Genomic DNA, 144,179 nt, shown 5'->3' on the forward strand with positions numbered 1-144,179 from the left:
CCTACTGATTTCTTCCTATCTTCTCACATCCCTCCTTCTCCCAGCCATTCCCCAGCCACTTATACTTGCATTACTTTCATTCTCTATGTTCAGCAATTCATTCAAGTGTTCTCTCCATCTGCTCACTTTTTCTCCCTTCTCCACTAGTAATCTACCATTTATATCTTTTCAAGTATAATATATATTTTATATTTCTGAAAATTTTTTGCTTCCCACCTCTGTACCCCGAAACCCCTTCGGTCTCTTGTGCAATTATCCTGAAAAATATGTAGTCCCCCTCGTCTGTTTATGAGAAACGAAAGATGAATATGTTGTGTATGGAACGTTTGGGCACGGGTAAAGCTCGGAGAGAAGTGCGATAATTAGTCTTCCGAAAACCAGCTTTCGTATAAGGAAGATACAGCTATGCATGAGTATGATGGCACTGACAAAGTATGCAGCACCATACATTATAACTTCACAACCGTACTTTCAAAAGTTTAAAAACTTACCAAACTTTCAAAAGCCATAACATCGGTGTGCAGGGCCGCAGAGAGCTATGACCGCACCCTGGGGTGCCTGGAAAACATTTGACAAGGGCCAGAAAAAGAAACAAGATTGTCACAGTCCTGGTGTGGGCCCTGGTCCCTCCATACTCTTGAGTTTTGACCCCGGGAATTATCCCCATTTCCCTCTTCTCTCTTTCATTCTTCTTAGCAATTGTCTTCCGAGACACTCCTCGACCTCATTCAACTCATGTGCGAGAATCAACTTAAATTCGTTTAAAAGGTGTTGAGTATCGCATCGATACATAATCTGCAACTGGGTGATTGGGGTACTAGTGCACCCACTCGAGGGGCCGAGACGTCAGTGAAAACTGACCAGCAGTGCAGCACCTGAAGTGCAGCTGTTTTTCATTCATTCAGCAGACACATAAATTCTTGGTCTTGGTCTTGGTCTTGGTCTCGGAGGGTCTGGTCTTGGTCTTGGTCTTGGTCTCGGAGGATCTGGTCTTGGCCTTGCTCTTGGTCTCGAGGTGCCTGGTCTTGACTACAATACTGTCCTCTATACACAAGTGAAAGATAAATGTGAAACACTAAACAAGAATTTCCAATCAGTTTTTAGAGAAGAAAATAAATTTGAGAGCGATGATATGGAACATGCATGCCCAAACATACAAATATCAGAAAAAGAAATACAGTACAGGAGGAGTTAAGTTTTAGACAAAGGAAAAGCAAATGGTCCAGACGAAATTTCATGTTGGATGCTACATGAATGTGCAAAGGAGTTAAGACCATTATCTTTGATATTCAAGGAATTCTTGGGTCAAGGTAAACTACCTGACCTTTGGAAGAAAACAAACATTGTTCCCTTATGCAAGAAAGGGAAAACACAAAATCTACTCAACTACTGACCAGTGTTTTAATCACCAACTAACCAATGTTTTAAGATACTGGAAAAGCTGATAAGAAAAGTTTGAGTAAACCATCTAGAAGAACAAAATATGATAAAAGAAAGGCAATTTGGTTTCAGCAAGGGAGAATCATATGTAAATAATCTATTAAGCTACTATGACAGAGTTCCAGAAACATTACAGAAAAGAGAAGGGTGGGTGGACAGTATCTATCTAGATTTCAAGAAAGCATTTGACAGAGTACTGCACCAAAGACTTTTATGGAAATTGTACCATCAAGGAGGAATCCGAGGCAAACTGTACTGTTGGACGCAAGATTTTCTCAAAATAAGAGAAATGAGAACAGCACTAAGGGGAAATTACTCATCATGGAGGGAAGTGACTAGCAGAGTTCCACAGAGCTCAGTGCTGGCACCAGTTATGTTTTTTGTGTATATAAATGACATAGATAGTAACACTGGAAATGAAAGCTATCTAAATATGTTTGCTGACGATGCAAAAATACAGTGGAGAATCACGAACACAGACTCTTGTAAAGAGCTACAAGAAGAATTAAACTTCATGATTGGTGTAAAATATGGCAAATGGAATTCAATGTGGATAAGTGTCGTGTTCGGTAAAAGTGGGAAAAGACCAGATTGGGATTATAAGTTAGGAAGTAAAATCCTACACATATCAAAAAGAGAGAAGGAGCTAGGTGTGATTATCAATAACAGACTAACTCCGGCTGATTACATCAGTGAGAAGGTACGGAACATTTATACACTGCTTGCAAATATGAGAATAGCATTCACATACATAAATGAAGACATGCTAAGAAAGATAATAACATCATTCATCAGACCAACCCTGGAGTATGCATCAGTAGTCTGCAATCCTCATCTCAAAAAACACATAGATAAGATTGAAAAAGCTCAAAGGGCCGTTACAAGACGGGTACCAAGCTTAAGGGATCTAAGCTGTGAAGAAAGACTAGAAAAAAACTGAATCTGCCAACACTAAAGGAGAGAAGGAAAAGAGGTGACATGATAATGCTATATAAGTGCATATCAGGGAAGGAGAAAATAGACATAATTGATTACTTAACATATGGAGAAGCATCAGCAAGAGGACACTGCAAAAAAATGCATAAGAAGAGAGGTGATAAAGACGTAAGGAAATTCAGTTTCCCAAACAGAGCAATTGATCAATGGAATGCACTACCGAATGAAATAGTGTGTGCCAAAACAATTCACAAATTTAAGGATATGTACGATAAATATGGTTTAAGACACGGGACAGTACGAGCTTGACTCATACCTGTAAAGATACAATTAGGTAAGAACAATTAGGTAAGAACACACAAGGCACCGAGGAGACCAGACGCTCGCCGCCATCGCTCCATAAACGGCCAACTTGGCCAGTGACATTACCTAGATTATCTTTATACGGGTCAAGCTCTGTACCAGGGTAGACTAAATGGTTTTTTATTATTATTTAAAAAAAAAAAAAAGTTTTAAAGCAAGACTTGTTTAAACAGAAAAGACAACAAATTAGAGTAAGAATGTGCACAATCAGCTGATCGTTTGTTTTGTCTACAACTGCCCCAGGGAATGTAAGTACCATATGTGCTTTTAGTAATGCAACATGACCACATACTTTAGTAAAGCAAATTTGGAAAGAAAAGGGATAAAGGTAGAAAGCAGGACGATGATTTCTACCAAGAACTGGTTGAAATGGAGACGCACAATAAACTGGTTGAACGACTGCACAGGCTAGAGATGGCTTTTCAAAATGAGATTGATGAAACTAAGAAACAGATGCACTTGCAAAAGTAAGAAACAGAAAAATTAGGAAAGGAAGTCAACAAGAAAAACATAACCATAGGTGTGCTGACAGTAGAACTGGGTTCACTTAGGAGAAAAATTAGTGAAATGGCAAGTAGTCAACCATGAGAGTATTATGGAAGAGTTCAAAAATGATACAGAGACAATTAGGCAGGTAAGCAGTCTGACAGACCAGAGCAGTGATATTGAGGAGAAGATAACACAGGTGAATGAAGCTGTGAAAAGCTACAAAAATGATGTGGAAACCACTTATGCTGAAATGGTGAAAGTAAAGAAAGACTTAGAAACAAGGGTGGAAGAAAAAAGCATTAAAAAGGAAGTGAAAAGAATAATCCAAAACAATCCTAAGTTAGTCAGAGATTCAGTAGATATCAACAAATATATAGTAATCACTGGTATAGAAGAGGAAGAAGTAAAAAACAAGATCTCAAGAGACAAAAAGGAGATTACAAATGTAATGAGCATATTGAAAGAAGTATCAGAGGAAATCTGTAGTAAAGACATAGAGGAACACAAAAGGTTAGGGAAGTACGAGAGAAGTAAGTCAAGACCCTTAAAGGTAACCTTCCAGAGCGTAAACACTGTGAAGGAGATACTAAAAAATGCAAAGAATCTTATGGAAAAAGAGGAGTTCAAAAATGTATGGATAAAAAGATGCCTAACACAAGAGGAACTGGAATTACTGAAAGAGTAGAGGGAGGAAGCAAAAAATGAGGGAAGATCAGAGGAGGAGAATACATTTTTTTTACAAAGTAATAGGATTGCAGGTACAAAAGTGGTACATAAACAGGAGGGAATAAAACGGAGGAGGGTGTTAAAGCTTTGTAGCCAACATTTTTATATATGTAACTCTTAATTCTTGTAATAGGCGAGTCTTGAGTTAATTGAAGAGCAGGAGGAGTTAAAGATGAATACAGGGAGTTGATCTTGATTTATTATCTTCAGAGAAAGTCTAAGTTGAGCAGTGTATGTATTACAGAGACTTAATATACTAAGTAAGTCTAGTTGGACTCCTCTTCTTGTTCACTCTCTCCACTACCTGCCAGTCCTACATTGCTAGCCTCCTTCTCCCTACTCCTTCTGTCTCTATGGCCTGTCTCCTTCTGAGCTCTGGTTCCTATATTCTCATTTTAGCAGGGGTTGTGTCACGTGGAATAAACTGATGTGAAGTTTCTAGAAGCCTGTGTTTGAGTATGTGTGTATGGTCACGAGGCGCTGTCGTGTGCCTATCAAGCATTCCTTGAGTTAGAGTGTGTAAGCATGTTTACCATTGCTCGATGCTCGCTGACACACTACCTATCTCATCCCCTGACTTGCTGCTTCTATCTGTCTATCTATCTGTCTATCTATGTAACTATCTAGCTATCCATCATGCTATCTATTATGATTTGTATTTATAATATGGAGTCCTGACATTGCTCTGTCAGGCCGCTGGAGGTCCTCCGACAACAATCATCATTGACATAATTATACTAATCTATTAATACATAATAGCCTAGTCTTCTTCTTAACTCTCAATTCATAATATTGATTATAATATTGTATAGGTACAATATTGTAATGATTCAGTAATAAAACATTTTTAACAAGTTGTATACATAATCAAATATGGTTAAACTGGTTATTGTATTACATCTTGTAAAATGTGTATGTATAATAGTAAAATGCATGTATGCAAAAAAAATTAGTTCAAAGTTAAGATTATGGTAAGAGTTATTAATATTTCATATTGAGATAGTGTTACTTGTATACTTTTATATCATGGGTCATTCTTCTTTTTCTTTCTTTTTTTTCTTTTTTTTATAAAATTAATACTATATACAAAATATGTACACTTCATACATGGGGGTTGGCTTGTATGCTAATTTTACCCCCACTAAATATTGACTCCAAATTTGCAATTCTTGCTTGCATTCTGTGGATTGTGAACACCACTGCTGCAGATACAATACAGAAGATTATAAAGACAGTAGGTGCTGGGCTATACAAATAATATGGGGTGAACATACTCAAACTCAAATCTTTCCAGGGCTTCATTGCATAGTTTCAAACTTAGATGAGGTCAACTTTAACATGTCAACGGGTAAGTGTAACTCATGGCCCAACATCGGTTTTGCAGGAGTGTAGCCAGTAGACTTATGGGATGCAGACCAATATGCCATCAATAATGCAGGTAATTTCTGGTCTTGTTCTGTTTGTTTGTCTACGCAGTGCTTGGCCAATTCTTGTCCTAGAGTCCAGTGGAATTTCTCCACCATCCCATCTGACTGTGGCCTTAGTGGGGTCGCCCCGGTGTTCTTGATCCCCAATAACTTGTAGCACTCAAGGAATATAGCAGACTCGAAGTTTCTACCCTGGTCTGAATGTAGCTCTTGTGGCATCCCAAATGACAGAAAAACTAGTCAGCTTCTGTTTCTTCGCCACATTGTTGCCTCTTTATCTCTTTTCTAGCACTACTTCCATGGCCACTGCTCCTCTGAACTGTTTACTTGCATCCCTCCACCTCCTTGATGGGCGCATAGCACACGTCTAGCAACAAACTCTCATTCCTTTTCTGTCCAACTCTGTATTGCAAGAGTTAACCGTTACTCCCAGTCTTTTATTTATGCAACAGGTCAACTCTGGAACTGTCTCCCTCTGTCTGTATTTCCTACTTTCTATGATCTCCAGTCTTTCAAATGCAGTCCAGGCATCTTGAAATGAACAGAACTTGAGTTTGGCTCACTTTTTATTGTTTTTTTTTCTTCTTGGAAGGAATTGTTTGTGGGCTCCTAGCTTTTGGTTCCTTCATATTTGCAAAAAAAAAAAAAAAAAAAACTGAGCAACAGTCGCAGCCTCTTGATCAGGGATGGCATAGGCTTCTAGCCACTTTGTGAAGTAGTCCATGGTGACAGAAATATACCAGTTTCCTCTTTCAGTGAGTGGCAGAGGTCCAGCGATGTCCACCGTGACTCTTTCCATCAGTGCACCCACTTGGTACAGCTGGAGAGGGGCGCAACCACATTTCTTGGGTCCCTTCTTGACACAATACACATCACAGGCCTGACACCACTCTTCAACATCCTGATGCATGCCAATCCAGTAGCACCTCTGTACAGCTGGCTTAGGGTTTTCTTCACTCCCAGGTGCCCACTTGTGATCTGGTTATGAGACTCATTCAAGATCTTAGACCTCGTTTTCTTCGGAACCACCAGTAGCCTATACTTGCTGAGGCCATCAGGTGTCTCCGTCTGATGCTCCAGTAGTCCGTTGTTCAGACGAAGAAGATCCCACTGACTCCAGTAGCTCTTCGTTGCAGGGCTGAACCTGCAAACTTCTTCTCAAGATGGTCGCATTGTACTCCGCTGCAGCCACTCTAGCATTGGTTGTAAATCTGCACCCTCCATCTGCATCCTCTTCAGGTCTTCTTCATCTGACGCTGTCCCTGTCACAGCAGTGTGGCAGCATTTCTTCCTGTGATTCCCATTCCTACTACACTGTGTTCTTCCATCTTCTCGCACACTATTCATCAAGGTTCTCTTGCATTTCCTCAGTGGTGGGGCTTCTTTGGAAAAACTGGCTGATTGTTGCCTCTTATCACCAGCCTTCACTAATTTACCTTCATTCTTCTCATTTGGACACTCATAGCTGAAGTGTCCCACCTCACCACATGTCCAACACCCATTTGTTGGAATCGGGACTTTCCTTGCACTGTTCTGTTTTTGCTTCTTCTTCCATTTGTAACAACTGTCCTTCTTGGGTCCCGGCTTCCTGCAGAACACCAACCTCCTCCAGTCTTCCCCTGTTTCCTCTTCCACTTGTAGCAGTCCTGTTTCTGTGTCCTGGCTTTTCACATTACAACAACTTCCTACAAATTTTTCCATTTCACATACCTGCCCCTTCTTTGCCTTGAATATCTGCTCTATGACCTGCCTGGAAAGTGGATGTACTGGACCCGACTTAGGGCTCAAATTCTAGAGCCCTGGCTAGTGCATCTTGCATGCTTCTGGGTTGTGCCTGCTTCACTTGCATTTTCAGCTCTACACTATCAACAGTATCAATGAACTGGTCCCTCAGAAGCATAGCCAACAGGTTAGGTGCTGCTCCAGGGTACGCCTTGTATGCCATACTCTCTATGTCATGAGCAAGCTGCTGTGGGGATTCTCCCTGAGCCCATACACGGCTCCAAAATCTTGCTCTGTAAACCTCAGTCTGGTACACGGTTCCATATCTGCGCTCCAACACTTCTACTGGGAAATGATAACTATTTCTCTCCATCACTGACCTCTGGCCCAAAATTTCCACTGCAGCACCCTTAACCCGCCCCATCCCGATGTTTTCTGGGCAGTGGTACGCCCCAGTCCCGACATTTTCGGACTTTTTTTTTTTTTTTTTGCTCAAACATCCACTTTTGGTGAGAAACATCGAAAATTCATAGAGAAATCGCTAACCTGAGGTTTAAAATACTCGATCCAGGTAGGAGTACCTCCTTACCTTACAGGGTTGTCTATCAGGCTGGCTGCAAAGAAAACGAGTTCTATGGGGGGATAACTATTCTACAACACTCATAGACGGTATTTGTTTATTTATTTGATACGAATTTATAAGTAGTATGAGAGTATATTGGTTTTCAAACGGTAATATAGGCATTATAAGCATTGTTTCACTCACTAACTCATCACCATTCCTGACCTTTTTTTGCCACATTACCTGATCATCATTTCTGACTGTTTCTTTCTCTAATGTTTGTCCTCCACATTGTCATCGATTGGGGAATCACTCTGGCCCTGAATTTTGTACCATGGTATAACATGGCTTTACTGGCCAGGTCACTGATAACAGGTGAATTGCTGAGAAAAGGTCATGCAGGGGGGGGGAGGTCATGCTGGGTAAGGCAATGTCCCTGCCTGGCATCTTGTAGAGGAAGGTGTCCCGTGTATACATGCCAAAAATCACTCGTGAAAATTGAAAATTGTGCAAATTAGGGACCTTGCAATGTCCTTGCAATGTTGCCGCGTTAATTTATGTCTCCGAGATAGGAGTGCACATCATGTGAGGACATGAATTCACGTCTTCGGGACGGGGCGGGTTAAGGCTAGTAGCAAGTTGCACTGTCCTCTGCCTATCATCCCAACCATTTTGATCAGCAAGCAATTTAACCCCTTAACCGCGGGGCGTCACTTTCGTGATGCTCAGGCGCAGTGGTTCATACCGCGGGGCATCACTTTTGTGATTCTGTGTTATTTTGAATTATCCCGGGCTTTCAAGTGGTGGCTTGTATCATCTATCAGTACTGCCAATGTCCAACACTAGTCAGCACTCCAAATCTCATCTGTACTCCCATCCATTGTTGACATTTTAGCAATTTTCCCCCCTTCCTGACTCCCCTCCCTACCTGCCCTCCATTACCCTGTCCTCTCACCTCCCAGGCCGCGCTGCGCTAAGCAAATCTCCCCTGGATTTTTCCACAGTTTTCATCCATTGAAATAAGCCCTATGCCCTATACTTATACAAAATAATATATACCAAAAAAAAATAAGGTAAAGAGTAGTGTTATATACCAGGAATTGGCTAATTATCACCTGACAACACCTCACGTGCATTCATTCGCTACATTACCATGGTAATTTCCCCTTTTGAATTATGCCTTGTAATCTATGTCTGTAATAAAAATATATATCAGAAAGGAAAGGAGAAGCCTAAGTGACATTTACATTCACCTGGAACTACCTATTTCTTTGTGTATTGCCGAGATTTTCTACCAATAATTTATTAGCATGTAAGTTAGCAGCTGTCAGCCTCAGTGTCATTGTCAACCCTTGCCTTCTCAGATAAGCCGTGGCATTTAGTTCCTTTTCCTCCGCTGTGGTCAAACCATGTCGCACTCGCGCCCCGCCATTTCTGCCAATTCTGCGCCCATTGCAAAGGGCCCCGTGACCTCTACACCCATAAAAAGTCGTGAGGGAAGCAGGAAAGGACTTAGTGACTGCAGTGGCACGTGAACTAGCAGAATTGTCCATGGTGATGATGGATAGTGATTTTGACGATTTGGGTGAATCGTGTGATGAGCCGGGTGAGGTAATCGTGCCAGAAAGTGCTAGTACGAGTGCTTCAGTGTCGGAAGTTATCCCTAGCTCTAAGGAAAAGGAGCCGTTAGTGCACCAAGGGAAGGAATTTGGGAAGGGAGTGAAAAGGCGGCGTGTTAGCCCCAGAACAATGGCCTCGCGTGACCCAGCCCGCCATGAGTCCCGAGATGATTCACCTCCCCGTTCCCCAAGCCCCACTTCACTCATTTCTTCCTCTTCGTCTGCTGAGTTATCTCCGGAGTCTTCGTCCTCGGAGTCACCACCAGCATCAGCAGTGAAGGCAGGCCGTAGAGGAAGGGGTAAATCCTGGACAAGTAAAAGTAGAGTTGGTAGTAGAGTAAGGGCTGCTAGTGCTGTACGGCAACCCAGGGTCAGTGCGAGTGACCTTGAACGGGGTAAATCTGCCTCACAGCCACCCACCACCACCACCCACCCTACACCGCCACGACAGGGAATCCTGGACGCCTTCGCATGGACAGAAGGGTCCGATTTTGTGCCAGAACATTTAGTTTTTGATGAGAGCTCCTCAGGAGTACAGCCTGCCTTCACTCTTGACGATAATGCTGAGTGTGTGGACTACCTTTTGGCCTCCCTAGATGACGAAGTCATGCAGCACATATGTGATGAGACCAACAGGTATGAATCACAACGTGCTGCAAGTGGTACAGGTGCAGCCAAGATGCAACAGTGGTCCATGCTGGGAGTGCAGGAGCTGTATGTGTTCTTTGCCCTCATGCTTCTTATGCCACACTCCAAGAAGCATGAGTTGGAAGAATACTGGTCCATGGACCCCTTACTACCCTCACCCACCTTCAATAAGTACATGGCCAGAGATCGCTTCCAGAACATCATGGGAAACCTGCACTTTGCCGACAACGATGTACCTTCCCAAACCGACCCACTCTGGAAGATCCGGGAGATTCTGAGCAGAATGAAGGATAAGTTTATGTCATTCTTCCATCCCTTTCAGGAGGTTGTCATTGACGAATCCTTGGTTTTGTTCAGAGGACGTCTTCGGTTTGTACAGTACATTCCAAGCAAATGCCATCGCTTTGGAATTAAGTTCTTTGTACTGTGCGACTGTTAGACGGGGTACATCCTTGACTTCGTCATTTATTCAGCCAGCACTGTCGATCTGGATAAAACACACCCCATTGGCTTCTCAGGCTGTGTAGTGAAAGTGCTCCTTAAAAAGTATTTTGGTGGGAATCATTTGCTGTATACAGACAACTATTATACAGCACCGAAACTTGCCAAATACCTTTCAGAGCACGGCATTGGCTCCTGCAGCACTGTCAAAAGTAATCGTGCCCACTTCCCTAAATTCACAGAGGCAGGAACCTCGCAGCGAGGAGACGTGCACCTAAGCAAGTCTGAGAAGATGCTGGGAATACAGTGGCATGACAAGAGGGTCGTGCACATGCTCATCACCGTACATAAGGGGGAAATGAGAGACAGTGGGAAGGTCGACCGTAGGACAGGCGAACCTGTGATGAAACCTGATGCTGTGTTGGACTACTATATCAACATGCGGCTGGTGGACAAGTCCGACATGATGATTGGTGAGATTGACTGCCTCAGGAAGAATACTAGGTGGTACAGGAAAGTTTTTCTGCATCTCATAGATATGACGATGCTGAACGCCTTCATCCTGTACAAGATGAAGGTCAAGCCACCCAAGTCCTTCTCCCTGAGGTTGTTCACCAGGACTTGTGTCCAGCAGCTGCTGGAAAGATATGGTAGGGTGACAGCAGCAACTCCAAGGCGCCATCCAGTAACACTTCCCGACCGACTTGACCAAAGGGCGTATATGGATCGGCACAGACTGGAGCTAATGCCTGCCACAGGTAAAAGGAAGGCTGCGATCCGCAGGTGTCAGGTGTGTGCACATACCACCTGCTGCACACCTGAGCACAAATGCACCTCTTGGCATTGCTCTGAGTGCCAGGTTCCCCTCTGTGTTACCTGCTTCTTTGATTAGACAGCCAGAAGCAGTTCTAACAGAGCAAGTAGGAAAGGAGAGTAATGTGTAAATAATGTGTAAATAGCAAGTAAAAGCAATGTATGTTCAGTACATATGATTGAACAGTGTATTATAGTTTTATCTTACTGAAAGTGACAGTGACTAACATAGTGTAAGTGAAATAAAAGGGTAAATATTGAAAATACAATAGAAAATGTAAATAGTAATGTAAGTAATTAGTAATATAAGAATATGAGTACAAATACTTTATGTTATAACAGTGCAAGTGAATCCGTGGCTCTCTACGTATTTTACTGAATGAAAAATTGAATGACTTCAGTGACAATAAACTAATACTACTGAAGGAAACTTATGGAGAAAAACTCCAGATATATATATAAGTGTGATGTAGTAATAGAAATATAAAGTGTGAGGGGTTTTATGAATAATAAATGACAGAGTACCAAGAGCGAACTAGCGCAAGTGCGACGGTCAGACGCGCTCGTAATTTTCATTGCTTTCACAGTGTTTTTTTTTTTTGGAGTATGGATCCCAAACTACTTGAAAATCATAGAGTAGTGTTTATAGTGTTAATATCTGGCTGTGGTAATCATATTACGGGTTGTCAGGAAGTGTAAAGTGGAGACTTCGTTACCCAACTTCAGAGGTCTCCACAAGTCCTACGGTAACAGACGAAGGCTCAACAAACATTCCAGGAGAAAGGTGAAGGTATGTGCCATTAGCATATGTATTTTTAATATTCTAGGACTAATAACTGATTTTTGGCAAATATTTTTTGAGAGTCTGTCGGAGCCCGAATAACCCCGCGGGACACACAAAACATTGGTAAACATGCCCGCGGTGTAGGGGTTAAACTGTGCATGGTAAGCTTCCCAAGATACTCTACTATCAAATTCCTGAGGTTTCTTTTTAATTGGACCCCCATTATAGCCATGCACTTCACTGTTTTGGGGCCTAAAAACTGGTGCATCATAACTAAGTTCAGGACTTAAATCTCCTACATTCTGATTATTCAACCCTGTAATGCCACTTTGAGATGCTTGGGATCCATCAAGATTCGCCATACAATGTCCATTCTTTTCATATGCTCCCTATTCACTAACCTGAGGCTCAACAGTGCAATATTTCTCTACAGCCTCAATTTTCTCACCATTTATCTTCACATGGTCGACTACATGCTTCAGCTGGATATCTACATGCTGTCTGCACTCCGTTACTATTTCCTCACTAATTGTCTTCAACTTGTCGTCTACATGCTGTTTGCACTCCATCACATTATTGGTTACCTCATACTTCTGCTGCTCTAGCTTGACATCTACTTCCTCCTTAAGCTGTTGCTGTTCTTCCTTCATTTTCCCCATGAATGCATCTAGCTGTCCCTGCACCCTCAGTATTACTTCTCTCTGTTGCTTCAATAATGCCTACCGAAGCTGTTCATATAGTTCTTTCTGTTCTTCATTCTATGCCTGCAGTTGTTCTTTGATTTCATTCCTGAGCTCTTTCTGTTCTTCACTTTGGGCCTGTAATTGTTCTTGGAGTTCTTCCTGTCCTTCATTCTGTGGCCGTAATCCTTCATTCTGTGCTTGCAGTTGTACACTTTGTGCTTGTAATTGTTCTTTAAGTTCTTTCTTTGAAGCTTGTAATAGCTTCATAATTGCAGCCAGGGACACCTCCTACTCCTGCCCAGCTTGAGATCTTGTCTGCACAACTTCTGCTTCCATGTCAAAGGTTAGACTCACTGCAGCACTAAAATTATCCACATTCATGTCACCAGTGTTAGGTACCTATCCCACACTGCCACAGGCTCCAACAGCAGTAGTTCAGTACAGGAAGGACGTTGCCCAGTGAGTTGTTCTTCCTATGGTCAGCCTTTAGGTGTACAGTACACAAGATTAGCTCAGATGTCATAAATAAACATTGGCTTCCAAAGTTCACTGTCTTTATTTTCCATATAATTACACTTAATGCTTGCTACCTTCACTTCACTATTCCCACAAGCACTGAAGCCATACAAACTTTACTAACTGCAATTACACTTAATGCTTGACAATACTTCACTATTTTTCACAAGTACCGATTATATACAAACTTCAATGACACTTCACTGTTTGCCAAGGACACTTCACTATTTTCACAAGTACTGATGATATCCAAACTGCACTGGCACTGCACTACACAAACTGAACTGAAAACTAACTGGACTTGCTCTAACCACTTCCCTATCCTTATATAAGCTTGCTTTGTTCTAGAATTATCTACTGTCTACGAGGACAACAGCTGCCAACTCGAAGATATTCAAAACATACCAGAGCTCTCTTACATTACATGACACTGTAAATTATTTAGCATACAAACTTAAACTGAATTACATAATTTAACAGTCACAAATAAAACATTATTGAGAAAAAGAGCACAAAAATGAATAAACTTAAGAAATATCTGCTCACACACAGCAGACAAACTGGCAACTTTAACTCATACTGGAACTAGCCTACAATAAACATCAGGAATCAATGAGAAACTTCTCGACTACCTAAATGGCAAATCCCACTTCTTAACCCCTTAACCACAGGGCATCACTTTTGTGACGCTTAGGTGCATGGATCATACCCCCGGGCGTCATTTTTGTGATTAAGTGTTATTTTGAATTCGCCTATGCATTCAAGTGGTGACTTGTATCATCTGTCAGTACTGCCAGTGTCCAGCAATAGTCAGCGCTGCTATTGTCATGTATACTGCCATCCATTGTTGATAATTTAGCCATTTTTCCCCATTCTTGACTACCGTCCCTACCTCCCCTCCATTACCCTCTCCTCCCACCTGCCCAGCTGCGCCACGCTACACAAATCTTGCCCGAATTTTTACAATGATTTCATTCATTGTAATGAGCCCTATGCCCTATTGTTATACAAGGTAATATATATATATATAAAAAAGGAAAAAAGGTAATTGATATTGCCATACACCTGGAATTGGCTAATTATCACCCATCAACACCCCACGTGCACTCGTTTGCTAATTTTCCCTGCTTATTTCCCCTTGAAATATGCTATATGACCTATTCTCGTAATAAAAATATATACAATAAAGGAAGGGAGAAGCCTAAGTGATATTTACATTTGCCTGGAACTACCTATAGCCCTTCCATAATATCCAGATCGTTTAGGCATTTTCCCTCATGGCAATTACCCTTCATGCGATGCTGCCAAATCTGTATCAGAACACGCCTCTCTGTCTTATGTCAGCCATTTACCACTTCTAAAAGAAATTTATTTATTGTATATATATATATATATATATATATATATATATATATATATATATATATATATAAAGCTATTTAGTGTAAGAAAATGCCTATTGTTTTTAATAATAACAATGAATTTTATAAATACCTCAACACTTGGCAATGTTGCTTTCCAACACTCTCACACATGTAGGTGAGTCAGTGAGGGTAGGTCTGGTGTCAATCTGCAGGTCACTTCCTCTCTGACCGCCATCAAAGATGGAAGACAGACAGACAGATAGATAGACAGACAGACAGACAGACAGACAAAGTCAGGAGGATTTTCCTCAAATTCTAATAATTCAAAAAACCGTATAGACTTTTTATAGAAATAAATCTTCATAAAATGTTGATTTTATATGCAGAGAGAGAAAGAGAGAGAGAGAGAGAGAGAGAGAGAGAGGGAGAGAGAGAGAGAGAGAGAGTGAGCTGGGAGTGAGGGTTAACCCTTGTCTCTAATCCAATAATTGGCCCAGTAGAAACTGTGGGAACGTCGCACGTAGGGGAATTCCCGTGAGGGACATTGCCTAAACGATCTGGATATTTTGGAAGGACTATAATTTATTATGTATTGTCTAGATTTCCTGCCAATCATTTCATAGCATATAAATTAGCAGCTGTCACCACACTGACATTGTCAACCCTCGGCTGTCCATATACACCACGTCATTCAGTTTACTGTCGTCTTTCAAGGTGAAACCATGTTGGATTCGTGCCCCTCCATTTCCGCCACTTCTGAGCCCATTGCAAAGGGCCCTGTGACCTTTACCCCTACTAAACCTCGTGTGGGAAGGGGTAAAGGACTAAGTGACTCTGCTGTTGAATGTGAACTGGCTGCTATATCAATGATAATGATGGACAATGACTACGATCATTCCGGTGAATCGTGAGATGAGCCTGTGGAGGAAATGGTGATAGAAACTCCAAGTACGAGTGCTTCAGTGTCCCAAGTTCGTCCTGGCTCCAAGGGAAAGGAGCCCTTAGTGCAGCAAGGGAAGGAATTTGGGAAGGGAGTGAAGAAGTGGCAGGTTAGCCCTGGAACAACGGCCCCGTGTGACCCAGCCCACCATGAGTCCCGAGGTGAATCAACTCCCCGCTGTCCCAGCCCCATTTCATTAATATCTTCAACCTCTTCAGCCGAACTTTCTCCTGAGTCTTCGTCGCCGGGAGTCTCCACTAGCACCTACAGTGAAGGCAGGCCATAGGGGACAAGGTAAATCCCTTACTCGTCTTAAAAGTAGAGTTGTTTCTAGAGTAAGGGCTGCTAGTGGTACACGGCAACCTAGGGTCAGTCGGAGTGTCCTTGAAACAGCCCAGTCTGCCTCACAGCCACCCTCATCCGTTCACCTCGCCTACACCGCCATGAGAGGGAACCTTCGTGTGGACGGAAGGTTCCAATTTCGTCCTGGAACAACTAAACTTTGACGAGAGTTCCTCAGGGATACAGCCTGCCTTCACTCTTGACGAGGATGCTGAGTGTGTGGACTACCTTTTGACCTTCCTTGATGACGAAGTCATGCAGCTCATATATGATGAGACCAACAGGTACGAGTCACAACGTGCTGCAAGTGGTGCAGGTACAGCAAAAATGCAACAGTGGACTGTGCTTGGAGTGCAGGAACTGTATGTGTTCTTCGCCCTCATGCATCTCATACCTCATTCACGGAAGCATGAGTTGAAAGATTACTGGTCTATGGACCCTTTATTACCCTCATCCACCTTCAGTAAGTACATGGCCAGAGATCGGTTCCATAACATCATGGGAAACCTGCACTTCACCAACAATGATGTACCGTCACAGACTGACCCACTCTGGAAGATCCGGGAGATTCTGAACAGAATGAATGATAAATTTATGTCTTCCTTCCACTCATTTCAGAAGGTTGTCATAGATGAATCCTTGGTTCTGTTCAGAAGACGTCTGAGGTTCGTACAGTACATTCCAAGCAAACGCCATCGGTTTGGAATAAAGTACTTTGTACTATGCGACTGTAAGGCAGGGTACATCCTTGACTTCGTCATCTATTCAGCCAGCACTGTCAATCTGAACAAAACACACCCCCTTGGCTTCTCCGGCTGTGTAGTGAAAGTGCTGCTTCAAAGGTATTTTGGTGGGAATCATGTGCTGTACAGTATACTGACAAATATTATACAGCATCGAAACTTGCTAAATATCTTTCAGAGCACGGCATCGGCTCCTGCGGCACTGTCAAGAGCGATCATGCCCACTTCCCCAAATTCCCCGAGGCAGGAACTTCGCAGCAGGGAGATGTGCACCTATGCAAGTCTGAGAAGATGCTGGCAATCTGGTGGCATGGCAAGAGGGTTGTGCACATGCTTACCGCCGTACACAAGGGGGAACTGAAAGACAGTGGGAAGGTCGACCGTAGGACAGGCGAACCTGTATTGAAGTCTGATACTGTCATTGACCATAACATCAACATGCGGCTGGTGGACAAGTCTGACATGATGATTGGAGAGATCGACTGCCTCAGGAAGAATACTAGGTGGCACAGGAAAGTGTTTCTGCATCTCACTGACATGACGATGCTGAGCGCCTTCATCCTGTACAAGATGCAGGTAAAGCCACCCAAGTCCTTCTCCCCGAGGTTTTTCGCCAGGACCTGTGTTCAGCAGCTGCTTAAGAGATATGGTAGGGTGACAGCAGCAGCTCCAAGGGGCCATGCTGTAAGACTTCCCAATAGACTTGAGCAGAGGGCGTACATGGATCGGCACAGACTGGTGCAAATGCCTGCCACTACGAAGAGGAAGGCTGCGATCCGCAGGTGCCAAGTGTGTGCACATAGCAACCGATGCACACCTGAGCACAAACGCACCTCTTGGCAGTGCTCTGAGTGCCAGGTTCCCCTCTGTGTTCCCTGCTGCTTTGATTATCACAGCCCGAAACATTTCTAGAACAGTGCAAGTGGAAATGTAAATAATTTGTAATAATATGTAAATAGCAAGTGAAGGCAATGGATGTAAATATAATTGAACAGTGGTAAATAGTTTTATATGTTACTTCAAGTGATAGTGCATAACATAGTGTAAATAAAATAGTAATGTAAATAATGTTAATAAAATAGAAAATGTAAATAGAAATGTAAATAATTAGTAATATAAGAATATGAGTACAAATACATGGAGTAATGACAGTGAAAGTGAAAGCTTTGTTCTCTACGCTAGTTTACTGAACAAGAAAGTGAATGCCTGGAGTGAAAAAACTACTATTACTGAAGGAAACTTATAGATAAATACTGTATATATAAATAAGTGTAATAAAGTACCAGGAATATAAAGTGTGAGTGTGTTTATGAATAATAAATGACAGAATACCAGCGGGGAATGAGCGCAGGTGGAAAGCTTGTACGTGCTTGCAATTTACACTGCTTTCACAGTGATTTTTTTTTGGAGTATGGATTCCAAATAGTGGTTCTAGTGATAATATCAGGCAGTGGTAATCATATTACGGGGTGGCGGGAAGTGTAAAGTGGAGACTTCATTACCCAACTTCAGAAGTCTCCACAAGTCCTACAGTAGTGAATGAAGGCTCAACAAACATCCCTGGAGAAAGCTGAAGGTATGTGCCATAAACATATTTAATTATAATATTCTAGGGCTAATAACTGATTTTTGGCAAATATTTTTAAAAAGTCAGTCTGAGAGTGATTATCCCCGCTGGGCGTGCATGGACCGCTTCCGACATCCCCACAGTTAAGGGGTTAACAATATGTCTCCAGATTGAAAGGGTTAAGATTTTGTTACTATTATTATTATCATTACTATTATTATTATTATTATTATTATTATTTATTTTTATTAGTCTTGTTGTATAGTAGATTTGTTTTCAACCGAGGGAACTTCATTCAATCGGATACGTTTATGTGAAGCTACAGAATGTGGTGAATGCTTTGGCATATTCGATAGAGCTAGAATTCTGGGGGCTTGAATGATGAGTGAATGGAAGTGTGGCCCATTGGACTGGGCAAATTTGGGCTGCCTGGACATTGCTACTCCTCACCCTGCCCTTGGGTGGGAAAGGAGGTCCAGGTGATGATGATGATGATGATGGAACTTGGTCACTAACACAACTTGAATACCAAGTCGTGGTGGCAGGAACTTCAATTAGCCTTGGTTATGAGATAGAGATGAGCCTCCTCAGTTTCTAAACACATCAAACATACAGTTTGAATGCCGATGACCATCACATGGGCTAAAAGGAGACAAGGATTTTAATCAGATTAAAATAAACAGACTAGAGTGGTGGTAGCAGAAACATTATAATATAGTATATATATATATATATATATATATATATATATATATATATATATATATATATATATATATATATACATCATCATCCATTCCCAGTTCATTGCTGAATAAATACATCATCATCCATTCCCAGTTCATTGCTGAATAAAGGCCTCCCTCAACCATCTTCACAAATTCCTTGGTTGCCAGGTTTTGCCTACAAATCTTTCTATCTCATCTCCACCTTCTATCTTTCCCTTTTCTGTTACATTTTCATTCTTTCTGAGTCCAGTTTGTCAGCCTCTGGTTCCATCGGTTTTCTCTTTTGCTACATGACCTGCCCAATTTCATTTCTGCATTTTTTTAAAAGTTGTATAATGTCCTTGACTTTTTCTTCACTCTCATTCAAGTTGATCTCTTCCTGTGTCTCAAAGATATTCACTACACTGACCTTTGCATTGCCATTTGGGAGCAGATTAGTTTGCTTTCCATTGATTTTGTCAGTGTCTAGGTTTCATATCTTTACGTCATAGCTGAGATTATGCATTCGTTATATACTTTTTCATTTCATACATACTACCAAGCAACTTTTCATTATGTCTGTATGCTGAACAATAGTTTCCATTCAGTTGTAATTTGTCATTTTATTTCGTTTTCACAGTCTTTCACTAGTTTTAGTTTTTGCGCTAACTGTGCTCCTCAACTTCGTCAGTCTCTTCATTTGTTTCAGTGAGGCTTTTAGTCTTTGGTGTATTTGAATTAAACATCACTTTAGTTTTACCCCAGATTTTCTTAGGCCTACTTTGAGACTTTCTCTATTTAGGTCATTTAGCTCTGGGACATTACCTTTATTGACAACCCCAAGTTTACATTCAAAGTTTTCTTTTTTGTAGGTGGACTGCTAACCATGACTAATGAGCCCCACCTTCCCTGTCAGATGACTGTTGGCTAGGAAGCTCATCTGCCTTTTGACAGGGCTTTTCGTTGTCCTGCTGAATGTCTAGTCACCTCATCCCCCCCTCATTCGGCAAAACCAGGAGAGAGAGAGAGAGAGAGAGAGAGAGAGAGAGAGAGAGAGATTGTTGTACAGTTAAACACAGAAATTGGTACCACATTTCATATCGAGGCAACGCAGCCAGTCCATCCTTACAGCGCGGCGAGTACGTGTGTTTAGCTCCGCCCACCAGTTCACACAGTCGAGACTCTTTACGGGACAGTGTGGACCGAATCAAGACGTCAGTTGAGTATGTTCATATGAAGGGTGACAATCTGTACCTTATAATACGGGTGAAACATATTTAATGTTCGTGAAAAGGATTTCATAACTTCTACACAGACAGTAAGAGTTATTTAATTCCCGAGGAAATCCTATGTAACTACGGCGGTTAAGTAAAACAAAATGCAACCTTTATTTGTAATACTAATATTTCGTCCATTCACCTGCATTCTCAATAACATACCTCAGTCTGTCAGGCATGGAATATTCAAGATTGCGGATCTGTTCAGGCCTATTTCTGCAAATTTCCCACTGTGCGTTGACCTGATCCATGAGTTGTTGGGGTGTTCGCTTGTGCATATTGTCCAGGTATTTACCATTTGAGCCCATACATGTTCAATAATATTCATATCAGCTCCTTTGATTGGTCAGTCAAGAAGTTGAATGTTATCTTGTTCCTGAAACCACTCTTGAACAAGATGAGCGGTGTGAACGTCATACATGAAAAAAATATGGGTCTCTCTGGGAAAGGGTAACCTTTTTCCCTATGAGAAGGCAAGAAGGAGGTTTGTAACAGCTCCACATATTTTGCTGCTGTAAATCGTCCCTCAATGCAGATGTCCCTCATACCCAACCCCATACATTGCAGGTGGTGTGACCGGAACGGCCTACCTGAACGATGTTTGCGGGGTCGTATCTGAGTAAACCAATGTGTAATTATAAAATAATAGGGAAACGATAAAGATTATCTATCTACCTATCTATCTATCTATATCTATCTATCTATCTATATATCTATCTATATATATACAGAAACACACACACACACACACACACACACACAATAAGGTAATACGTGTGCCATCAGGTTTTGAATATAGGACACCCTCCACAGTATTATGAAACAAATGTATAGGGAAGCTAGCACATCCAATTACATATGCCGAAAGAAACAGCCATGATGCAAGGATGAGGACCAAAATTATAGAGACTACGTAATTAGTCATCTTACCGTGTCTTATTTCGCCGTCAACAATGAAGTTTGCCATGAGTGGTGGACGAAAAACATTTCTCATCCGTGAACACAACCCGGCCCCAGAACTCCATGCCTTGTTCAGCATAACGTTGAGCAAACTCCAGTCTTCCTGCCTTGTGTCGTTCCGTCAAGATCTCCTTCGTCAGGAGTTCTGTGATGTATACCTGCATTATGAAGTCTGCGTCTGACGGTCATTGATGAGACCTCTAGGTATAGGTTATCACGAATGGCCACTGCATTGGTTACGGGGTGTTCTACAGCCGCAGCGACAATAGCGTTGTCCTCCTCTGAAGAAGTTGCCCGAGGGGCACCCGACCTCGCTGTGATAAAAATATACAGAGTATACTGTATCCTTGGTTGTACAATTTGAACTTACTCCTGGAGTGATAACATATCGGTTTATTAAATTACGTACAGTGAGGCCAAAGTAGTTTGGAATATTTACATCATGATGTTTTAATAACTTAGTATCCCTTTTGCAAGAAGCATATTAAAGCCCAGTGAAGATACAATAATTATTGCAACTTCCAGTTAGGTTTTAACATTCTTAAGCCACTATTCGTAACATATCTACAGTGGCTTTAACGTGCCATCAGTGAAATTACTGTTCTTTTTTTTTTTCTATTATCATGTATGGTACGGTCTGTATCTGTAGAAATTATAGGTATTGCCACATTAAAATATAAACATATTGGAGGAGAATACCTCGTTATCTCTGCACCACGAACAGCTTAAAAGTCAATTAACACCGCACATAGGCAACTGCTCATCGTACGAGATGTTGACGACAGCAACTGCTTGTCCCAGTGTCAATCGGCCACATTAGCATGAATTCGTAGGTATTCTCAACACGTTACCAGCAGTGGCGCTGGGATACACGCAGAGATAAAAGGAACTGATACCCGTGTCCTGCAATATAAACTCATCCAAGTTATTTAAGCTGCCATTTTCCTCCCACCTTCGCATCCATTTCTGCACAGTCCTGGTAGATACACCAACTTCATGAGCGATTGCCCGCTTTGACAGACCATTATCATGTAGGGTAATAACATGACTTCGCTCCAATAGATTACTGTCTCTCTGATTCATCGCGTTACCAACTAAACTAGGGTTGCCACCCTTTCCTTAATATACGGATTCGTTCCTTATTGAAGAGTGAGGTGTTGCGTTCAGTTTTGAACCTATACGGAACGCCATTTGTTCCGTAATTAGTTGTCTGAATGGTAAGTTGATGAACGTCAGTATTTTAAAATTACAGTGAACATATTTTTCGGTCAATCATAACACCAGACTGAAAAATTATGCCTTGATGAACAACTATATATTACCAATCAATCAGGGTCGTTTTTTTACGTGTGATGTACGCGACGTAACGTGCGACGAGAGGTCTGTCGATTGTCGACCCGACCGTCGTACTCTCCTCCTACCCACAGTTTCCAGTAACCCTTAACTTCGAATAGAGTTGAGCTGACTTTCTCACAACTATAGATTAAGATAAAAGGCTTCTTGCTGCAGCAAGAGGCAACACAAAGTATTCATGTAAAAAAAAAAAAAAAAGTAGGATATGACTGGTACTATTTGTTTCCCTGACTTATTCAGAAAGTTCCATTTTTCGTAGGATAGAATTGTGTTTTTTTAGAAGTAAGAGAAACAAAAAGTGTGCTAAATCTTAGTGCCAGATTAAATGTTCATTGGTCATTATTGTTATTATTATTATTATTATTATTATTTTTATGTGGCTAACTTGTAAGTTCTCAGATTTAAATGAAGAATTACTACCTGCAAAATTTCATTCAAAAGTTAAAGCTTTTTCGGTTGTTGGAGCACATTTTCCAACTGAGATTTTGAAAAAGTTGCATTCAGCCATTTGAATCTGACATTATGACATTACATTACATTACATGACAATACAGTGTAATATGAAACTATTTTCAAAGGCTATTGTAATATAGTATATGAAAAAATTCCTTGTGCATTTTATTATACACCATATTGTGTTAGGAGCATTTATGAATACAAATAAACACGATGGTTTAGTGTCTTTGTCGCAGCTTATCATTTAATTTAGAAATTCCAGACACTAGTCACGTCAGTGATAACTGGTCTTATAAATATTACATGTCACTAGAATTAAAACATGTCCTCGTCACCCTCGTGATTAGTGCAGATAGCCTCAAAATGCCCCTGAAGTAAGACATATTTCAAAAAATTTCTCAAGGGGGGACACAGCTCCCCCTCCCTCCGTACTCTCCCCCTCCCCTGGATAGGCTCTCCGTTGGCCATTATTGTTCCTACTTACACAACTGCGTTCCTTATTTTTCTGAGCTCGAGGTGGCAACCCTAACCCTTCCTAGCTGCAACGGTGACAACACCTCGGTTAAGCATCAGAGTTTCGCACAACATCCAATTACAGACCAATAGCTGTCACATCTTCTCTTGGTAAGGTATTTGAAACTTTAATTAATAAGCATATTGTTAAACATCTTGAATCCAACAACTTAATTAGTGATAGACAATACGGTTTTCCCCACGAAAGATCCACCATTGACATACTCAATCTCTTAACTCATACCATCCATCAATCAATTGATGTTTTTGGAGAAACTCATGCAGTAGCTCTTGATATCTCTAAAGCTTTCGACAGAGTATGGCACCATTCCCTGCTGTCCAAACTCCCTTGCTATGGACTAACGTCTTTTGATCCTTTGATTTCCTCTTATCTTAGTGAGAGGAAAACAAGAGTAAAAGTAGGTGATGTATATTCGAATTTCCACTCAACTAACGCCGGCGTGCCGCAGGGATCAGTTCTGGCGCCAACCCTATTTCTGGTTCATATTAATGATCTCTTATCTGTCACTCACAATCCCGTTCACTCATAAGCAGATGACTCAACACTACATAGTTCATTCACACTCAGACATCCATTTACAAAGTCTAATATCTCTACCTCTCAACTCAGTACAGCCATCTCCATAAATCAAGATCTAGCTACAATCAGTGAATGGGGACAAAACAACCTTGTCTCTTTTAATGCTAGTAAAACTAAATATATACAGTTTACTAATAGACAGATATTGCCAGATTCGTACATTACCTTCAGTGCTACTAATATTCCCATCTCCAAAAGTATTGAAATTCTTGGTGTCTCACTTAACAGTGCCCTCAGCTGGACCTCTCATGTCAGATCACTTGCTAAAACCGCCTCAAAGAAACTTGGATTATTGTACAGAGTCCGTAACTTCTTCGCCGATGAGCAGTTAGCTATAATTTATAAGAGTCATGTGCGCTCTCAGCTTGAATATTGCTCACCCTTGTGGAATGGCTGTGGAGAGGTTGCATTAAGACAACTAGACAAAATTCAGAATAAAGCTGTTAGAATCATTAACAACCCTGCCATTACATATAAACTGCCTCCCCTGCAATTAAGAAGGAATGTTGCCTCCCTTGCATTATTTTACAGATAATTTTTTGGCAAATGCTCAGATGAAGTTGCGTCCATGGTGCCACCTCTCCATGCCTTCCCTCGTGCTACACGGGCATCTGGTAGCGCTCATGACTGGAATGTCACTCAACCATATTGCAGAACTTCTGCCTATCAGAGTTCTTTCATTCCCCGAACTGCATCTCTCTGGAACTCGCTTCCCCAGAGTTGTTTTCCTCCAAATTTCAACCCATGACTGTTCAAGTCTAACTGTTACAGATATTTTATGAATAGAGGACACAAGTAATCTGGTGCATGGATTTTTTTTTTTTCCCCCATTTGTTTTTCCTTCCTCCGTTCTGTTATTAAAAAAAAAAAAAAAAAAAACTACACAACTAGAACGACATATACTGCTTTCCTTATCTAACAGACGTAACTGTATAAAGGAAATATAGTGTAAACAGTCTATTTCAACAAAGACACAGCTGATATACTTTAAAATATATTGGCAATTAAATAACTCGCTTCTTGTTTCTGTGTGAAGCCTTCACTGAAACACACAATCCCATGAGTCTGGACTGTGAATTGGTGGGCGGAGTTAAATACACGTACTTGCCGCACAGTAAAGATGGACCGGCTGCATAGCCTATATGTGAAGTGTGGTACCAATTTCTGTGTTCGACTGTACATCATCAGTCCACTGTTTATTTCATCACTGATGCTATGAGCAGACGATTTGAATCAGCAGAATATGGTGGTTGCTGTGGTGGTGGAGGTGGTGTTGGTGGAAGTAGCTGTGATGATAATGGTTGTGGTGGTACCTGTGATGGTGGTGGAAGTGGTGGTAGCTGTGATGATGATGGTGATGGTAGAGTTTATGGTGATGGTGCTAGCTGAGATGATGGTGGTTTGGGTGGGGGATGATAGCTGTGATGATGATGGTGGTGGTGGTTGTAGCTGTGGTGGTGTGGGGATGGTGGTAGCCATCATGGTGGTGATGGTAGCTGTGATCATGATGGTGGTAGTGGTGGTGGTAACTGTGATGCTCATAGTGGTGGTAGTGGTAGTAGTGAAGATACTGCTAGCTGTGATGATAGTGATGATGGTGGTAGCAGTGGTGGTGCTGGTGGTGGTGGTAGATATGATGATGGTGGTGGTGGTAGTGGTATCTGAGGTGGTTGTGGTGGTGCTGATGGTAACTGTGATGATCATGGTGGCAGTATCTATTCACAAATGGCTCTCATCTGGGCAAGTGCTTTGCAGCTCTATTAGGCTGCTCCAGAGCAAGGCGTGTTTATCCCTTTAACCGCGGGGCGTCACTTTCGTGATGATTGGGAGCAAGGGATCATACAGCGGGGCGTCACTTTTATGAGTCTGTGTTATTTTGAATTCGCCCGGGCTTTCAAGTGGTGGCTTGTATCATCTATCAGTACGGCCAATGTCCAACACTAGTCAGCATTCCTAAACTCATCTGTACTCCCATACATTGTTGAATATTTTGCCATTTCTCCCCGTTCTTGACTCCCCTCCCTACCTCCCCTCTTGTCTGCCCGGCCATGCTACGCTAAGTAAATCTTCCCTGGAATTTTCCACTGATTTCATCCACTGAAATAAGCCCTATGTCATATTCTTATACATATACGGAAAAGAAATAAGGTAAGTGATAGTGCCATACACCTGGAATTGGCTAATTATCACCTGACAACACCTCACGTGCACTCGTTCGCTAATTTTCGCTGTTTATTTCCCCTTGAAATATGCCGTATAATCTTTTCTCGTAATGAAAATATATATAAAAAAGGAAAGAAGCCTAATTAATATTTACATTCACGTGGAACTCCCTAATTCATTATGCATTGTCTAGATTTCCTGCCAATCATTTCATAGTGTATATATTAGCAGCTGTCACCACGCTGACATTGGCAGCATTGCACTCGCCCTAGGCGACTAGGCCACCACACGGTATTCAGTTTACTGTCGTCTTTAAAGGTGAAACCACGTCAGATTCGCGCCTGTCCAATTCCGCTGCTTTTTAGCCCCATGCCAAGGGCCCTGTGACCTCTACCCCCTACTAAACCTTGTGTGGAAAGAGGTAAAGGGCTAAGTGACTGCTGTGGGACGTCAACTGGCTAATTTGTCAATGAAAATGATAGACAGCGACTACGATTTTTCTGGCGAGTAAAACAGTGGAAGTGGAAATGTAAATAATGTGTAAATAAGGTGAAAACAGCAAGTGAAAGCAATAAATGTAAATATAAGTGAACAGTGGAAAATAGTTTTATAAGTTACTGCAAGTGACAGTGCATAACACAGTGTAAATAAAATACAAATGTAAATAATGTAAATAAAATAGAGAATGTAAATAGAAATGTAAATGAGTAGTAATATAAGAATACGAGTATATATATACTAGGAGTAATGAAAGTGAAAGTTTCACTCTAGCACGCATGAATACTATGGGTTATGAAAGTGGAAGTGAAGGTGACAGATTCACTCTCAGTGCTAGTATACAGGACGAGAAAGTGAATACTACTATTTTACTGAAAGAGAAATTGAATACCTACAGTGACAATAAACTACTATTACTGAAGGAAATTTATGAATAAAGACTGTAGATATATATATATAAGTGTTATATAGTAATAGAAATATAAAGTGTGAATGTTTTTATGAATAATAAATGAAAGAACACCAGCGGCGAACGAGTGCAAGTGGGAAGGTCATACACGCTCGTAATTTTCATTGCTTTCACGGTGTTTTTTTTTTTTTTTTTTTTTTTGGAGTATGGATTCCAAACTATTTGATAATCATAGAATAGTGTTTCTAGTGATAATATTAGGCTGTGCTAATCATATTACGGGTTGTCGGGAAGTGTAAAGAGGAGACTTCGTTACCCAACTTCAGAGGTCTCCACAAGTCCTACGTTACTCGACGAAGGCTCGACAAACATCCCAGGAGAAAGCAGAAGGTATGTGCCATATGCATTTATATTTTTATTATTCTAGGACCAATAACTGATTTTTGGCAAATATTTTTAGAGAGTTTGTCAGAGCGCGAATATGCCTGCGAGACACGCAAGTCAAGCAAAAACAACCCCGCGGTTTAGGGGTTAAAGATGACTCTAATTTGGATAACAGGTGATTGGCACGATAGGGCCGCGAGGCTCCTGTAAATTCCGGACATCATAAACGAATTACATAACTCTTTCATGATCAAAATAACTCACGTATTCTATGTTCCTTGAAGATATAATTATTTCTTTAATGCTTACTCAGTTATTCTATTTAAATGACCTCCAAGCAATTTTATTCAGTGGTAAATGAACTGTACGAGAATGAGTGTTAATGGAAAAATTCTTGAAGCACACACACTCACCCCCACAGACAACATATATATATATATATATATATATATATATCTATATTGGAGAGACACACATTACACATGTGTGTACAAATATATTTGTACGCTTCTGACTGGGACTCGAACCCTGGACCTCTTAGATAGAAGTTAGGTACTGATACCACTCGACCACGGTGTGATAAAAGCTGTGACAACTTGATTTTTTTTGACGAACCAGGTAAATCCATTATGGAAGGATATATTTCAATCAACACACTAGGATTATATCACAGCCACACACAACTCAGCAAGTGACAGAGCAGTTTTAATCTATGCCAGACACAACACGAGCGTCTTTAGATGTTGGAGAGACACACATTACACGCGTGTTGTGTACAAATATATTTGTACACTCCTGACTGGGAATCGAACCATGGACCTCTTAGATAAAAGTCAGGCTCTGATACCACTGACCACGGTGTGATAAAAGCTGTGACAACTTGATTTTTTTGACGAACCAGGTATATCCATTATGGAAGTATATATTTCACCGTAAGAGTTCCAGGGTTGTATTCCCAGTCAGGAGCATATATATATATATATATATATATATATATATATATATATATATATATATATATATATACCGGGTAAATGTCAGGACCAACTGCCTAGCTCCGGGCTCCTACTCTCCTCATCAGGCAACGTAAAATTGGATGATGGTGATGATGATTATATATATATATATATATATATATATATATATATATATATATATATATATATATATATATATATATATATATATATATATATATATATATATATATATATATATACACACAACACACACACACACACACACACACACACGAGGTGCTATCCAAAAGTTCCAGTACTTTGAACAGAGGGAGCCAACCGTTTGCAGTTTTGCCTTTTGCTGCTAAGGAGTCAGCAGCACCCCTTGTGCGTCAGTGTGGCTGGACGTGTTGTTGAGCTACGCTTACTATTGTAACGTAGTGTGCAAGTGGTTTGGTGGTTTTGCAATGGCAGACCAATGGCGCAGCAATGTCAAATCAATGTTGATCGTTTTCTTCGATATCCAAGGGATTGTTCACAAGGAATTCATTCCACCATCAGTCTGTCAGCAGAAAGTTGTTCTGTGCAGTTTTGCAGCATCTGAGGGAGAACATCCACCACAAATGTCCAGAACAGTTTAAGAACAAGGACTGGGGCCTGCGTCATGACAGTGACCACGCATCAATTATTGTCCGGCAGTTCCTGGCTTCCACTAACATGGTAGTCATTCCCCACCCACCCTATTCGCCTTGCTTTGCCAAGACCATCACACCTGAAACCTTTCAGGGATGCACGGACTTGTGGAAAAAACGTTGGGGCCACTGTATACATGCCCAAGCGGACTACTTCGAAGGTGACAGTGAGAACAAGGAGGTAAGGTAACTTATTTTCCTACAATATTCAAATTACTAGAACTTTTGGGTAGCACCTCGTATATAAATATATATTTTTTTGGCGAAAATACTAATATTTCTTAGTGTGGCGCACTTGCCTATATTTCATTGGCATGCCTGCAGCAATTTTGTGAACTTTTCCGTGATCCGTTACAAATCACGGAAGGGTCGAGGAAGCTAAAAAGTGCATTACCAAGTGCACCACATGATTCTCTTCTCCATGGTAAAGAAAAAAAAAGTCGGTTTTTGAAACTCGAAAAAAAAAATGGTCCCGGCGCCTGAGAGGGGGGGGGGGCCTTCAATTTCTGAAGGCTGGGCCACAGTAGAGTTAACCTAAAAGTGAATAGTGTTTAACAATTTTTTGCATCCAATGTTTTTTGGCACATCCAGAAGCATGTGCAAAACTGGGTGGAAAATAACTGTGGGAGTGGCTGGAGGCTCCCCCCCCCCTCTCTCTCTGATGCCATAAAAAATATGTAATAAATATATAACTTAAAGAAAGGATAAAGGAATCAGGAAATATCCCTAGCAATTTATCTTTATTCATATCTAAGGAGAACAATGGGAGTGCCTGACATTGTTGTTGTTGTTGATTAGCTCAAGTCTTTCTATCTGAGCAGAACCTTCAACTTCAGGTAAGCAAACGCCCTTGCAAGGCCATCCCGTGCAGCAAACCAATGTTCTCTTGTGAGTGACAGTACCTCGCCGTGGGGAGGTGAGGAGTAAAGTGCAGAGGTTTGGCCTGGATGAACTCCAGACGTGCATCTCTCCTCCCAGTTAACACTTTCCCGGGCAAACCTTGCATAACCTTTTTGTCCCGTTCCTGGACCAGGAGTGAGCTTCCAGCGAAATGAAGATTTGTTGCCTGTGTTCACCAAATTGTTGTGCCAAATGCTCCAACAAATGACTCGTCAGTGCATCATCAGCCCAAAATAGCGTTAACATGGACACAACAGCAGGCTCCACTTCACCCCATAATTGGTTACATGTTCATCACCCAACATTGTAAATTGTTTCTTGGGCTACAGGGAACCATTAGGTTTATCAGTTAGTGCAAAACCACCTGAAGTATAAAAAAAAGAGCAGTAAATGGTAGAAAGTACAGGTAAAAGTAGGACGAGAGGACGATAGACAGAGATAGAATTAAAAGAGGAAAATAGGCAGCATTATATCAAGAAAATGAATGATGATCGCCAGCACAGAGTGAAACAGTTTTATTCTGAAAGTGGAGGGCTGGCAAGTTCACTGTGGAAGTTACCAAGGGACTGGCCATATATCAGTGTGATTATATTGTTAACAATTTTACTATTGCTGCATTAACATTAACTCTCTCTCTCTCTCTCTCTCTCTCTCTCTCTCTCTCTCTCTCCTCGGAAATATACCGGGGCTGCTTAAGTAGTCTTTTTATAACAGAGTTTATTACCGCCCATTTACCTGAGAAGCAGGGGAGTCAAAGGCTTATTTCTTGGCATACTGGTGAGGAAATGTTGCAAAGGTACGACATGTGAAGTAGAAAGGGTTAGTAACAGGCCTTTTTGTTGGTTATACAATGAGTGTGCATCACTGATAATACAAGAGAAGTACAGGGTAGCAATGTGCCTTCTCTCCTGGTGTACTGATGAGTATATTTCAGCAGTACTGTAAGCTAAAAATAAATGACGAAGTGCTCATGGCCTTCACTACCCTATTTCCTAACTGTGATGAGTATGTCCTGGTCCTTTGAGAACTGGCTGAAGAGTACTGGTTCTGGTGCAAGGTCAATGGTCTTGCCTGGGGGTGCACTGAAAGTGAAGTTCTGGAGCAGTGCCGCAGAGAAGATGAAGATCTCCATGCGAGCCAATGACTCGCCTAGGCACTGTCGCTTACCTGGGGGGAGGGCGTTTGGGTAATGGTAAATGATTTGCAAAAAATGAATGGCAGAAAATGGAATGACAGTGTGGAAGGTTGAAAGTTATTTTCTTTTTTATGCATCCATAATGAAAGAACCATTGGCTTGAAGGCTGCAAACAGCTGACATCTTTACAAATATTGAACAAATGAGAGGCAAAATTATTTAGAAATGCCTGGACAGAATGCGTGTAAAAGACTGAAAGGTAACTCTTGGAGTGGAAAGTTAACAAGCAACGGGTTACTCTGTGTTGGTGGATGAATGCTGTTTTCCCTACGTAATGAGATGGAGATCTAAGCAGATAATTCAGAAGAGCAGAGTCTACAGAAATACCGATAGGAGAGGATGGGAGATGCAACACTGTGGCGAGGAATCAGAGGTTGAAGAGTCAGAAAGAGGAGGGGAGATGAAAAGAATTAGCCTCCAACATGTTTAGAACAGCTTAGAGAAACCCACGTAGCTTCTTACTGCCTAACCCACACACTGACCTACCCACTTAACTATCCACCTATTCTCTTGCCAGTCTGGTTACATACTCATTTACTCACATACCTAACTACTCACTCACTTATTCTGCCCACCTACCTACCAACTCAACTACTCACTCGCCAGTCTTGTCACATTATAGCCTACATGCCTACTCCTTCCTCACTCACCTAGCTATCGACTTATATATATATATATATATATATATATATATATATATATATATATATATATATATATATATATATATCTTCATCAGCCATTACATTCCACTGCTGAACAAATGCCTCCCCCAACCTTCTCCACGAATTCCTTGACTGAGCCAATCTTTGCCACGTTTTCCCTGCAAATTTCTCTATTTCATCCCTCCACCTCCTGCCTGGCCTTTTTCTGCTACGCTTACAATCTCTTGGTGACCAGTCAGTCAACCTCTTGCTCCATCGATTATCTCTTATTCTTGCTACATGGCCTGCCCACCTGTTCTTTTATAACTTCTATAATATCTTTAACTTTGGTCTGCTCTCTCACCCAAGTTGATCTTTTCCTGTTTCTTAAAGATATTCCCAACACTGACCTTCCCATTGCTCTCTGAGAACGAATTAGTTTATTTTCCATCGATTTTGTCTCACAACCATACGTCATAGCTGGAAATATACATTCGTTATGTACTTTTCGTTTCATACAAACTGGCAAGCTACTTTTCATACTGTCGCTATGTTTACCGAAAGCTTTCCATCCAATTGTAATTGTATTTCTATTTCGTTATCATTACCTTTCGTTAATTTTAGTATTTGTTCCAGGTACCTATACTCTTCGACTTCAAGAATTTCTCCACTTATTCTGATGACGCTCTTTGGTGTCTGAGGATTATACATTACTTTAGTTTTACTTCGGTTCATCTTTAGCCCTACTTTGAGACTTTCTCTGTTCAGATCATTTAACATTTTTTGCAATGTCTCTGCCGTTTCTGAGATTAGGACAATGTTATCTGCAAGTCTTAAATGGTTTAGCTTTTCTCCATCTATGTTCACTCCTTTGTTATTCCAGTCTAGCTTTCTGAAAACACTTTCTAGGGATGCTGTAAATAACTTTGGTGAAATTGTATCTCCCTGATGCACGCCCTTCTCAATCTTAATTTTCTCTGAGTCCTTATCTAATTTAACTGTAGCAGTTCCCTCTTTATATATGTTTTCGAGCAGTTTTTCAATGTCCTCATTCACTCCTTGTTCTCGCAATGAATTTATGATTGCTATGTGCTCCACTGAGTCGAAAGCCTTTTCGTAATCAACAAAACCTATGCACAGTGGTTTATTATATTGAGTAGTTTTCTCAGCTGATTCATTGTGTGTAGATGATCAGTATATATATATATATATATATATATATATATATATATATATATATATATATGTGTGTGTGTGTGTGTGTGTGTGTGTGTGTGTGTGTGTTGTTAGTTACCGAGTAGAAAAGGTTCGGGGGGATTGAGAGAAACAGAGGAACGGCACACAAACACGCTCAACGACCACCAAGACATAATTGACAGCTCCCCGCTTCTCGAGTAGCTTGTCGCCATGGCACTCCTCGCTGGTACTTAGCATTACCAGCTTTTCATTATTCATTGCGTTCTTAATGACTCCTATATCATATACTGTATATTATTCACATATATATCTGGAAGCCCTAGAGAGCCACAGCAGGCTACACTATTTTAAGGACCAGAGGTTCACACGGGAGAGACCAAGTAGCTGCATGGCTGGAGTGATGGTGATGTTGCCGGCCTGGCTAATGTAAAGCTGATGTACGTTAAAGATTATCATTCACTTATTCATCCACTGAGCAACTCTGTGAAACCAGGTGTTCCTAAGACTGGCATCTATGACGGTCCGGGAAAAAAACCATTATTACCAAAATTATTGAATTGAAATCGAAATGTAGACAGAAAGGGTTACCTGATTTTGTTTTCCTAAGGTTTTGGATTTTCTTCACTTTTATAAACCCTCCAAGCGCATATATATATATATATATATATATATATATATATATATATATATATATATATATATATATATAAAATCTTTTTTTGATAATGAATGGTGGAAGGAAAAACAAAGGAAAATAAATAAGTCCATGTGCCTAAAGGCATCCTCCATTCATAAAATACTTATAACAGTTGGATTAAAATTGAGAGGATTAAATTTATGTGGGAAGCAACTCCCAGGAAATGAATTCCAGACAGTAGTAGTTCTGGGGATAAATGAATTTTGATAAGCAAAGGTTCTGCATTGTGGGGGAGAGACTGTGAGTTCATGGGCGCTCCCAGCTGCCCGAGTATTTCGGGAGAGAATGTAAAGGGGAGGCACAATCGAAGCCAGGTCGTTTGAGCACTTACGGTAAAAATATCGATAAAATAGTGCTAAAGAAGAAACATCTCTACGTACTGATAACGGAGGAAGGTCCTGCGTTATGGCAGGATTATTGATTAATCTTGTGGCTTTATTTTGAATTTTGTCCAACTGCCTCAATGCAACAGCTTCACATCCACTCCACAGTGGTGAACAGTATTCGATCTGAGAACGCACATGACGTTTGTATATTATGGCCATCTGCTCGTCAGTGAAGAACTCACGAACTCTGTACATAAGTCCCAGTTTTTTACAAGCATTTTTAGCAAGGGATTTAACATAAGCTGTCCAGCTTAGGTTGGGGTTTAGAGTAACATCTAGGATATTAATTGTAGTGGATATGGGAATACTGACATCATTTAATATTATGTGAGAGTCTGAGGGATTCTTTCCATTGGAGAAATTAATGTATTTAGTTTTCTGAGCATTAAATGAGACCAGATTTTTTTGTCCCTATTGATTAATTTTAGAAAGGTCCTGGTTCAGAGAAATTGCTGTTTATTTGGGAATTTATAATATCAAATTGTGTAAAGGAGGTGCTAAATGTGAAAGAACTATGAAGGGTCGAGTCATCAGCATAAGAGTGTATTGAGTTGTACGTGACAGATAGGAGGTCATTTATATGTATGAGAAAGAGGGTTGGCGCCAAAACTGATCCCTGAGGTACGCCAGCATTTATGGAATGAAACTGAGAATAAATTCCATCTACCATGACCCATATTTTTCTACTATGAAGGTAAGAAGAAATTAGAGGAACCAGTGATGCAAGGCCATAGTGTGACATCTTAGACAATAAGGCCTGGTGGCATACTCTGTCAAATGCTTTTGAAATATCAAGTGCTACCGTGTGTGTTTCACCATGTTGGTCTATTGTTTTGTTAATCTGATGGGTAAGAAGGCAAAAAATACAGTTGAACGTTCCTGTCTAAATCCATACTGCCGATCATTGATCAATTAATTGATTTCTAGATGCTTCACTATGTGTTTGTTAATCAGTGTCTCAAAAACTTTACCGAGAACGGAAGTTATTGCAATTGGTCTATAGTTTGATGGATCAGAAGTTGCCCCCTTTTTAGGAACAGGATGGATAGGCGGTGGCTCAATCGGTAGAGAGGTGGCGTGCGGTCCTAACGGACCCAGGTTCAAATCCCGGCTGGGGCAGGGAACAGTTTAAGGATTTGAATTTCATTAAATCAGGCTTTACTGATCTACCAGAAGACTCGCCGACATGTCGTAAAAATACCCCCGCTCATACCAATACACCAGTCCTGTATGAGACAGCCCTAGCATGTATTCAATATGGACGGTGGGTGTTTGCGCCGAAGTGGTGACATGTAGAGGTGTATGGTATGTAGGAGGACTGCTGGGCCTTGATAGCAGGCTGTGAAGCCTATGCCCAGAGTCGGACACATAAAAAAAAAAAAAAAAAAAAATCTTTTCAAGGGGCTGGAAAAATTGAGGTACGGATGCATAAGTGGAAAAATTTTGCTAATACAGGAGCCAACACTGAGAAGCAATTTTTAAGTACTATTGAAGGAATTTCATCTGGACCAGTGGCTTTGTCTGCTGATAGGTTCTGTAATACGGCTTGTACGTGTCTGGTGTGAATCATGAAAGGAGGTATTTGAGGGGAATCAAAATCAAGTACAGGAATATTATGAATTTCTGAGTTTAGGGTTGAGTTTGTTGAAAAAATGTCAACAAGAAGGTTGGCTTTTCCGCGTGAGTCACTTACTAGATTTCCACTGGGGGACTGTAACGGTGGAATGGAAGAGGTGGTAGTGAAGTTAGTTCTGAATGAATTAAGGGTTGACCAGAATATTTTGTTATCATTTGGATTGTTTTGTTTGTTAGCTTGTCTATGTAGAAAGCTTGATTTAGAAAGATTGATAATAGTTTTGGCATGGTTTGTGATATTTTTATAATAGTTAAAGGCTTCTTTGGTTTTGGTCCTTGTATAAGATAGACAGATAGATAAGTATTATAGGCTCCTGTTTTATGTTCTGTTACTCTAGCACAATTGTGGTCAAACCATTTAGGAGAATTACATCTTTTTCTGTAACTATGATGGGGAATGAATGTTTCCATGCCGACTTTAATGAAATCCTGTATGTGGCCCAATGTGGAATTTCATCATGGGAGAAAAAGAAGGTCCAAGGAACATCCATGAGAAAATTTTGAAGTCCCTCCCAGTCTGCCCCGTCGTAGTGCCATTTAGTCACCACGACCTGTTCAGAGCAGGAGGGTATGGCAGGTGTGAAACTGGTGGCTTGAATCAGACAATGATCCGAGGATCCGAGGGGGTACTTCACTTCGACATTATAATTATCTGAATTGGTTGTTAGAAACAAGTCCAATAGGTGGGGATTTTGATCGGGGTTGTCTAGTACACGGGTGGGTTGACTGACTAACTGGATGAGATTAAATGAGTCTGCAAAAAGCTCACATTCAAGACCTGAATCATCAGTTCTGGCTGAACAAGTGAGCCATTCAACATTATGGACATTAAAATCACCCAGAATAGTAATTTCTGATGCAGTATTAATGTTGAGGACACTTAGTTGTGAAGACAGAAAGACAAATAAACTCGGCTCTGAAGGGGGATTAGGGGAACGATAAACACAACAGAAATACTTCATTTTACCAAAAGAATTTAATTTGTGTATGGAATAGTCGAAAAAAGGACAGTTAAATTTAGTGATCTCCTCCAGGGCAATTTCTGATTTAGCAAGGCAACATACGCCTCCTTTGGGTCTGAAATTTTGAATCAAGATATAACCAGGAAAATTAAATCTAGCTAAATCAGAGGTGGAGCTTACTTGTGTCTCTGTCAGAAATAGCAGATCAGGGGATTCAAACTGGAGGAAATTTTGAACAGAGCTGATGTTAAGAGTGAAGTCCCCTGATATTGCAAAAGAAAATTTTACTGCACTGACGAGCAGATTTAGGGCGCCGCAACACTGGAGGTGGTACAATCGCTTGATGACGACCGGGAGGGCCCTGTGCATTTATATATATACTGTATATATATATATATATATATATATATATATATATATATATATATATATATATATATATTGTTACTTAGCCTATGATTTCATCATCCTTTGTGTAATTTTAACGCACAGTATGCTGCATGTTTGATCACGAGCGTGTTCTGCCTCAGTTCCCCCCTTCTACCGTTATAGTAGAGTAAGTCGACATTTCTGTTATTCAGTGCGGGATTGTCATCTCTTTGTCCCCATGGCTTCATTTGCGCGTCCTTCTTACAAGTTGTATCAAGCTCTGCTGGCCCCTATATAATGAGCTCAGTCTCTGCATCATTGCCACTTAGATCTGCTCCTCATTTTGTTCACATCACTGTCCTCCCCTGTACAGATATTATTATTGTGAGTGCTCAAGAAATCTCCAAACATCTAGCAGCTGTGTGTAATTTGAGTATAACTGTTATTGCATTTTTTCTTGTACTGTATAGCATAAGGTTAATTCTTAGGCCTAGTGAGGTTTTTTGATTAATGTTGGGTTATATCAGTCATTTTTGATAATAGTTTGTATCTGTAATAATTTATCTGGCATTCACTGAGTATTATCTGGTATCTCATTTTATCAGGGCTGACTTAGATAAATTTACTCTTGCTAATTTCGTGTTAATAGAGGCTATTGCAGTTAACCATATATTTAACCTGTTTATTTGCCATTACATTATCCTTATGAGTCCTGAATGTTTTGTTGTTAGTTTGAGCATTAAACTTTAACTTGTAATTTTACCTAACTCTTTTGTTTTGAACCTGGAACTTTACGGGACAGTAGTGACTCTTAGCATTCTCACTTAAAGTGTACGTTATCTTTCTCTGTTCCGTAACAATATATATATATATATATATATATATATATATATATATATATATATATATATATATACAGAAGTAACGTGACTCACTGCTAAATAATCAACCTAAAGAAGTTACGCAATATAGCACTTACCTAAATTGATGCATTATACAGTGAATTCGTCCGTTGGTGAATTCGACCTTTTGTTTCGGGAAGTTTGGCTCATCTCATTGATGTGAGTATGCAGCTAAGCCGGACGTCACTCTAAACTAATTATACTGTAAGAGTAAGCAGGTGTAAGGTCGAAGTTTGAAGGTGTCGTTTTTTTTTTTTTTTCCTCTGGGCCAAACATTCTTTAATCCTTAAACTTTGCAGCAGTAATCCTACATAAATATTCTTGAAAATGGCAAATATTTACCTAAGTATAGTTATAAGGAAAGAATATTTGGACCACTTACTTCGGCCTAGAGCATCGGGTGCAGAATTCATTGTTCGATTCTCTCCGAGGGACGAAATCACTGAAATCTGAGCAACATGTGAGGTGCTTGATTTTTATCGTGAGACTGGCACTTGAGAGCTAATGGTTGCTCTCAGCTTACTAATGCACTGGTGCTTTCCTTGATGTCAGTGTTATTCGAGTGTTACCTTACATTATTTGTGAATCGGCAGACACACTACAAGGTGTTATTTATTGCAATGATATTAATGGAGTAGTTAATCATGAGAACTTTCCGTACCTACTCACTCACTCATCTACTGTATCTATCATCCTAATCATCCACCTACCTACCTATCTACCCACACACCCACCTACCTACCCACCAACCACTCATTTACATACTCTTTTGCCCACCTACCTATCCATCCACCAACCTACACACTTGTTAACCCACTTTTGGACCAGGTAATGAAGGTAATGGATGGAGTACAAGAAGGCATGATTATAGAAGGAGTGATATTGATGAGATACAGTTTGGGTTTGTCAGGCCAATTGACCACTGATGCCATATTCACTGTCCGGCAGCTATAGGGAAAATATATAGAAAAGGAAAGGGAGCTGTACTTTGTTTTTGTTGATTTGAAGAAGGCTTTGGCAGAGTCCCTAGGGATGTGGTGAAGCAGGCATGAGAGAGCCGGTTAGATTGGTTATGGCTATGCATGTGTATGTTTGCAGTTGGGTGACAGTGAATTGAGATTTGAGTGATGACTTTCCCGTGAACGTTGGCGTGCATCAGGGAGTCAGTTTTGAGGCCCTTACTGTTTGTCTTGGTGCTTAGAGATCTCTCACGTGACTTCAGAAATGGACTCCAATGGGAGATGTTGTATACTCATGACTTGGCGTTGATTACAGAGAATGAAAGAGAGACGGACAAAGATTTTGGGAAACGGAGAGACGAAATGGGGCACAAGGGTTTGAAAGTAAATGCGAATTAAAAAAAAAAAGTGATGATATCTAGGGCTGGTGGCGTTACTCTTGAAGCCAAGGAAGCGTGGTCATGTGCAATTTGCCACATGGGTGTGGGATGTAGCTCCATCTTCTACAGTAGTTGTGATATGTGAGTGTTTAACAGACGTAGTGGTATTAAAGGTAGACTGCGAGTTAATGCTGATATCTTGCGTGCAGTGAGTCAGGGAGGGCATGTAGAGACTGTCAGGCTTGAAAGATCTGATCTTGGTGAGTCCCTTGAGCGTGTGGGGTAGTTTTATTATTTGGGGGACATGTTAGCGCTTGAGGTGATGCTAATGTAACGAGTGGTTGGAGGAATTTCTGGGAACTGTTGCCTCGTTTGACACTGACAGGGCTCTCTCTTCGTGCTAAGGGAGAGTAATGCTGTATGGTAGTTAGACCTGGGCTCAAATGTACAGAAATGACAATGATTAGATGGATGTGTAGTGCGCTCTTGAATGCAAGGTCTGTGGGGGAGGGACAGAGGCTAGGGTTACAATTGAAGACTTGAGAGGAAGGAGGTGACTGGAGAGTACTGGTTTCATGATGAGGAGGGGTAGATTGTGATGATTTGGGCATCTTGAGAGGACGAACGATGACAGTTGGGTGCGGAAGGTGAGAAGTGTGAACGTCATGGACAGGGCTGCAAGAGGCAGACCGAAAAAAAGCCTGGTACAAAGTCACAGAGTGTATCATCTGGACTAAGGGACTGAATAAGGAGGTTGCCAGAGATCAAACAGGGTGGAGATCCGCCTTTAGAGGACCAAGGCCTATGCAAGCAAGCATGATGGAATCTTTATAAACGATATGATAGAATTCTACTCGTATATACCCGCCCAACTACATATTCACTGGTCCACCTGTCTGTTCACACACCTACCTAATTAGTCAGTTAGTTCATTGACAAATATTTTACAAGTGCACACAGTACGCTCTTACACGACTGGTCTAGCAGGAAAGTATTTTTTTCCTTATAAATGAGCAGCAATATATAAAAATAATTTTACACTAAACTGATTTATGCTAAGCACAGCATAGTAATCCTCCTAAACACAAATAATGTTGTAGCATAACATTATATGATTGGTTAAATATTTGCGAAGAGTCTTGATTATACAGTTTAAAAACTTCGTATGTATGTTTACATAACTCAACCGGGTGGTCCCCATCACCAAGTTGCTTGTTAACATCAAGCTGCTAACCTATCACGCAGGCTCGCGGACACAGCACATTACAGCAACACGCGACACTCTGTCCGTATAATGACCGCCGTTACACTGACACAGTCGCTGCTTTCGTGGCATGCGGTTCCGTCTGCCCGTTTCGATTTTTAGGTTATGAGACATCAAACGCATCCCTGTGTATGCTTCTCGTGCGTAATCTGAAATGTACTTACTGTCGGAATAAACCTCATACACAAACAGTCCGGGATTTAATTCTGATTTATATGTGGTATCCTTTGTTGCAGTGAATGGATTTTTTTCGTTAACCCAATAACTCTCGCCATTGGGTTAATTTTAGTATCAACCTGCAATACTCTGAATGTAAATCTGTTGACTGGTGTATTTGCTTTTCACAGATTGCACAGACTGTGTGCAAAATGTAGAGTAATTCTGTTAAACAAATCGGGGCCCTCTTTCTGGACACCACAATGTGAAAAATGTTTAATGTATCCAAGTCGGTATCCCTACCGGGACACCGCTAAGCAAGAATTTTCTGGTAAACAACTCATAGGTAGTTACTCTTCCCTAAAGTTGTTTAAGTAAATCAAACAAGTCTCAGAGTTAGGCGATACGTAAATTAAATTTAACTCACCTACAATACTATCTTCTATCTTATCTCTTCGCTAATCCCCCCTTGAATTGGCCAATTCGTAAAGGTTACTTAGCTATATGAAGAGGGAGTGATCGTTAACCGATGACGATGAGGCTGCCTGGTATCGTTGCTTGGGGATGCAAGCGTCCTTATGGTGTGTATGTACAACGTGCTAACCCCACGAGAGCTAGGAGCAGAGCCAGTGAATGCGGCAAGTCTACCTCCCTCATAGAATGGTAGGTTGCCAACTTTTAGTTATTTACAGTACTAAATACAGTCAAATTACATCATGATATGTACAGGGCAAATCTAACAAATTAATCTTAGTTCCACTTAAATTAAAGTTAGACCAATTATTCCCTTTAACTATGTAAATATCTTAATTCCACATCTGCCTTAACAGGGAAATCTTTCCCTGCTTGCCACGTCACCTATCGCGCAGACGCAGCTTAGGTCAGTGGAAAATACCACATAATTACATGTATTTACAATGCATAGTTGTCCACGGGGGTTAAATGCAGTAGCATTTAATTTATCAATAACAAGAATTATTAAAGAGAACGTCGTTTCTGGGTTATTAAAACCGCTTGAATAGTTAACAACAGTCTCTCCGTCCTCTGCCTTTAACCAGGGATAAACTATGATAAATTTAGAGAGCGCAACTGCTCTGGGGGAAAATATTTCCCACAGTTTTGGGGCCGGCGGAAAATGATACGTTGTATCATGTAATATGACCCTTAGCCAAGAGTTCCCTCCATAGTTGTCGAGAACCCTGTGCTGCGGCCCTACTTGGTCGCGCCTCTTGACCCGTTTGATCTTCACCATTCTCTGGATCCGGAGTGGTTGCTAACTCAAGGGGTACCAGTTTATCAATAGTTTTTATACTGGTATGTCCCCTGCATTTTATTTTTACGAGTCTCAGCACCCCTTCAGAATCTGGGTGTGTGGAGATCACTTTAGTTAATGGCCACTGGGATCTTGGCTGTTCAGTCTTCACTAAGACCACATCTCCTATGTTAATAACTGATTTGTTGCTGGCAGCTTGAGCTCCATAAAACCTCTCGCGTAGGCTCAAAAGATACTCTTCGCTCCAATGTCTATTCCATGTATCCAGCACCCTTTTCAGGCGTTGATATCCCTCCCGAAGGTGTTGTCCTAAATCATTATTTTCTATGTTAGGATCATCAACTTCTTCCTGGATATCCACACAAGGCATTGGATGGAGCTTCCTGCCATGTAACATGTGAGCCGGTGTTAAGGCCTCTAGCGAGTCGCTAGTGTCATCTTGATAAGTCAGAGGTCTATTATTAATCCTGGCTTCAATTTCAGTTATTACTATAGGAGATGTGGTCTTAGTGAAGACTGAACAGCCAAGATCCCAGTGGCCATTAGCTAAAGTGATCTCCACACACCCAGATTCTGAAGGGGTGCTGAGACTCTTAAAAATAAAATGCAGGGGACATACCAGTATAAAAACTATTGATAAACTGGTACCCCTTGAGTTAGCAACCACTCCGGATCCAGAGAATGGTGAAGATCAAACGGGTCAAGAGGCGCGACCAAGTAGGGCCGCAGCACAGGGTTCTCGACAACTATGGAGGGAACTCTTGGCTAAGGGTCATATTACATGATACAACGTATCATTTTCCGCCGGCCCCAAAACTGTGGGAAATATTTTCCCCCAGAGCAGTTGCGCTCTCTAAATTTATCATAGTTTATCCCTGGTTAAAGGCAGAGGACGGAGAGACTGTTGTTAACTATTCAAGCGGTTTTAATAACCCAGAAACGACGTTCTCTTTAATAATTCTTGTTATTGATAAATTAAATGCTACTGCATTTAACCCCCGTGGACAACTATGATAAATTTAGAGAGCGCAACTGCTCTGGGGGAAAATATTTCCCACAGTTTGGTAGCCTCTCGAGAGAAGATCAGCTGGATTTTGTTTGGAGGACACATGCATGAAATTAAATTTGGAAGACAGCTCTTTAATAGTCTTCACTCTATTACGGACGAAAGGAATTTTACTGTCTTCCTTCCCTATCCAGTAAAGACAAATCTCACTGTCAGTCCATATGTAAATGTCCTCAAACTGAGTATCAAGAGTAATGGTTATATACCTGGCCAATTTAGTTCCTACTTCTATGGAAGCCAATTCCATTTGGGGTAGGGTTCTTTCTTTAATTGGCGCAACTCTGGCTTTGGACATTATAATCTTACTATCCTCTCCTGTTGCGCAATAAGCTACTGCTCCATAAGCCCTTTGAGAAGCATCACAAAATATGTGTAAGTGCGACTTCTCATTACTGTTTATTTTCCTGGGAATACATATGCTTGATGTAGTTTCAAACTCCTTTCTAATCTGTTCCCATTGTTCCACATATGTCTCACCTAATTCAGTGTCCCAGTCTAACTTTTCTCGCCAAGCCTCCTGTACTAAACATTTGCCCCTAATAACTATAGGACTGACCAATCCTAATGGGTCAAATAGCTTGGAAACCTGACTTAACAAGGACCTCTTGGTGAGAGTGACATCAGAGAACTTAATTGGTTTCAAACTTATTACATCGGCTGTTGTATCCCAGTTTAGACCTAACACATTTTGAGTTTTGGGAATGTCAGAATCTGGATAGTCCTCTTGTATTTTATTCCTCAAAAGCGGTGAATATGTATTCCAGCTCTGTAACGGCAAATTTGCCTTCCCACATTCGGAATTGGCTACTTCATAAGCCTTCAAGACTTCCGATTCTGTATCAGCAACACCTTGCAAATTATCCATATAAAAAGCCTGCCCTATTTCTGGACATTTGGCATTTTCAAAATGATGCTTTAAAGTGTTGCAAAGTAGGAAAGGACTAGCACAAGAGCCAAAGAGCACCGATCGGAAACAGTAAGTTTTCAATAGACTATCCTCATTTTGAGGATCATGAGGCCAGAGGAATTTTGTAAATTTCCTATCCTCATCTCTCAGTCCTATTCTGAGAAAAGCCTTACTAATGTCTGCTGTGTAAGCGTAAGGTTTCTCTCTAAATCTTAGTAACACATTCCCTAACTTCTCTGTTAGTGTAGGTCCAGAGTATAGGCAATCGTTCAAGCTAGCTGATCCCTTGGACGCTTTACTACTACAGTTGAATACTATCCTTATGGGAGTAGTTACTGAATCCTTGCTTACAGCATGATGTGGTAAGTAGTGTCCTTCTTTGTGGTTAACAGGGTATTCTACCTCTTCTATAAATTTATTCTTCAATTGATCCCTTATAATATTATCATATAGGGTCAGATGTTCTGGTTTATCTCTCAACTTTCTTAGAAGAGAATTTAACTGAGCTCTAGCTGCTTGGTAATTTGTTGGTAACTCCGAGTGGTTTAGTTTCCATGGTAATCCTACCCAATACTGTCCATCCTTAAATTCCACAGACTGATTATACAAATCCAAAGTTATCTTATCTTCAGGGGTTGGTTCCTCAGAGTGTATACCTATACTGTCTAGGTCCCACAGTTTGTGTACAGGTTCAATGTTTTCATCCAACAAGTCATTTATCTGAGTAGGTTCTAATTCTGCACCTATTCTAGCTACCATCAATGACTGTGTGGGGGTAACAAACACTGAGTCTACTAGTTTGGCTTCTCCTTTAACTTGTTTTGGAAAAGGCAACTGACCCATAATAAGGTTACCTCCTGGACTCTTGAACAACTGTACCTTATTCCTTTTGAAAGTCCTATGTAGGAATCTTCCACAATAATCAGAACCAATTATCATTTTTATGGGACCCACAGTATCTGATTCAACATTCCGTTTAGCCAACTTTATCCCTGAGCTTTGTAGGTGATCAGAGGTTTCCTTCAATCCCTTTATGTATATACTTGTCTCCATAGTATCAAGCACAGCTGCTGTTATACGGCATTTATATCTGCCTAATTGTATTACAGGTCTAACTAAATCAAAAGACTGAGCTTTCCTAGTTGTTAAGAATCCTGTAATGGCTAGATTTACCTTGCCGATAACTGGTAACTTTAATTTCTTCACAATGTCTGCAGAAATGAAAGTTTTCTGAGCACCCGTATCAAACAGGGTACATACCAATTGGTTTCTATTCTCAAACAATACTTTCACATCTGCTATTGGTACTGCAGCTGGCATTACTAATGGAGCATTCCCTTTTGCAATTGTCATATTGACGCTTGCAGGTTTAGGAACCTCAATTTTCATCCTAGGGCATAAAGCACTATGATGATGATCCTTTTAGCATTTAAAGCAAAGATTTAATTTAGTCTTACAGTCCGCGGCAGTATGTTCGGAGTTCATACAGATTATACAACACCCCAGTTCCTGAAGCTTCTCTACTCTAGAAGCATAATCAGGGTAGTGTTGACAAAATACACTGGAATGTTGCTCACCACAAAAGACACAAACTTTCCTGTCTTTTACCATGGAAGGTTTTATTTCATTAATATCTTCAGCATGTCTATTCCTTATCTTTAATACCTTATCCTCGGCCTTTGTGGAGCTAAGGAAAGTACCTATCTCTTCTTTAGGCACATACTTAGTCTTCTCTGACTTAACTTTCCCTATCAGTTGGTTAGTGGGTTTTTTCTTTACTTCAGTCTTCTGTTTGACCTCAGTAGTGTTTAATGTTCCTTGCAAATGTTTACAGAGTTGCATCAAGCCTTCCTCTATCTCTTCACAGGAGAAATTATCCTTCTGGTACCTACCATACAAAGCATCCTTGGTTTTCGGTGGTAGCTTTAAGGACACAATTCTTGAAAGCACCCAATCTGATGTTTTAATATCTTCGTAAGTACCTAAGGCCCTTAATTTACAACTTATTGCAATTCTAAATTTTTGCAAGGAATCAAAATCGTGCCTAGGCATGGGTAATTCTATTAGAGCCCGCAATAAATGATTTATAATTTGTTCCCTGTCTTCGTAATTTTGTCTAAGGATGGTCAAAGCCACTTCATAGTTATTTTCTTCTACTGGTAATTCTTTTATCAGTTGATATGGTGTTCCTTTGACCTGTCCTAACAAATAAGTAAGTTTGGTGACTTTAGGGAGATCTGTTCTATCGTGTACCAAATATCTGAACTGATCCCAGAAGGATTTCCAGTTCTGCTCTCCATCAAATTCCGGAAGCGTTATTTGTGGTAACACAGCTCTACTCTGCTGTGCCACAACTTGTGTTTCCGCGGCAGTGTCAGCTAATTCAGACTCTAGTGTCTTTACTACAGTTAAGTATTCTTCTAATTTGTCTTCAAACTTAGTAGTTTCTGACTCTAAGAGTTCCTTATTCTCAGCCTTTACTATAGCCGCTTCTAAAGTTAAGTAACTCTCTTCGTACTTACTCCATCGATCTTTCAGAATATTTAGGAGACTATTTATTCTCTCCTTGGACAGAGGTATTTGGTCCAGCGACTGGTTACAATCATTTATGGCTCTAGTTACCCATCCTGCCTTACTACTAGAAGATCTTTGCAATAAAGAAACAGACATGTTGACGGAGTTCTAATTTAATAATTTAATTATGAATTCCAACCACAATTTTACCTCAACTTAGTAATGATTTGATTATTTAAAATTTTGAAGAGGGTAGGGATTAAGTCCTCATTGTACAAATTATCCCCTCTCCCAATTTCGTAATATACATTACAGCTCAGCTAATTATTTAGTTTAATTTTGAGGAGTGTAGGGATTAGGTCTATACTTTTAACCTATTCCCCAGGGTTATTAAACCTCTAGGGTTTTATTTCATCCCCACACTCAATTGCCAAAACACCCATATTCCCAGAGCTCAGAATTTATTACCTCAATACTCCATAGGCCCACCCATAGCTTGTACAGCATAGAACTCTCCTTTCTTATGTTCTACATAATTTATAAATTTCTGCAGAACCGCTTCCCTACCATGATGGTTCCAATGTATACCATCAGATTTCAACATTGCTTGGAAGGGCTTGGCATTAAAATGTATGAAATCCCTTCCCTTCCTGGCCCGTTGCAAACTTCGGTTCACAGCTCTGCTAACTAATTTATATGTTCCATAACAAACTGGAGAGCCATATGGCAGGTTCCTTGGCTCGAGGAGGGTTATGGCTACTGAGGATTTACAAGAGCCCTCTATGGCTCCTACCACTGCTAAAATATTCTCCACAACTTCATTGCAACCGAACGTAGTAGTAGCTATGCCCATTAAAAGCAACTTTAAACACATTCAGCGCGTCGGCACACATCGGTTTTCCTCACTCGGTCGGGGCACCAAAAATGTGAAAAATGTAGAGTAATTCTGTTAAACAAATCGGGGCCCTCTTTCTGGACACCACAATGTGAAAAATGTTTAATGTATCCAAGTCGGTATCCCTACCGGGACACCGCTAAGCAAGAATTTTCTGGTAAACAACTCATAGGTAGTTACTCTTCCCTAAAGTTGTTTAAGTAAATCAAACAAGTCTCAGAGTTAGGCGATACGTAAATTAAATTTAACTCACCTACAATACTATCTTCTATCTTATCTCTTCGCTAATCCCCCCTTGAATTGGCCAATTCGTAAAGGTTACTTAGCTATATGAAGAGGTAGTGATCGTTAACCGATGACGATGAGGCTGCCTGGTATCGTTGCTTGGGGATGCAAGCGTCCTTATGGTGTGTATGTACAACGTGCTAACCCCACGAGAGCTAGGAGCAGAGCCAGTGAATGCGGCAAGTCTACCTCCCTCATAGAATGGTAGGTTGCCAACTTTTAGTTATTTACAGTACTAAATACAGTCAAATTACATCATGATATGTACAGGGCAAATCTAACAAATTAATCTTAGTTCCACTTAAATTAAAGTTAGACCAATTATTCCCTTTAACTATGTAAATATCTTAATTCCACATCTGCCTTAACAGGGAAATCTTTCCCTGCTTGCCACGTCACCTATCGCGCAGACGCAGCTTAGGTCAGTGGAAAATACCACATAATTACATGTATTTACAATGCATAGTTGTCCACGGGGGTTAAATGCAGTAGCATTTAATTTATCAATAACAAGAATTATTAAAGAGAACGTCGTTTCTGGGTTATTAAAACCGCTTGAATAGTTAACAACAGTCTCTCCGTCCTCTGCCTTTAACCAGGGATAAACTATGATAAATTTAGAGAGCGCAACTGCTCTGGGGGAAAATATTTCCCACAGACTGTGAATAATATGAAATGGTACTTCATTATTAGGCACACGAAGTTTACTCCAAGAAACGTTTCCTATTTCTGGCTCTCATAAACTGTACCGGAAGTATTCCTGACTCAACAAGACACAGGCTATACATGTACTGTTTCTCACTACAAGCAGGCATTTCACTAACTTGTTATACTGTCTTGTTACAGACTAACAATAATTTGTTAACCATGTCTCAGTACTGTACAGCAGGGCTGATGTGACAGCTGCATCGAATTCTTTTCTCTTATAACCGTATGGCATATTTGTATTAGCAGAACAAAACACGGTATATTTATTCGTTAGTTTCCCCCAATGCTTCATGCAGCCTTACCATAGCATCCATTTTCCCTGTATCGGTAAATCAAGCACCCAAGTACAAACATCTTTGACAATAACATATTTCGTGACCTCCAATCGTCAGTAGCCCTAAAGTTTTGTCGTTCTTGTTGTGATTTATGAAAAAATAATAGTTTTTCTTTTCATTTAGCTTGATTCCATACTAATTTTAATACCTCAACATCACATCTAAATTTTACTTACACATCTCTCTTGATGTAGCACGTTATGACAGTATCCTTCACTAGTAGGAGCACATGCATAGCACCTAGAAAACCACTTGATATAACTGCTTGTTTCTGCATCTGAACCATTTTGTCTATGTATATAATGACAAACATACAACCAGAGGGCACACTGTCCCTGACTCCGACTGTGGCCTCTACCGTAGCAGCTTTAACAAATTTTAGTACAAATACATATTTTTTGTTGTTAACATAACTTTACCACATCCTAATGACTGAAAATGGTCTAATAATTTATTTCTAGGAACCCGATCATAGGCTTTGCAAAGTCAATAAATACGGCATACAATTTTGATATATAACTGTCATAATCACGCAACAACGAAAGTGTCACTATCTGTTCTAGGTATCCTCTTTTCTTTGTAGCCCCAGCCTGTCATTTGTCAGTGTTACTCAGGAAGTTCTTTCTTCTCTATACAGCATCGAGGGATTCTAAAAATATCTCCTGCTGGTGAATTATTTTGCATGCATCTTCAAGGTTTGCTGCCAGGTGCTTAAACTCTTGCCTTACTTGCTTCGCTTGTGCTATTTCTTCTTTAATGCTTTTTAGTTAAATGATTGACACTGAATGTGTGGCTTGTATGCAGCCATGAAAGCATTTAGGGTACACTTCAGCTGTACTACTGTCACCATGTTCAATTCATTAACCGACAAACCCCTCAATGTTTCAATGTACTCGTTTTCTGCCACTGGTTTAAGTGAATGTTTCAACAAAGTTTTACTCTCGCTTCACATATCCCGTTTTCTTCATAAGAGCACTCCCAGCGGCTTGATCGTTACCATGGCAGAAGCGGCACCACGATGCACGAGTTATTTTCAACTCCACTAAGCTGCGTCAAGGGCCACCTTTTACTTTCTTAATAAAATATTTTTCATTTGTCTTCTAACGTTATTTACTTGTCAGTGGTTTCTCTGTACCATACTATTGTTGGTAAGAGATTAGCTTAACCATTGGTTGTTTGACACAGGTGATTCACTTCAAAGCTGACAACCAGCGTGATATGTTGTGGTTGTAGTCACTAGCGCTCTTTACCTACCCACGTACTCACTCACTTATATACCCGCCCACCACCCACTCACCTGCATATTCAATTACCCACCTATCCATTCACCCATCTACTTACCTATACAGAAACCCACCTATGTACCCACCCACCCAACGAACCACTTACCCTCCTATCCACCCACCCACCCACACACTCACCTTCTTTCCCATTTTACCAAATTGCTCACCCATCTACGTCCCCACCCATCTACCTACCCAATGACTTACCTACCTACTCACTCACCACTCATCTGTCCGCCCATCCATCTGCTTATCTGCTGACTCACCAATGCCAAAGGGTATAAATCCTTCCTTGTGTGAGACGAATTTTCCATTCTTGTCCAGGAATCGTTCTGGCCGGAACTCATGTGGCTTCGGCCAGTACTGGGAGTCCTCGTGTACCAGTACCGAGCATCCGAATACTACTGTGCCCTGAGAGAGAGAGAGAGAGAGAGAGAGAGAGAGAGAGAGAGAGAGAGAGAGAGAGAGAGAGAGAGAGAGATGGTGAAAGTGACAGTGTGAGTGTAAGCTAACATTATTTTATGTGAAAGTACAAGTAAAATACTTTTTCCAGATTCTATAAATACATTGCTGTACAGTCACGCGTACTAATTTCTGCTCAGGGGTTACCCCTTCCTTCCGCCCTCTACCCTGGACAGAGGGAAGGGGGGAATCGCGAACAAGTCTACCCCGCCTTCTGCCCCCAACTCCCCCACCCTCCACCTCCAGCTACCAGTTACTGATTAGACGTAAATTTTCTCATGTCCTGTAAACTTGACTAAACTGTCGTCGCACACGCTTTCAATGGCCAAGAATTGGACAATATTTTTAGAATACATTATTACCGTATCGAACTGCATTCTCAAACTGACAATATTCACCATCATTGTAATCCAGTGTCGTCCGCTGCACAATTCTGGGTTCCAGTGCTTACCTTTTCACTTCCCCCAGCTGTCTCTCTCTCTCTCTCTCTCTCTCTCTCTCTCTCTCTTTCTCTGAATTTACTTTTCCCACTCAACTCCTTTTTAAATTTATATAACTTTCTCTTTGCTTCTCTCCCCCTCTCCCCCTTCTCTCTCGTTCTTTGTCTTAAGTCTTCCCCGCCTCTCACCCCTTCCCTCCTCCCACCTTAGGCCTGATCAACAGTCAGTTATACCGTCACCGCTCCTTCGTATATCGTGTGCAGGCAACATTTATCACACACACTTAGGTCAGATGTATGGAAAGCTATATTTTTTTTTTTATATATATAATTGTATTTCTCATTATGTGCCAAGTTCAAATAGAGAACACCAGACCAATATTCGTAATTTTTATTAGAGTGACCGTTCCACTTCACATAGCTGGGTAGCTGGGCTTATAAACTGCACACACACACACACACACACACACACACACACACACACACACACTCACTCCTTCTTTTTAAATTTATATAACTTTCTCTTTGCTTCTCTCCCCCTCTCCCCCTTCTCTCTCGTTCTTTGTCTTAAGTCTTCACACACACACACACACACACATACACACACACACACATACACACACACACACACACACATGACTTAAATTTTGCACTGACAGCGTGGCGACTACAAATATAGTCATTCTAACAACTGGATCTGCTGACTCCAAACCTTCCCTGTTCCAGTCAAACTCCTCATTCAATAAACGGTTATTGAATGGGGAGTTTGACTGGGACAGGGAAGGTTTGAAGCCAGCAGATCCAGGTGTTAGAATGACTATATTTGTAGTCGCCACGCTGTCAGTGCAAAGTTTAAGTCATGTGTGTGTGTGTGTGTGTGTGTATGTGTGTGTGTGTGTATGTGTGTGTGTGTGTGTGTGTGAAGACTTAAGACAAAGAACGAGAGAGAAGGGGGAGAGGGGGAGAGAAGCAAAGAGAAAGTTATATAAATTTAAAAAGAAGGAGTGAGTGGGAAAAGTAAATTCAGAGAGAGAGAGAGAGAGAGAGAGAGAGACAGCTGGGGGAAGTGAAAAGGTAAGCACTGGAACCCAGAATTGTGCAGCGGACGACACTGGATTACAATGATGGTGAATATTTTCAATTTGAGAATGCAGTTCAATACGGTAATAATTTATTCTAAAAATATAGTCCAAATCTTGGCCGTTGAATGCGTGTGCGACGACATGTTTACAGGACATGAGAAAATTTGCGTCTAATCAGTAACTGGCAGCTGGAGGCGGAGGGTGCAGGAGTTGGGAGCAGAAGGCGGGGTAGACTTGTTCGCGATTCCCCCCTTCCCTCTGTCCAGGGTAGAGGGGGGAAGAAAGGGGTAATCCCTGAGCAGAAATTAGTATGCGTGACTGTACATGTGCAGCTCTACAATGAGTGAGAAGCCTGATGGTTTCCTTGGTTACAGGAAACCATCAACATTGCTGGGTGGTAAACATATAACCAGATAATAGGGTGATATGAAGCCTGTTATAGTGCCCCTGCCAACTGGACTGAGTAATGCAGATGTGGCATGCTTCCAAGAACAAAACCTCAACACTTTCCCTGCACTTCGCTGTTTTGAGGTGCTCTCAGCAGCAAAGAAACATTGGTTCACAAGCACGGGACAACTCTCCAGGAGCAGTTGCTTGTCTGTGGTTGATTGGTCTACTCAGCTACACAGACTGGGTTGGTAAACAACAACAACAACAACCTTTCTTTAATCTTAATCCTGTAGCTCTGGTATTATTTTTATAGCTTCATATTGTGTTTGGGTGAGATAGATAGATTGATAGTATTGTGTTTTGAGCATTAGTGAAAGTGGCAAACTTTTTATTTCTCGAGACAAGTATAAGAGTATTAGTGAAACATTAAATTTGTATTGTTATTATTATTCATTGTTATTTACTGTTATTATTATCATTATTATTATTATTATTATCTTGTGGTAGATGGAGGCGCCCATCATCCACCCACTCAGTGTAGGGATGCCTTATGGTCTCTACACCGAGTGACAAGCCAAATGGTTTCCTGTTCCCAGGAAACCATTTACTATGCTGGGTGCTAACCATATAACCGGGGTTTTTGGCCGGATTAAGTGTCCCCCAGATTCCCCTGTCTAAAATCCCTTAATCATGGCATCCCTGACCGCCTTGAAGAGAGCTCCAACATACTTGACCTCTTTCTTACAACTACTCCTTCTGCTTACACCGTTAATCTTTCCTCTCCGCTGGGTTCCTCCGATCACTACCTGATTACCTGAACCTGTCCTATTGCTTCGGTAGAGCCTGTGGATCCTCCAAAGAAAAGTCGATTGTGGCAATTTGGAACTGCGGATTGAGAGGCCCTCAGGCAGAACTTTGATTTTCCCTGGAAATGATTATTGCTTCCATGGCAGGAAGCCATCTGAGTGAGGTTTGTGCATTACGGAGGTTATTCTCTCAGGCATGGAAGCATACATTCCCTTTTCATATCCTTTGACAAATGTAAAAATGCCTTGGTTTAATTGCTCTTGTTCTAATGCCGTCCACAGCAAGGAGAGGACCTATAAAAGGTATCAGAGCCAACCCACCCCTGAATCACATCTCTTTTATGTTTCTGCCCGGAATCGTGCTAAGTCTGTTTATCATTCATACTAAATGCTCTCAACTCTCCAACTCGAATTCTTCCTGCTCCTTATGGCACCTTTACAGAAACCTTTCTAACAATTTTACCTCACCATCCTTCACTCCTCTTTTCTACCCTGATGGCGCTGTAGCTATTTCTTCTACTGATAAAGCATTTCTCTTCGCTCAGACTTTCTCCTCCAATTTCACCTACTTTTCAGACTGCTAGTCATCCTCCTTTCGGGACTTTGGCGACAGCTTTGCCATTGCACTTGACATCTCAAAGGGTTTCGATCGAGTCTAGCATAAATCTTTAATTCGAAACTGCCCTCTTACGGTTTCTATCCTTCTATCTGTGCCTTCATCTATAGCTTCCTTTCTGGTCGTTCTGTAGCTGCTGATGTAGACGGCCATCGCTCTTCTAGATCTATTAACAGCGGTGTTCCTGAGGGCTCTGTCCTATCACCAACTCTTCCTGTTATTCATCAATGACCTTCTAAGCTGTACATCTACCCCTATCCACTCGTACACTGATGATTCCATCCTTCACCTTTCCATTCGGTTCCTGCACCGTCCATCTCACCAGTTATATACTTCAACAAACAAGGGATGAAGCTATGGCACACCAAATGTCTGACTTGGCTCGTATCTCTGACTTGGCTGAAAATAATCTTGTTGTTTTTAATGCATCAAAGACTCAGTTCTTACACCTATCAACTCGACAAAATCTTCCACAGGAGTACCCACTAATGTTTAATAATGACCAGCTCAATCCTGCATCATCCTTGAACATGCTTGGGGTTTCATTCACTCTGGAGTTATCTTGGAGAGATCATATTACATATCTTGTAAAATCTGCTTCCAAGAGATTAGGTGTGCTAAGCCGACTCCGTATCTTCTTTACCCCTGCACAGTTGTTGACTTTATACACGGGTTTTATTCGCCCCTGTGAAGAGTTCAACTCTCATGTGTGAGGAGGCTTCCCACATACAGTTCTTCCCAACAGAGTGGAGTCAAACTCTCTTCGTCTCATTAAGCTCCTCCTCTTACTGGCTCCCCTCAACCTTTGTCTCTTCACCACAATGTTGCATCTTATTCTCATTTCTATTGCTACTTCAATGGTCACAGCTCCTCTGAACTGACTGCGTGCATCTCCCCACCTCTATGATGGGCACATACCATCTGTCTAGCAACAAACTCTCATCCCTTTTCAGTCCAACACTTTAATGCAAGACTTAAACGGTACTCCCAGTCCTTCATTTATGTAACAGGTTAGCTCTGGAACTGTCTCCCTCTGTCTGTATTTCCTACTTCCTGTGATCTCCATTCTTTCAAACGCAGTGTGTCTAGGCATCTCGAAATGAATGGATCTTGAATTTGGCTCTCTTTTGTATTGTTTTTGTTTTTTTTTCCTGGAAGGAACGGTTTGCGGGCTCCTGGCCTTTGGTTCCTTCTTTTTTCAAAAAATGTTTTGAAGAGCTTCAGAGGGCCCAATACCTGCCCAAGGCCCCAACCAAATTGGTAGATTCGCATGGTCATGTGGAGTGTGAGATGTGTGAATGAGGAGAGCAAAAGGGTGGGAGTGGTGAATGTGTTCAAGAGTGTGAGATATGCCGTGATGGCATTGTGTGAAACAAAGATGAAAGGGTGTGAAGTGAAGGAATGGGAGGGTGTAAAGTGTGTGAGGTTGGACATGAACAGGCGAGGAAGATGCAAGGAAGAAGTTGTTTTGTTCATGCATGAAGTGTGGCAGAGTGGAATGTGAGATTACAAATGTGTCAGTTCGAGATGTATGTAGGTCAAGTTTAAACTTGAGAAGGTGAAAGTGGGAGTGATTGTAGGGTATGCACCGTGTGATGATAGGAGTGAGAGAGAGAAAGACAGGTTTTGGGATGAGCTGGATGAAGGAGTGGGAGAAATGCCCAGGAGCTATAAAGTGACTGTGATGGGTGATATGAATGGAAGAGTAAGCACTGGTCCTGAGGATGACATAATGGGTTGTAATGGAGTGCCAGGAGAAAATGATAATGTGAAGTGACTGAAGGATATGTGTCAGGAAAGGAGGTTGTACAGTTGTAACTCGTATTTCAAACACAACGGTGCTCATAAATTATACATGGTATACAGGGAATGGGGATCATGTTGAAAGGAGCCTGATTGATTATGTGCTAGTAGAGAGGTCGATGAGAGGAATGGTTGTGGATACGAGGGCCGTGAGAGGACGATGTGGAGGCCCGTCAGATCATATGATTGTGGTATCCAGTATCAAGCTGAAGGAGTGGGGTGGACCAGGAGAGAGAGAGAAGCAGTCAGTGAGAAACACTGAATGTCGAGAAGCTGAGGATCAAAGAAATGGCAGATGAGTACAGGACCAAAATAGAGGAGTTAGATTCAGTGAATTGAAATGAAATGGACCTGGAGAGCCTGTGAAATGCATACTGAGATTGCTTAGTTAGGAATGCAAAAGCTGTGTGTGGTGTGGCAAGAGTAACAACAAAAAAGAAAAGTACGGCATGGTGGGATGAAGAGGTTAAGAAAGCAGTGGAGAAAAAGAGGTAGAAGTGGCTAGAGTAGTTACAGAACAGGGGCTCAATTGAAATAAGAACTGAATATATTGAGAGTAAAAAGCTTAGAGACAAGTGAAGAAGAAAAAGGAGGTAAATGATGATCTAGGAAGAAAAATGAATGCAAATTACACTGAAAATAGGAAGAGGTGTTGAAATGTAGAAGTGACAGCGGAAAGAATTGTGAAAGTGTGAAGGATGTAGGTGGTAGATTATTAACCCACGGGGATTAAGTAAGGACCAAATTGAAAGAATATTTTGCAAACCTGATGAATGGGAATAGAAAAAGCAGAGCCGCTGTAAACATGACTGGTTTGGGGGTGTACAGAGAAGGACTGTAATGATAGGAAACTTGACATTCGCGCACGTGAAGAGCGATGTGAAACGACCGAAAAATGGGAAAGCCGCTGGGATTGATGAGATGTATGCAGAGATGGTTAAGTGTAGTGGAGAGAGTGGAATAAAGTGCTTGTTGGAGATATGTAAGAAGGCATGGATGAGTGAAACTTTGCCAGCAAAGTAGAAAAAGGCTGTGATTAATAAAAGTGAGCGAAAAGAGTGCAACAGTTATCGTGGCATAAGTTTATTGAGTGCGGTAGGGAAGGTACAGTATATAGAAGGAGAAAGTAAGAGAGATATCAGAAGTCCTAGTGAGTGAAGAACAGGATGACTTTAGGAGTGGCAGAGGATGTGTGGATCAAATATATGCAGTAAGACAGATACTGGTGAAGGCTTGTGAGAAGGACTGTAAGGTGTTTATGGCATTCACGGATCTGGAAAAAGCATAAGACAAAGTAGGCAGAGAAGGATTGTGAAAGGTTTTGCTCATATACGGTGTAGATGGTAAGCCGCTAGGTGCCGTCAAGAGTTTTTATGATGGTAGTGAAACATGTGTAAGGGTAAATGGGCATCTAAGTGAATGGTTAACGATCGATGTGGGCGTGCGACAAGGTTGTGTGATGTCCCCAAGGTTTTTCGGTATATATATATATATATATATATATATATATATATATATATATATATATATATATATATACAGTACTCCTTGGAGATACCGGACAAGAACTTGGTAGACTTGTGCAGAGTTTTGCTGATGTCTGTGAGCATCATGCCTTGAAAGTAAATGCAGAAAAAAGTAAAGTGATGGTTATTGAGAAAGACGATACTCATAGTGTGATGTTACTGTAAATGGAGAGAGACTGGAATTGGTGAGACACTTCAAATACCTGGGTACAGTGATAGAAAAGAGAGAAAAATGTGCAAAAGAAGTTGAAAGTAGAGTGATACAAGGAAGGAAAGTAGCTGGTGCAATGAAGGCCTTTATAAGAAATAGAGGCTTGAGTGTTGCAGCTGCCTGAGGCTTACTTGAAGGAGTGTTAGTGCCAACTTTAACATATGGATGTGGGACTATGGTGTGGCATGAAAATGAAAAGTCAAGAGTGAGAACAGTGGAGATGGGATTGCTGAGGAACGTATGTGGAGTACAGAGAGTGGATAGGATACGAAATAATGTGATTCGTGAAAGATGAGGAGTGAGGAAGTCTGTGGACACAAGAATCGAAGAGAGTGTACTGAGATGTTATGGTATAGTCATGTAGAGAGAATGGATGACAATAGTGGTGAAAAAGGTATATCTGAACAAATTTGAAGGAGGAAGGAGGCGAGGTAGGCCGAGGAGAAGGTGGAGGGATATGGTGGATGACTGTGTGAGGAAGAGAGGCGTGGAAGTCGGTGAGGCTAGGAGACTGACAAGAGATCGAGCTCGCTGGATGAATATTGTGAGGAGATGCGCATGATCAGGGATTTGACACCCCTTTTTAACGTGACAGCGACAGGATTGACTCTATCGGATACGTTTCTGTGAAGCTACAGAACGTGGTGAATGTTCTGGGGGTATCAGATAGAGCCAGGATTCCGGGGGCTTGAATGGCGAGTGAATGGAAGCGTGGCCCATTGGACTGGACAAACTTGGGCTGTCTTGACGTTGCTACTCCACACCCTGCCCTAGGGTGGGAAAAGAGGTACAGATGATGATGATATGATGAGTGGATCTGAGTAAAAGCAAGCATGAGAGTCACTAAAAGCCGGTGAAAGTAAATAAAAGTTAGTGTGAATGCGTGAGATACAAGAGGGAGGGCGAGACAGAAAGGTAATCAGAACCCCATATGGACTGTAAAATACAAGACATGAAAATAATGCAAGTTAAAAGATTCAGAAGAAACAAAGAACAAGCATAAAACTCCATTCCACTTCCGTATCTTTATTGATCCATTTTAAGCCCACTGTAGAACGAGACCATATCAACGGAGAGAGAGAGAGAGAGAGAGAGAGAGAGAGAGAGAGAGAAATAATTCACAATTAACCCTTCCTCATGTTGGCGACGTACCATTGGTTTAAGGGTGGTTGAAGGAAGAGTGGTGCCTGTGAAAGTGTAAGTGTTACACTCGTTTTATTCATGTATGTCACTGTGTCATTAAAAGAGCTGACAAGGTGACAACATATGCAAAAACACCTATTACCTGCATTCATCTTAATTGTGTTCCATTTTGGTGCAAACCCTAGACTCGAGGCACACGCATTACAAGATGAATTTATTGTCACCAAACCACTAAAACTTCAAAAACCAGCAAGAAGGAGCACTCACAGAGCGCAATACGCGTCATTAACTGGTTTTTGGAACCATTACTTGACTTTTGTTGTGACCTAAGCTTTCGCAGATTACCGACTAATTCGAATTACTTCGTTTTTGCCTAACCCTTAACCCATTCACCAACTCTGCTTCAAATATCATCATAGCAGCACTCTGATCTTTCCTTGCGACCTTGACATTTAACTGATTGTTCTAAAATCGATTCTCAGTATTCTAGTCTTAAGTGAATCCTTCCACAATGTTTAGTCTCCATCGGATAAAAAGTTTAAGTAGACCTAGGCATGTGACCTTGACCTTTGTCCTAGTGTTAAAAAAAAAAAAAAAAAGTCCTGCGTAATTCTCAATTCACTGCCCATCCTAAAGTCATTCATTTTTTTCAAGACAAGATCAAAACTGTTTTATTTATTTATTTATTTATTATTTGACAAGTTGACGTTTGGCCGTATCCTGTGATCCTGATTTTTGACCGTTCTCAAAACTAAATTGCTTCGAACTTGCCTCACCTTTAACCTTCAACAAAGTTTAGTTCAAAATATCAGATAAAAATATATCGGGTTGACCTTGCCTTGTGACCTAGGTCTCTGACCATTCCCTGTTACCTTGATTTTTGAATGATTGTTTTGAGAATGGAACCCTTACAATTTAATATATATATATATATATATATATATATATATATATATATATATATATATATATACCCACCCTCCCTATTATGTTTGGTCTAAATCTGAAAATATCCTTAAATGAATCTTGCCACGTGACCTTGACCTTTGATCTATTGCTCTATCAAGTAAACAGATTATTCCATGGCTTACCTTCAAGCCTTGCAGCATGTTTGATTTAAATCAGACTAAAACTGAGCAAGAGGAGGACAACATACGTAGATACGAACAGCATCTTCATTTCAGACGTTTCGAAATTTAAAATGTCATCATCAGGCGGTGGCTCAATCGGTAGAGAGTTGGCCTGCAGTCCTGACGGACCCGGGTTCAAATCCCGCTGAGGCAGGGAACAGTTTAATGGATTTGAATTTCATAAAATCAGACTTTACTGATCTACCAGAAGGCCCGCCGACATGCCATAAAAATACCCCCGCTCATACCAATACACCAGTCCTGTATGAGACACTCCTAGCATGTATTCAATATGGACGGTGGGTGTTAGCGCCGAAATGGTGACATGTAGAGGTGTGCGGTACGTAGGAGGACTACTGGGCCTTGAAAGCAGGCTGTGAAGCCTATGCCCAGAGTCAGTCACATTAAAAAAAAAAAAGAAAAAAAAAAGTGGAAAAAGGCAAGTTGTGTAAAGTTTCTTGTTCCAATTTTGAGTGTTTTAACCGTTAATGAGTTTACAGTTAAGAATTCATTATGAGTCTGCATATTCCTTGTGAAAAGTTTAATACCTGACACACTGTTTGTGCAGCTTTGATGTCACATCCCTGTATATAAATATTCCCATTGATGAAACTGTAGACATAATTTTAAAACTACTGTATAAAGACACTGTCACTTTTGAAGGTTGGTTTGATCATGTTTAACAAGGAATTCGATAAACAGATTAATGGTGTTGCTATTGGATCACCTCTTGGATTTTTTTTTCCAGCATCTCATTTATGTTCTTATGAGCAATTATGACCAAGAGATGTCCAAGTAATATTTACCAACCGCGTTGCGAAGCGAGTGGAGTGATAATGTTTTCATTTGTGAGGTTAGCTGGCTGGCTTTGTTTGTGCTGGGTAAACAAGACATCTCATGAACGGCTTGAACTATCAACATAAAATTTTCAAGGTATCAATATATGGCCAAAATCTTGCACGAGTTCGAAAATGGGCACTCCGGGTCAAGGTCAAGGTCACCAAAATGGCTACCAAAGGTCAACTAGTTGGAATAATCTTGTACATTAAGCAGTCACTAAAGATTACTTGAATTAGCATTGTATGTTGACCCAACGACCCATTTCTAAATCACATTACATCTACAGTACCACTTTGAACAACACCGTTGACCCCATACCTCATCTCCGCATCACACAAAGTCTGCAGTACCACATAATAATTGTAGCAGCACTGGAATAATCATTTACACCCACACACACCCACACACACACACACCCCAGGGTGTATGTGCTGGGCTGTCCTCAGGCCCTGTTTTACTCCTTATTATTTTTTTAAGTCAGCCCACATCCCACTCACCGGGCCATTATAGGGCCCGGCCTGCACTATATGTGCAGAAAACTTAAATGAACGAATTATTTACAATGTAAATTGGGTAAATATTTTTACTGATACACCTGATCAGGAATATGAGTTGCTGATTATTTTGCTACCTTATGTTTTCCTTTTAGATCACTGATGATCATATTTTCATTGTTGAAATGTGTGAAATAAAGATGCTCTTTGCATCTACGTTCGTTGTCCTCTTGCTGGTCAAGTTGAAGTTCCATACGTGTAGTGCCATAATTTTAAGTGTTAGTGTAAGTTAGTATAAACTAGTATTGTAAGTGTAATCTTAAGCTTAAGTATGGTTGTAGGTATAACACATGATTTAACCATTAGGTTCTATATTTAAGTTTAGTGTTACTTGATATTCATAATGTGAACATGATTGTGATATGGATAGTACTGAGTCAAGTACTGATGAGAATATGATTCATTGTTATACATATGGACCAGCTCTTCCCCAACAAAGACGTATAGCCACAGAAAAATTAGCAGAGATTGAAAATTGCGAATGTCTTCCTTTATATTCTGAGCTGGAGCTTTACCTGCTGAAGTTAATAGATTTCCCCTTTTGAACTATGCAGTGGTGATTAAGAGTTGACTGAAGTAAGAATATTGAAGATTATCATTTGTGAAGTGCGATATTTATGTTACCGAGTCATGTTTACAGTCATGTAGGCATGTAACTGACACAGGTAATGAAACTTTTCGAATTCTTAATTAATTTGGCTTCATTATGATTAAAGTTCCTATATGCTTATTACAAAAATTTCAACATCCTAAGTCACTTTTCTGTGTATGATGAGTGCAAACGTATCTTTCATACTCTTTGTAGATCTAGTAGAAACAAAATATAACAAAGTAATCAATTTAAGTTTTAGCCGATTCCTGAATACTGTCTGGATGCTTATAAAAGGCGAGAAGCCGCGCCAAACAATTCAGATTATCGCTCCTTTTCATCGTTGCAGGTTAGTGCCTGAGCTCTCGCCCCCCCCCCTTTTCTCTCCCTCGTGTTTAATAAACGCGAGTTGAATTAGTGATATTTTCCCCTGATCCTTTTTGTGCTGAATAACGAGATCATCTCTCCATTTCATCGTTGCAGACAAGAGTTATGGAGGGTCATGGCTCGCATCCCAAGGATTCGAGCATTCTAGCCGCGGCCTAACCTCTAACACACTAAATCACCCCTCCCTTTAGCTCATGGAATCAAAGTAAATATCAGCTGGTCCATTTGCCCATTTCATTACGGATCATGTGGTTATAGATCCTTTAGATTATTGTGTCTAGTTTATGTAGGATTCTTCAATTATCGTGTATTTAGTCTTAGAGAATATTCTTTGGTGATAATCTTTAGGTTCCTTCCTGACAAGTACGTCAGAGACCACGGGACTATATCCATGCATATCAGTATTCTTGAAATATTAATCTAGCATGTAAAGATACATATTTCTGGAGTTATACTGTAAATCCTGATTACTAAATATTAATTTAGTTTGGTAAAAATTCTCATTTCTGGTGATATAGATCCTCATTATATTTTGTTTGGTATCATTCCCAGTTTGAAGAGTAATCTGTATCGCAGTTCTTAATACATAGTAAACCTTAGGTTGAGTCATTTTGAATTTGAGTTTTGCTATCCTCCAAGGAGTGGTAAAGATGAGATTGGGTGGCCCGCAAGGTGTGATAATATCTAACTGCTCACACACTCTCCAAAAGATCACGTTACCCCATTTTCCATAATTTCTAAAATTGTCAACATGACACTAGCAGCATTAGAGGTACCCCAATTTTTCCAGCAGTACACTGGTGGAAGAGGTGGGATAAAAATTTTCGTTATATCAGTGGTGGCTAAAGTGGTGGGATGAGATATTGTTGGGAAATAGAATCCCTCAATAACAGTACACTGGAGGCCCACTTAATCTCACGATATTTCTAGAATTAATGATCTTTAAAGCTCCTGAAGGACCAGCAAAATTATGCTTCACCGAGTTAGAATGAATACTGAAATGGAGACACAACTTATTTTCGTTATTACACTGGTGGCTAAAGCAGTGGGATAAGATACTATTGTGAAATAGAATTCCTCAGTAACAGTACACTGGAGGCGCACTTAATCTCACGATATTTCTAGAATTAATGGTCTTTAAAGCTCCTGGAGGACCAGCAAAAAAATACTTCACCGAGAATAGAATGAATACTGAAATGGAGACACAACTTATGTATTTTGTGGCTTTGTCTAGTGGAAGGAGTAGTAAGGTGGAAGATGAGTTGTTGATGGAACTTAGGGGTCAAATGTCAAGAAGAACGAGTGTAGCTCAGTGGACCATGATAGCTGATTCGTTAGGTTCTTCCCTCGCAAAACAATCCACACACATCACGCCATTGTGTAATGGAAGTGTTGATGGACGGAGGTGTGTATGTGGTAGAGGATGTGTTCACAGGGAAGAGGATGCAGGGAGCTGTGGGATGGGTAAGGCCCTGTTGCGGAGCAGAAGAGTGGCCCTTGGGACCCCTGAGAGAGGCCTTTGAGCCTGATCTAGTGGATGAATAGTTGCCGCCCCATGAAAGATGCCCTCCCTGGAGACTTATTGAGAAGTGTTGAGTGTTAAGCTGGTTATGGCAGTATTAAGTTAAGAAATGGGTAGGGAAATGTGTGTGGGTCGGGCTGTCTGACTATTGACTGTGAGTTAATAGGAGTTTGGGTTATGGGCGCAGCCCAGTTCAGTGGAAATATCAGATTGCTTTAATTTGAGAGGCAGTGCGCCCTACCTCTCAACTTACGGTCAACATGGTCTCGGGTGAAACAGTGACATCAGAACCTGACAGGCGCTCGTCAGTTACTAGGTGGAGAGCTGGAAGCGTAAGAATAAATGGTCGGGAGCATAAATGCGATTAGTTAATAGGTTGTATGAATGGGAAGCGCCCCTAAGACGATCCTGGCAGCAAGAGTAGGGGTCTGTCCAGGTGAGGCAACCATGTCACCACCCAGGCAGGAGGTTGGCTGAGGCACATCTAACCACTGAATTTTGAGTATTTATCATGACAGAGAAGTGACCCACTGAGGTAGGTGATTTTTCTTGTGGACCAACCGATGCCACTTATTGGAGTCGTATTCACAGTCAAATTTGGTAAGTTGGTCCCGTCCATGCACATATCCCTAGGAAATGTAGATGAATGATTTGAATGTTGAGTTTTTGTTTTTTTGTTTTTTTTCCAGAGGAAGGACCTGTGTAGTGCCATTATTTTAAGTATTAGTGTAAATTAGTATAAGCTAGTATTGTAAATTTAACCTTAAGCTTAACCTGAGACGTCCCGTCGACATATGGGTACGTTGCAACATTTTGCATTTGCCAGTCCCGTCGACGTACTGGTACGTTTTGCAATTGCAAGGTCCCTAATTTGCACAATTTTCAATTTTCACGTGTGATTTTTCGTAAGTATACACAGGACACCTTCCTCTATTCCTCTACAAGATGCCAAGCAGGGACAATGCCTTACACCGCATAACCTCCCCCCCCCCTGCAAACCATTGTCTCGGCAATTCACCTGTTACCAGTGACCTGTCCAATAAAGACATTCAGGGCCAGAGTGATTCCCCAATCGATGACAATGTGGAGGACAAAGTTTACATAGCATTAGAGGAAGAAACAGTCAGAAATGATGATCAGGTAATGTGGCAAAAGAAGGTCAGGAATGGTGATGAGTTAGTGAGTGAAACAATGCTTATAACGCCTATATTACTGTTTGAAAACCAATATACTCTCATACTACATAAAAATTCGTACCAAATAAATAAATAAATACCATTTAGGAGTGGTGTGGAATAGTTATCCTCCCATAGAACTCGTTTTCTTTGCAGCCAGCCTGATAGAAAACCCTATAAGGTAAGGAGGTACTCCTACTTGTATTGAGTATTTTAAACCCCAGATGAGCGATTTCTCTATGCATTTTCGATGTTTCTCACCAAAAGGGGAGGTTTTAGCCAAAAAAAAAAATTCCAAAAATGGTCAGGACTCGGGGGTGTTGGAGGTGCGAAAGTAGTCGGGACGTGATGGGTTAAGTATGGTTGTAGGTATAACTCATGATTTAACCATTAAGTTCTATATTTAAGTTTAGTCTTAGTTGATATTCATAATGCGAACATGATTGTGACATTTATAGTGCTGAGTCAAGTATTCATGAGAGTATGATTCATTGTTATACATATGGACAAGCTCTTCCCCAACAAAGACGTATAGCTGCAGAAATTTTTTAGCAGAAATTGCTAATTGCTAATATCTTCCTTTATATTCTGATTTGGAGATTTACCTACCGAAGTTAACAGATTTCCCCTTTTGAACTATGCAGTGGTGATTAAGAGTTGACTGAAGTAAGAATATTGATGACTGTCAATTGTGATGCGCAAAATTCATGTTACTGAGTCATGTTTACAGTCAAGTAGGCATGTAACCAACACAGGTAATAAAACTGTTCGAATTCTTAATTAATTTGGCTTCATTATGATTAGTGTTCCTATACGCATACTACAAAAATTTTAACATCGTAAGTCACTTTTCTACGTATGTTGAGTGCAAACATATCTTTCATATTCTTTGGAGATCTAGTAGAAACAAAATATTACAAAGTAATCAGTTAAAGTTTTAGCCGATTCCCGAATACTGTCTTGATGCTTATAAAAGGCGAGAAGCTGTGCCAAACAATTCAGATCATCGCTTCTTTTCATCGCTGCAGGTTAGTGCCCGAGCTCTCACCCCCCCCCTTCTTTTCCCTCCCTCATGTATTAAGTCATCATATACGTTCTTGAATTAAATTAGTGATATTTTACCTTGATCCTTCTTGAGCTGAATAACGAGATCATCGCTCCTTTTCATCGTTGCAGATGAGTTATGGAGGGCTGTGGCTCGCATCCCAAAGATTCGAGCGTTCTAGCCACGGCCTAACCTCTAACACACTAAATCACCCTCCCCTTTAGCTTATGGAATCAAAGTAAATATCGGCTGGTCTATTTGTCAATTTGTTTACGGATCATGTGGTTATAGGTCCTTTTAATTATTGTGTCTAGTTTATATAAGATTCTTCAGTTATTGTGTTTTTAGTTGTAGAGAATTTTCTTTGGTGATAATCTTTAGGTTCCGTCCTGACGAGTCCGTGAGAGACCAAAGGACTATATCCATGCATATCAGTATTCTTGGAATATTAATCTAGTGTGTAAAGATACATATTTCCGGAGTTATACTGTAAATCTTGATTACTGAATATTAATTTAGTTTGGTAAAGATTCTCGTTTCCGGTGATATAGATCCTCATTATATTTTGTTTTACATTTGTTACATAGCCTATGATTTCATCATGCTTTGTATAATTCTAACGTACAGTATGCTGCATGTTTGATCACGATTCGCCTCGTGGCTTCCATAGCGCGTGTTCTACCTCACTCCCCCCTTCCCTCCCTTATAGTAGAGTAAGTCGTTCTTTCTGTTGTACAGAGCAGGAGTGTCAACTCTTTGTCCCCTATGGCTTCATTTGCGCGTCCTTCTTACAAGTTGTATCAAGCTCTGCCGGCCCCTATATAATGAGCTCAGTCTCTGCATTAATTGCCACTTAGATCTACTCCTCATTTTGTTCACATCTCTGTCCTCCCCTGTACAGTTGTTATTATTATTGTGAGTGCTCAGGAAGTCTCCAACCATCTACCTGCTGTGTAATTTGAGTATAAATGTTATTACATGTTTTTTTTCTTGTACTGTATAGCATAAGGTGTTAATTTGTAGGCCTAGTGAGGTTTTTGTGATTCATGTGTTTTAGGTGTCAGCCAGTATTAATAATATTTTGTATCTGTAATAATATATCTTGCATTAACTGAGCATTATCCGGTTTTCTCATTTTATCAGAGCTGACTTAGATAAATTTACTCTTGCTAATTTCGTGTTAATAGAGGCTATTGCAGTTAACCATATATTTAACCTGTTTTTTGCCATTACATTATCCTTATGAGTCCTGAATGTTTAATTGTTAGTTTGAGCATTAAACTTTTGACTTGTAATTTTACCTAACTCTTTTCTTTTGAACCTGGAACTTTGCGGGACAGTAGTGATTTTAGTCTCTGTTCCGTAACATAAATTTGGTGACCTCTTATCAGGATATTCAGGATATTATCATAAGGATATTGCTTGATATTTTGTGACTGTGATTTATTCATCATGTCTACTATTACTACGCTTGATGAAGCCAAAGATTTTTTGTCAAATGTGCAAACAGTGTGTGATGTAGAAAACAGAACAAAGAATGAACTTAAGCTTGTTGCTCAACAATTGGGAATTGCTGTTCGCTCTCATCAGTCTAAAGATCAAATTGTTGACATGATTAATGAAAGCTTGTTTAATGTAACTCCTCCAGATGTGCAAACGCAGATTGAAATAGCTAAGTTACAGCTAGCCCTGCAGGAAGCTCGTGCTAAGGAGGCTGATTCTCAGGCTCGTATTCAGGAGGCACAGGCACAAATTGAAATTGCTAGGATTCAGGCAGACCATGAGTATCGCATGAAACAAAGTGGAACTGGATCATCTAGCTCTGATGATTTTGATGTGGCTAAAAATGTTAAACTTGTCCCTCCTTTTAATGAATCTGATTTAACAAAGTATTTTCAGTTGTTTGAGAGGTTTTAATTGGCCCAAAAAGTATTGGCCAGTACTCCTTCAAACTGTTCTCACTGGTAAAGCTCAAGTAACATATGCATCTTTGCCTCAGGATCAATCTGATAATTATGATGTAGTTAAGAGCTTGATTCTTAAGGCCTATGAGCTTGCTCCTGAAGCCTATAGAGTAAAATTTAGGACAACTTATACGCAAGATAAGCAATCCCATGTTGAGTATGCAAAAATCAAAGAAGATCTGTTAGAGCAGTGGTTAAATTCTAAGAATGTAAATTCTGATTTTGATAAATTTAAGCAGATGATTTTGCTGGAGGACTTCGAAAGGTGTATTAATAAAGATGTAAGCCTATATCTTGATGAGAGAAGAATAGATAATTTGTCTGATGCTGCAGTTTTAGCTGATGAATATGTTCTCACTCACAAGAGATATTCTAAAGAAAAAGGGAAAGCTCAGAGTAAGTACGTTGCCTCTACTCAGAATACAGGTAACAGGAAAGAGAATAAAGATGATGTTTCTCAGGAAGTAAATACCAGCTTCACCTCTAGATTTCAGAAAAGTAAATGTACTTATTGTAGTAAGCTTGGTCATACTACGGAGAAGTGTTTCAGGAGACAGCGTGATGTGAACAAAAAGGAGTCTTTAAATATTCAGTCAATTGGTCTAGTGTCCACCCTTGAGAGTTCCCAGAATTCTTTAACTGAGTTAACTGAACCTGCTTTGAGGGGTAAAATAAATTCTCATGATAGAGCTCCTCTTTTGAGCAGTGACGTGGGTGACACTCTCAAGAGTTCATGTGCTAATTTCCTGTCTGATGGTTTTGTCAGTCCTCTGGACAGTAATGACAGGAAATCAGTTAAAATATATCGTGATACAGGTGCTTGCCAATCCCTTATGCTGACCAGTGTTCTAGGCTCTAATGTTAATTCCTCTGATGAAACTGTAATATTGCAAGGTGTAGGGAATAATTACTTCTCTGTCCCTCTGTGCAGAGTGAATTTAGAGTCTGGTTTTGTTAATGGTTCCGTTATGGTTGGGTTGGTTGAGACACTCCCAATGTCAGGTGTAACTTTCTTACTTGGAAAACGATATTGGTGGAAGTCAAGTGTGTCCAGCTCCTCAATTGTCTAGTGAACCAGTGACTGCGGCCCAGGATTGTGATGTCCCTGATGTGTTCTCTGCATGTGCTGTCACTAGGGCTAAGTCTAAAGTTACTGGTGATTCAGAGGATAATGATGATGATGTTATCCTAGCTGACACTTTTCTTGCTAATTTGGACCACTCACCAGATGAGGCAGTACCCCGTAGTGTTGATAATTTGTCTCGTCAAGGGTTGGTTGAGTTGCAGGTTGCTGACCCTGAGTTGAAAGGTCTAGCTAACTCTGCTTGCAGTGAGGAAGAGTCAGCCGGTGCTTCTACTTGTTATTATATAAAGTCAGGAGTACTTATGAGGAAGTGGAGACCCCCAACAGCATCAGCCGACTGTGAATGGGAGGTTGTACATCAAGTTGTAATCCCTCGTGTTTGTAGGCAGGATATCATTAGAGTGGCTCATGATTCCAGTTTGGCAGAACACCTTGGAGTGAGGAAGACTGTAGCACGCATTTTGAAACACTTCTACTGGCCAGGTATCTTCAGAGATGTTTCCTGGTATTGTAAGTCTTGTCACACCTGTCAAGTTGTGGGGAAGTGTAATCAGACCGAAAAGGTTGCACCTCTAGTTCCCATTCCTCCTTTTGAGACGCCATTCACCCGTGTGTTGGTGGATATTGTGGTTCCTCTTCCTAAGACTTCTTCAGGATTTTCTTATGTGTTGACCCTGATTGATATGGCCACTCGTTATCCTGAAACCATTCCACTTAGAAATATCTCAGCAAAGAACGTGATTAAGGAAATGCTAGGGTTCTTCACCAAGTTTGGTCTGCCCATGGAGGTACAGTCAGACTGGGGAAGTAATTTCATGTCGAATGTTTTCAAGCAGTCTCTGAAAGAGTTGGGCATCACCCAGATCACGTCTTCAGCTTACCATCCCCAGACCCAAGGAGCGTTGGAGAGATATCATCAAACACTCAAATCGATGCTCAAGAAATACTGTTTGGAACATCAGAAAGACTGGGATAAAGGTCTTCCATTCGTTGTATTTGCCGCAAGAGAATCTCCAAATGAATCACTGGGCTTCTTACCCTTTGAACTACTGTTTGGCCATGAAGTAAGAGGACCCCTTAAGGTACTCAAGGAATGCTGGCTGTCGGAGGAAGATGACGTCAACCTGCTGGAGTATGTGATGAAGTTGTCCACTGCTTGACAGCTGGCGAGAGAGAATTTAGGAGCTGCTCAGGAGAAGATGAAGACTTGGTATGATAAGAAGTCCAGGTTACGCCACTTTCAGCCAGGAGATCAGGTTTTGATTCTGCTACCAGTACATGGGCAACCTCTTCAAGCCAAGTTTAGTGGTCCTTATTTCGTGGAGAAGAAACTCAGTGATGTCAACTATGTCATCGCCACACCAGATTGTAGAAAGAACAAGCAACTTTGTCACATCAACATGCTAAAGTTATATCACAGGCGGGACGAAAATAACCCAGTCTGCACTGTAGCTGTTCCACCCGCATCTGCAAGTGAAGTTCTCCCATGCAGGATGAGCCTGAGTGATAGTTTGGTGAAGAATCCTGATATCATGAATGATCTCCAGACTAAGCTTTCTCATCTAGCTCCCGAGGAAAGGCAGGAGTTTTCGGCATTACTGCAGGAGTACCCGCAAGTGTTCCATGCCACTCCAGGAAGAACCACTGTGTTGATGCATGATGTCGATGTTGGAGACGCAAAGCCAATTAAATTGCCTCCTTACCGTGTGAACCCAGTGAAAGCTCCTCTCATCGAGAAGGAGCTTGGTTACCTGTTGGACCACAAGATGATTGAGCCCTGTCAGAGCGAGTGGAGTTCTCCTGTCACTCTAGTCCCTAAGCCAGGTGGGCCACAGCGGCTTTGCATCAACTACAGACGTGTTAATCAGATAACCAAAACAGATACTTACCCTCTCCCTCGTGTGGAAGATTGCATAGACAAGATCGGAAAGGCTAGGTACATAAGTAAGTTTGATTTGTTAAAAGGATACTGGCAAGTACCCATGACTGAATGTGCTAGGGAGATCTCATGTTTTGTAATACTAGGAAAGACTTTTGGATGTTCTGTAATGCCATATGGTATGAAGAATGCACCAGCCACATTTCAGAAGCTCATGAATGTTGTAACAGAGGGTTTGGCAGTGTGTGTTGTTTATATTGATGATGTATTAATCTTCATTGACAACTGGAAAGATCACCTATGCCATGTCAGTAAATTTCTTGAGCGTTTGGTTCAGGCTAATCTTGTGGCTAATTTATCAAAGTGTGAGTTTGGTCAAGCTAAAGTTCAGTACCTTGGGTACGTAATTGGTGATGGACATGTTGTACCACCAGGAGCTAAGGTTCAGGTTATAAGTGATCTTCCCAGACCTAAAAGTAGGAAAGAGCTACAAAGATTTTTGGGATTGGTAGGTTATTACAGGAGATTTGTTCTTAACTTTTCAATTCTTGTATCACCACTGACAGACCTACTGAAAAAGGGAGTTAAATTTGTCTGGACCGATAACTGTGAATCCTCTTTCAGCAGACTTAAAGCTATCCTATTAAGTCAGCCAGTGCTCGCTACTCCAAATTTTGCTAAGCCTTTTAAGATGGCTGTTGACGCAAGTGATACAGGAGCTGGGGCTGTTTTGCTGCAAGAGGATGATCAGGGTATTGAACACCCTGTATCTTATTACAGTAAGAAGTTCATTCCACCTCAAAAGAACTACTCAACTATTGAGAAAGAGCTTTTGGCCTTGATTTTGGGTTTACAGCATTTTTCATTTTATTTGTGTTCTGGTTTTGACCCCATAGTCATTTATACCGATCATAACCCACTGAAATTCCTTAGTAAGTTTAAAGATAAAAATCAGAGATTGACAAGATGGAGTCTACTTCTTCAGGAGTATTCATTAGACATACAGCATGTCAAGGGGAAAGAAAATGTTATTGCAGATTGCTTATCTAGACTTTAGACAGATTGTTTTAGAGTAATAAGAAATTTCCTTTGTAAATTTCTTTTTCTTTGTGGGGAGGTGTTACATAGCCTATGATTTCATCATCCTTTGTATAATTCTAACGTACAGTATGCTGCATGTTTGATCACGATTCGCCTCGTGGCTTCCATAGTGCGTGTTCTACCTCACTCCCCCCTTCCCCCCCTTATAGTACAGTAAGTCGTCCTTTCTGTTGTTCAGAGCAGGAGTGTCAACTCTTTGTCCCCTATGGCTTCATTTGCGCGTCCTTCTTACAAGTTGTATCAAGCTCTGCCGGCCCCTATATAATGAGCTCAGTCTCTGCATTAATTGCCACTTAGATCTACTCATTTTGTTCACATCTCTGTCCTTCCCTGTACAGTTGTTATTATTATTGTGAGTGCTCAGGAAGTCTCCAACCATCTAGCTGCTGTGTAATTTGAGTATAAATGTTATTACATTTTTTTTTTCTTGTACTGTATAGCATAAGGTGTTAATTCGTAGGCCTAGTGAGGCTTTTGTGATTCATGTGTTTTAGGTGTCAGCCAGTATTAATAATATTTTGTATCTGTAATAATATATCTTGCGTTAACTGAGCATTATCCGGTTTTCTCATTTTATCAGGGCTGACTTAGATAAATTTACTCTTGCTAATTTCGTGTTAATAGAGGCTATTGCAGTTAACCATATATTTAACCTGTTTTTTGCCATTACATTATCCTTATGAGTCCTGAATGTTTAGTTGTTAGTTTGAGCATTAAACTTTGACTTGTAATTGACCTAACTCTTTTGTTTTGAACCTGGAACGTTGCGAACCAGTAGTGATTTTGGTGTTCTCACTTGAAGTGTTCATTATCTATCTCTGTTCCGTAACACATTATTCCCAGTTTTAAGAGTAATCTGTATCTCAGTTCTTAATACACAGTAAATTTTAGGTTGAGTCGTTTTGAGTCTGAGTTTTGCTGTCCTCCGGGGAGTGGTGCAGACGAAGTTGAGTGGCCCACAAGGTGTGCTAATATCTACTGCTCGCGCCCCCTCTAATAAGATCACGCTACCTTATTTCTCATAAAGCCATATATTCTCAGATTAAATCACGCTACCCTATTTTTCAATAATTTCTAAAATTCTCGGCGATACACTGGAGGTATCGAAATTCTGATCATTACACTGATGACTAATCATCAGGATCATATTGGTGGCGTATCAAAATTTTCGTTATTATCCTGGTGGGCAGAGGTGGCATAAAAATTTTCTTTACTGAATACGAACACCAACTACCTGAAATCAAAAGTGAATAATTTAACACGCACATAGACACGACGAGTAAAACACAATACCGTCTCTCGCTCCACGAGGGTTGGTAGAGAAACTCGAAAAATATTCCCTACAGCCATTGGAGGTATCTTTTTTTTTTTTTTTTTTTTTTTTTCTGCTACCAGACAAGTTTATTCATGAGACTATTCGAACTACAGGGGTTAGATAATTGTTGCATTCACGAACACTTTCACTAACAGGATGTTCCCTTAAGGTGAATAAAATCGTCGTGTAGCTGCAAAAACAAAATATTACGTCCTTAGGATGAGGAAGTTGGATACCCGTCACTGTACCTTAGGCAGGAAGTAGCCACCAATTTGGGTGTCTTGGGTAGTGGCGTGACCCACGGCGAAGGGGATGAGCGAGGATTTGCGGAGGATCTCGTGAATGGTGGCTTCTAGGAACGGTAGTCTGTGGTAATGGAACACAAATAAATAATAATAATAATAATAATAATAATAATAATGATGATGATGATGATGCAAAGAGGGTGAGTTCATACATGGCTAGGATTTAGTGTGTGGCTTTTACGAGTATACTGTATAGGGTAGCATGGGAAAGTGAGCACAGGCATTGATGAACATAGTCATCATAATTGTGATCATCCTAATCTTAATTCCCTTAAGCAGGAGAGGGTTAGGTTATACTTCTAAGTACAAACTACCGACTCGTCATCAGTAATACTGTTGGCATGACCACACTAAACGTTCAAAACAAATGTTCAGTATTATATTACATTCAGGCAAGTTTTTCCCTACAATACTCTATTTACTCTAACTTGGCCCAGAACTTCGTTTTCTTGTAGCTTATTTCACGTAGGTGAGTGGCAGAAAAACTGTGACCCTACATCTGCTACATATCACATCTTCGTGACCAGCACCGTTTTCAAGTGTTAACAGCTTGTTACATCTGACCTTTCAAGACGAAAGATGGCATTTTAGGACAAGTTAGCGTAGTGGTTTACAAACATACTCCGTGATTTTTAAGGAACTGTATACATAATATTTTTAGTTAAGTACAAAGCGTCATAGCAATATTTTTAAGAGTGTTAGTTACCACCATTAGTTAACTAAACATTTACCCATTACATCAATATGAAAATAACGTGGTACTTTGTCAGTTAACTATACAACATCACGTGCACCTCTATTAGGGCATTACTGAATTTCCTTCTCATCTCAACACCACTTACGCCAAACAGTTAAAAATAAAGTAGTCTATCCGCCATCTGGGGTTCGATGAATGTGAAAATGAGTTCTGCAGACACAGAGGGAACTATTAACCTAGTGCCTCGAAAATATACCAGCCAGTATTGTGAAGTTCGATGAAATTTTGAGTCCAAATAATTACCACTGCAAATATATGCATTTCCTGCCAAAGCGTGGACCATATGTCACGATGCGGTAAGGTGTCATATATATATATATATATATATATATATATATATATATATATATATATATATATATATATATATATAGTTGACTGCACTTTACGTGGGTGTTCATTCAGTGGGTGATCAGATAAACAGCATATGTACGGGAGAAGCACGTTTTCGAGAACGGTCAGACCTCAGAGAGAGGAAAGTTTTTCTCACTGGTAGGGAAGGAAGTTGCTCGGAAAACACACATACACACGAAAAGAAGCCAAGAAAGGGAAAAACAGATTTTGACTAGTTTAAAAAAAATTTCGTACAGATGAAGAGCTACCTGCCCTCACTTCCTTTGATCACCACCGGCATTATATATAAAAGAAAGTCTTGGTTAATTTTCGGAAAACTACATTTCTCTCTCTAGGAAATCTGGCACAACCACGTTGTAGACCATGTTATTCTGAATCTATTCCACTATATATTTATTCTCAGAAATGTTTATCTAACCTAAAAATCCTATATAATATTACCTTGGATCTTCCCTGACTTTCAAACTTTCGCGTCGGTGTTTGTCCCTGTCCTGGCAGCTGCCGGGCGTGACGTCATGCTAATACAGCGCATGCTCTTACGTCACGACCAATGAAGTGAAAATCAGCCAAAAGGCGGACCAATCAAATCATTGATAGCATTAGGAGATTTTCAAATTTCAAAATCCCTTTAGTCAGTTCGACAATGGCTTCCACTTGTAATGGGTGTACTATGACTGAATAACGAGGCCATTGCTCGTTTATTTAAGAATAATCAGGAAAGTATGAATTTCCTTCGCAGTCAAGATGTTCTGCCTTCCTCCCCGAAGTGTAAGAATTGCGCAGGTGACCAACGTTATAGACAGGACCTTCATCGGTGGTACTGTAAGACTTTTAAGAATTACGCAAATTCAAAGAAGCAGAGGACATGTGGGTTTAGAGGACTGAGGCAAATTCCACCTCATTCTCCTCCTCCGACATTCAAGGTAAGGTTAGGTTAGGTTCGGTTTGGTTAATGTTAGGTTCGGTTAGGTTAGGTTGGTTAGGTTAATAATATGGGGGGGTCTGGGGGGGCCAAGCCCCCCCAATTATGGCATACAGTTCTACCCATGTCCTCGATTTCGAAACCAATAATATTTTTTCTGGGCAATTTTAGTGTGTTTTGAATGAATTTGACCTTCATTTTTTGCTGGAAATCACTCGTTTTGGAGATAGGCTTGGATAGGCCCATCTCCAAAACGAGTGATTTCCGACAAAAATGAAGGTCAAATTCATTCGAAACACACTAAAATTGACTACAAAAAAATATTTTTGGTTTCGATATGGAGAAATGTAGTTTTCCGAAAACTTACCAAAGTCTTATTGTACCCTGGCTGGATTTCAGGATTAGATGTTCCAACTTGCAGTCTGGTATATTGTGCACGTTTCCACACTAGCTGTTTCAAAGGTAAGTTTTTCATTCTCTTAATGGCAAGCCTGGGGGTGGGTGGGAGGTATAATTGTTACCCACTGGTTGTTGCGCAAGCATAGGAGTATATCTCAGTCATTCGTTAGTCAAGTAACCCACACAGCATCACTAGAGGTACTTTACGGTATTACACTAAGCCACTGCTATATGTCACCTTTTATGACAATCCATTGATTATAAGTCTACAGTAAATAACAGAACAAGCACTTCTGTTGACTGTGTGACCTGCATCACTACATGAACCGTCAAAGGGAGAAGAAGAAAATGCTGTGGTCAGCAAAGGAGTGAGATTGAAATTTTCACGAGCGGTGTGGCTGGGAAAATATACCCTATGAAATGGGTGCTGTAGGAATAGCAGTACAGTATGTGGTACGAGTGCGGTGATTGATTATTTCAGAATGATCTCCAGGGTTTAGTGTCAGGGGGGTTAAAGAAATTTGCGGGACAAAGAAATGGGTAGGTTGAGCTGGAACTGTGTTAGGGATTTAGGAGGGATATGAACGTAAACCCTGCGAAAATGCTGTAGGATTGTGGAGTGTGGCTTACGGTGGCTTCTGAAGATGTAAGGATAACACTAAAAAAAAAAAAAAAAAAAAAAAAAGAATTTTGAATCTCATTCCACTATACTGAAACCTCCCGCAGACATGTACAGGATTATTGAGCACAAATGTAGGAAGATGAAGTGTCGCTGTCCTTCCTCACGATGTGAGGGTAATATGTAAGAAGTTAGGAAGGAATGAGGATGATATTAAATATTTTGGAAAAGTAAGTTTTGTTCCTCTATTACGGAACCTCAAACATGTACCAAAGGGATTAAAGGGGTGACTTCGGTAGGTTAAATATATCTATCTATCTATCTATCTATCTATATATATATATATATATATATATATATATATATATATATAGTGTGTGTGTGTGTGTGTGTGTGTGTGTGTCAGTCTGGGCAAGGAAATGACAGTCCGTTATCTAAGGCCCAGCATTGCTGTTGCAGTACGCGACCTCCTTGACATATCACAGCTAAGGCACTGATACTACCATTTATACTTAATATATACAATGACTGACTTATTCAAACCTAATTAAATGGTATTAGCTGCTCTTTTTGTGATATTTCACTTGTTGATATGGTAGATCAACAAGAATGTATTTAATGAAATTCAAAACATCAGTCCTTTTCCTGCTCCAAATTGATATCGAACTCGTGCCCATTCATATAGCAAACCACATCTCTAGGCGCTCGGCTACCACCTCAAGCACGTTGAAAAGCCTTGAATCTGACTCAGTTATTCTTCTGGGAACACAGGCAGTGATTATTACTGTGGCTTGTGTAGGTGTGACGGTAGAGTTCCACGGGGCACCACGCGGTCAAGCTCTTCCTGCACCTTCTTCTGCACCTCAGGGTAAGCCGCCATGTAAGTGATGACCCAGCGCAGTGTGTTAGACGTGGTATCGAACCCAGCAGTAAACAGGTCGAATATTATTCTCAGTAGGTCTTCATCTGGTGAGCAATAATATTATATAAATTGTTGGTATCGTTAACGGCACAGGTGTTATAACCATCCTTATAACTTCACCATAAAACCTGTCATTTTGTAAAGTCTCTCTCTCTCTCTCTCTCTCTCTCTCTCTCTCTCTCTCTCTCTCTCTCTCTCTCTCTCTCTCTCTTCCATGTGTTGGAGGTTCTGGGTCCACTACCTGGATATTTTAAGAATTCGCTGACTGACTGGCCACAGAGGGCAGTAATCAACAGAATGCGTTTAACTGGACATCAGTCACAAGTTGGGTGTCCAAGTGCTCAGTTCTGGGTTCGTTCTTGTTTATCATTCACGTCAGAGCTATACATGTGGGCATTTTCTGCCAAACTTCAAAATTTGTTGACAATACAAAGCTAGAGGTTAATGCAATGTCGCTCAACAAGTATTCATGTGAGAAGGAACTTAATATAAGAGGAATGGTTTGAATGATGGCAATGCCGTTTAGCCTGAAGAAATACAAAGTGATGGACACTGACTATGAATTCAAAAGCAAACTGCTCCTTGTTAGGAAGGACATTCAACAGTACTGGCCTGGAGAAAGACCTGGGTGTCCTTATTAGCGATAGCTTTGTATTCTCCAGCAGTGCATTACGTAGACAGTAAGAACAGTTGGTTTCAGTTTATATAAAGAGTTTAAGTACCGATCCCATTAGATGGTCCTCTCTTTGAACAAATAATTTGCACAGTCACATTTGAAATATACTGTGCAGTGTCATGGACCCGGAAGAATGATATCACGAGCCTTAAAAGAGTCTATGAGCATCCTGATAAACTGATTCCATCTGTCATTCATATAGGATAGCAGAGTATGTTACTGGTATTTGGCCTCGTTTCCACAGAGAGGAAGCATTTCCGTGGACAGCTGATTGACGTTTTCATAGGCTTTCATTTATCTGAAAACCTTGATTACCATCACTTGCGCAGCTAAAATATCCACTCGACGAGAAATCTATCTATCTATCTATACCCCGACAAAGGGTGGCCGCAGACAAAGCGCCTCCAAGTCGCTCTGTTACCCACCATTTGACTACCCTCCACCCAACTCACTCCCCCCTCCTTCATATACCTCTCAACTCCATCCCTCCACCTCATCCTCGGTCTACCCCTCCCTCTCCCTCCCTCCACCTCACCCACATACACCCTCTTAGTCAGTCTTTCATTCTCCATTCTCTCCACATGTCCAAACCACCTCAGTGTATGTCTCCTAATCTTCTCAACCACATCCACATCCACCCCACAACGTTCTTTCACTTCTTCATTCGTCAACCTGTCCCTCCATGTCACTCCACATGCTCCTCTCAAGTAGCTCATTTCCACTGCTTTCATCCTTTGATTTGTTCCCCTCTTGCAAGATCCATGCCTCGCTTCCATACGTCAGGGTAGGGATCACTACTATCATTCAATGACTTCTTAACTTCCATACTCACCAACCTATTTCTCATCACTACTTTCAGTGAACCAACAACCTTCCTTCCCTGCTGTACCGTTTCACGCACTTCATACCCCAAGGTTCTGATGAAATCACGGACAGAATTTTGATTTGAATCGTTTCCATCTTGATACATAAGGCAATTTCTTTGCGTCTGTGACACAATTGGCTAAAGCTTTACTTTACATAAACAGCTGTAAAATAAGTGCTTCCTCCATTCCTGTAAAACAGCTAAGCCCAGCCTCATTTCTCCGGCTAGGATTGCTGCCTTTTCTATGTCCTCAATGTAGGCAGAATAGGTGGGTGGGGAGAGCCTTAATCTGCCCTATACTTATCTCACATTACTAGAGTAGGAACTCTTACTACGAGCGAGGGCGAGTCGCTCGTCAAGTAGAGACGTTTTCTCATATGAGCGGTCCGGTCTAGCCCTGCCCAACCCGACCCGGCCCGACCGTAACGTTTTTGAGAAGCTTATATCTTAGCAACCACATGGCCAATCACTGCGTGGTTTGCGCCATATAACAGCCCAATTCTTTAAGATTTGTTTTTGACAGGTTTCATCACATCCAGAAGGTGCACATAACACGTGACACGCGCTAAGTGCAGCATGTCGAAAATCTTCAAAAGAAGGTCATAAACCAGACGGCTTTTCGTAAAGGCATGAAGCTTGGTAGGTAGATAGCCATCAATACACTCTAGGCATCCTCTTGGTGAAAGGCGACATTTCAATGGTTTTGGATTTAAATGGCTTCCCTCGTACCTAGCTGAAAAAGGCGTTTTACTGGTCTAATGACATTATCTTTCCTACCGCCCGCTGTGCATCGGAAGACCTTTTGAGGCATTACTTTTCCGTGTAGCTCTTTGTAATTCTCTCTCTCTCTCTCTCTCTCTCTCTCTCTCTCTCTCTCTCTCTCTCTCTCTCTCTCTCTTTCTGTACTAACCACAAAAGAAAGTATTCAACTGGGAATCCTCCTTCTCCTTCTCCAACAAATACTCGTCGATGACATCACGAGGCTTGGTCTTGTCCATGGTAGCCTTGTGAGACGCCATTACGTCCTAGGACAAAGAGAGAGAGAGAGAGAGAGAGAATTAGATTATTAGATTTTGAATGACGCCAAGCTAACACTACCAAACAGGCTGTCGATCCACGTGTTTATCTATTAACTGATTTCTACAACCTTTTCAGTCCCAAGAATGCATCCATTATCGTTCTTAGCATTTGAGTCTTGGAATATATCTATATGTCATTTACTTATCTTCTCTTCATCTATCGGTTCGTCTGTCAGTTTACTTATCGATCTATCAGCAACTGTGATGATCAATAATTTACATTACTATTGCGCGTTTAATCTGATCTATGAAGCATTTCAGCTAAGCTTAGTGAGACTAGGGGTTAGCTTTGGCTAGTAACAAAGGAGACCTCTTTCTTACCACATGGCTAAGGTTCCTCGAATTTAAAGCAGCTGCGACCTAGTAATGAAATTATAAGTGTGGCGCAGTTCCGTCAAATGAAAACAAATTATAACCAAATTATGTACCGGTATCAATTAATGTATCTTGGCATCCATCTGTTTAACTTTGTCAGTCAGTTAACCTGTCTCTCTGTCGACACATATCTGTCTAAATCTCTTTACCTGTTAGTCTGTTTTTCTACCTGCCTGCCAGTCTACCTGTCTGTCTGTCTGTCTAATTATATGCTTATCAGTCTGTCTATACCTTTCAATCTATTTAAGTCTATTTGTATATCTATATCTGTGTCTGTCTACTTTCTCTCTATATTTCTTTTTTGGATCGATTAATCAATCTTGAATAATCAGTCAATATGTCCGTATACAATATACACATCAATCACATTATAAGAAATGAAACTATCAGTCTATCAGTCACTATCTACCGATCGCTCTGTTAATCAGTGAATAAACTTGTTTAGTTCTCATTCAGTTTATAACCACTCATTCTACCTGTCTGTTTATTATTCATTGTCTTCAGTATACTTCGTTATCCTAACTTGGCCCAAAACTGCCATCTCTCCTTCTTGAATGCTGGGTTATAACAAAAGATCAACACCACAGCATGATGCTAGTCAAGATGTGCTATGTAGCCTAAGAGAAGTAGAGCTGTAGCACTGTCGTTTTCTGCCAGTTTCGGGAAATAAGTTGCAAAAAGACGAAAATCTGGGTCGAGGTAAAGTAAAAATAGAGTAATGAATAATTCAGTATCTCTTTATCTACTCATCAGTTAATTTGTCAGTCAGCAGATCAGTCTGTTGATCAGTCTCTGGCAACCTCAGCCCATTAACTCCCTTATGGACGGGACAACTGAGAGTGAGTCATAGGAGCCTAAGTGTTACAGGGTGTCCGAAAACAGTATACCATATTTTATGGTGGTATAGCAGTTTGTCAGACACTTTTAGCCCTATGTGTCACCCCAGTGCCGGCCAATTTTCGTTTTTTTTTTTTTTTGGGGGGGGGGGAGTAAAATGATAGATTTTTATGTGAAAAAAAAAAAAACTAATATAACCATGAAAAAAGTCACCGATTGTCAGAAGTACGTTTTTGTAGTCCCACCGTCCTCCTTCAGGTGTGTGCGCGCTCTGTAATCTCCAGCAGAGGCGAGAGAAAACCTGTTTTCTATGCAAGGTAAACTCAGTTATTCTCGCCAACGTGATTCGGGAAAGGTATAGGAATGTACTTTACACTTTTCTTTCCACTTCACACCCACATTTTTTTTTTCCATAGGATTTCATAGACAAAGCGTCTTATTTTCGCAAATAAATCACTTACTACTGCAACACCTGTCACATTATACATGTCTCTCACTGTGAATGCATCGTCTTACAGGTACAAGAATATAATGCACAACTTGACTTCACTATGTACAGCCCTTTCATTTACGATAAATTATTTACAACATGCCTTCAGTATACACGGACATTGTAAGAGTATTTTTGAGTGTCTCACTGTGAATACATCGTCTTACATTTACGAAAACATATGGAAAACTCGTCTTCACTACTGAAATACAGCATAGTGTCCCCGGGAATGCCTAATCCCCCACACCAAAGATTCAGCGTAGTGCCCCTGGAAACTCACCGACACCCCCACAAGGACCCCATGGAGAAGCAGCAGCAGCACACCAAGACTTGGCGCGACAATGGCACAAGCCAGCCCGGGCAGTACGCCCCTATGACCAGGAGCTGCCCCGCCGTCGCCATAGCAGGAATCCTGCACTACCTTCTGAGTGAGGCTCCACCAAACCATCTCGGGGTGGAGCTGTCTGTCCAGCTCTGATCAGCGCCCCTCAGGAGTTGGCCTGTAGCCACTCCCGCCTTCTACAAGAGTGTACCAGTAGCCTCTCTGAAGGTGTCTTCCCTCTTGGGATGGCCGGTAGCCGCCCGTCCCTCATAAAGGAATCGGCCCAACGCCGACCTGAGGGTAATCAGGAGACGGCCGGTAGCCACTCCCGCCTTTGTCAGAAGGTGTCTTTCCGGAGACGGCCACTAGCCGCTCCACACCCATCAGGACTCCATTTTATAATTACAAATCATAATACATAGCATGATGAATAAATAGATAGATAGACAGATAGAAGCAGCAAGTCAGGGGATAAGATGGGTAGTGTGTCAGTGAGAATCGAGCAATGGTAAACATGCTTACACACTCTAACTCAAGGAATGCTTGATAGGCACACGACAGCGCCTCATGACCATACACACACATACCCACACACAGGCTTCGAGAAACTTCACATCAGTATATTCCATGTGACACGACCCCTGCTAAAATAGGAATTTAGGAAGCAGAGCTCAGAAACAGGTTAGCCTTAGAACCGACAGGTAGTAGGGAGAAGGAGCCTAACAACATGGGCGAGAGGGTGGAAGAGAGAAAGCGATACAGGAGGTAGCTCGCAGGACTCTATACTTCACTGGTGTGTGAGAAATTGTTAATATTTCCAAGACAAATAAAAATAGTCCCATACTATTCTTTACCTCTCCTGTCATTGCATGACAAAAGGGAACCAAGATTATCTACTTACAAAGCTACATACGTATAACAACCACTCGTCTGTGAGTCTATTATATGCTTAACTGATCTACAAAACTTCACTACAAGCACCTACAAAGTTATTGTAAGACCCTCTCCTGAAGGAGTCGGCCTGTAGCCGCTCCCACCTTCGTCAGACGGCCGGTAGTCACTCCAAAGGGATTGCCCCTGAGTCGGCCTGTACTCGCTCCACACCCCTCCTGCAGGAGTCGGCCTGTAGCCGCTCCGAAGACGTTACCCCCGAGTTGACCTGTAGCCGCTCCTCATACCAGCTGAAGGAGACGGCCAGTAGTCGCTCCCGCCTTCGTTAGATGGCTGGTAGCCGCTTCGAAGGTGTCCTGAGGTGCGCTGGTTCATATTCCCCCTCTCAGGCCATGACCAGTAGCCGGACCCCATGGCCTGAAGCAGTTGAGAGCAGCCCTGCCGCCCCAGCATGAGGCGAGTATCCTGACCCTCGATGCAGTGGACATAGGAGAGTACTGGAGAGGCCCTATCACCTCCCCAGGCCTCTGCTCCCTACGCCTGGCCCTGGAGAAAACCCACCTGACGGACCCTGATACAGTCTGGTGCTGCAGCCCCTCCCTGACAGCGCCACCTGGCTCTGGGGGTCACAGCCCTCGGGAGCTCCAGGCCCTCCCCGGAATACCCAGGCGGGACCTCACTACGCACCAATGGCGGAATGCCTCCACCTCCGGCCGAGACCTGACGGCAAGGTTCAGGGAATTATTCGGCCCCAGTCCTGAGGGCCATACTCCTGTTCCTAGCCTGGAAAAATTGGGCCCTTTTGCACCTGCAGCCCCAGACGAGAAATGACACCCCTGCACACCATCCCGTGCCCTATCGGCACGACCTCCCCTGGAGGTGCCCCTGCCCCGGCGGAACTGTCGCTGGAGTGTCTTCCCGCTGCACCAGCCGTTAGTAACTTGTGAGACAGTGATTGTGCCCTAAGTACAGTGAAACAGCGACGAGGTGATAGTGTACTTTCCTAGCACCTGGCCAAGTGTTTACATGACAGGGAAATGATGGCCTAATGTACAACAGGGCAGAATAGTGAGTAATTCCTGTGAAATCCAAGTGATAGTGCATAAGACTCATATATGACTCCCTTCATTTTATAATCAGTGTAACTACCAAACCGTGAAACTCACATTCCAAATGTCCCTTGCTCTTAGAAAATAATAAATCGAACATGCTATCAATACCCTCCACTTCATATTACTATAAATATAATTAGACCCCAGTGCCTTACACCCTCCCCTAGCGAGCTTTACCTTAAACTCCCCCCACACGTGCAACAACCTTGGACTCTATTGTGATAATTAACAAATAACCCTTTGCACTTGGAAAATATAAGTTGAACACACTATCATTAACCTCTGCCTCATACTACCATAAATACAATTAGACCTCACACCCTCCCCTAGTGGGCCCTGTCGCTCACTCCCCCACATGCACCGAGACCCTGGAGATACTAATACCATACACCACGCCTTGAGTGTTATTCCAAGTACATACTATTGTAGTATCCTGTGAGATACTGAGAATCTAGTTATAAGAGTTTGTAATTGACCAAATATCGTGCTGTATCATCTGCTATTTTCCCTTGTCAGACTAAGTAATACAGTGTAAAGGTTATTGCCTGAAGTTTTTGTGTCCTGCTTCTCTCTTATTTGTCCTAAGCCCTGGTCTCGAAAGAACACGTTAGGTGTTCTAGGAGCGAGAAGTCGAGCCTTAAACACCTACCATTACACTGGTGGACAGCGGTGGTTCTTGACCCGGGCATACGAGAGAGGTAGTGAAGAAATATCGGCAAAATGGCAACAAACCACACGTGCAATTGCCCAAGTTTTACCCCAACCAGTATGATGTACACACATATCTGGCGATTATCACGCCCTTACTAGATATTGGTACTGATAATGACCAACAAAAGATCACAGTCACACTCCCACTACTAGGCAAAGCAGCGGCGAACATAGCACCGAAAATCGTCCCGGAGCTCACCTGGCAGAACTTCACAAAGTTTGTGATTCAGACCATCACCCCATCACTAGGGAAAGTGGTGGCACTATCCCAGCTGGATAGTCTTACATTTGACGGGGATTTGGATAATACCCTAATTCAGGCAAGACCCTTAGTGACTGCTGCCTACCTGGAGGCAGATGAGGAAAACTGGGATCAACACACTTTTAACACTCTTCTGAGAGTGTTTCCCAATGTTGTAAAACAACACTTTACTATCCATGACCCGACTGGAGACATGGATAGAGATATCCAGCTTATACGAAGCCTCCTGACAGCCCGCCCGACACCCCAGCAGATCAATGTGATGATAAAGTTTCCCACACAGATTCTGGCTCCCCCAGTCAAGCCATGTCCACCCATGCCTCACACCAGCCCCACCCCGGCGCCGAGCCCACCTAGAGCACACCCCATGCGCCGGCGCCCTGCCCCCAGGGAAAATCCTAACCTGATTCTGGTGAATCCTTGGGAATTAACAGCCTGCAGCTCCCGGTGTCCCCTGCATGACATACTGGACCAGCTAAAGGCTGCACACCACAAGCCCATTACCCCAGGTTCATGTAAAGTGTCCTCACTGGAGGACGAGGACCCCGAGGACGAACTGGCAACCATAGAGGAGACCGATCCTGGGGAACAGGAGCAGGAGCAGGTAGAAGGAGGCCTCTGACAGCTGGATTTTTAGGCCAGCCCCCGCACCAACCCATGGTGGAGGGGGCCATTACCCCCAAATATCGCCCCCCAGTGTACCACAAGATGAAATTAAACAGCGTGAAGGCCAGACTGCTAGTTGATACAGGAGAAGCCAGATCCTGCCTTTACAGCCACTACTTCTCCCGCCATAGATCGACCTTTGGCCCGCTCTGCCCCACAGCCACTCACCTTGTGGACGCAGGGGATGGCCCCCTGCCCATCCATGGGGAGACTCGGGCCCTACGGGTCGATACCCACCAACTGGTGTCAACCCAGCACCAGTTCATAGTCTTTGACTCCTCCTGCCAGAGCTACTACAGATACTTGGGACTGGACTTACTCCAGAAGTTGGGAGCTACTATAGACTGCCGCTACCAGCAGCTCCAGTTCCACGCCCCACCCAACCCCACCCAGGCCGTCTGCACCTGTACGTCATGGCCCCGGCCGGAAGACTCACTCTCTCCCTCCCTCCCCCATCCCCTCCTCCTCCCTCCCCCCTTGCCCCCACCATCACCCCTCCTCCCTCTTTCCCTGCCGCCGTTTCTGCTAGTTACCATTCCCCCCTATCATGAGGCCTGGGTGCCCCTCAACCAGCCCTCTGGCCCCTCTGTCTTATTCTCCTCCCTCCTGCCACCAGGAGCCCTTTCGGCCTGCCTGTTGTCTCCCACTTCCTTCCTCTGCATCACACGGCAGTCCGCATCACCAACCTCGCCCCTTCCCCCCCTCACCCTCCCTAAAGGGCTCATAATCAGAAAGATGGAAGAAGCCGAGCCCTGTGCCCCGTCCCCCTCCCACTCTCCCATCCCCCTGCCACCCATCCCTGACCATCTCTCCACTCATCTGTCAGACATCCTACTCGCCTTCTGGATTTCCTGGATTTCTTCGTGGCAGGACCCCCTGGGGGTTGGGGGGTTTCAAGAATACTCCCCCAGTATCCCTGCTTGTCGTACGAGGCGACTAAAAGGGTTGATGGTGGGTTAGTGCCCCACCCTGTAAAAAGAACTAACTAAAAAGGCGAATAAAGTGCCTCGGACCAGGACAGACCATATGTTGACAACTAAGGAACGGACAAAGGACATTCTGAGGGTGGGAACATGGAATGTGAGAGGAGTGAATGATGAAGTGAGAGATTGTTTAGGTGCTTGAGGATGCAAGAGTGGATATATGTGGATTGACTGAAACTAAATGGCAAGGTGAAAGGGTGAGGGAATGGGAATATGGTTTAGGTATATGTGCGGGAGTTAATGAGAATGAGAGGGCAAGAGAGGGAGTATGTCTGATTATAAGCAAGAAGCAGGAGAATATAAGAGAGTATGGAACAGTGGGTGCAAGGATTGTATGAGTGAGGATGAAAGTAGGTATACGAGCATGGGTGATTGTGTGTGTGTATGCTCCGACAGAGGACCGAGTGGCAAGAGTGAAAGATGAGTTTTGGGTGAGAGTAGAAGCATGTATGGACAAATTTGAGAGGAGCGAGAGAGTGCTTTTGATTGGAGACATGAATGGCAAAGTTTGGGAATGTACGAGTGGATGGAGCGGTTGGTCATTGGGGTGTGCTAGCTGATGTAGATGGGAATGGTAGTGCTTTGGTGGACATCTGTCCTGGTAAGGGGTTGGCAATAGCCAACACCTACTTTCGACATAAGATGATCCACCGGTATACATGGAGAGTAATGAGGAGGATGGATGGTGGGCTTGTTGAACGAAAGGCAATGATAGACTACGTGTGTGTGGATAAGCGAATGAGAAGACAAGTGTTGGATGCAAGAGTGTGGAGAGGGTGGGGGAATGGAGTCTCGGACCATCACTTAGTGATGGCCAAGGTGAAGCTGCAAGGAAAATGGTTGAGGAGACAAAGGGGAAGCCAGGAGGAAACAGCTCCTGTGAAAACACTGAAGAATTTGCAAGACAGTGAGAAAATGGTAGAGTATAAGAGCATAGTGGAAGAAAGATTGGGAAGGTATGAGCTAGAGCAGATGGAAGGAGTGGAAGACGTATGTACGATATTTACGGAAGAGATAGGCGCAGCGTTTGAGGTGGTTTTTGGAGTAAGGAGGAGATGCAAGGGTGTGCAAAGGACAGCATGGTGGAATGATGAGGTGAAACGAGCTGTGGAACAAAAGAAGAAGGCATATAGTGAATGGTTGGCAAGTAGAGGTAGGGGAGAAGATGAGAGAGAGAAGAGAGAGGTATATGTGAGTAGGAGAAGGGAGGTGAAGAGACTGGTGAGGAGTGTAAGAAGAAAGTGGATGAAGAAATTTGGGAGGAATCTGAGTGTGAAATGGAGGGAGAGTTAGAAATTGTTTTGGAAGGAGGTAAAGAAAGTAAGGCAGTGTGAAAGGGGAAATAGTAGGGGCGTGAAAGATAGGAATAATAGATTGTTGGTGGAGAAGAGAGAGAAATTGAGGAGATGGAAGGAGCACTTTGAGGATTTGTTGAATGTACAGAGTGACAGCAGTGCGAGTATAAGTGGTTGGGGAATGGCTGGGAGAAGGAGAGATGAGAGGAGGGAGGAAGAGATCAGTCGGATGGAAGTAGTAGAAGCAATGAAGAAGATCAAGTTGGGGAAGGCCTCAGGAATTGATGGAGTGTGTGGTGAAATGCTGAGGTATGGAGGTGAGATTGTTGTTGAATGGATATGGAAGTTGTGTAGATTGGCTTGGGAAGAGGGAAGGGTTCCAGAGGACTGGAAATCAGGTATAATAGTTCCTTTATATAAAGGAAAAGGGGAGAGAGAAGTATGTGGTAACCATAGGGGTATTTGCCTTCTTAGTGTGATTGATAAAATATATAGAATACTCATTGAAAGGGTTAGGCATATGACAGAGGAGCTAGTTGGAGAAGAACAAGGGGGATTTAGAAAGGGAAAAGGATGTGTAGATCAGATATTTGTTCTAAGATGTTTAGTGGAGAAGTATCTAGAGAAGGGAAAGAAAGTGTATGGTGCCTTCACGGACTTGAAGAAAGCTTATGACAATAGATAGCCGAGGTATGTGGAAGGTATTAAGAATATATGGAGTGGATGGGAACTTGTTGAATGCTGTGAAGAGTATGTACGAATGAGCTAGGACTACGGTGCGAATGGATGGTGAGCTGAGTGAATTTTTTTTATCTCAATGTGGGATTGAAACAGGGTTGTGTGATGTCTCCATGGCTGTTTAATGTATACATGGATGGGGTTGTAAAGGAGATGCAGGGTAGGGCAGTGGATGTGGGGGTGGCTCTAATGAATGAGGGTGAGATTTGGAAGATTCCGGTGTTGCTGTTTGCTGATGATACAGTATTGTTGAGTGAAGATGAATGGGAGTTGCAAGGTTTGGTGAATGAATTTGGGACAATGTGTAGGAGGAGGAAGCTGGAAGTTAATGTAAACAAAGTAAAGTTATGGTGTTTGAGAGGAATGAAGTCACAGAATGTACAGTGAGGTTGGATGGTGAGGATATGGAGAATGTGAGTGCATTCAAGTACTTGGGTAGTGTGATGAATGAGGATGGAACTTTGGGGGATGAAGTGCGTGAAAGGGTACAGCAGGGAAGGAAGGTTGTTGGTACACTGAAAGCAGTGATTAGAAATAGGGAGGTGAGTATGGAAGTTAAGAAGTCACTGCATGAAAGTATTGTGATCCCTACCCTGATGTACGGAAGAGAGACGTGGACCTTGCAAGAGGGGAACAAGTCACGAGTGAGAGCAGTGGAAATGAGATACTTGAGAGGAGCATGTGGAGTGACATGGAGGGACAGGTTGACGAATGAAGAAGTGAAGGAACGTTGTGGGGTGGATGTGGATGTGGTTGAGAAGATTAGGAGAAATACACTGAGGTGGTTTGGACATGTGGAGAGAATGGAGAATGAAAGACTGACTAAGAGGGTGTATGTAGGTGAGGTGGAGGGAGGGAGAGGGAGGGGTAGACCGAGGATGAGGTGGAGGGATGGAGTTGAGAGGTATATGAGGGAGGGGGGGTGAGTTGGGGGGAGGGTAGTCAAATGGTGGGTGACAGAGCGACTTGGAGGCGTTTTGTCTGCAGCCACCCTTTGCGGGCTTAGGGCGTCGGGCTATAGATAGATAGATAGGACCAGCAGACATAAGGCACACCACTTACCTGTCACACGAAATTCATACGACAGGTCCACCGATTCGACAACCTTCCCGGCGGAAGAACCCCAGACAGCGAGAAGAAGAGGACCGTCAAGTGCAAGAAATGATAGAGGCCGGTGTCATTTCCCCTTCCACCAGCCCCCTGGTCTTCCCTCGTCGTCTTGGTGAAAAAGAAGGATGGCACGATGCGATTCTGCATTGACTACCGCTGCCTTAATGATGTCACCAACAAGGACGCCACTTCCCTCCCTTGAATCGATGATTCCTGAGATTCCCTTTATGGAGCGCCCTGGTTCTCCACTCTGGACCTCCAGTCTGGATATTGGCAAGTCCCCGTGTGCCGAGAAGACCAAGGCAAAACAGCCTTCTCAACAAGTAACGGCGAGCATTATGAATTTAATGTCTTGCCGTTCGAACTTTGCAATGCCCCCGCTACCTTCTCCAGACTGATTGAATCTGTCCTCAGCGGCCTAACATGGGAAATATGCCTAGCGTATTTAGACAACGTCATCGTCTTTAGCCGGACCTGGGCCGACCACCTGTAGCGCCTCCACCAAGTTTTCACCAGAATTCGCCAGGCAGGCCTCAAACTCCGCCCCTCCAAGTGTGTCCTGGCTGCTCGGACCGTCTCGTTCCTGGGACACGTTATCTCTCAGGCAGGAATCTCCCCCGACCCCAACAAGCTCCGCGCCTTTGTGGACATACCCCTGCCACAGGACATCCACGGCATCCATGCTTTCCTAAGATTGATGTCCTACTACCGCCGGTTCGTAAAGGGGTTTGCCCACATTGCCAAACCTCTCCATGACCTGACTCGAAAAGGGGAACCATTCATTGGGACGGAGGAAAGACGAGCTGCCTTTCAGCAGTTGAAAGACAAACTCGTCTCTGCCCCTATTGTAGCTTTCCCTGATTATGCCCTCCCCTTCCACCTCTACACCGATGTCTCTCTCTCTGCCATAGGCACCATATTAGCACAAGTTCAGGAGGACCGCGAGTACATCATCACCTGCGCCAGCCGTACCCTGAACCAGGTGGAAAAGAACTACGCCACCACTAAATGGGAATGCCGAGGAATAGTATGGGCCCTCCAGCATTTGAGGGCATATCTTTCCAGGACTCAGGTAACCATCATCACGGACCACCAGTCCCTTCAGTGGTTATGTCAATTAGATTCCCTCAATGCCCAACTCATCAGGTGGTGCGAGATCTTAGAGGAATTTAATATCTCCTACAGACCAGGCAAGCTCCACACCAATGCGGACGTACTTTCCCGGCTCCCCATTCACACCATTCAGCCTGAAACTGACTTCCTGCAGCATTGGCACCCCAAGGAGGACCCTCGTGGATCCCCCCTCCACTTAAGCAAAAAGCTACATTGGCAGGGCGACCACCTCCTAACCCCCTCTGGTCACATAATCCTGGCCCCTGACACCGCTCTCGATGCCTTACGCCACCTTCACACCCATAACGGCATCTACCTGGGTACCAAAAAGCTGCTACAGGTGTTCAATGACATGTACTGGGCACCAAGCCCCTCCACGCTCGCCAAGGAAATTGTTCAAAGTTGCCGCGCCTGTGTGCTCAGAAAAAACATCGCACGGACTGCAGGACCTTCGGGCTGCATCACCGCCCACAAACCCTGGCAACTATTAGCAATCGACGTGGTGGGGCCTCTTCCCTCAAAATCGGGTTACAAGTACGTGATCACATTCGTGGACACTTATTCAAAATTCGTCATAGCCTGCCCAGCCAAGGAACATCACGCCATCGCCGTAGCAGACGCCCTACTTCGACACGTCTTCCCCTACTTTGGCATTCCCCAGGCCGTCCATTCGGACAATGCCCCCGAATTCACAGGCAAAGTCTGGGAGGAACTCACAAAAAGTTTTGGGTACAGTATCTCCCACTCATCCCCCTACTGGCCACAAGGAAATGCAGTGTGCGAGAGCAGCCATTGCTCCATTATGAACCAACTCCGCACATGCATCGAAGCCACTAAAAACAACGACTGGCCTGCTCACGTCAAAATTGTCCAATGGGGCATCAATTCCTGCCCCAGAGAAGACGGAATTTTGCACTACGAGCGGATCTTTGGTGAGGCACCCCTCCTACTACCCCTTCGGCAGCACCTGCAACCACCCACCTCCGCTCCACCTACAGACCCGCTACACCACCTAAAGAGCCGGTTGGTGCACCTGCAGAGTAACCTGGACCTCAGCCCCGACACAGCAACCAACCCCTACCATCCTGGTCACTCAACTCCCCACCCAGCACAAACTCGCCCCTTGCTTCACAGGGCCCCACACTATCACCTGTGTCCCCAACCCTTACCAATTTACCGTGGATTATCATGGCAACCCTCGCACTCTCCAGAATCTCCACGTACGTCCCTTCCGCACCCCAGCCCCTGCTGCCCCAGCCCCAAGCCCCATCCCTCCCCCTGCCCCGGCACCATCCCCACCTTCCACATATGAGTGCTACATCTCCTCCTCCCCCTCCACTCCCTCTACCACCTCCCCCTCCCCGGCCGCTACCCCATCCCGCATCTCACCTGACAGCTCACCTGCACCGCCACCCTCCCACCACTCACCCTCACCACCTCCTCCCGCCACCCCATCCTCCACGCCTAGCTCCACGTGTCCCGCCCATGCCACCACACCGCCACCACACCGCCACCGCCCCCGACCACCACCCCTACTCACACCCATGCCCACCTCCTCTCACCACACCTCACCAACCCCACGCCCAACGGCACGTACCTCCCGCCCCTGCTCACCACACACACCCACCTCCCCACCACACCCACCCTCAAGACTACCACCACTCACTCTGGCTGCCTTTCACGCCCACCCACCCGATACACTCATTCTTCCACCCACCTGCTTCCCCGCAACTTCACACCATCATAATACTTCAGTCCCAAATCGCAGCCAACTATACTCCCCAGAAACCCTAAGACGCATTACCCTGGCACAAAACTCAGCTCCTGCCCTCGGGAGACAGCCGGTAGCCGCTCCACACCCCCTCCTGAAGGAGTCAGCCTGTAGCCGCTCCCACCTTCGTCAGACGGCCGGTAGCCGCTCTGAAGGCATTGCCCCCGAGTCGGCCTGTAGCCTCTCCACACCCCTCCTACAGGAGTCGGCCTGTAGCTGCTCCCACCTTCATCAGAGGCCGGTAGCTACTCTGAAGGCGTTGCCCCCGAGTCGTCCTGTAGCTGCTCTTCATACCAGCTGAAGGAGACGGCCTGTAATCACTCCTGCCTTCGTCAGATGGCCGGGTAGCCACTCCGAAGGTGTTTCCCTCGAGTCCGCCTGTAGCTGCTCCCCACCCCTCCTGCAGGAGTCGGCCTGTAGCTGCTCCCACCTTCATCAGACTGCCGGTAGCTGCTCCAAAGGTGTCCTGAGGTGCGCTGGTTCATATTCCCCCTCTCAGGCTACTGCCAGTAGCTGGGCCTCTGCACCTTATCATCGCGCCCCTGGGAAGCCACGGCCAGTAGCCGGGCCCCATGGCCGGAAGCAATCGAGAGCAGCCCTGCCGCCCCAGCGTGAGACAAGTATCCTGACCCCCGATGCAGTGTACGTAGGAGAGTACTGGAGAGGCCCTATCGCCTCCCCCGTCCTCTGCTCCCTATGCCTGGTCTTGGAGAAAACCCACCTGATGGACCCTGATGCAGACCGGTGCCGCAGCCCCTCCCTGATGGCGCCGCCTGGCTCTGGGGGCCACAGCCCTCGGGAACTCCAGGTCCTCCCCAGAACACCCAGGCAGGACCTCACTATGCACCGACGGTGGAAGGCCTCCACCTCCGGCTGAGACCTGACCACAAGGTTCAGGGAATTATTCGGCCCCAGTCCTCAGAGCCATACTCCTGTTCCTAGCCCGAAAAAATCGGGCCCTTTCGCCACCTGCAGCCCCGGACAAGAGAAGACGCCCCTGCACGCCATCCCGTGCCCTCTCGGCATGACCTCCCCTGGCGGTGCCCCAGCCCTTGCGGAACTGTCGCTGGCGTGTCTCCCCGCCGCCAGTAACTTGTGAGACAGTGATTGTGCCCTAAGTACAGTGAAACAGTGACGAGGTGATAGTGTACTTTCCTAGCACCAGGCCAAGTGTTTATGTGACAGGGAAATGATGGCCTAATGTACAACGGGCAGAATAATGAATAATTCCTGTGAAATCCAAGAGATAGTGCATATAACTCATGTATGACTCCCCTCACGTTATAATCAATGTAACGACCAAACCATGGAACTCACATTAGTAATTTATCCAAATGTCCTTTGCTCTTAGAAAATAAATCAAACACGCAATCAATACCCTCCACTTCATATTACTATAAACATAATTAGACCCCAGTGCCTTACACCCTCCTCTAGTGAGCTTTACCTTAAACTCCCGCCACACACACAACAACCTTGGACCGTATTGTGATAATTAACAAATAACCCTTTGCACTTGGAAAATATAAGTTGAACGCACTACCATTAACCTCTGCCTCATACTACCATAAATACAATTAGATCTCACACCCTCCCCTAGTGAGCCCTGTCGCTCACTCCCCCACATACACCGAGACCCTGGAGATACTAATACCGTACACTATGCCTTGAGTGTTATTCCAAGTACATACTATTGTAGTATCCTGCAAGATACTGAGAATCTAGTTATAAGAGTTTGCAATTGACCAAATATTGTGCTGTATCATCTGCTGTTGTCTCTTGTCTAAGTAATACACGTGTAAAGGTTATTGCCTGAAGTTTTTGTGTCCTGCCTCTCTCTTATTTGTCCTAAGCCCCGGTCTCGAAAGAGGACCCCACTACACGTTAGGTGTTCTAGGAGCGAGAAGTCGAGCCTTAAACACCTAGCATTACAACTACGTACACTCCTTACACTTACGAGAATATATGTACAACATGCCTTCACTGTGTGCAGTATTTATAACACTTTCTGAGCGTCTTTTTCCGTACTTACAACACTTTTTTGAGCGTCTTTTTGTGGCCTGTGATTACCACACAATTGTTACTCAATAGTTAGTGAGAGTTTGGTACTCCTCAAAGCATGGGAATATACATAGTCCTACGTCACACTCTGCAAACTATGCCTTGAGTCCATCTGCTGAGTATTTGGCCTTACAGTGCTGTTTGCACACACGTGACACCTCCGCTGCAGATTTTGATCCATTGCACTTGGAGGGACGTTCCTGGGGAAGTGTCTAGCAGTGAGGCGGACAGGTGTGGCGGTGGTGTGGTGGTGGCGAGCAGCATTTCTATCTTCCCCATATTCTCCCATTATCTCCCGCACCAGCTCACGAATATATCCCTCAAAGGTCTCCTGGATGCCAGTGGTATGTGTATGTAGATAGTGAGCATTAAGGACAGTGATGTTGAGGAGGTGGAAGAACTATTTATAATACCACTTCATCGTGGGCCTGGCACAGTCAGTGCTGGAAGTCATTGAGTCTGATTGATCCACCTGTCGCATGTTCACATTGTATGCCAAGACAGGTTCTGGTTTCCAGACGTGGCGCTACCCTTCTGCTCTGTAATCTATGCTGTCTGTGCGGTGCACAAGGGGTCAATGAACAGACGAGAGGGGGAAGACTTCGCGTTTGTTGTGCCATGCTGTGGCGAGGATATTATTTGCCTTGTAAAAAACAACCTTGTTTTTCTTAAGCTTCCTTCCCACCTTCACCATGCGTCGATGGTTCTTCTTTACAGTGCCACACAGACCAGTTTTCTACAGGTGAAGGTACCTAGCAAGAAAGGGCTTGTGTACAATTATTGTCCAGGTACAGGACGTGCCCACGATGAAGGTACTCCTCAATCATCGTCTTTATCACAGCCCCTGACAGTCCCAAACGTCTGTCTTCTGTGACGTCCGTCTGAACACCTGTGTACAGGACTATGTCCTGCACATACCCAGTCATACATTTGCACATCACGAAGATTTTGAAGCCAAACCTGTGCCTTTTGCTGGGGATATACTGTTGGAAGGCGATATTACCTCTCCATAGAGCGAGACTCGTCTATGATGAGGTTTCGGTATGGAGAGGAGGTACGGAATTTCTCTTGAAGGTGATAAAAAACTAGACATATCCTCCTCATCCTTTCCATGTTGTTAGCGTTAGCTGGGACAAGGGTGTCAAAAAAATGTAGGCGGCTCAGGATGTACTGAAATCTATTCCTCCCCATCACCTTCCCAAAAAATGGTGTCGTCATTACTGGGTCCACAGTCCAATAGGAAGGAAGCTGATTTTTTTTTTTTTCAATATCCCCATCAAAAGAACAAGTGCTAGGAAAAAGTACATTTCATTGAGTGTCACGTCAGGTTCAGACAATCGGCTGTGTGGGGTCTGTCATTCCCCCATGCCCAAATGCTGCAATGGCAATGGTAAGGGCAATAATTTTCAAGGCAAAGTCCACAGGGAAGTAGTTTCTAAAAAAGTGCACCCTACTTGAGCTAGTAGTTTCTAAAAAAGTGCAGCCTACTTGAGCTAGGGGTGAACTCAGGAACAGTACACCCGGCCACATTCTCGTGGATGAACAGGTGAATGTAGGGGACAAAGTCACTCCTGACCTCACACTCCCATGTCGTTTCCTCTTCATCATCATCTTCGCCTCCATCGTCCTCGGGCCGTGGGGAAGCATGGGGAATGGGGGAACAGTTTCACTTGAGGTGCTGGGTGTGGGGAATACAGGAAAACTCTGTCCTGAGGTGCTAGGCTGAGCTGGGTCACGTGGGGGCGAGAGAGAGTGCGGGTGAGATGACTCACTCTCTCCCAACAATGGAACTTTCCTAAATCTGCCCCTCTTCCTCCTCACTTAGGGAAATCCTAGGCTTCCCCAGCCACGCATGAATAGCTGAACTGTCACCTTCCTCCTCTCCTTCCTCCTCATCGTCACGATGTGCAGGGCAACAACATGCAGGTAGCCTCGTTCCACGAGTTGCCCTAGCATACTCCACAACCTTCAATTCTGTGGTGAGGGAATTTCCTCATCACTGCTACTCTGCTCATCAGACTGGACGTAGTCTTTATCCTGCACGTCGTCATCAACGTTACTTTCCCCAGTGTAAGGAACTTTCAGGTGCTCCTGAATCATCTGAGAGACTGCGGTGAGACATCACTGCACCGTATAATGGACACAAGAAGAGTGAGGCAGTGCGAGCATGAGGAGGGAGCGCATGGGTGTATGGGCTGGACCGCCTGAGGCTAGGTAGAGAATGGGTTGCCCTACGAGCACACCAATTTTTGTGCGCGTTGCTTGAAAATTGTGGCCACAATGAATTTTTGACATTTAAGCCGTTTAAAAATGGCACTGGCACTGGCCGTGGAATTACATCAGACTGTTTTAAAATGGCACTGGCACATGGTGGGTTAAGTACATCATGGCCCATAAAAATACCCATCACTACAGACACACCTGGCGGTTTCTTGTGTGCTGTGGGGACAGCTCAGTCTGCTAATGTGGGGTTGGATGTGGCAGTGGGAGTATCAAAACATTCATAACGCTAACTGAACCATCCCCGCAACATGTGAGAAATCTCATGGTGAAGTGGAAGCGGAGTGTCATATATGGACCATCCTGCATATAACAATAAATAATAATAATGCAGCAACATATACAGCATCGATTTTAATTCCTTGAGTTTGATGATGTATATCTGCATTTCAGTCTTACTGCACTGAGATGACTTTATTCAGCTTAGGACAAATTCTAGTACTGAGAGAGATAATGACTGCTATACCTAACTCACTCCAGTCTGATAAGACTCTCTCAAGCTTGTATGCATTAAGTCAGACCTATTCTTGGTGAAAGAGGAGAGCTCGTAGCAAATCTTGCTGTATGTGTTAGCTTGAGTACTACACCTTAATATTCTTTTGTATGTATTAACATATTTTTAATACTAACCTAATTTGCTTTATTAACATACAAGAGGATATTGAGGTGTAGCAGTAGTAGTGATTATAGACCCTAGTTCATTTGAGATATGAAGCTTGTGGACTCCAGACTGAAGCTGTCCCTGCTCCTGGAGTTTACCATTCTCCTTTCAGAGGAACAGGAGAAGCTGATGAATGTTTGTATAACCAGGCAAAGGAGGTGCTTTACTATAACAATGCCACCATGTGAAGCCGTCCCTCTCCAACACCATACTGAGGTGTAGTAATTTCGTCTTGTTCATAAAGGCTCCAACATGCTGGCATGCGTCAGCCTTGGTCACCTAATGACGGCTGTCCATGCTGTTCTATCCCTGGCAGCCTCCCTATTCAGTCCATTATCCCTGAGGTCACACTCTATGACTTCATCCCAGGTCTTTTTAGGTATGCCACTCACAACCAAACCCCCAACGTTAAACACTTCTTTCTCTCTGCACTCAGCTGTCATCCCCCATCCTCTCCACATGCCCAAACCATCTCAATGTACCTCTCCTCACCACAACACTAATATACTCCCGTCCCATCCCTCCTCTTAACTCTTCCCTCGTAAACCTAGCCCCTCCCCCCTTCAGGCCTCGCATTCAAGGACGCACTGCTCATCCACCCAAACATTGTCATCTCTGTACGTTTGAGACTGCAAGTATCCCTCTCCTTTACTGCCCAGGTCTCTTTACCATACAGTAATGCACCAACTTTCGCTACAGCAGGATTCACGGAATCCACTTTCGCGGCATGCACCAAATATTTCCTAACTTCAACTTTCGCTTGAAAAAAATCTATTTTCGAGCACAAATTTTGGGTTTGGGACAATATTTTGAACTTTGAATTTCCTGCACCGCCCGCCCGCAACCCACCGCCATCTTGAATGACGTCATGTCAACACTCTGTCCACCCATTCCCGCCATTGTGTACGAGCGTACTAGCTCCATTGTGTTGGATTCTCACGGTTCAATGGCCTCTACTATACCTGGTAGTGTGAGGAAAGGGCCTGGTGGTGTGGGGGGAGGGCCGGGAGGCAGTGGTGGTGATAAAAAGTGGCCGGGACATTCAAAGTCGGGAGGAAAGGCCAAGGCTAAAAGAGAGTATCGTGTTGGAGTGAAGAAACGGCATTTGTTCAAGAGAACCTAACACAAAGGGAAATTCAGCACAGAGTGGAAGTGTTGTATCAAGTTGCATCTGAGGAGGCAGAGAGAGAGAGTGGTAGCGAGGCAGCACGAAGTGGCGCCAATACGTCTGGCGTGGCTAAATAAGCCCGCCACGCGCCTCGGATACTTACCCCCAACATCCATTAAACACCTCAACCTGGTCTCTGTGGTATGTTTCTCCTCATATAATGTGTACTGTACAGTTTTTATTGTTTGTATCTCACAATGCAATGTACAATAGTAATTTGATGTACTGTATTGCAGGTGAAAATGAAAATCTGATGTTACTTTAGGATAACCGGGAACCAATTAGCCTTTTTGCCATAAAGACAATGCCCCAACTTTCGCTAATTCCACTTTCGCGCATTATTTTTGGACCCAATTAGGCGCGAAAATTGGTGCCCCACTGTACAGCATTACACTCCTAATACATACTTAGGAATAATATTTACTTAAGGACACAGCATGAAATGTGAATGATGTTTTTGGGTTGGAAGGGTGAAATTTCTGTGCTTAATGGAGTGTAAGTAAATCAATAATTTGAACATGTACTGAGCTTGACAGTTGCCTAACATGTTACTTTCTTTTATTCAGTGTCTTTAAGGATATTATTGTTCAGTGTATATCATCAAGTAATTTGGTGCATATCAGTAAAAGGACTATTACATCATTTCATAAATCAATAAAGTACATTACTAAATAAATTAAACAATTACACGGATGAATTAACCTCTCCGTGACCATAGCTCCAGAAAATCTCTGGCCCCAATGACTAGTGCCAGCATCATTTTATCATATTTCGAAAATCGGACTTTTTTTTTTTCTTTACCAAACTGAAGAGAAACGTCTCATGCACCTGGCAATGTAATTTTTAGCTTCCTAAAGCCATCCTGTGCTTCGCAATGAAGCATGGAAAGTTTTGCAAAATGACCGCGTACACACCGATGAAAACTAAGAGAAGCAACATCACGCTAAGAAATATCCATATATTCACCCCCAAAATTCACGGATGCTGACATGGTTTGAAATGACTAGATATATGTAATTATGTATTACGAACAATATCAGTACATAATATGGCAGGTTTTATTAAAAAGGTGGTTATTATGATTTTTTTCAATTTTTTTTTTGGTTTATTGTTAGGCAAGTATCGAGTTTTTTTTTTGTAGTCTGGGTGGTGTAGTGTGTGTGTCAAAAAAGAGGCAAGAGATGCTATTTTTAGACTCTGACCTTTGTGTGTACAGGATGAACTGCAACAGCTAAAATTTGATGCAACCAGCGATTAACACCTCGCACTAGGGGATTAGTGTGACTGGAAGGGAAGGTTTTACATCCACCTATTCACCTAAAGAACACCTCAGATGTTGCTGAAATGCTTGTGCAAAGCAAGAGATATGTAAACTGAACAAATTCAATGCATAATATCTGTGCATATAAAAAGAATCATAATGGATGTTTTCCCACCTTTATATGTTTATAATGTTTATTCCTGTATGAATTTTTTAGTTTTTTTTATTCTAGGTGGTATAGTGGGTGTGGAAGGAGGAGGAGGAGAGAGGGGAAAGATAATGAGTGCATTATTTTTTTAGGGACAATCTTCATGGTCAAAAAACAGTAAGGCCAGAGAGTAGCACGGTAGGCTGGGTAAGGAGGGGTAAGGGATGGTGAGGTTGTAAGTTGTAGCTATAAATAAAAAAAACATGTAATTTGAGTACTTTTCCTTCAAATAAAAAATATAAAACGAAAATAGTGCAATGAAAGAAGTAATGACACAAATAAAATTAGTTAAGATAAAGCAACAACTTATCTTTTACTCCTGCAGGATTGTGGCTTGTAGAGCGAGTTCGAAGGATGCTTATCTCTCTCCCCTCCCTTCCCAGGTCAAAAGCAAAAAACTGATAAACAGTCAGTGTCTGGTAAACACACTTTCTTTGTTTTCTTGACTAACTTGCTTTCTTATTTGTACTTACACTAACACTTGAGGGAAGCAAAAGACCGACACCCACTCATGATTGATCTGGGAGACATACTGACTGCCCGAGTGGTTTAGAGGGTAGAGTAGATCAGTGACAACATCTCTCAGACCTTATTGTCCTTCCCTAAGTTGTTTGCAGTTTTCTACAGATCGCACTGCACTGACGCCACTGGCAATGCTTCAATAAAGTGTCATTTGCTGTCGGCCCTCATTTATGGGTTAATAAACAAAATAAATATATAGTAAAATCAGTTAATCAGTTAATATAAAGAAGCTTACAAAGTAAGTAAAACTGATGATTTCAGCATGATTCACTATTTCGAGTTCCCCAAAGAATACAAAATATCCATTAGTAATAAGATGATTTCAGTGAAACTGTGCTTACATCATTCTGAGTCAATCATACAGTGAATCTGAGAAACTTGCTGACACATGAGCTTGAGATATTTGTGAAAGAAATGAAATGTTTCTCTCCTGTTACCACAGAGCTGTGTGGACATCACTTGGTCGACTCCACTGATCCTTTGAAAAATATTGCATCATTTACTATCCATGCATTTTTAATTTAACCCCTTTGTGACCTGCATCCTCAGTATGGGAAGGAACTGGGCATTTTCAAAATTTAATAAAGAAGGGAATCCCGAGGTAGGGACCTATGAGCTTCGCGGCTATGAGCCAAGAGGCGGAGGGTGGTATGCCTAGCAACCTTCCAGCAAAATCCCTCACGAGGGGACTCTGGCAGTTAAGGGGTTAAGACGTTTCACTGGCTGTGGGTCAAAAATTTTAAAACACTCCTACCACACCACATTAGAATGTAGCCATCCCAGTGGATGTCACCGAAAATTCTCTACTTTGGAAAACTATGTTCCGTTATGTTCAAATGCCAAAGGACGTTGCTTTCATAACTTGGTGTAAGTTTAGTTAAAACAATAAAACTGTAATTAAATAAGGAGTAAAGACTAGATTTTGCTTTAATATGTTCATTGTTAAATTTAAATTCTTTGCGGGCCTCAGAGTACTTAATCACTCCCTCGTAAGATCACTAAATCGTCAATCAGTCATGATAAACCGTATGTCTACACCCTCCTCCTATTTTTTAGTGCTAGCATTTTTCTCCCTGCATTACATATGTATGTATAGTTATTGTGTAAAAACATTAATATTTGTCTGATAATTCTAATAGTGTGAATATGATCTACTGTGAATTTTGTCATTGACACCATTTCCTTCTCCCCCCAACGTCATCTAGTTACATCTATCATTTAGTCATCTGTCCTATAGTTCATAAGTATATGCACCAACAGTGTATATGCGTAAATCCATGTGCTTCTGTAAAGGTTGAGGGAACAAATGAGATTAAATATTGTATCAATCAGGATTTGATCTAGAGCCCAGCCAACGATGCACGAGGGTTTCCAAACGTGCCCTGTCGGCTGCGGGGGCTTCCATACACCACTTTACACTTATCAGTCTCGATTCGATCAACAAGCCAAAAACAGAAGTACAAACTAGAGATGCTGAACCATCGTGGCAGAGACATGGGACGTCTCTGAAGCCTATGCACGTGACCCAGAACTCATTCTAAAAAAAAAATGGGGGAGTGACTGATAGAAGCGACCATTCCATGAGATGCTACAACATCTAAAAATTAATCAGCTAGTCAGTTTACAAGTAGGGAACTCACGCCATCTCACTGTGCTCACTGCTTCTTTTTCCACGCACCTCCATTATGGCCTTTGACTTGTCAACTATCTCTTGCACCAAATCCTTCTTAACGATCCAGTCCCTGATGACGGCAGGCAAGTAGGTAACGAGAGGGATGATGTCAGGTAACATGAAACTGGTCATGTCTTCTTCCAGGTTCTTGATAAGCGAGATAAAGTTATGAATTCCTTGGTCGTGGAGGTCATAGCGACGGCCTGTTTGGGTGGGACGTGAAAGAGGTGTGTGAGAGTGAAAGGAGGAGGTTGGAAATAAGGACAGAAGAAAAGGAGAAAAAACAAAAAAGATGGATGGCTCCGAGGTGAGAGAAGGACGTGTGTGTGTGTGTGTGTGGGTGTGTGTGTGGAGAGAGAGAGAGAGTGAGAGGTTAAAGATGTCCTGTACATGTACAAGTAACATGAAAGATAATTATATTAAAAAAGAAATGCTGTAAAGCTTTCGATGCCCAAGAAGGTATGGTCGTCTGGCAAAATATGCGAGTAAACCAAAAGTAACCTGCTTAGTACGAAATTTTGCCGCTGCACGAAAGACATGCGGTTAGACTGTACCTCTACAGTGTACCAAAATTGTACGCGTATCTATCTACAGAATCTGTATGCTGGCAGACGCCTTAATCCCGTAAGGGATGGCACCAAACAAATCGCCTCGAAATCACTCTGTCCTCTGCCACTTGACTGCCATCCCTCAAGCTGACATCCTTCCCTAATATATATCTCCACTCCAACTCCCATTCTCATATTCATGATTAATAAAAGTAGTCCCTAAGGCATTGTAGTACCGTTAAATGATAGGAGCTGTGACTGTATATCGGTCCATTTTAATTCCACTGATGGACTGGACTTTTTTTTTTTTTTTTTTTTTTCGGAGGAATCGTGATGGTCAGAATTTACCCATTGACATGACGGCAGATTATGACTGGGGATGCAAAAATGAACAGTTATTTGAAGCAATTTAGACAACTTAAGACAAACAGCAAGACGTACGAGTATATCTGGTCCTAGAGATATTTTTCAGAGGTGAAAGGACTATAAGAAATTAAAGTTATTTAGAAGGCTGAGAACTATGTAATGTTACAATATGCTAAAGAAATTTGATGGAAAATCGTTCAGACGAATAACAATCCATGACAGACAATAGGAATCGCGAGAGACAAGTAGTCGTAGGATAGGAACAGGAGAAATAAGTAACAGACTGAGAACAAACGAAATGGGTAAAGACCTGGAAGAAGGGAAAAAAAAAATAAGATAAGCTGGATATAAAATAAGGGCAATGTTTAGAGAGAGAGAGAGAGAGAGAGATGATTAGAACTATGGAACTGGAAGCAAATGGAAGACAGAAAATTACAGAGTAAAAGTTAGAGAAGAGGCAGTAGAACAAAACTTAAAATCATCATCATCATCATCCGGACCTCCTTTCCCACCCAATAAAAACAAATAAATAAAGCTAAAAATGGACAAGGACATTAAGAGATGAAGAACTCGAGTAAAGACCAAAAAAGGAAAATAAAATGAAAGGCGACGAAAAACAAAAGGAAATCTTAATGAAATAAAAAGAATGCAAAAAAAGGCAAAGAATAGTTATTACAAAACTAAAAACAAAAGACGAAGAAATGAAGAAATTTGCACAATGTAAAGCTTAGGAAAAAAAGACCATGATAAAAAAAATAACGTGAAAAAGACAAAACTAAAATAATATGAAAAGGAAATTTATTAAAGACACCACCATGGGCGTAGAATATGGGGGTGATAAATTCCCCTGGCAACTGGGGCAGGGGGGATGTATTTCGTAATCATGCCCCATCCGACAATTCAAACAGTCCAGAAGAAATGCAACTTTAAGCCTACAAGTGAACTTAAAATACAGTTTTACATTAAAAATGCAGTCACTTAAAAAGTAAAGAAACTGAAACTTCTGAAAATATATAAGAAAATAAGCTGATTCGGTGTAGCAAGCACATCTTTTAAAATGAGCATGAATGACAATACGGTTATTCCAAACGTGGCAACTAGAAACGAATTGTGCTTCTTTTTATGTTCTTGTGCAACGTAATTGAACCCTTTGTCAACCTTAATAAACTTATAAACAAGCATGTGTATTAGGTCACTTCTCTCAGTAGTGGTTCTCTTTTTTTTCCCCCTTCATCTTTATTTTCCAGGAATCAGAATTAATGTACGCCAGTTATATTATTCCAGGAATCAGAATTAATGTACGCCAGTTATATTATTCCAGGAATCAGAATTAATCTACGCCAATGGGCTCTACGAAGTGCCAACGATTAAAACACTATAAGAAAATATAAAAGAGGAATGCTTGACATAGTGCCTATCCTCTGCATGCAGACCTTAAAGGCAGTCAGTGAATCACAATTTTGGCCTAGAAGACAACATACAGCAGTCAAATTTACTTCCAAGTCAGCAGTTTACTCCTGGTGGACATGAAATTATGGAAAGCAAACTTTGTCCAAAAACATGATCAGTCCGGGAATCAAATTCTCGTGATGGCAGTTGCAGACTGGATGTGCTAACCATTATATTATTACAGGTTCCCCCAACAAAAAAACTAAAGTAAGTTGACCTCCGCTAATTCCAGTTGCCTACCGATATGCTAACCATTACACGACCGATTCTCTCTACAAAAAAAAAAAAAAAAAAAAAAAAAAAAAAAAAAAAACTACCTCTCCCAGCTGCTTTCCGGTGTCATATGCACGGAGTGACTTTATGCTGGAAGTTACCGTTCCCTTCTCCAACCTAACCTAACCAAACCTAACCTAACCTTAACCTAACCTTATCCTAGATCAACCTAACCGAAATAAACCTAAACTAAACTAATTTTAATTCACAAAATGACTAATTTCACAATCTGCCTGTAATATATATATATATATATATATATATATATATATATATATATATATATATAAACATATATCGACCTATAGTTACCTACAGGTCGATAAGACATCCAACTATCTTCCTGACACAAGTATTTCATACATTGTTGTTGATAAATGGCACAAAATTTGAGATAACATGCGGATACTTTCAAAATCGAAGCTAAACGGCCACTTGACGCATGCGCACTGAGCGGAACGGTAACTTTCAGCATAAGTCACTCCGTGCATACGACACCGGATGTTCTAACCATTACAGCACTGACTCTCACAACACAAATATAATACTCACTGGCCACCAGCTGCCAAATGACATTCAGCACTGACACGTTGATGGACTTTGGCGCCGTGGTGGCCTTGCCGTCGTAGTTCTTGAAGTCCTGTGGGAAAATTTTAACACTGTGTAGGATCCTGTATTCTCTTAGCTATTTACCAGTATGAAGTGAGTTTTCGCGCTAATGAGTGGGCGGGCTTTTGTGGTTCTTTTTGGAATGATATAAGTTCCTATGTTTAATGCCTTTTATAATCTCATAGTGTATTCAGAATTATAATAGAAGTTTATAAGGTTACTAAAATTCGTATTCAGAGATGGCAGATATTGATTATAAGTGGTCTGTCGTTGCCACTGATAAATACGTACCTTCAGAACTGCGAACATGTAGGAATGAATCATATGCAGAAAACTGTTCCGTGATATTTTGATTGAATATTGTTATAACGCAGATGAAACACGCAAAATCTTTGAAAAAACTGTAATTGCAGTGTTATGGTGCGATAATGATATTGTGAATCATAAGATACAAAACTGAACTGACAGATCTAGCATCCAGTGCAGCTGGCAGCCCATGGACCAAATCCTGCCCTTCAGTCGTTTTTCACTGGCCCTTTGACAGACTCAGCTCATAAACAGAAAATAGAAAATTCCGCATTTTCACCTCCGCCAAGGAGGTTATGTTTTCACCCTTGTCCATTTGTTTGTTGGTTGGTTGGTTTGTGAGCAAGATTACACAAAAACTACTGGACGGATTTCCACGAGACTTGGCAGAAGAATAGGCCTTGGCCCAGAATACACTCCATTAACTTTTGGTGCGGATCTGGATAAAGGTGCGGATCTAGGATTTTTTTTTTTTTTTTCACTTTCTTTAACATTGCAAGATAGGGCTTTGACGGAGATATGCGCTCTACTGAGTGCCATTCTAGTCTTATTTATGTGTTAAGTGAAAAATGTAAAAGCAAATTGTATATGAATTGTTCATTTCGTTCTATGTATGTGTTTTGACAGAGGAAAAAATGGAGGTACCGGTAAATTAAATGTACGGCCCTTCTGTCAGTCTGAGTCATAATTCTGCCCTACTCCTGGAGTACTTAAAGAGCCATGATGCAGTTAAAAAAAAAAAAAAAAAAAAAAAAAGACTGCTCTAGCTGTAAGTAAAAAATTAGGCTATGCAAACCGTGATTGTTGAGCCAAAATTGAATCGATAGACCGAACATCTAGTGAAAATATATATATATATATATATATATATATATATATATATATATATATATATATATATATATATATATATTGTTCTTTCTTTATTAGGTAAAACGCTATTAGCCCCTGAAAAGTGTGACGGTTGAGTCGGGTTGGAGAGTGTGTGATTTTCTTTTTTTGGGTATATTGGCCATCCAGACATAATGATAACAGTGGAATCAAGTGCACCGTGAAACGTCCCGGGAGCGTCATACTTTTGTCCTCCCGTCAAATAAAATAAGGTACTATAGTAGGCTAACGTTAGGATAGCCCAACGTAGTTAGGAATATGTTGGTTTAACGTTAAAACACGGATTTTCAGATTTTTCAAAATCTGATTAGCCGAATTGTTTCTTCCATTCCCGAGCCACGGCCCGACGTTGCTGTATCACTGCTCGCTGAATTCGCACCGATTTTGCCAATATGACTGGATGACTAAGTGTACCAAAGCAAATATGTGGGCTGGGTTGAGACGGGCCGCCCACTGTAATTATCTTCCCATTCACAATGAACTTCGCCAATTTGCTCGTAATAATCGTCTAGTGTTAGTTGAAATAGAATACTAGAGTTCTGACCACAACAGGATTGGTGGTGCTATTATTATTATCCTCCAAGTCTCCTTATTAATCACTCTGAGCTGAATACCCCCCCCCCCTGGCATTTGTTGGACTTACAAGATCTGTCTCGACCGTATGGGACTAACAGATCAGCCTCAGGCCATTTTGGTTATATTCTTGTTACGACCAGACTCTGTTGTTCGGCTCTGAAATTTAGTGATGTGATATCATTCGTTTATTCCACCAATGCAAAAGACCTTCCTGAAGTTGAATTCAGCTGTCAAGAATTTTTAAAAGATTACGTCATTGATTAAATGGTGGTAAATTATGAACCCAAGACGTTTCTTTCTTATAAATTCTTAACAGTTTCTTAGCGATTATGTTTGGTTAAGGTCTGCATGGGGTAAAAACATCAGAAAATTCGACAACTTTCGAGTTAAAAACAGGCGAGAGTAGGGATATCTGGGAACCTCCGAACTTTACAACTCTGTGCATATGGACAGACATATACTGTAATGTAAAGAAATGGAGAAGTACTTTTTCCACACCATTTTGCAGTTTTACACTGAACACCTGTACTGTTGGTAACCCACACTTGAAGTTGAAGACGCATGTGGTGTGGTACGGGGAAGATAGGAGAGACCGGTCGGTGTTAGACCAGCAGTCGAAATGGAGGCACAGCATTATGCATGCAGACTTATTCGTGTTTTGGCTGAATCACCGGATTTCAATCGTGCCTATTGGACCAATGATGAAACAAAAACAAAAAGCAATCAAATGCTGTTTCAATAATGCCCAAGTGGCAAGGATTTAGAATCCATACTACAGTAGGCTACTTCAAAATCACTATAGTGCTGATGTTCTGGAGCTGGGAAATGCGGGGAAAGTCCACCATATTAAACAGATCAGCATAATGAATCTGTCGCACAAACCACAACAAGATAGTTTTTATAGAGGTCTCCAGACTAACCTAATCTATAATGCTCGTTTGCGAAAAAAAAAAAAAAAAAAAAAATACTAGGTATAATTTTTCAAAAGTCAGATATACCATTTTCTGTCTGATATGTCAACTTTTTTCCTTTGCGGAGTATCTAATATTTTTGGTGGAGGGAATTATTTTCTAGACACTTGGGTTACCGCTAGATTCATATAGCTAGTGTGGTGTTTTCAGTTACTTGTGAAAACTTTATTACTTAGTTAAAATGAGAAGCCCTGTGGGAAATTAATGCAAAAATATGACTCTCCATGGAAACCAAAATGCAGTTTTTTACTCGTACGTTGGCGATGTGCTTTCAAAATACATATGTAGATAAAACGCAAGAAAGTATTTATATCCTCACAGCATTATTTATCGGAAACTTGTTGAATTATCATTATTTACCTTTATAGTTATCGAAAACTTGTTGAATTATCATTATTAATCTTTATAGTTATCGGAAACTTGTTGAATTATCATTTTTGACAACATCATTTATGTGTCCAAAAATGAAGTATATGGCTTTAATATTAAATCGTTAATGATTCTGAGTAACCCACGTTCACTCCTAAGCCTTTAAGTAAAGATCTGTGTTAGCAAAGGGATTAATGTGGTCTATGTATGTCCCTTTCAGTTTGCAAAATTCCTCTTAAGTTGAACAAATTCATCAGAAGATTGCAAGAGTAAATGAAATTCCTCCCAGTACAATGACGAATTTTCCATAATACTCTTGCTGTCTCTTGGCGACTTTTTTCAGCTTTAGTAAAGACAGTGGTTCGAAACCTGGGGTGCATGATCATTTTTTTGGAGGGGGAGGGGAGGCGCGAGGGCCCGTAGATAAGCAGTGTTTTGCCAGAATAAGTGTGTCTATAATGATTTGTGTCTGCATCAACCTCTGAAACATTTCTTTTTTTTTTTTTTGCCAATGTGAAATGAGTTTCTTTCCTCCTCAGTCTCTCGCCTGGTCACCTCTCTCCTCCCTCTCTTCTTTGTTCTGGACGTCTTAAAAGCAAAACAACGATCCAAAGAGGTCTGATACCAAAGAACAGACCAGTTTTTGAGGGTTGATGAATCAAGAAGTTGCGCTATCTTTGGGACTGGTTTCTGTTTCCCATTCATTACACAGGCCAGACCTTCGATTATTTTCTTTTTGTTTAAATTTTCAAACTGCAGCAGCTTCAAGTGATAATCGCTCGCCACATCCACACAAGACAGGTCCCTGTCTTTCACGCTTACACCTTCCGCAATTCAGGTGACAACTACATGTTTAATTATATGAAACAAGCAATATTAATGCCTCTTTTCAAACTACTTACTACTTGGTTCGTTCTTTTCATCACGGAACTTTGCCAAAATGTAAGAGAATTATAAACAAGCTTGTTCTGATTGTTAATGGTAATGACTGTGGAATAAAATTTATGATCATGTGCTTGTACGAACCAATGTTGTAATGGTGGTGTTTATGAACATGCAGTGTGCTAGTGTTTATGACCATCTCTTGTGGTAATATTTATGGCCATGTGATGTGACTGTTTTGACCATGTGGCGTGATGGTTTGGATGACCATGTGCTGTGGTAGCTTTTATGACCATATGGTATGTTGGTGTTTACAACCATATGGTGTGGTGATATTTATGACCCTGAGCTGTGGTGGTATTTATGACCAAGTGGTGGAGTGTAGTTTATGAATACGTGGTTTGGTTGTGTGTATGACCATGTGGCGTGTTGATATTTATGACCATATAATATTTTGGTGCTAATGACCTTGTATTGTCAAGCTGATGACGATATGGTTTTGTGGGGTTTATGACGATGTGATGTGTTGGTGGTTATGACCATGTGATGTTATGCTGCTTAAGGCCATTTAATTTATTTGAGTTTATGACCAGGTGGTGTGGTAATGATTATGACCATGTAGTGTGAAGGCGATTATGACCATGGGGGGGGGAGGTGTTTATGGCCAAGTGAAGTGGTAGTGTTTATGGTCATCTGAAGTGATGATTGTGACCGTGTGGTACTGTGTTCATGTGTTGGACAGCTCCATGTTGTCCTTATTATTAGTCGCGTTTTCTTTCTTGTATTCTTTCTTTCTTGCTTAATTGTGGCAGGCACCTCTACCTTTCAGAATTAACTGATTCCAATCAAACTTCGACACAATAACCAGCCTATGACCTAGCTGTATCTGCTAGGTATTGGTTGCTAGGCAAATACTCGTTGCCAGGCAACGGCCAAAAACCCGCTTTTTTCGTACTTTTCACGTTTTGAGCTGAAGAAGCATTACTAATGGGCGGAGAAAGCTCTAACTTCTTTAGGTGAAATCTTGAGGTCATTCCCTATCGGAATTGAGCCATGCATATTTCCCCTCTCTCATCTAGTTTTCGAGTGGCAACCTTGTGATGATTGGCTTCAGTGTCCACAGCATCCAGTACCAGTTTTCAAAAACGCCCCCATAGTTCTCCAGTGGCTCAATGGAATTGAGTGAAAGTTTGCATGCTTATAGACACTGACTAGTACTACAACTTTCTCTAGTACACCTATGTGCTATATTGTCCAAATCAGCGGTCAAAGATTATAAAATGGGAAAACGGTGAAAATAGCTAAAATCACGACTATGCTCACACGAAATGCTTAGGCTCCAAAGATTATTTAGACAAGACCATGATTCTAGGGTGGAATGTTGCACTGGAGTACTTCCATACAAAAAGGACATTTAGAGTCGAAACTCATTTCCAGTAGCTGACAGCGCCACCTAGAATTGTACCTCTGGTGGGCCATGCCACGAATTTCAAGTTCCCTAACTCCACAGTGGGTCAATGGAATCGAATGAAACTTTGCCTGCTTATAGACATTAATGAGTACAACAAATGTGGTTCATTCATGCATGACCTATATCAGGCAGGTCAGGGGTCAAAGGTCATCAAGTGCAGAAAATATGAAAAGTGCTAAAATTATGACCTTGCTTTTACAAAATGCTAAGGTTCCGAAGATTATGAAGCCAGGGCCATGATTCTTGGATGGATTGTTGCACTGGAGTACCTCCATATAAAAATGACTTTTAGTGTCGAAACTCGCTTCTGGTCTCTGAGGTTTGGTCCGCTTAGAGCCGGCCATCGTCGCCTACCAGTTTGTTAATATTTATGACCATGTGTTGTTGAGTGTTTATGGCCATTATTATGGTGTGAGGGTGTTTATGATGACATGGTGCGATGTGTTTATGGCCGTTTGGTGTGTGTGTGCTTATGACAATATCATGTCTTGGTGTGTATGACGACAATACATACTAGTATATATATATATATATATATATATATATATATATATTGTTACATAGCCTATGATTTCATCATCCTTTGTGTAATTTTAACGCACAGTATGCTGCATGTTTGAGCACGAGCGTGTTCTGCCTCAGTCCCCCCCTTCTACCGTTATAGTAGAGTAAGTCGTTCTTTCTGTTGTTCAGAGCAGGATTTTCAGCTCTTTGTCCCCATGGCTTCATTTGCGCATCCTTCTTACAAGTTGTATCAAGCTCTGCCGGCCCCTATATAATGAGCTCAGTCTCTGCATCATTGTCACTTAGATCTACTCCTCATTTTGTTCACATCTCTGTCCTCCCCTGTACAGTTATTGTTGTGAGTGCTCCGGAAGTCTCCAACCATCTAGCAGCTGTGTAATTTGAGTATAACTGTTATTGCATTTTTTCGTTGTACTGTATAGCATAAGGTGTTGATTTGTAGGCCTAGTGAGGTTTTTTTGTAATTTGTGTAGGATACATTTTGTCAGCCAGTTTTAATACTATTTTGTATCTGTAATAATTTATCTTGCATTAACTGAGCATTACCCAGTGTATTTTCATTTTATCAGGGCTGACTTAGGTAAATTTACTCTTGCTAATTTCATGTTTAAAATGCCCGCAGCCGGACCTTCCGCCCCGCCACCCCCCACACCACCACCGGGCCACCACCACCCCACCACCCGAGGAGGAAATAACAGACAGGTTAATGACCCAGGACAAGAGGGTCATCCAACCACCACTGACCTGTGCCCCTTCTTCCCGCAACTGCCCCAACGCCAGGTGAGCCTAGATCCGCAACAACTTCAACGGCAGGTTGACCATCGACAGCACTGGGGTGGGACTGATACGTCAGCCCCTTGTAGTCTTGTGGTGACGACCACAGCTTCACCCCAACGGGACAGGAGGTCCCTAGGTGAGCCACGAGGTGTTTACACCTACTGCCACCGCGAGCCACGGGGAAGTACCTTTTTCTGCCGCAACAACCCTGGTGAGCCACGAGGGGCTTGTATCCTCTGCCACCGTGAGCCACGAGGGCGTAATACCCTCTGCCACAATCAGGACAGGAGGTCCTTTGACGCGGGAGGAGAGCCCTCTATAACAAATAGGGCAGGAGGCCCAATAGTGGATTGTACGGGGCTCACGCCCCTAGCCACTCTAAGGGTAAGAGACCCTCACACACCGCCACAAGTGGGTCCCAGAACCGATCAACCTGGTGCCACGGCAATTGTAAAGACAAGAGAGAGAGTCGCCTCTGTGCTACCCTCCATAAGTGCAAGAGAGACCACGGCCTCCGTGTGTCCTCTAGAGCCAGCTAACTCCTGCAGGAGTAGCCGGACACCACCCAGGGGAGTTGCCCCTAAAGTGTCACCTGAACAGAGGCCTGGTCCCAGTCGGGACCTACCTCCTACCCCCGGGAAATTCTTGTCTTCCCCAGGTACCAGCGGGAGACGAGGCCGCAGCCCACACCTGACGGCGCGTCCCCCAGTAGACCTCCGCAGTCCTTGGACCCCTAGGCGAGCCCGGCCACCCATCGACGCCGACCTCCCCCTGCCGCAGACCCTACGACGTCAGGCCCGTCTGCTACATCTGTTTGGCCCCAGTCCCTAGGGCCAACACAGACAGGCCTCCCTTGACAGTGACCAGAGGAGGGACTACAACAGGTCGAGACCCCAGGCAAGAGGGTCTCCCTGCACCGTGACCAGAGGAAGACCTACAACAGGTCGAGACCCCAGGCAAGAGGGTCTCCCTGCACCGTGACCAGAGTGAGGACCTACACCTTACAGTGACAAAGTGATATCGCCCCAGAAACTCGGGCAAGAATAGTGACTTTCCCTTTCCTGTAGTGATCCAGTGACAGAGTGAACCAGCGGGATTACACCAAAAAGTGTCCGTAAATACCTTCCCCTAGCAAAGACTATAAGTTCTGGGTTCATACGACCAGTGCTATCCCAAAGTCCAATCTAGAGTAGTCTCCCCCCTTGTCAGTGTACGCGCGGGCGAGAGTTGCCGCGCCGAGCCCAAACAGTGAACTCTAGTGCTCTACCCCCCTTGTTATTTTATAGTAATAATCCCTCCTCGGCTCATCAAGCCCAGACATCTCTATTGTCCCGGCACACTAAGACCTTTTGGACTTTGATGCAAGTTAATCCCATCCACTTGTGGACTCTCAACCTATTGTAAAGCATAATTAAGGAGTGTGTGAATATCCCGTATTACACTAACGTAACTTTGTATATCTGTATCCTCTGTTTATAATACCATCCTATGTAATATTGTTAAGGTGTTGTAATTAAGGTAATAGATGTGTTAAAGGTGGACTGCCTAGTTTTTATGTCCTGTTCCCTTGTTAGTGCATTACTTCCGGTCTGGAAAGAGGACCCCGCTCAGTAGCTAGTGTCTTTAGTACGAGGAGTCGGCCTAAAAACACTCAGCATAACACTGGTGGCAAGCGGTGGTTCTGGATCCGAGTAACGCACGGAGGAACGTAAAAGGAAACTTGCACAATGGCAGCTAAACCGCACATTCAATTACCAAAATTCAACCCAGACCAATGTGACATGCATGTTTATTTGGACATGATCAAACCCCTTTTAGACATAGAGTTTGACTCAGATAAGGAGAAAATTGCAGTCACACTACCGAATCTGGGGAAAATTATCACCAATGTCATACCAAAAGTAGTCCCAGAACTGTCATGGGACCAGTTCACACAAATTGTGAAACAGGCAGTGACGCCATCTCTAGGCACAGTTGTAGCTTTATCGCAACTAGACGCCCTCACATACGACGGAAGCCTCGATGACACCTTCATCCTGGCTAGGCGGCTCGTCACCGCTGTGTACCCAGGCACAGACGCAAAAACCCGGGAACAACTCATATTCCACAAACTCCTCAGGACCCTCCCCAGTTTCATTAAAGACCACTTCACAATACATGAACCGATGGGAGACCTGGATAAAGAAATCAACCAAATAAGGCGCCTTCTAGCCGTCCACTCCTCCCCCAAACGCATCAGCGACATCACACAATTCCCCACGGACCTCATCCCTGTAAATCCGTGGGAATTTTCTCCTTGCTGCCCGGAGTGCCCAATCCACGACATTCGTGAACAGCTAAAAGCTGCCAGGCACAGCACAGCAACACAAGAGCGCCTACAGGCCTCCCCACCATGCGCCGATCGCCCCAAGCCTCACAGCAGGAAAGCGGGACGAGGAAAGCACAGAAGGCGCCCCTTCACCTCCCCCCGTGTCCCACCGTAATGACGGGGGCCACCTCACGTCTTTTCCAGTCTATGACAGGGAAAAACATCATCTTTCCTTTTCCTCTCCTCTCACTGCCTCTTCTATTTTGCCCTCCCCTATTCCTACCCCTATTCCTAACCTTCCCACCTCACACACCACTTCCTCCACTACTACCGCCTCCCCCCTGCCTATTCCTCCCCAACACAAAGCCTGCCTCCCCCTTCACAAACCTCCTAGAACCTTTACCTCATCTTCCCCTAACCTACTTCCCAAAACCGCCTCCTCATGTCTACTCCCTCCCACCTACCACCCCGCACCACCCACCACCATCACTTCCCCGCCACTCATTTTCCCCGCCAACACAGCCAACTCATTCGCCTTCCCTATCACACCATCCTCCCCCTCAGCCTCACCTCCGCCTGCATCTCCTCCGGCTACCCCACCTCCTCCAACCCACCACTCCCAATCACCGCCCGCTACGACCACCACCAACACCACACCACACCACCCATCACCAACTCCCACCATCACCGCCGCGGAAACAACCACCACCACCATACCACCACAACTCCCACCACACCCCACCCGCACCCCACCACGCACCGCCCCACGCAACACATCACCCACCAACTCCCCACGTGCCCGACCACCATCACCGCCGACGCCCACCCTCACCACCACGACCATCAGATCACGACGCATCTTCCGCCCACCATCTACATACACCCCCACACCTCCATCTCAGGCATCGTGGAAACTACCAACAGGCAAAATTGAGAGCGTGCTATGGCGCCTCCACGACCGCCCACCCATCAGGATCCGACGGACACCCCAGCTTCTCCGCCTCCTACGCCAGACAAACCGCCCATCCTCCATCCGTCTCTCAACCCCCACAGAGAGCCAAACACCATGACCAACCACTGGACGAACCTCCTGCAACACCTCACCCCGGTCCACAAGACATTCACCACCATCACCTACCACCTGCAGTCACGGGGTCGTGACTTTTTCACGAGCGACGGTGGTAAAATGCCCGCGGCCGGACCTTCCGCCCCGCCATCCCCCACACCACCACTGGGCCACCACCACCCCACCACCCGAGGAGGAGATAACGGACAATTTAATGACCCAGGACAAGAGGGTCATCCAACCACCACTGACCTGTGCCCCTTCTTCACGCAACTGCCCCAACGCCAGGTGAGCCTAGATCCGCAACAACTTCAACATCGGGTTGACCATCGACAGCACTGGGGTGGGACTGATACATCAGTCCCTTGTAGTCTTGTGGTGATGACCACAGCTTCACCCCAACGGGACAGGAGGTCCCTAGGTGAGCCACGAGGTGTTTACACCTACTGCCACCGCGAGCCACGGGGAAGTACCTTCCTCTGCCGCAACAACCCTGGTGAGCCACGAGGGGCTTGTATCCTCTGCCACCGTGAGCCACAAGGGCGTAATACCCTCTGCCACAATCAGGACAGGAGGTCCTTTGACGAGGGAGGAGAGCCCTCTATAACAAATAGGGCAGGAGGCCCAATAATGGATTGTACGGGGCTCACGCCCCTAGCCACTCTAAGGGTAAGAGACCCTCACACACCGCCACAAGTGGGTCCCAGGACCGATCAACCTGGTGCCACGGCAATTGTAAAGACAAGAGAGAGAGTCGCCTCTGTGCTACCCTCCATAAGTGCAAGAGAGACCACGGCCTCCGTGTGTCCTCTAGAGCCAGCTAACTCCTGCAGGAGTAGCCGGACACCACCCAGGGGAGTTGCCCCTAAAGTGTCACGTGAACAGAGGCCTGGTCCCAGTCGGGACCTACCTCCTACCCCCGGGAAATTCTTGTCTTCCCCAGGTACCAGCGGGAGATGAGGCCGCAGCCCACACCTGACGGCGCGTCCCCCAGTAGACCTCCGCAGTCCTCGGACCCCTAGGCGAGCCCGGCCACCCATCGACGCCGACCTCCCCCTGCCGCAGACCCTACGACGTCAGGCCCGTCTGCTACATCTGTTTGGCCCCAGTCCCTAGGGCCAACACAGACAGGCCTCCCTTGACAGTGACCAGAGGAGGGACTACAACAGGTCGAGACCCCAGGCAAGAGGGTCTCCCTGCACCGTGACCAGAGGAAGACCTACAACAGGTCGAGACCCCAGGCAAGAGGGTCTCCCTGCACCGTGACCAGAGTGAGGACCTACACCTTACAGTGACAAAGTGATATCGCCCCAGAAACTCGGGCAAGAATAGTGACTTTCCCTTTCCTGTAGTGATCCAGTGACAGAGTGAACCAGCGGGATTACACCAAAAAGTGTCCGTAAATACCTTCCCCTAGCAAAGACTATAAGTTCTGGGTTCATACGACCAATGCTATCCCAAAGTCCAATCTAGAGTAGTCTCCCCCCTTGTCAGTGTACGCGCGGGCGAGAGTTGCCGCGCCGAGCCCAAAGTGAACTCTAGTGCTCTACCCCCCTTGTTATTTTATAGTAATAATCCCTCCTCGGCTCATCAAGCCCAGACATCTCTATTGTCCCGGCACACTAAGACCTTTTGGACTTTGATGCAAGTTAATCCCATCCACTTATGGACTCTCAACCTATTGTAAAGCATAATTAAGGAGTGTGTGAATATCCCGTATTACACTAACGTAACTTTGTATATCTGTATCCTCTGTTTATAATACCATCCTATGTAATATTGTTAAGGTGTTGTAATTAAGGTAATAGATGTGTTAAAGGTGGACTGCCTAGTTTTTATGTCCTGTTCCCTTGTTAGTGCATTACTTCTGGTCTGGAAAGAGGACCCCGCTCAGTAGCTAGTGTCTTTAGTACGAGGAGTCGGCCTAAAAACACTCAGCATAACAATGTTAATAGAGGCTATTGCAGTTAACCATATATTTAACCTGTTTTTTGCCATTACATTATCCTTATGAGTCCTGAATGTTTTGTTGTTAGTTTGAGCATTAAACTTTAACTTGTAATTTTACCAAACTCTTTTGTTTTGAACCTGGAACTTTACGGGACAGTAGTGACTCTTAGTATTCTCACTTAAATTGTACATTATCTTTCTCTGTTCCGTAACATAAATTTGGCGACCTCTCATCAGGATATTCAGGATATTATCATAAGGATATTGCTTGATATTTTGTGACTGTTACTTATTCATGATGTCAACTATTACTACACTTGATGAAGTCAAAGATTTTTTGTCAAATGTGCAAACAGTGTGTGATGTAGAAAACAGAACAAAGAATGAACTTAAGCTTGTTGCTCAACAATTGGGAATTGCTGTTCACTCTCATCATTCTAAAGATCAAATTGTTGACATGATTAATGAAAGCTTGTTTAATGTAACTCCTCCAAATGAGCAAACGCAGATTGAATTAGCTAAGTTACAGCTAGCCCTGCAGGAGGCTCGTGTGAAGGAAGCTGAATTTCAAGCACGTGCTAAGGAGGCTGATGTTAAGGAGGCTGAGTTTCACGCACAAGTTGAACTTGCTAGGATTCAGGCAGACCATGAGTATCGCATGAAACAAGGTGGAACTGGATCATCTAGCTCTGATGATTTTGATGTGGCTAAAAATGTTAAACTTGTCCCTCCTTTTAATGAATCTGATTTAACAAAGTATTTTCAGTTGTTTGAGAGGGTAGCTACAGGTTTTACTTGGCCCAAGGAGTATTGGCCAGTACTCCTTCAAACTGTTCTCACCGGTAAAGCTCAAGTAACTTATGCATCTTTGCCTCAGGATCAATCTGATAATTATGATGTAGTTAAGAGCTTGATTCTTAAGGCCTATGAGCTTGTTCCTGAAGCCTATAGTGTAAAATTTAGGACAACTTACAAGCAAGATAAGGAATCCCATGTTGAGTATGCAAAAATCAAAGAAGATCTGTTAGAGCAGTGGTTAAATTCTAAGAATGTGGATTCTGATTTTGGTAAATTTAAGCAGATGATTTTGCTGGAGGACTTCAAGAGGTGTATTAGTAAAGATGTAAGCCTACATCTTGATGAAAGAAGAATAGATAATTTGTCTGATGCTGCAGTTTTAGCTGATGAATATGTTCTCACTCACAAGAGATATTCTAAAGAAAAAGGGAAAGCTGAGAGTAAGTACGTTGCCTCTACTCAGAGTACAGGTAACAGGAATGAGAATAAAGATGATGTTTCTCAGGAAGTAAATACCAGCTCCACCTCTAGATTTCAGAAAAGTAAATGTACTTATTGTAGTAAGCTTGGTCATACTACGGAGAGATGTTTCAGGAGACAGCGTGATGTGAACAAAAAGGAGTCTTTAAATATTCAGTCAATTGGTCTAGTGTCCACTCTTGAGAGTTCCCAGAATTCTTTAACTGAGTTAACTGAACCTGCTTTGAGGGGTAACTTAAATTCTCATGATGGAGCTCCTCTTTTGAGCAGTAACGTGGGTGACATTCTCAAGAGTTCATGTGCTAATTTCCTGTCTGATGGTTTTGTCAGTCCTCTGGACAGTAATGACAGGAAATCAGTTCAAATATATCTTGATACAGGTGCTTGCCAATCCCTTATGCTGACCAGTGTTCTAGGCTCTAATGTTAATTCCTCTGATGAAACTGTAATCTTACAAGGTGTAGGGAATAATTACTTCTCTGTCCCTCTGTGCAGAGTGAATTTAGAGTCTGGTTTTGTTAATGGTTCCGTTATGATTGGGTTGGTTGAGACACTCCCAATGTCAGGTGTAACTTTCTTACTTGGAAATGATATTGGTGGAAGTCAAGTGTGTCCAGCTCCTCAGTTGTCTAGTGAGCCAGTGGCTGCGTCCCAGGACTGTGATGTCCCTGATGTGTTCCCTGCATGTTCTGTCACTAGGGCTAAGTCTAAAGTTACTGGTGATTTAGAGGATAATGATGATGATGATGTTATCCTAGCTGACACTTTTCTTGCTAATTTGGACCACTCATCAGATGAGGCAGTACCCCGTAGTGTTGATAATTTGTCTCGTCAAAAGTTGGTTGACTTGCAGGTTGCTGACCCTGAGTTGAAAGGTCTAGCTAACTCTGCTTGCAGTGAGGAAGAGTCAGCTGGTGCTTCTACTTGTTATTATATAAAGTCAGGAGTACTTAGGAGGAAGTGGAGACCCCCAACAGCATCAGCCGACTGTGAGTGGGAGGTTGTACATCAAGTTGTCATCCTGCGTGTTTGTAGGCAGGATATCATTAGAGTGGCTCATGATTCCAGTTTGGCAGGACACCTTGGAGTGAGGAAGACTGTGGCACGCATTTTGAAACACTTCTACTGGCCAGGTATCTTCAGGGATGTTTCCTGGTATTGTAAGTCTTGTCACACCTGTCAAGTTGTGGGGAAGTATAATCAGACCGAAAAGGTTGCACCTCTAGTTCCCATTCCTCCTTTTGAGGCGCCTTTCACCCGTGTGTTGGTGGATATTGTGGTCCGTCTTCCAAAGACTTCTTCAGGATTTTCTTATGTGTTGACCCTGATTGATATGGCTACTCGTTATCCTGAAGCCATTCCGCTTAGAAATATCTCAGCAAAGAACGTGGTTAAGGAAATGCTAGGGTTCTTCACCAAGTTTGGTCTGCCCATGGAGGTACAGTCAGACCGGGGAAGTAATTTCATGTCGAATGTTTTCAAGCAGTCTCTGGAAGAGTTGGGCATCACCCAGATCACGTCTTCAGCTTACCATCCCCAGACCCAAGGAGCGTTGGAGAGATATCATCAAACACTCAAATCGATGCTCAAGAAATACTGTTTGGAACATCAGAAAGACTGGGATAAAGGTCTTCCATTCGTTGTATTTGCTGCAAGAGAATCTCCAAATGAATCACTGGGCTTCTTACCCTTTGAACTACTGTTTGGCCATGAAGTAAGAGGACCCCTTAAGTTACTCAAGGAATGCTGGCTGTAGGAGGAAGATGACGTCAACCTGCTGGAGTATGTGATGAAGTTCAAAGAACGGCTGTCCACTCCTTTACAACTGGCGAGAGAGAATTTAGGAGCTGCTCAGGAGAAGATGAAGACTTGGTATGATAAGAAGTCCAGGTTACGCCACTTTCAGCCAGGAGATCAGGTTTTGATTCTGCTACCAGTTCATGGGCAACCTCTTCAAGCCAAGTTTAGTGGTCCTTATTTAGTGGAGAAGAAACTCAGTGATGTCAACTATGTCATCGCCACACCAGATCGTAGAAAGAGCAAGCAACTATGTCACATCAACATGCTAAATTTATATCACAGGCGGGACGAAAATAATCCAGTCTGCACTGTAGCTGTTCCACCCGAGTCTGCAAGTGAAGCTCTCCCATGCAGTATGTGCCTGAGTGATAGTTTGGTGAAGAATCCTGATATCATGAATGATCTCCAGACTAAGCTTTCTCATCTACCTCCCAAGGAAAGGCAGGAGTTTTCGGCATTACTGCAGGAGTACCCGCAAGTGTTCCGTGCCACTCCAGGAAGAACCACTGTGTTGATGCATGATGTCGATGTTGGAGACGCAAAGCCAATTAAATTGCCTCCTTACCGTGTGAACCCGGTGAAAGTTCCTCTCATCCAGAAGGAGCTTGGCTACCTATTGGACCACAAGATGACTGAGCCCTGTCAGAGCGAGTGGAGTTCTCCTGTCACTCTAGTTCCTAAGCCAGGTGGGTCACAGCGGCTTTGCATTGACTACAGACGTGTTAATCAGATAACCAAAACAGACACTTACCCTCTCCCTCGCGTGGAAGATTGCATAGACAAGATCGGAAAGGCTAGGTACATAAGTAAGTTTGATTTGTTAAAGGGATACTGGCAAGTACCTATGACTGAACGTGCTAGGGAGATCTCATGTTTTGTAACACTAGGAAAGACTTTTGCATGTTCCGTAATGCCATATGGTATGAAGAATGCACCAGCCACATTTCAGAAGCTCATGAATGTTGTAACAGAGGGTTTGGCAGGGTGTGTTGTTTATATTGATGATGTATTAATCTTCAGTGACAACTGGAAAGATCACCTATGCCATGTCAGTAAATTTCTTGAGCGTTTGGTTCAGGCTAATCTTGTAGCTAATTTATCAAAGTGTGAGTTTGGTCAAGCTAAAGTTCAGTACCTCGGGTACGTAATTGGTGATGGACATGTTGCACCACCAGCAGCTAAGGTTCAGGTTATAAGTGATCTTCCCAGACCTAAAAGTAGGAAAGAACTACAAAGATTTTTGGGAATGGTAGGTTATTACCTGAGATTTGTTCTTAACTTTTCAATTCTTGTATCACCACTTACAGACCTACTGAAAAAGGGAGTTAAATTTGTCTGGACCGATAATTGTGAATCCTCTTTCAACAAACTTAAAGCTATCCTATTAAGTCAGCCAGTGCTCGCTACTCCAAATTTTGCTAAGCCTTTTAAGATGGCTGTTGATGCAAGTGATACAGGAGCTGGGGCTGTTTTGCTGCAAGAGGATGATCAGGGTATTGAACACCCTGTATCTTATTACAGTAAGAAGTTCACTCCACCTCAAAAGAACTACTCAACTATTGAGAAAGAGCTTTTGGCCTTGATTTTGGGTTTACAGCATTTTTCATTTTATTTGTGTTCTGGTTTTGACCCCATAGTCATTTATACCGATCATAACCCACTGAAATTCCTTAGTAAGCTTAAAGATAAAAATCAGAGATTGACAAGATGGAGTCTACTTCTTCAGGAGTATTCATTAGACATACAACATGTCAAGGGGAAAGAAAATGTTATTGCAGATTGCTTATCTAGACTTTAGACAGATTGTTTTAGAGTAATAAGAAATTTCCTTTGTAAATTTCTTTTTCTTTGTGGGGAGGTGTTACATAGCCTATGATTTCATCATCCTTTGTGTAATTTTAACGCACAGTATGCTGCATGTTTGAGCACGAGCGTGTTCTGCCTCAGTCCCCCCCTTCTACCGTTATAGTAGAGTAAGTCGTTCTTTCTGTTGTTCAGAGCAGGATTTTCAGCTCTTTGTCCCCATGGCTTCATTTGCGCGTCCTTCTTACAAGTTGTATCAAGCTCTGCCGGCCCCTATATAATGAGCTCAGTCTCTGCATCATTGCCACTTAGATCTACTCCTCATTTTGTTCACATCTCTGTCCTCCCCTGTACAGTTATTGTTGTGAGTGCTCTGGAAGTCTCCAACCATCTAGCAGCTGTGTAATTTGAGTATAACTGTTATTGCATTTTTTCCTTGTACTGTATAGCATAAGGTGTTGATTTGTAGGCCTAGTGAGTTTTTTTTGTAATTTGTGTAGGATTCATTTTGTCAGCCAGTTTTAATACTATTTTGTATCTGTAATAATTTATCTTGCATTAACTGAGCATTACCCAGTGTATTTTCATTTTATCAGGGCTGACTTAGGTAAATTACTCTTGCTAATTTCATGTTAATAGAGGCTATTGCAGTTAACAATATATTTAACCTGTTTTTTGCCATTACATTATCCTTATGAGTCCTGAATGTTTTGTTGTTAGTTTGAGCATTAAACTTTAACTTGTAATTTTACCTAACTCTTTTGTTTTGAACCTGGAACTTTACGGGACAGTAGTGACTCTTAGTATTCTCACTTAAAGTGTACATTATCTTTCTCTGTTCCGTAACAATATATATATATATATATATATGTATGTGTGTGTGTGTGTGTGTGTGTGTGCGTGTGTGTGTGTGTGAAGAGAAGACGGAGGGGTGTGCAAGGAACAGCATGGTGGAATGAAGACGTGAGACAGGCTGTGGCACAAAAGAAGAAAACATACAATGAATGGATGAGAAATAAGAGCGTGGAAGAAGTTGAGAGGCGGAAGAGAGAGTTATATGTAGAAAGAAAGAGGTGAAGATTAGTAAGAAAGAGTAAGAAGAGAGCGGATGAGGAATTTGGAAGGGACTTGAGTGTAAAGTGGAGGGACTGTAAGAAAATGTTCTGGAAAGAGATGAAAAGAGTAAGACAGGGTGGAAGTGAAGTTAGCAGGGGAGTGAAAGATAATAATGGTAGATTACTAGTGGAGAAGGAAGAAAAAGTGAGCAGATGGAGAGAACACTTTAAGGAATTGTTGAACATAGAGGATGGAAGTAATGCGAGTATAAGTGGCTGGGGAATGGCTGGGAGAAGGAGGGAGGTGAGAAGACAGGAAGAAATCAGTAGGATAGCAGTTGTGGAAGCAATGAAGAAAATTAAATCGGGGAAAGCCCCAGGAATAGATGGAGTGTGTGGTGAAATGCTGAAGTATGGGGGAGAGATAGTAGTAGAATGGATGTGGAAAATGTGCAGTCTGGCCTGGGAGGAAGGTAGAGTCCCAGAGGATTGGAAGTCAGGTATAATTATTCCCTTGTACAGAGGAAAAGGGGAGAAAGAAGTGTGTGGTAATCATATGGGCATCTGTCTTCTTAGTATAATAGGAAAAGTGTATGGTAGGATACTTATTGACAGAGTTAGAGAAAGAACAGAGAAATTAGTTGGAGAAGAACAGGGAGTCTTTAGGAAGGGCAGAGGTTGTGTAGATCAGATATTCATTCTTAGATCTTTAGTGGAAAAATTTCTAGAGAAGGGAAAGAAGTAGTATGCGGCTTTCATGGATTTGGAGAAAGCATATGACAGGGTGGATAGACAAGGATTGTGGAAAGTGTTAAGAATATATGGAGTAGATGGGAATTTGTTGAATGCTGTGAAGAGTATGTACGAAGGTGCTAAGGCTGCAGTGCGTGTGAATGGTGAACTGAGTGAATTCTTCTCTTTGAAGGTTGGGCTGAAACAGGGATGTGTCATGTCTCCATGGTTGTTCAATCTGTACATGGATGGGGTAATAAAAGAGGTACAAGGTAGGGTAGTGGATGTTGGAGTGGCCCTGATGAGAGAGGGTAGTGTTTGGAAACTCCCTGTACTGTTGTGTGCAGATGATACTGTGTTGTTGAGTGAATACGAAGGAGAGCTGCAAGGCTTGATGGATGAGTCTAGGAGAGTGTGTAAGAAACGGAATCTAAAGGTGAATGTAGGGAAGAGTAAAGTGATGGTCTTTGAGAGAGGTGAAGTCAGTGAATGGACAGCGAGGTTGGATGGTGAGGAATTGGAAAATGTGAGTACTTTTAAGTACTTGGGTAGTGTGATGAGTAAGGATGGAGGTTTGGAGGGTGAAGTGCTTGAAAGGGTACAGAAGGGAAGAAAGGTTGCTGGTTCCTTGAAAGCAGTGATAAGAAGCAAGGAAGTGAGCATGGAAGTGAAAAAGTTACTACATGACAATATTGTGATACCAACTCTAACGTATGGAAATGAAGCTTGGACGTTACTGGAAGGACACAAGTCAAGAGTGAGAGCCGTGGAAATGAGTTATTTAAGACGAGCCTGTGGAGTCATATGGAGAGACAGGCTGACAAATGAGGATATAAAGGAGCGTTGTGGTGTGGATGTGGATGTGATAGGAAGCGTTAGGAGGAATACACTGAGGTGGTTTGGCCATGTGGAGAGGATGGAGGGTGAAAGACTGACGAAGAGAGTGTATGTGAGTGAGGTGGAGGGGGGAAGAGGGAGGGGGAGGCCGAGGATGAGACGGAGGGATGAGTTGGAGAGGTATATGAGAGAGGGGGCTGTGAGTTTGGAGCGGGGCAGTGAAATGGCGGGGGACAGGGCGACATGGAGGCGATTTGTTTGTGGCCACCCCGAACGGGATTGAAGCGTCTGGTAAAATATATATATATAGATAGATAGATAGATAGATATAGATATATATAGATATATATAAATATTATATACCGTATATATAGATAGATAGGTAGATAGATAGATAGATAGATATAGATATATATATCCCTGAGAGAGAGAGAGAGAGAGAGAGAATGCTATAACGTGAATAAAATAAAAAGAATACGTCAACAGATTTAAATGTGTTTCACAGTTTCAGTTGCTTCACTTATTTGACATATTTTTATGTTATTCTTTCTACCTTCAGAGGACATTATTAACCTCAAAATCCTAACTGCAAGGGTCAGATAAATCCTTCAGTAATCCCATCACACAAGTAATCACTCTTAAGCTCAATACACTTTCTCGAGGAAAGACAACGAAAATAAGTAATACGTTATGGGATCCACGAGGCTAAACACCTCACTCACCTGCACCAACATCCTGGCCTCCTCCTGAATCACTTCGTCCATCTGACTCCTGCCCATTCCCAGGTCCCGAAGGTTACGAAGCAGGAACCGACGCGCGTTTTGCCACTGTAGCCCGTTGGTGAAAATCACGCCTAAGAGACACACACACAAAAAATAAAGAAAAAAAATGTATGTGAAAGGACCAGCAAAGAGTTACAGAAAAAATTAAATGAAAAGAAAAAAAATAAATATACCGGAAATCGTCATTCATTCATTATTCTCATACCTGCAGCACGAGTTACCGTCTTTCTGTTTATAGCCAGGCGCCTTAATACCGTAAGAGATGGCCACAAACAAATCGCCTCCATGTCGCCTTGGTCCCTGCCATTTTGCTGCCCTCCTACCAACTTACACCCATCTCTCACATATACCTCTAATTCTGTCCTTCCATCTCACCATCGGTCTCCTCCTTCCTCTCTACTCAGTTTACACCATTCTGTTTCATATACTTCTCCACTCCATCCCTCCATCTCATCATCGGTCTCCCCCTCCCTCTCATCCCCTTCCATCTCACTCACACACCCCCTCCAATTAGTCTTTCAAACCCCATGCTCTCCACATGACTAAACCACCTCACTGTATATCTCTTTACGCATAGTATCATATCCACATCCACACCACAACGTTCCTTCACTTCCTCATTTGTCAGTCTGCCTCTCCATGTTACACCACATGCTCCTCTCAGATATCTCATTTCCATTTCCCTTACTTTTGACTTGTGTCCTTCCATCAAAGTTCAAGCTTCGCTTCCATGCATTGTCATGGGGATCACAGTACTATTATACAGCGACTTTTTTTTTCCTCCCATGCTTACTTCCCTATTTCTTGCCGCTGCTTTCAGTCAACCAGTAACCTTTCTTCCCTGTTGTACCATTTTAAGCACTTTCTCCGAACTTTCATCCGTACTTATCACACTAACCAAGTATTTAAATACACTCACCTTTTGCTTTTCCTCACTGTCCGGCCTCACTAAATTCAATGACTTCTTTTCTCTATAAGACAACTTTACTCTTCCCCACATTCAACTTTAGATTTATTTCTTACGTACTCTCCCAGACTCATACACCAAGCTTTGCAGTTCCCCTTCGACTTCACTTAACAATATAGTATTATCTGGAAACAACGTAACCGGAAGTTTCCCACCTCTGCCTACTCTCATAAGGGCCGCTCCTACATCCACTGCCCTATCTTGTATCTCTTCCATAACTCCATCCATTTACAAATTGAACGACCAGGGAAACTTGACACATCTCTGTTTCAATCCAATATTCAGAGAGAAATATTTACTCATTCCACAGTCTACACGCACTGCAATCCTCGGGCCTTCATACATACTCTTCCACGGCATTCAACAGCTTGCCATTAACTACATATATTTTTAATATTTTCCTCATTTCTTGCCTACCCACTCTGTCATATGCTTTCTCCAAATCCATGACAGAGCATACAACTTGTCTCCCTTCTCAAGAAACGTTTCTAATATACAGCTTAGGATGAATATCTGATCTACACAACCTCTTCCCTTCCTGAAACCTCCCTGTTCTTCTCCAACTAATACCTCTTTTATTGCCCTAATTCTGTCAGCATGTATTTTACCAAGTACTTTTTCTCTTACACTAAGAAGGCAAATGTCCTTATGATTACCATACACTTCTTTTTTGGCTTATCCTCTGTACAGGGGAATAATAGACCCTTTTCGCTCAGCTGATTGCAATGACGTCACGATGTAAACATCCGTGTCTGGCGGCCAACTTGGTAGAGAGCTCTTCATCTGTTGATGCTGTTCTTAAGGAGCTATTCCTATGCTAGACATACTACAACAGACTGTACTATATTTTCCTTCCAGCCACTCAAAGATCTGACAGTTTAAATTGTTTTCCCTTTAATTTTTGTGGTTAATATTTACTCCAACCCAAACATCATTTTGTGATTCTAAGGGTGACTGGTACTGAAATTATACCCTTTTGTTAACAGTGTTAATTAATGTGTTGGGCCATATCCTTACCTAGCGCAACTGACCAAAGGAACAAGATATAAACAAATTAAGTACTATAATGCTGTAGGCTATTAGCACTATGTTAAGGATGACAATACGTAGCTACCAGTTAATCATGGTAAATGTACAGAATAGCTCCGCATTATCTTTCCCCCGTTTAACATTAAAACCCCTAATACTATGGTTAAAGGTACCATTAAAGAAGAGAGGAAATGCGTTTTACTTCCCATAAAATACTGCAAAAAAACTAAACTAATGTTCACCTTTACACCCTAATTCAGGTATAAAGTAATCTGTGACAGAAATTATCGTCAGAATCGTTCAAAACACATTAGAAACCATGGAAAAAAAAAAAAAAAACTAGTCTACATTTCTATATTCTTTTTTATCTGAGTTTGGGTGATAGGGAGAAAGTTAGGTTCGGCCTTTAAATTCTTTTAAGTGGGAAAAAGACATATCCATTTTTAATGGGTATTTAGCCATAGTGTGGGGTTATAGTGTTACAGTAAACGGGAAAAAAAATGATGCGGAGCTCTTCTGAACATTTACCAGATAAATATATGTGCTAACTTTATTGAGAAAAGTCGTCATTTGCATATCATTCAGTAGAATCTGGTAGAATGGGAAGTTATATATATATATATATATATATATATATATATATATATATATATATATATATATATATATATATATATATATATATTATGAATAGATAGATAGATAGATATAGATAGATATGTGTATGTATGTACTTGAGTGTGTCACGGGGTTTTTGAAAATTTTTATATTAAAGAATACTTTAAATGTTAACTTGTCAACAGAGACAAGGATGACAAGTGAAAATCAAGCAATGATTACTTTATGCCGGCTTACTTCGCCGATTCTCTAAGGACGAGAATTTATTTACTTTCTCAGCAGTACACAGCAGAGACTAATTACTCATAAATGCTGTTTGTTAGTACTACTAGGCTCACGAGAAAGTGACTCCATCCCTGACAATCAATAACTAATGCTATGAATGATAAACAGGTTCTTGGTGATGCATTAACTCCAAGTTGGCACAAAGGATTTAAATTTGATGCAAAAGGACTGCCTTAAGTACCAGTTATGAATAATGCAAAGCGTTATGCAAACTAGGAGCGGTAAATAAAATAAAATTAACTTGGAAAAATAAAACACGAGTTTACATTACATTAAGCTCAAGAGAAAAGAACTGTAAATTTATTGTTTACAATGAGATAAAAATTTACGTTATATGTCTCAAAATGAATTCAAAATAACAAAGAGAATACACTCACTCGCTCACTCACAAGCTAAACGAAACTCTTAAGCCTAGGAAAAACGAAAAGAAATACTGGTCAGAAAAGGGGGGCTAGGCGGGATGAACTGTGCGTCGTTACATAGGAAGGACGCTGCCACCACACTGAACCTCTATGCCAGATCACATTGAGTAGAGATTTCAGGAACTCGCCGAAGAACGACCTGCTCTCACGGCGCACAAAGTCTGACTGACTTCAAAATGTGAGAGAGAGGCGAGGACTGGCCGCCCTTGCTAACTGCCAGTGGAAATAATGTGAGTGATACACACTCAGAATAAATCACTCAGCGAAGGTGCTAATGTCGCGCGCAAGGATGATCACTTATGAAACAGTGAAAAATGTTCTAAAAACCGTCCCAATCGAATGAATGCGTGGGCGGCTGACTGAGTGATACTTATTGGGAATTCCACTAGAATTCGCGGTTTCCCACCAAAGTTCAATGTCACGAGTTTGTTTAGATACAGAATCGCGCGAACTCGTGACATTACGCCCCATCAAAATCACATTTTTTCCTACAAAAATTTTTACGATATACATATAAATCCTAACTCAGTCACACAAGACTCACATTGTGGTGTGTGTACTACCCTGCTACAAGAGAAAATCACAGTCGCCCATGAGCGTAAAAACCTCGTATTTACGTTAATAGAAGCAAGCTTGAGGAAAAAACTCTGTGGCAACGGTGAAAAATCCTGTACTCAGGTCAAACTGAGCAAAAAGTTCGCTACATTTACATTAGCAACTAATTGTTATGTAGCATGATGTATGTAATACACGGTGTAGGTGTGACAGTTGTGGAGTAACTGTGCCTACATGTAAAATGATATAACACAAATTAATAGTAAAGAGACGACGAGGCAGAAGAGAAGAGATGGCAGCATGCGGCAGGGACGATCAGCTGATCTGCACGACAATGCTGCACCAGCCAACTGCACCTGTGAAAGGAATCAAGGTGGAGCATCAAAAGTGTCATTTCTCTCTCTCTCTGCCTAGCAATCAGTACTTATGTTTATTATTAACCAGGAGACGTAGTCTTAGGATTCACAGATCTCTCAGGACCCTTGTAGTTTACTGGTTAACCTAGCATTATTAACCAGGAAACGTGCCAGTTCTTGAATTGCTCAAATTTCTCAGAACGGGCAGTTTACTGGCTAACCTAACATTATTATCCAGGAAACGTGCCAGTTCCTGGATTGCTCAAATCTCTGAGAATGGGCAGTTTACTGGTTAGCCTAACACTACACTTACAATTTACATTAGGAAGCTAAGAATCTCTACGCAATCTCGGGCAGGTCACATTTTAACACCCACCATGGGTGTGAACACTGATGTGGATAATGTGCATTCTCCGGGAATCCTCAGAGAGGCCCACAGCTCGAGACTTTCCACAAGGTAATTCATACACAGCCTTGGATTGTCCTTACGGGGGTCTCGAACTTTCCCCTTAACCTACGGTACTTATGTATGTACAGGCCCTGGACTCATATGATGTATCCTGTGGGGCCAACGGGCGAGACGTCATGTCTGCACCCACTTCACCATTGCCCTCTCTTTCAACTGCCTCGGAGATTTCGGGTGTGATTTCAAATGGCACAGGAAGGACGTGTCCCTGATTGGTGTTACATGGACACACATTGCAGGAACGCACAAAGCTATCTATTTCTCATCCCATCCCTGGCTAGAAAAGTCAGCACGGATATGGCCCTGGGTTTTTCTTTTGCCCATGTGACCTCCTGAGGCTGAACAATGACCCCATTCTAACACTGCTTGGCGGTACTTTGCAGGAATGACAAACTGCAGTCGAACCTCGGCCTGGGGTGTTCGTGACTCACGGTACAGCCGTCCTTGTTTATGAAGGAACTTGGCTTGACCTCCCCATGAATACTTTATCACTCTACCCTTTTGTTTCTTCCACACGGCAGCAAGTGTCGGGTCAGAATGTTGTTATTGGACAACAACTTGGCTACACATCAGATCTTGCAGCGATGCAATGGTCACTGGGGTGACACAGTTTGGAGCCTCGACCGTGGCTCGTGTTACTGCAGCCGAAGTCTGAGTAGCATCATCTTCAGTGCAACTATACTTGGCACCGTGAATATTGCCAATGATTAGGTCAAATAAAGGTTCTGGCATGACAACTGCAACTGTCGTACCAGTGTAAAATGGAGATGCCACCTGGATACATGCCTCAGGGAACAATCTCATTGATCCATCAATAAGGTTAGCTTGGATCTGTCGACCCGTGTACTCCTCAGGCCGAACTAGACTCTGCCTGACAGAGCAACCTGAGGAACCATTGTCTCTCAGGACCTTCACAGGAATGCCTCTCACAAACCCTGGCTGAACAAGGAAGGCACTGTCACCTGTCGGAGGGCCTGTGGAGGAAGCAGCCAGCCACTCATGAGGCTGCTGAATAAATGATGCGGCAAACATGGTGCCCAGAGAATTAGATACTTGAGGGGTTGTACTTACTGTCTGGGGAGATGGAGCATTGGCCTCCAGTGGAGGAGTGTTCACTGTCGCTCGGGGACTAGAGAACTGTGGGGAAGTACCCGTACTGGTAGGGACGTGACCACCGTGCTGCTGCTGAGGAACAAAGGCTGCATTCGCCTCCTGCCTCTGATACACTGGGGCTGGTGCTGAAAAGGATAGTCCAGACGGTCGGTTGCGTGGCTGATACTGCTGCTTGAAATACCGGTACTGCTGCTGGTTAGGGTTCTGCTTGTCGTACCGCTTCCACTCAGGTTTCTGGGTATTTTGCCCCTGGTCCTTCCTCTGCGATTTGCTTGGACCTTGGCCATTATTCTGGGAACGGCCTTGTTGCTGGGGTTCAGTCTGAGACTGTTTCCCAGATTTGTCAGCTTTCCTGTTCCAGGTGTGCTGCTTACAAGATTGATACCCGTACGCAGTGAAGAACGCATCAGCCTCCTCCACCATTTGGCTGGCGTCCCTTACCTGGCAGATCTTAAGATAAGCCAAAGTTCAGCAGGCCACGACTTTTCTAGCTGTGTGCACAGCATAAGATCAGTTATTATCCCCTCACACGTGGAAGCAGTTTCATCTTTCTCCATCCACTCATCTAAGTAAGCAGCAAGCCGGTCAAGAAACTGAACGGCAGTTTCTTTTTCTTGTAAACGCGCCCTCATAAACTGACTTTTGGCGTTGTCAACTGTGAGACTGTACGCTTTGATGAGTGCGGCCTTCATCATCTCATACATGAGATTGTCTCCACGAATTCTGTGGAGAATATCGAGGGCAGGGCCCTCAAACAGGCTAAGAAACTGAAGCCGCTTAGCTGCATCATCTAGCTGGTACAGTTGAGCCATGTCTTCAAAACGAGCTATGAATGGCTCGATTCGCTCGCCTTCCTTGAATGGAGGAAACTTGATGTGTGGGGTCACCAAAACGTGTGCAGGGAGAGCGCTCATGGAGCTTGGGCCAGATGCACCAGATGTGTCTGAAGCCAAGGAGTCTCGCTTGAGGCTCAGGATTTCAAGTTCATGTTTTTCGAGTGCCGCGCGCTCGTCAAGTTCGTGTTCTCGCTCTCTCTCTCATTGTTCTCGCTTGTATTTGCGTTGTTCTTGCTCTTGTTCTAACTCGAGTTTGCGTTGTTTTTGCTCGTATTCACGTTGTTTTTGCTTGTGTTCGAGTTGTTTTTGCTCATGCTGACGTTCTCTCTCGCGTTCCTCACGCTGTTCTCGCTCGTGTTTGCGTTCTCTTTCGCGTTCCTCACACTGAATTCGACGCTCTTCGTGAGCATCGTTCTCACGTTGCTTCTCGTAACTAAACCGAGAGAGGACGTAGTCCTTATTTTTTCGGGGTCGGTAAGCCCCATATCTTTAGCTTCCTGTACTTAGAGGTTGGTAGACATGATGCTAACTCAGTCTGAGTGAACTAGAGACTAAGTACTGACTGCTATTTTGCAGAGAAATGCCAATAATCAAGAATGAAGAATATAGGCACAGGTTAGTGGTGACAAGTTTTATCTTGTTAAATAGGTAAAGAAAAAATAAAAAAAACAACTGACTGTGAAAGCTATTACGTAAAATTAATAGAAATGCATCAATAATCACCAGTAAGATAGTACCTATAGACTTTAACGATAAATCCCTGAGTATGGGTGAGTGAGTATTATCTCGTGAATAACTTTAGAGCTGGAAGTTAATATCCTGGAAGAGGTCGCCAGATGTCACGGGGTTTTTGAAAATTTATATATTAAAGAATACTTTAAATGTTAACTTGTCAATAGAGACAAGGATGACTTGTGAAAATCAAGCAATGATTACTTTATGGCGGCTTACTTCGCCGATTCTCTAAGGACGAGAATTTATTTACTTTCTCAGCAGTACACAGCAGAGACTAATTACTCACAAATGCTGTTTGTTAGTACTGCTAGCCTCACGAGAAAGTGACTCCACCCCTGACAATCAATAACTAATGCTATGAATGATAAACAAGTTCTTGGTGATGCATTAACTCCAAGTTTGCACAACGGATTTATGTTTGATGCAAAAGGACTGGCCTGAGTACCTGTTATGAATAATGCAAAGCGTTATGCAAACTAGGAGCGGTAAGTAAAATAAACTTAACTTGGAAAAATGAAACATGAGTTTACATTACATTAAGCTCAAGAGAAAAGAACTGTAAATTTATTATTTACAATGAGATAAAATTATGTTACATGTCTCAAAATGAATTCAAAATAACAGAGAATACACTCACTCGCTCACTCACAAGCTAAACGAAACTCTTAAGCCTAGGAAAAACGAAAAGAAATACTGGTCAGAAAAGGGGGGCTACGCGGGATGAACTGGGCGTCGTTATGTAGGAAGGCGCTGCCACCACACTGAACCTCTATGCCGGATCACACTGGGTGGAGATTTCAGGAACTCGCTGAAGAACGACCTGCTCTCACGGTGCACAAAGTCTGACTGACTTCAAATTGTGAGGGAGAGGTGAGGGCTGGCCGCGCTTGCTAACGGCCAACAGAAATAATGTGAGCGATACACACTCAGAATAAATCACTCAGCGAAGGTGCTAATGTTGCGCACAAGGATGATCACTTATGAAACAGTGAAAAATGTTCTAAAAACCGTCCCAATCTAATGAATGCGTGGGCGGTTGACTGAGTGATACTTATGGGAATTCCACTAGAATTCGCGGTTTCCCACCAAAGTTCAATGTCACGAGTTTGTTTAGATACAGAATCGCGAGAACTCGTGACAGTGAGTATATTATTTTGTTCTTCAATTTCAGATTAAAAAGATTATTTGTCATAGAGTTTTGAAGGGGCACCTAAAAAAAAAAAAATAATAAAGTAGGCAAAACAACTTTGGGGTCAACAGAAACAGCATGTTACATCTGCAAGGTTGTGCATTCTTTTGAAGTTTAAGTAAGAGTGACAGCTATATCTAGTCATGCATAACTACTGCCCAAGAAAATTAACAATAAATTCGGACCCTGGTACATTCGACCAGGTAAGTGCGGCCCATTGCTAGTTCATCCGACCTTATCAAGGTAAGTCCAGACCATATACTGCAACATAATTATTTTTGACAGTGTCATACACACGGACAAAAAAAAACAGTCTGACTGATTATGATTATGTTCAGGGTTCAACGTTTGCACTCGCGATATCCTGGAGAACCACAAATTCCTTTTCTCAGTCAGCAGTTTCTCGTGTGCCTCTCCTTGGTTTTTCATGATCTTCAGTATGAAAAAAAAAAAAAAAAAAACAGGGAACTTGTCGGTGTTACTACATCGTATTACACATCAGAAGCGTGGCATTCTTAACTTTTCCCTTAAAATAGGGCAAAACTCATCCAGATGTTGAACAAAACGACCAAAATTGCTGGAGTTCCCACAGTTCTCCCGTTTGTAAACAGTCGGCTGCCCAACCAACATGGCCGCGGAGGACAGAATGACGTCAGAGTGACGTAATGAGAAACTCCCCTATTATGCCTGACTTCCAGTCCTCCGGGACCCTACGTTCCCCCCAGGACAATCTATACATCTTCCTTATCCATTCTACTACTATCTCTCCTCCGTGCATCAATATATCACCACACAGTCCATCAGTTTCTGGGGTTTTCACCATTTTGACTTTCTTCAGTGCTTCTGCTACTTCTTCCTACTCATCTCTTCCTTTCTTCTCATCTCCTTCCTTCTGCTAGCCATTCCTCAACCAATTATACTCGCATTACTTTCGTCCTCAGTGTTTAACAAATCCTTAGAATGTTCTCTCCATCTGCTCACATTTTTTCCATTCTCCTCGAGCAGTCTAATTGAAATGCGTGGCTTTAACAGACACACATACAGTACTCCAGAATATCCCGGAGAATACCATAGTATCCCCGACAACAGGGCGAACCAGAAACAACGGAGTTCGCCCACGAGAATGCCGACACCCCCACTTGGACCCCACGGGGTAGCCGCCACTAGCCACCACCACTCCGGGCAACAACGACGCATGTCAGCCCAGGGCCGTGTGCCCCTGTGACATTCAACCACCACGCCGCCGCCACCGTAGGCGAAAGACACTACCTTCGCGTGGCGGAATCACTGAGTTAGCTAGGGGTGGAGTCAGAAACAATACTCCAGGCAGCGCCCCTCTGGTAGAGACGATCTATGGTCGCTCCCACAGTGAACAGGTAGAGACGATCTATGGTCGCTCCCACAACATCCAGGTAGAGACGATCAATGGTCGCTCCCTTAAAACCCCGGTAGAGACGATCAATGGTCGCTCCCATAACACCTAGGTAGAGACGATCAATGGTCGCTCCCTTGGCCCTCCGGTTGAGACGATCAACGGTCGCTCCCACAGTGCTCGGGTAGAGACGATCAATGGTCGCTCCCCCAAAATCCAGGTAGAGACGATCAATGGTCGCTCCCCCAAAGCTCAGGTAGAGACGATCAATGGTCGCTCCCTTAGCCCTCCGGTCGAGACGATCAATGGTCGCTCCCCCAAAGCTCAGGTAGAGACGATCAACGGTCGCTCCCATAACACCCAGGTAGAGACGATCAATGGTCGCTCCCTTGGCCCTCCGGTAGAGACGATCAATGGTCGCTCCCCCAAAATCCAGGTAGAGACGATCAATGGTCGCTCCTCCAAAGCTCAGGTAGAGACGATCAACGGTCGCTCCCTCAGCACTCCGGTCGAGACGATCAATGGTCGCTCCCACAATATTCGGGTAGAGACGATCAATGGTCGCTCCCACAATATTCGGGTAGAGACGATCAATGGTCGCTCCCCCAGTGTCCAGGTAGAGACGATCGATGGTCGCTCCCAGGGTGTAGTGAGGAGAGGGACGTCTCCACAACCGGAGGTTGAACTCCAGGGGTCTCGCTCCAGAATATCTCGGAGAGACCTCCCTGTTTCCCCCGGCCTCTGTTCCCTTCGTGTGGCCTTCGAGCAGACACACATGTCGGGCCCCCGTGACAGCCGCTGCCGCAGCCCTCCCCTGACGGCGCCCCTGGTCATGGGAGACCGCAGTCTGTCGCCTCTTCCGGCCCGCCCTAGGACACCCGGGCGAGACCTCACCACGCCCCCGCGACGCCGGGACCTGACCCAGAGGTTCCTAGACCTCTTCGGCCCCAGTCCTACGGACCTTACGCCGGAGCCCAGTCCGGAAACCCCCGGACGCGAGAGGACGCCCTCGCGAGCCGCCCCGTGCCCTCCCGGCTCGCCCCGCCCGGACGACGCCCTCAGTCCGACCGGATCGCCGATGACGTGTCCTTGTTTCTCTCCATGAGGAAATACGAGTGACCCTGTAACAATCGTGAAGTAGGTTAAGTGTGACTCCCTGTCTCTTAGAATAAGTATTGTGCAGTGACTTTATGTAATCTCCACTGGGGTAAATCAGAACACAATATCCAGTTGAAGGACGAGAATGTGGGTTGAGACCTAAAGTGAAAATACGTGCGAGTGCCACCCCGAATCTTTCTAAAGACATATCTCTAGAGCCCGGAGAAAGACTAAAATATTACTGGAGTTCTATTGGCTAGTCTCTAAGTAATATGGTGAAATAGTATTTACGAATATTCCGACTTTGTTACGCGTTGTGAAGCGAGAGTCTACATATCATACCGAGGAGATGTGTAACGAATAAGTGGTGCCTACAGAAAACCATATTTCCACCAAAATATCAAGGAAGGCGAGTATTAACGATATTACCCCCCTCCGCCTGCTATTCCTAAAAACTCTCTCCATTCCTCGCTCCCGCTCTTAAAGCCAAAGTAAGAATAAGAGTTATTTGTCAAAGAATCTTCGCCAACAGAAAACACCTAAACTCCCTTGCTAACATCGGGCATCCTTCAATATTACCATAACTACCTCCTCGCCGTTTTAAGTCACTCTCCGTGTCTCCCCTACCTCCTCCTGGTGGATCACAACCCCCCCCCTCACGCGCTCCGCGCGCACCTGTATTTACTGCACTCCTAGTACTAAGATTTGTTGTATTGTCATTAGTATCTAGAAAGCTAGTATCCTGCGAGATACACAATATTTTAGATAAGGTTTTTGTATTGCTCTATATTGTGTTGTAATATCTGCTGAAGTGTCCTGTGTCTGACTGTGGTAATATACGTGTATGGTGTTGCCGAAGGTTTTTATGTCCTACCTCTCTTTATTGCACTAGCTCCGGTCTCGAAAGAGGACCCCGCTCCACGTTGGGTGAAATAGGTATGAGAAGTCGAGCCTAATTCTACCCAGCATTATACTGGTGGCCAGCGGTGGTTCTAGATCCGAGCGTAGAAGAGAGGTAAACAGGAAATATTTGGGAAAATGGCAACTAAACCACACGTTCAGTTACCCAAGTTTGACCCTGACCAGTATGACATACACACATATCTTGCAATAGTTAAACCCTTACTAGATATTGGCTTCGATAATGACCAACAAAAGATTGCAGTCACACTACCACTACTGGGTAAAGCCGCAGCGAATATTACGCCAAAAATTGTCCCAGAACTCACCTGGGAGAACTTTACCAAGTTCGCGGTCCAAGCCATTACCCCATCACTAGGGAAAGTGGTGGCTCTATCCAAATTAGATAGCTTTACTTATGACGGGGATTTAGATAATACCCTGTTACAGGCAAGACGCCTGGTTACTGCTGCCTACCCGGAGGCAGATGAAGAAACCCGGGATCAGCATACATTTAATACTCTGCTCAGAGTACTCCCAAGTGTTGTAAGACAACACTTCACTATCCATGATCCAACAGGAGACATGGATAGAGATATCAGTTTAATGAGGCGCCTTTTAGCCGTCCATGCCACCCCTCAACGCATCGGCGAAATAAATCAATTCCCCGTTGACCTCATCACCATCAACCCGTGGGAATTTTCTCCGTGCTACCACGGATGTCCGATCCACGACATCCGTGAGCAGCTAGAAGCTGCCCAGTGCAGCCAAATGACACAAGGGCGCTTACAAACCCCCCCACCATACGCAAATTCCCCTAAGCCCCAGGGGAAGAAAAAACAAAAAGGGAAAAACAAAAAGCGCCCCCCTGCCCCCGCATTCCACCGTAATGGCGGGGGCCACCTCACCTCTCCCCCAGTCTACGACAGGGGAGAATGTTATCTTTCCTTTTCCACCCCTCTCACTATCTCTTCTGTTCTACCTTCCCCTATTCCTGCCCCTAGTTCTAACCTTCCCACCCCACACACCACTATACTCCCGCAACACAAAACCGGCCTCCCTCTTCACAGGCCTCCTAGGACCCTCTCCACATCTTCCCCTAACCTACTTCCTAAAACCACCTCCCCCCCGTCTACTGCCTTCCACCTCCCACCCCGCGCCACCCACCGCCATCACTTCACCACCGTTCGCTTTCCCCGCCCACAAGGTTAACTCATTCACCTTCCCTATCACACCCTCCTCCTCATCCCCAAGCATTCAAACAACCCCGCGAAACCGCATCTCCCCGCCACCACCGTCTCTCTCTCCCCCTACACTTCACCCCACCTTTCCTCGGCTCCGACGGCACACACCACCTGCCACATCCCACTCCACAGCCCCTGCCAGGCCACCACGGGTTCAGCACTGCACACCGTCCGCCATTGCCCCCACACGCGCACCATCCCCTAGCTTCATACCCACCGCCCACCCCACACCACTAGCACAGAGCCCTGCTACCGCCCAGACCATTCCACCACCAAACACCGGGATGGCACCACAAGATCGCACTCCCTCCTCGCCACCTACCTTCCAAGCCAACTCTCCTGCCACCTCACCGCCACTACCAACCTCGCAACCCCAACCCCCCCCTGCTCCCGCACCGCCTGACACTTCCACATACGAGTGCGATAGTTCCTCCTCTCCATCCCCCTCCACCTTCCCTACCACCTCAGCCTCCACCGCCTCCACCACCCCCTGCACCACACCTGACATCTCACCCGCCACGCCTCGCTCACCCTCACCCCTTCCCTCCACCGCCTCACCCTTTCCACCCAAGCCCACGTGCCCCGCCCACCCCGCCACCCCCGCAGGACAACCCACTACCACCGCCCTCTCCCCTCCACACCTACGCACGCCCACTCCGACGTTCTCACCTTCTTCCGCGTCCCCAACGCACGCGACGGCCCGCGCTAACCGACCCCGCCCACCCCGCACGCCTGCTTCCCCATCCACACCCACCCTCAGAACCACCACCACCACCCCCTCCGGCCGACTCTTATGCCCACCCACCCGATACACACACACTGTCAAGCTACATCAGGCCCAAATCCCCTCTACCTCTACTCCCCAGAGACTCAATGCCGCATTACCACGACACAAGACCCGGCCTTCACCCACACTGTCCAGCATTCAGCCTCCAACCACACCGACAGCCACACCAAGCAACATGAGGATTAAGCGGGCCGTATGGGCCCCTACCCTTACCAAGAACCACCAACTCTGCGGGCCACACCACCTGTTAAATATCCTCCAGTCGACCACCGCCCCCTCCACCCTCTTCCTCACCTATGACCAAGCACAGGAGGAAAATTCCTACACTGTCGCCTGGCAGAACACACTCCGACACCTCCAGCCTGTTTACACCACCCCCAACACTCTAGCGTTCTACCTCCAGCCACAGGGACGTGACTTTTTTCAAGAACACGGTGGTGAAATGCGTGGCTTTAACAGACACACATACGGTACTCCAGAATATCCCGGAGAATACCATAGTATCCCCGACAACAGGGCGAACCAGAAACAACGGAGTTCGCCCACGAGAATGCCGACACCCCCACTCGGACCCCACGGGGTAGCCGCCACTAGCCACCACCACTCCGGGCAACAACGACGCATGTCAGCCCGGGCCGTGCGCCCCTGTGACATTCAACCACCACGCCGCCGCCACCGTAGGCGAAAGACACTACCTTCGCGTGGCGGAATCACTGAGTTAGCTAGGGGTGGAGTCAGAAACAATACTCCAGGCAGCGCCCCTCTGGTAGAGACGATCTATGGTCGCTCCCACAGTGAACAGGTAGAGACGATCTATGGTCGCTCCCACAGTGAACAGGTAGAGACGATCTATGGTCGCTCCCACAGTGAACAGGTAGAGACGATCTATGGTCGCTCCCACAGTGAACAGGTAGAGACGATCTATGGTCGCTCCCACAACATCCAGGTAGAGACGATCAATGGTCGCTCCCTTAAAACCCCGGTAGAGACGATCAATGGTTGCTCCCATAACACCCAGGTAGAAACGATCAATGGTCGCTCCCTTGGCCCTCCGGTTGAGACGATCAACGGTCGCTCCCACAGTGCTCGGGTAGAGACGATCAATGGTCGCTCCCCCAAAATCCAGGTAGAGATGATCAATGGTCGCTCCCCCAAAGCCCAGGTAGAGACGATCAATGGTCGCTCCCTTAGCCCTCCGGTCGAGACGATCAATGGTCGCTCCCCCAAAGCTCAGGTAGAGACAATCAACGGTCGCTCCCATAACACCCAGGTAGAGACGATCAATGGTCGCTCCCTTGGCCCTCCGGTAGAGACGATCAATAGTCGCTCCCCCAAAATCCAGGTAGAGACGATCAATGGTCGCTCCCCCAAAGCTCAGGTAGAGACGATCAACGGTCGCTCCCTCAGCACTCCGGTCGAGACGATCAATGGTCGCTCCCACAATATTCGGGTAGAGACGATCAATGGTTGCTCCCCCAGTGTCCAGGTAGAGACGATCGATGGTCGCTCCCAGGGTGTAGTGAGGAGAGGGACGTCTCCACAACCGGAGGTTGAACTCCAGGGGTCTCGCTCCAGAATATCTCGGAGAGACCTCCCTGTTTCCCCCGGCCTCTGTTCCCTACGCGTGGCCTTCGAGCAGACACACCTGTCGGGCCCCCGTGACAGCCGCTGCCGCAGCCCTCCCCTGACGGCGCCCCTGGTCGTGGGAGACCGCAGTCTGTCGCCTCTTCCGGCTCGCCCTAGGACACCCGGGCGAGACCTCACCACGTCCCCGCGACGCCGGGACCTGTCCCAGAGGTTCCTAGACCTCTTCGGCCCCAGTCCTACGGACCTTACGCCGGAGCCCAGTCCGGAAACCCCCGGACGCGAGAGGACGCCCTCGCGAGCCGCCCCGTGCCCTCCCGGCTCGCCCCGCCCGGACGACGCCCTCAGTCCGACCGGATCGCCGATGACGTGTCCTTGTTTCTCTCCATGAGGAAACACGAGTGACCCTGTAACAATCGTGAAGTAGGTTAAGTGTGACTCCCTGTCTCTTAGAATAAGTATTGTGCAGTGACTTTATGTAATCTCCATTGGGGTAAATCAGAACACAATATCCAGTTGAAGGACGAGAATGTGGGTTGAGACCTAAAGTGAAAATACGTGCGAGTGCCACCCCGAATCTTTCTAAAGACATATCTCTAGAGCCCGGAGAAAGACTAAAATATTACTGGAGTTCTATTGGCTAGTCTCTAAGTAATATGGTGAAATAGTATTTACGAGTATTCCGACTTTGTTACGCGTTGTGAAGCGAGAGTCTACATATCATACCGAGGAGATGTGTAACGAATAAGTGGTGCCTACAGAAAACCATATTTCCACCAAAATATCAAGGAAGGCGAGTATTAACGATATTCCCCCCCTCCGCCTGCTATTCCTAAAAACTCTCTCCATTCCTCGCTCCCGCTCTTAAAGCCAAAGTAAGAATAAGAGTTATTTGTCAAAGAATCTTCGCCAACAGAAAACACCTAAACTCCCTTGCTAACATCGGGCATCCTTCAATATTACCATAACTACCTCCTCGCCGTTTTAAGTCACTCTCCGTGTCTCCCCTACCTCCTCCTGGTGGATCACAAACCCCACCCCCCTCACGCGCTCCGCGCGCACCTGCATTTACTGCACTCCTAGTACTAAGATTTGTTGTATTGTCATTAGTATCTAGAAAGCTAGTATCCTGCGAGATACACAATATTTTAGATAAGGTTTTTGTATTGCTCTATATTGTGTTGTAATATCTGCTGAAGTGTCCTGTGTCTGACTGTGGTAATATACGTGTATGGTGTTGCCGAAGGTTTTTATGTCCTACCTCTCTTTATTGCACTAGCTCCGGTCTCGAAAGAGGACCCCGCTCCACGTTGGGTGAAATAGGTACGAGAAGTCGAGGCTAATTCTACCCAGCATTATACTAATATTCTTATCTTTCACTTCCCAGCTACATTTTTTATCAGCTTGTCTTACGAGTTACAGGGTAAATAAAAATCTCAAACGTCTCTGCTGTTAATTTAAAAAATAATAAAAAAAACTCCTTCAGTATACCATAATCAACAAGTATTTAACATTACACAAAACAAGTGTGTTCAGTAAATCCTGACGCCAATAATGCTCATAACTGCGGAGAGAATTACACAATCAGTTCATATATCTTCATGTAGCTGATGTGAGGAATCCTTATCGCCACTTTAGGCATTGTTGTGCTCCAGATCTAGTACAGTCGGTTTACTCATATGTCGGCTGAAGTTCTGTCATTATATCTTTAAAAATTAGTTACACTTCTGGGAAAAGTTTATAGACGATATCACAAAAAGAAGAAAACAGGATGTAGTAAGGTAGAATGAATAAAACACACACACACACACACACACACACAAACACACACACATACACATGTATGTATACAGTATACAGAGACAGACAGACAGACAGACAGAAGCAAAAGATTGTTGTTACTGCTGTTGTTGTAGCAATATCAGGGTTATCAGGATGAGGATATAAAGTACTGTTAAGTTAGCAGGGAAGCATTCTAGCCTGGCCATTCCCTCCCGGGGGGGGGGGGGAGCCCGAGGAGGGTGCAAGGCATCGGAGATAAGTACAAAGTTGTACAAAGGACTGCAAACAGCAGCAGAGTTATTGGTCCTATCGAGGTCGTTTATTGTTTGTGTGAGTCGAAGACAAGAAAAGAAATGCATAAAGGCTCCCCCTACCTCCAGTCAAACCCTCCACCCGAAGTCGGATTGAAAAACGTAAGAAGAATCACCATTTAGTGTAGAAATAACTATCAAGGTTTTCAAAGGAAAGAGTGAATCGTAACCTATAATTTCCGGTCACTTAATCTGAAATGGATAAATGCTATCAACTTCTTAATGCTATTATGCTGTCCCTGTGTTGTCCTTCATCTGGTAAAGAGATAGCACTTTTTAGAAATCTTTCTTACTGTTCAGTTATGAACATGGTTAGCTACGATTAGAAACTAAATACTTATCCAAGCGACTTTCTAATGTTATTACTTATCACAGTCTGTTAGATTGTTAGACACTCTGTTACATTTTTGACAACTCTGTTAATGAA

This window comes from Coenobita brevimanus, chromosome 79, assembly GCF_032717465.1.
Source record: "Coenobita brevimanus isolate Jiangsu-jjx chromosome 79, ASM3271746v2, whole genome shotgun sequence".
Taxonomy (NCBI): domain Eukaryota; kingdom Metazoa; phylum Arthropoda; class Malacostraca; order Decapoda; family Coenobitidae; genus Coenobita; species Coenobita brevimanus.